Genomic DNA, 144,179 nt, shown 5'->3' with positions numbered 1-144,179 from the left:
TTTTCTTTGTGCCCCTCCCCCTCCCCTTCTCCCTTCCTCTCCTCTCTCCCCCCCCCCCATAACCAACACACTCTTGTCCATGTCTCTTAGTCTCGTTTTTATGTCCCACCCATGTATGGAATCATGCAGTTCTTAGTTTTTTCTGATTTACTTATTTCACTCTGTATAATGTTATCAAGATCCAATCATTTTGTTGTAAATGATCCAATGTCATCATTTCTTATGGCTGAGTAGTATTCCATAGTGTGTATGTACCACATCTTCTTTATGCAATCATCTATTGAAAGGCTTTTTGGTTGTTTCCATGTCTTGGCCACTGCGAACAATGCTGCAATTAACATGGGGCTACATGTGACTTTACGTATCAATGTCTCTGAGTTTTGGGGGTATATACCCAGGAGAGGGATTGCTGGGTCATATGGTAGCTCCATTTTCAGCTTTTTTGAGGAACCACCATACTCTCTTCCATAATGATTGTATTACTTTACATTTCTACCAACAGTGGATAAGAGGGTTCCTTTTTCTCCACAGCCTCTCCAACACTTGGCTATTACCTGTCTTGTTGATAATAGCTATTCTAACAGATGTGAGGTGGTATCTCATTGTAGTTTTGATTTGCATTTCTCTGATAACTAATGAAGATGAGCATCTTTTCATATATCTGTTGGCCATTTGTATTTCTTCCTGGGAGAAGAGTCTGTTCATGTCCTCTTCCCATTTTTTTATTGGATTGTTTGTTTGTTGTTGAGTTTTATGAGTTCTTTGTATATTTTGGATATTAGGACCTTATCTGAGCTGTTGTTTGAAAATATCATTTCCCATTTAGTTGGCTGTCTGTTTATTTTGTTGCTAGTTTCTTTTTCTGAGCAAAAACTTCTTAGTCTGATGTAGTCCCATTCATTTATCTTTGCCTTCACTTCTCTTGCCTTTGGAGTCAAATTCATAAAATGCTCTTTAAAACCAAGGTCCATGAGATTGACTTTTTTATTCAACATAACTACATTCAGATCTATTTCACTTGTTACATATGTCAATATTTCGTTTTATTGCAGAGTAGTTTCACAATGATATGAAGCTACTAGAGTCTGTCTAAACTTATCCTCATTGAAGGACATTTGGATTGTTTCCAGTGTTTGGCTATTCTCAATAAAGCTGCTATAAACATTCATGTATAGGTTTTTACATGAACATTAGTTTTCATTTTACTGGGGTAAATGCCCAAAAGTATAATTGTTGGGTCATATGTTAAGTCCATGTTTAGTTTTTGAAGAAACTACTGTAATCTTTTCCAAAGCAACTATACCATTTTACATTTTTACTAGCTATACATGAGTGCTCCAGTTTTCTTGTATCTTCACCAGCACTAGGTATTATGACTATTTTTGTTTTAGCCATTCTAATAAGTGTGAAGTAGTTGATTGTGGTTTTAATGTACATTTTCCTAGTGGTAAATGATGTCAAACAACTTTTCATGAGTTTATTTGCCATCTGTATATCCTCGCCAGTTAAATGGCTTTTCCTGTCTTTTGCTCTGTTTCTAATTGAATTGTTTGGATTTCCTACTGCTGAGTTTGAGAGTCCTTTGTTTGTTCTATATATAAGTCCTTTGCCAAATGCATGGTTTGAAAATACTTTTACCCAAACTGTAGCTTGTCTGTTCACCATCTTCCCAGGGTCTTTTACAGAGCAAAAGCTTTTCATTTTGATGAGTTCCAATTTGTAAATTTGTCTTTTATGAATTTTGCTTTGAGTGTCCAGTCTAAGAACTTTTTGCCTAGCTCTAGGTTTTTTACTTCACATCTCAACAGCTTCTTCTTGTCAATATTGTTCTAGCCTTCTCAGAGATCACCCTGAGGTCAAAGATAGTTTTTCAAGAAAACTCTAAAAGCAGTTGCATTTGGTCTTGGGTCTTGGAAAGTCCAGGAAAAACAAACAAAACAAACAAACAAACAAAAAACCCAGCTTGTGTTTGAGAGCCACAAACCATAAAGCTAATGTGCTGTTATTTTACATTACTCTAACACAGGGGTCGTCAACCTTTTTACACCTACCGCCCCCTTTTGTATCTCTGTTAGAAGTAAAATTTTCTAACCGCCCACCGGCTCCACAGTAATGGTGATTTATAAAGTAGGGAAGTAACTTTACTTTATAAAATTTATAAAGCAGAGTTACAGCAAGTTAAAGTTAAAGCATATAATAATAATTACTTACCAAGTACTTTATGTTGGGTTTTCGCTAAGTCTGGCAGAATAAATCTTTATAAAACAACTTACTATAGTTAAATCTATCTCTTTATTTATACTTTGGTTGCTCTGCTACCACCCAGCATGAAAGCTAGAACACCAATGAGTGGGCAGTAGGGACCAGATTGACCAGCACTGCTCTAACGAATGTTAATTGAGCTTCTCCCATGAGTCAACCAATTTTTAGACTCAGGGAAACAAAGATAAATAAGACCATATCTCTGTTCTTGAATGAACTCAAAGCCAAGCCAAGAAGATGGTGCCAGAACAGCATGGAAATTCACCCACACGGTTACCTGTTAAATGGCGGTTTCCTTCAATTCAGCAAGCATGTATTGAGCAACAACTATGTACCAGACATTCTAGCTGGGAGTGAAAGAAGACATGCTTAGCCTTGCCCTGAGAAGCTTGTTGTCAGTGAAAGAGAGAGCTTTGTAAGAAATCGCAACATGGGAACAGGATGGTACAGTGGGAAGAGCACAGAACTTGAAGTCAGAAAAATCCCAGCTCTGACACTTCCTAGCTCTGTGAACTCGGACAAGTTATTTAATGTCTGTGAGATGTGGCGTCCCCTTTAATCCTCACACACCCTGATGAGGTACATATTAGTCTTATTCTCATTTCACAGATGATAGAACCTAAAGGTCAAACAACTTGTCCCAAATCACAAAGCTAACAAGTGGCAAAGCAAAGGGTGGGGCCCAGTTTGGTCTGATTCCAGAGTTTTTACTGAGTTTGTGCAGCTTTCTATAGATTCTCAATCGTGGATTCACAGAGTAAACAATATTATCCCAGGCCAATTAAATGAGCCTTGCAGTTGGATCCCACACAAAAGCATTTTTCAAAGCTTCCTAGTTCATTCAAATGGGCAGCCAACTTTAAGAACCACTGCCCTTCTCTAAGTACAGTCAGAGACCAAAGTCAAAGGGCTGTAAGCAGTGAAGTGAAGTTACCCTGATTGTGCTTTAGAAAGAGTGAACTCCAGCTCTGGCTGATACGAGGAGAATGAACTTGAGGGGACCATTTACCAAAGGCAGGAAGGCTGTGAGAGGGCACTTGCAAAAGTTCTGCCAAGAGATGCCATGGGTTTGTGGACAGTGATTATTTCCGTTTTCTGAGAGGCTGGTAGAAACTCTACCCAGAGAAATGGAAATTTCCAAGAATTTGGCTGACTGTTCAGTATTAGAGCAGCTAACCTACTGGCTCAGGCCCAAAGAAGACAGCACGGCACTAAGAAATTCTTCTATTCCTTCATGATTGAATGTATGCATTTTGATCAATATTTTGTCTCATGTACATGAGACAAACAATGCCTATGGCAGTTCTGTTAATTGTCAAGAATATTCATTTTCATTCATTTGTTCTCTCTGCCTGATAAAGGTCAGAGTTAACCAAGGAACGTGGTGTACATAATCAGTCTGAAATTATTAAAGACCTTAGAGATAGGCTCTTTGATCTCTGGACTGGAAAGTCCCCACTTGTTCCCCAGGAACAAAGAAAAGATGAGTCAGTTGACACTGTATTCAGCTTCAGTTGTTCTTGCGGAGAACAATGTGTTGCTTCTTGTCTCAGGTCACTGTCATTGGCCTGGGGATTTGATGAATAGAGTATGTGAAGGTGTGGGCCTCAGTGAATTAGCCAGTGACCTAGACCTACTGGAAGGTCATGTCTCATTTCCCATACCTCATTGAAAATCTGAAGTGTTAACAGTGTAGGATGCCCAAAACAGAAGCTTTTAACACAAATTATGTTTTGATCAGAAATGCAATGCTAAGTTTATTCAACAATGAGAAAAATATATTCACAACTCAAAACCTAGTTGTTTAAGATTTTAAGTTCCTTACAAATTTTATTATATTACAAGTATAGCAAAGTTTAGAAATAATTTTTGATTAATGATTGGTCCCAATTACAAACTAATATAACTAGATCTTTTAAATATTTGAACCTACATTTATAAATTTATCAAATTTTATTATATTATGCATAGTACTTTCCTTCATATTCTACAGGCCATGCCCAGTGCAAGGAAAGCCAGGAAACACTGTCTGTGTATAAGTGTACAGTACTGCGTGAAACAGGAGGAGATTCTACTTTTAAAAGGAAAAAGTAAAGACTGGGCACTGAGGAGACATTCGCAGTCTTGGCCTCATCTCTGTTGCCTCTGATGAGTTAGGTCAGTAGCTGATCCTCCCAGCCTTGTTTTTTCCAGCAGCCCCTGGCAGTTCAGGACCTCTTTTCTAGTCATTTCTGTGGGAGCCTCAGGCACACACATAATCAGGATATGGCCCTGATCTCAATACAAGTTTCCTAGGTGACCGCATCTATTTGGATGAATTGCTACGCAGTGATTGGAACTCCATGAAAACACTGCTAAGGGATATAATCCCATCAAGTATATCAATTCTATGCAATGAACTGTGGTCATGGTGATTTTTCTCCACAGATATCTCAGTATAGGGTTTTGAATGTCCCTCTGTGATCCTCTGCATTCAGAACCTTGGTTTGAGGAAGCTAAGGAAAGAAAAATTAGAAAATCACTGTAAGGTCAAAATTCTTCACATAAAAAATAAAACAGCCTGACCAGGCAGGTGGTGGTGCAGTGGATAGAGTGTCAGACTAGGGCGTGGAGGACCCAGGTTTGAAACCCCAAGGTTGCTGGCTTGAGCTTGGGTTCACCAGCTTGAGCGCGGGATCATTGGCTTGAGTGTGGGATCATAGACATTACCCCATGGTCTCTAGCTTGAGCCCAAAGGTCACTGGTTTGAAGCCCCAGGTCACTGGCTTGAGCAAGGGGTTACTCGCTCAGCTGTAGCCCCACTACCACTACCCCTATCAAGACACAGATGGGAAAGCAGTCAATGAACAACTAAGGAGCTGCAACAAAGGATTGATGCTTCTCATCTCTCTCCCTACCTGTCTACCTGTCGGTATCCGTCTCTCTGTCACATACATACATACATACATACATACATAAAACTAAGCTAAACTCTGCGCCAAAACATTTTTGACAAAGGCTATTTCTGCCTATGTGGCTCAGACTGGAAGGAAAGCTTATGCAGACTGGTTGAGTGAGGTTTGAAGCTGTGTACGTGTGTCAGCAAAGCAGATTTGTACCAAAGCAATCAGCTTTATTTCCTAAAGGTCGTCGGTGGTTTTTAAAAGGTCACATTTCCAAACTCCTGTTTAGCTTGAGGGATTTCCCCTCTCATAAATTTTGCCTGGCATTTGTAAAAGTTATCTCTTTTTGATAGCTTAATAAATCCGTCGTCTTTTCTGTGTCAGTGTCCTGAGCTCAGATGTCGGAAGGACGGGAGATGATTGAGCAGGGCCTGCGGAGTGGCTTGAGGCTAGAGGGTAATAGGACAACCAACTTTCCTCTCCTTTATCCCAAGTAAGTCTTTATTTTTTAAATAAAAATCATTTTATACTGTTCCACTATTCTTCTAAATTCCTGGATCTATCTACCCTGTGAAAAGTTATTTTATTTCAAACAAATGCTTTTTGTCAACTTTGGAATACAGTAAGTATTTTATATTCAATTGTTCTCAGAAGTTTTGCTTCTATTTTAGAATTTTAAATGGCATAAAAATTAAAATCTACAACTTTTCTTTGTATAAAAAAAACAATAGATGAATCACATCTCTACACCAAGCTAGAATAGGGAGCCCTTAGTTCTTGTTTTATTTGGTTTGCTTTCTGAATGGTTGGGCATAAGCATTCGGCTTTCCTGCGTCCCCTTGGCTTGCATTCCGGAGCTCTTTCATTTGAGTGGTTAGTGCAGAGAGGACAGCAGGTCAGTGCCAGGAAAGAGGTGGCTTTAGCTTTAACTCTGAGTGGATATCAGGGGTTCTGAAAATGGCTCATGCATTGTCAGTAGGAACCTACTTTGGTATTCTGGGAAGAGGCTCCAAAATTTTTTAATAGGTTCTCAAATATACCTGTGACCCAAAATAGGTTTAAAAGTGTGGTCTCTATAGCCTTCCTTCTCTAAACTGTCGAGGGCATGGCTGTACCTCTACAGAAGTGCTAGCTTTATTCACATCATCTTTTCTCCACCCGCACACCCACAGGAGGTGTGGTGGAGGCTCGGAGGGTTGGCTGCAAGGAGAAAGGTAGAGGTTGAAGGAGTAAGAGCTGTCCCACCTCAGTGGCACCTGCCATTCTGATTCATCCTGGGCCCCTCCATGACATTTCTCCACTTAGCACATGAATTTTTCCATTTGTAAAGTGTATGTTTTGGGCAGGGACATAGCACCTTGCCTTGTTTTCTCAAGGCGTGTATTTGAGATAGGAACGTGCATATAGGAGTATGCTAAACCCTTCGCTTCCTGAGGGCAGGAGACATCTTACCCTCCAGTGTGCCTTATATACAGTAGGTGTCTCATAACAGGTTAGTGAATTGAATTAAACATAAGAATTAGATATGTTATTGTTTTTTTGGGGGGGTTGTTTTTTTACAGAGAGAGAGAGAGAGGGATAGATGGGGACAGATAGACAGGAACAGAGAGATGACAAACATCAGTCATTAGTTTTTTGTTGCACATTGTGACACCTTAGTTGTTCATTGATTGCTTTCTCATATGTGCCTTGACCATGGCCTTCAGCAGACCGAGTAACCCCTTGCTTGAGCCAGTGACCTTGGGTCCAAGCTGGTGAGCTTTTGCTCAAACCAGATGAGCCCACGCTCAAGCTGGCGACCTTGGGGTCTCGAACCTGGGTCCTCAGCATCCCAGTCCGACACTCTATCCACTGCACCACCACCTGGTCAGGCAAGAATTAGATATGTTTTATGCTGTGTGTTTATCAGGTCTCTTGGGACTTAGATAAAAATCCTGATTCTCTGACTTATTAAACAAGTGAAATTTCCCTTGGGCTTCATGTGCTGTACAAAGTAACAAATTCAATTAAATCTAGCAGCAAAATTCCCCCTAGACAAAAAAAAGCACATTCATACCCACTAGGGAAATCCTTTCATCTAACATAAGAATTAACCCTATACATGCTGGATCTCCCTCCCTGCAGTTCTTCTATTAACCTAGACGTGTGGCTATGTCTAGAAAAAAAAGAACCAACAAAAAAATGGACAGCCTTTGATCTGCTGAGATTTAAATCAAGGGATATTTATATTATTTTATTACTGGTGGTAGTTGATGTTTAACACGATGCATCCACTTAATGTTGCATATTTAATTGGCTTTTGTTCTTATAGCTTCTTTTCTTCTAAGAATTCATAGACTTCAAATAAATAAACTTTATTAAATATTTTAATCCTGAGTAATTGATAAGGAGAATAGAAATAACAGCAGGAAATTAAAAGAGCAGGAAGTATATGTAGTCCAAGTGCTTTATCTTATCTCCCGGGCTTTTATTTATTCCGTTTGATGTCAAATATTTGTGGAGCACCTGTGGCAGGCTCTCTGCCAGGCACGAGAAGTACAAGGATGAATGAGACAAGGATCATGTCCTCAACCACTGGGGGACACCAGTAACTTAAAACAACAAACTCATTGAAGCAGAAAGGCAGAAAGTAGAGTGAGGGTTGGGGGAAATGGGAAGATGTTGGTCAAAGGAGACAAACCTCCAGGTATAAGAAGAATAAGTTCTGAGGACCTAATGTGACGCTAGTGAACAATGGTATTATATACTTGAAAGTTGCTATGAGAAGTAGACTTTTAACAGTCTCATCATAAGAACAACAGCATGATAATGTTGTGTGTGACGGACATATTGACCAACCTTATTGTGCTAAACATTTTGCAATATATATGTGTATGAAATCATCATGCTGTCTACCTTAAATTTATATATATGTCAATTATATCTTAATAAATCTGGGGAGGGAATAGGATTTATCCAACTCACCTTTAACCTCAGCATGTTAATTCTGTTCTGAATAACTCATAATTCCCACCAACTAACTCCATCCCAGTTGCCAAACATACATACATCTTGGAATTCATATGCTCATAACATTACCTTCTAAATATTTTGAGCATTCAGATTTAGTTCCATGACTAACTGCTAATGAGAACCCCCTCACTTCTTGCCCTACCCAATCACCCCATTTTCATCATCTCCCTCCTGAAAACTATATAGAAAGCACTCTTCAGTTTTCAAGACAGCCAAGAAAGGGTTCAGTTCTTAGGCATCAGCCAAGACACACTTTGAATGTTGGAGTAAGGTCATAGGAAGAAGAAATTAAAGCAGTATTTAAAAATGCATCTGCAATTTTTAATTTGTATTTAAGATCAAAACAAATGTTGACATTGCAATAAAAAAAATCTAAGTGACTCACCATAGGGGAATAGTTCAATAAATATTAATATCTGTACATATTAAAATACTACTTAGTTAAAAAAATTTTAGAAAAATATTTAATGTGGGAAAATATATAGTATGTGATAAACCCAATGAAAGAAGCAAATTATAAAACAGGATATGCAGTGTAATTGCATCACTTTTTAAAATACATATATGAATAGAAAAGGATTAAAATATGTCAAAATATTATGTAATGAGACTACAAGTGATTCTTTTTTTCTTTATACTTTTCTGTATTTTCCAAATTTTCAGGATTAAGTATGTGTTGCTTTTAAGATTATAAAGGTCAAAGTTGTTTGAAAAACAAGGGAAAACCTTTTTCTGAAGACTACTCAAATACCTGTCATCTTAAAAAACCATTGTTTTGAATCTCACATTTGACTCAGGAAAGAAAATGGAGTGGCTGTTGAGGTAGAAGGAGTCAAATTACAAAATAATTTTCCCTCTTTTTTTGAACAAAACTCAACCTGCAGAGAATTCTCTCCTTATGCCCCAGTGTATCCCCTTTCCCCATCCCTCCCCATGTATAAGTGGAAGAAGGTTAGCAACACCCCTTACCCTCAAAAACTTACTAACCTTGTGGGTCCATCCATCCCCCAAGGGCCCAATTTCCACCTGTGCCTCCTTAGTCTCGGACCCCACAGGGAACAGCTTCTTTTAGTTCAGAGACAAAACTATGTATCCTTGGGGTGGGGGTTGGGGGGAGGTCGGTTAAAAAATGTATACAGAAGCCTGTGGGGGTTAAAACAGCTATTAAGCAAGGTGAAAACCAGGTAACATGGACTGCTTTAATCTCACCTTTCTACTTCACTGAGAGCTGCCTTGTCATCCTAACTTTCAATGCCTTTCTGTAAACTGAAGAATGTACCTAAAGATGCATCCCATGCATGTCAGAGTATACATGTGCCTTTGTTTTCCCTTGCTCCTAATCTAGAGATTAAGATTTATAGACATGGCCCAAAGCAAAATGTGACCAAAGGGTATAAGTAATTTGTTTATCAAAAAATAATCCCATCTAAAAAGGCTTGCCTTCCAGGCAGGGCATCTTGGATTGTATGTATGCCTGTGACCTAACATTAAGTACAGAAATATTTCTTTGGAGGTTAACTATTTTTTATTATACTGTTTCAGGATGAATTTCTTCCTGATTTTTTTATTTTTACCTCCTACTCTTTCTTTCCTCTTTCTAGGTAATTAACCAATGATCGATTTCTGCATTTTTCCTAAAAGCTAGCTATTAAGAATGGAGATATTCCATAAAGCATGAGTTTATGTATTACCTGCTCTGGGCACAAGAGCATCTTAAGAAGATACTTGCTAGAACAACAGCAGACTCCAGGTCTAATGGGGATAGATTCCTAATGGTAGAATTTTAGTTGCTTTGAAAGTTGAGATGGAATGAGTATATTCTGAGCAATAGGATCTCTTTTACTCCTTCAAAAAGTTCCTCTTTGGAAACTTCCAGATTGGCCAGAGAGCCAGGACTCTGCTCCAGACTTAGAATCAGAAGCACCTTGAGCTATTGACCCGACTCCTGTCTTGGTGATCAAGTTTGTCATCAGCCATGGTCATCTGTAAGGCCAACAGTGGGCCCCTCGCTCCATCTCATTAAGGGGCCCTAGATGCTGCCACGTTCCCCAAGGACACTCCAACATTCTCTCTCTCTCTCTCTCTCTCTCTCTCTCTCTCTCTCTCTCAGAAGTATAGGTTTCCCTCAACTCTACCTTAATCATGATGTAAACTGTTATCTTTGGCCAAAGGAACTGGGCGACTGAAACAAGTCCTGATACAACCACATTTTTTTGTTAGACAAACTGGCCTATCACAGACCTTATGGGGTGCCCAACCATAAGACCAACCAAACAGTAGGGAGCCCAGTAGCCTCTATTAAGAAAAATGCTGAAATGTGTATTTCTTTCATTTATTCATTGAACGAATACTTATTGAGAGCCTACAACGTGTTAGGAATTGTTCTAGGTGCTAGGAGTTGAGCAGTATAGGGCAGGGGCTGGAGAGAAAATATCCCTGCTTTACTAGAACCCCCATCTACTGAGGGGAAACAGATGACAACAGAATAAACAAGCAAAATACCAGGGTGGGGCAAAAGTAGGCTTACAGTTATTCATATGGAAAATAATACAAGAATGAACTGTATGTTGTATACTCACAGCTATAAACCTACTTTTGCCCCACCCTGCATATATACATTAGTTGGTGACAATAGCTATGAAAAAATAAAGCAGGGAAGGGTAAAATGATTTTTGTCTTGGAAAACATGAGGCGAGTATTAGTACATTTTAAATGACATGGCCAAGGGAAGGTCACACTGAAAAGATGACCTTTGAGTAAAGACCTGAAGAAGGGAATAAGGGAGCCATATAGCTTTCTGGGCAGGGAGCATTCCCTGAAGCAAGAACAGAGGTGCAAGGGCCCTGAGGCAGGAGTGTTCTATTGTGTCTGAGGAACCATGAGGAGGCCAGTGTGGCTGGAACAGCGTGAGCCGGGAGAGAAGTGGGAGAGGAGGTTAGAGAGGTCAAGATCAGGGTCACATGGGAGACATAGGGACTTAGGTTTTGCTTTGAAAACGTGGGACGCCAGCAAAAGAGTCAGAGCAGACTTATTTTTACATGTCCATCTGAGTTTTGTATTGAGTATAGACTACAGGAAGGCAAGGGCAGAAACCCAGAGATTAGCTATAAGGTTTTTGCAAAAACCTATCCCAAAATGATGCAAATTGGACCAAGATGGTAGCAAAAGTGGTAGTGCTGTAGTGTCAAGGGTGCTCCATCAAACATGCCATTTATTTGCAATCACACCATAATCCGACAGAGAAGAAAATGGGTATTTGTTCCCCACCCCCATGCCAACTCCAAGAGAATCTGAATAGGCTTATTGATTGAATTAACTATAATATGATCATAAAGGAATTGTCAGAGGGTTAACTAATGCAAGGTCAGTGAGTAAATTTAAATATAATTTCCCATGACAAACATACAAGGAGTAACCAGTTTCCCACATCTGGTAAGTTAACAACATCATACACTCAAGGTTCAGGGCTGCGTGAATGACAATAAACCATTGTAGTTAAAGTAGAGTCTCACAGAAGATTTCTTGCAAATAAATTAGCCAGCACTTGTTCCACGATGAAAAGAAACAGAAAAGCCTGACCTGTGGTGGCGCAGTGGATAAAGCGTCGACCTGGAAATGCTGAGGTCGCTGGTTCAAAACCCTGGGCTTGCCTGGTCAAGGCACATATGGGAGTTGATGCTTCCAGCTCCTCCCCACGTTCTCTCTCTGTCTCTCTCACCTCTCTCTCTCCCTCTCTCCCTTTCTCTCTCCTCTCTAAAATGAATAAAATAAAAATTAAAAAAAAAACCTAAAAAAAAAAAAAAAAGAAACAGAAAAGATGTGAACAAAACAAGAAAGCATCTTCCTTCTAACCAGCCCCATGTTTATATCTCTGAGTGTCTTTACAGTCGATGGTATATAAACAAACTCCAGACTTCTTTCCTAACTTTAAAGGAGAAGGAAACACTACCGCTTTGAGAAAGACAGAGCACCCAAGCCTCCACTCTGTCTTTCAAGGGTCTTTGTTCTACTGTTGAATGGGACTTGCTGCCTTTAGCTAACCCAAGGCTGACTCGGAGAATCGGGCTCCTGCTTCTTAGTTAGATGCCGTGTCCACAGCTAACCATGAGGGGCTTTCCGCATACGGGGATAATGGCCATTAGACAAATTGGACTTTATCTTTGGGAATTCAAATTGGGAAAATCAGAAAGATTTGAACAACTGGCAACTGTAGAAGTAGAAGAAAGGGGGAGATGAGTGGAATTACATTAACGGGAGGGGCAGGAGTGTGTACGGCTTCGATGAGTCCTGCCGGCTCAGAGGCCCGTCACTCTGAAGCTGCCACACTTCGGTCTGTTTTCAGATTTCCCTCCTGTTACCTTATGAATCTTTGCTTGAGGTGCCCTGAGACTCTTGTCTTTGCAACTAAGAATGCCTCCACAGAGGCTGAGAAAAAGAGAGTACTGAGACCTATTTCTAGTTTGTGATGGCAAGATATTTCAAGAAAAAAAAATCTGTATGTTTAACACCTCACTAGCCAATGAACTGTATGTTAGGAATGAATTTTCTAGAAGGCGTATGGGCTTGCTCTCAGACGTGAATTTTTATTCCCACAGTGCCAGTCTGAATGGCCAGAAAAAGAAGTCTATGGCTACCGTGGAACAGGAAACAAACATCTTTTTTGTCCTTTTAAGCACTGCAAGTAATTCAACTACATTCTATAAATCACCTTCTTCAAGAATCATGTAGCCTTCTGAGTAAAATTATTTACCGACGGCTCATTCATAAACATGATAAATAATGTTATTAGCTACTATTTACCAGTACTTAGTATGTGTTAGGCTCTGTGCTAAGAGCTTTATATACATTATTGTAATTCTCACAACAATCGTGGAGGACTTTCTTACTGACTTTTAGAGAGAGAGAGACCCGCAGTTCAGAGAAATTGCGTCAGATGCTAGTGAGTAAAAGCCAGAATTTGAACTCAGATATATCTGTGGACCACTTCCCTTTCTCCCACCAACATCAGAAATCTAGAGGATCGTTGACGGGGGTTGTATGGGAAGGCAGGGTCGAGGTTAGAGGAACATGAATGAGCCGTTAGTTGTCTGGAGTGGTGACTTTCTCTGGGTCCAGAGCTAGCGAGGAGCTGAGATACCACGTCTGCTTGCTGCCAGCCAATATTTAGTCTCAAGATGCCCAAGTGCCTCAGGATGGCCAGGCAGACAAGCAGGGACAAAGGGCACTGACCTGGTTAGAGCCGGGCAGGCTCTTCAGATCACGCAATTCCGATTTCCCAGTGGTTTATTAAGATTCGGCCTGTGACTGCCCTTTAACCTAAGAGTTTAGTTCCTCTTCCGACTGCAGAATCTTTCAGAATGTCTAACAGCCCCACACACATTCTTCTCTAAACTTTCTATTGTGTGGTCAATTCTGCATCAAAATATCTCTTGCCTCTCGGCTGTTTATGTGCGAAAGCCTGCACAAAATATCACAAAATATGGCTAAAGGTGTTTATTCCTCAGGGAAATTGTCTCGCAAGCTTATGGTTTTATGAAAATAGCAAAAACAATACAAAAAGATTCTTGGCTCTGGGTGGCTAATGAGTAGCCCAGAGTCCTAGTTCTCAGGTACCTTTACAAGATGCTGAATTATTCATGGTAACTTCCCCAGATTCAGAGGCTGAGTGCAAGCCCCGGATGATCCCAGGAAAGCCCACAGCTTGTTTACTATGCATTTGGCTTAATTAGCAGAGAAAATGGATTCTACATTTGCTCAGAAAAGCTGTTTTGTGAGGCAGGAGTTCAGTAAGTAATGTAACCCACAGCCCCCACTACCTGTCCTGTCAACCGCCACTTCCCACAGCTACCTCCTCCTGCAACTACTCCCTCCTGCAACTAACCCTCCTGCAACTAACCCTCCTGCAACTACCCCTCCCCCCTCCTGCAACTACTCCTCCCCACAGCTACCCCCTCCTGCAACTACTCCTCCCCACAACTACCCCCTCCCCACAGCTACCCCCTCCTGCAACTACCCCTCCCCACAGCTACCCCCTCCCACAGCTACCCCCTCCTGCAACTACCCCTCCCCACAACTCCCTCCTACAACTACCCCCTCCCACAGCTACGCCTTCCCACAACTACTCCTCCCCTCAGCTAATCCCTCCTGCAACTATCCCCTCCCACAACTACTTCCTCCCACAGCTACTCCCTCTCACAGCTACCCCCTGAGAACTACCTCTCCCCACAGCTAATCCCTCCTGCAACTACCCCCTCCCACAACTACTCCCTCACACAGCTACCCCCTCCTGAAACTACCCCTCCCACAGCTACTCCCTCCCACAGCTACTCCCTCTCACAGCTACCCCCTGAGAACTACCTCTCCCCACAGCTAATCCCTCCTGCAACTACCCCCTCCCACAACTACTCCCTCCCACAGCTACTCCCTCCTACAACTACCCCCTCCCACAGCTACTCCCTCCCACAGTTACCCCCTCCTGCAACTACCCCTCCCCACAACTACCCCCTCACACAGCTACCCCCTCCTGAAACTACCCCTCCCACAGCTACCCCCTCCCATAGCTACTCCCTCCTACAGCTGCTCCCTCCCACAGCTACTCCCTCCTACAACTACCCCCTCCCACAACTACTCCCTCCCACAGCTACCCCCTCCCTCAACTACCCCCTCCCACAGCTACCCCTCCCACAGCTACTCCCTCCCACAGATACCCCCTCCCACAGCTACTCCCTCCCACAACTACCCCCTCCCACAGCTACCCCTCCCCACAGCTACCCCCTCACACAGCTACCCCTCCCCACAGCTACCCCCTCACACAGCTACCCCCTCCTGAAATTACCCCTCCCACAGCTACCCGTCCCACAGCTACTCCCTCCCACAGCTACCCCCTCCCACAGCTACTCCCTCCCACAACTATCCCCTCCCACAGCTACCCCCTCACACAGCTACCCCCTCCTGAAACTACCCCTCCCACAGCTAACCCTCCCACAGCTACCCCCTCACACAGCTACCCCCTCCTGAAACTACCCCTCCCACAGCTACCCGTCCCACAGCTACTCCCTCCCACAGCTACCCCCTCCCACAGCTACTCCCTCCCACAACTATCCCCTCCCACAGCTACCCCCTCACACAGCTACCCCCTCCTGAAACTACCCCTCCCACAGCTACCCCCTCCCACAGCTACTCCCTCCCACAGCTACCCCCTCCCGCAACCACTCCCTCCCACTGCTACCCCCTCCCACAGCTACCCCCTCCCGCAACTACCCCTCCCCACAGCTACCCCCTCCCACAGCTACCCCCTCCCACAGCTACCCCCTCCTGAAGCTACTCCCTCCCACTGCTACCCCCTCCCGCAACTACCCTTCCCCACAGCTACCCCCTCACACAGCTACCCCCTCCTAAAGCTACTCCCTCCCACAGCTACCCCCTCCCACAACTACCCCCTCCTGCAGCTACCCCCTCCCACAATTATCCCCTCAAATGCACAGGGCAGGCAGTTCATGCCAGCAGCAAACTGAATGCTGAGAGAACAAAATAAAAAGTAAATAAACCACAGTTTTTGCATCTTCACAAACAGAAGCAAAGCACCTGAGATGCAGACACTAAAATGAGCCCAGTGATTGTGTTACAAGACACAGGGTCACACCTGGGTAATAATGTCTATAAAAGCAGCAGAACCAGCCTGTCCCCATGGGAATGTTCCTTCCCACCCCGACTCAGGCTTGGTGGCAGCGGAGTTGGTAAAAGAGAGCAGGGCTTTTCACAGAGAAGGTTGTCGGTCCTTTGGGTGTAAATAGCCTTCCTGACTATTTTCTCATTGCAACAGCCATTTCCACGGCCTCTGCTCCATTTCCACCCCAAATGGGTTTACGCCAATTCAGTTCTGACACCACCCAGAGTTCAGATCCATGGATTTAAGGGCAAAGTCCTCCACAACAGTGGTCCCCAACCCCCGGGCCGCAGACCAGTACCGGTCCATGGGCCATTTGGTACCGGTCTGCAGAGGAAGAATAAATAACTTACATTATTTTTGTTTTATTTATATTTAAGTCTGAATGATGTTTTATTTTTTAAAAAATGACCAGATTCCCTCTGTTACATCCGTCTAAGACTCACTCTTGATGCTTGTCTCGTAAGTTCGACAATTATATTTAAATATATCACAGTTTTTACACCAGTCGCATAATTTTATTTTGTGCATTTATCCATCCCACCCTAAAGGCCAGTCCGTGAAAATATTTTCTGACATTAAACTGGTCCATGCCCAGAAAAGGTTGGGGACCACTGCTCTACAATGCTGCCCTGACTTCAGGTGCCAGTCCCAAGTTCCAGGAGTCTCCAGGCCAACCACAGTTTGAGTTGGCGACAAACTGGAGGGTTCTCCTGAACTCCCGTCCAACCTGTTTTGACAATTTGCTAGAACACTTCTTAGGAGTCAGGGAAGCCTGACCTGTGGTGGTACGGTGGATGGAGCGCCGGCCTGGAATGCTAGGGTCGCTGGTTCAAATCCCTGGGCTTACCTGGTCAGGGCACATATGGAAAGCAGCTATGAATTGATGCTTCCTGCTCCTGCCTACCCCTTCTCTCTATCCTCTCCCTAAAATGAATAAATAGAATCTTAAAAAAAAAGAAGAAGAAGAAGAAGAAGTCAGGGAAGCAATATGCTTACGGCTGGTTTGATTATAGTGGACGCACCGAGGCCAGTTTGGGAAGGGTCCGGGAACCAGAGCTCCCATGCCCTCTCCTGTGGAGTCAGACCCATCACCCTCCCAGCACATCAGTGTGTTCACCTAGCAGGACGCTTCGCCCAGCCTTGGTGTCCAGAGTTTTCACCGGGACTTTCATTACTTTTCATCAGGTAGGCATGGTTGATTAAATCATTGGCAATGTAGTAAAATGCAATTTCCAGCTCTCTTCCGTTCCCTGGAGGTTGTGCTGGCCCTAAGTTCAAACTCTCTAATCATGTGGTTGGTCTTTCTCATGACTCTCCTTCATCCTGAAGCTACCTAGAAGCTCAGCATGAATCACCTCTTTAGCATAACAAGGTCCTCCCATCACTTAGGAAGTCCCAAGGCCCCTGGGATCTTGGCACATGCGTTTTTTCCTTCAAACTGCATCTCAAAGATGACCTGGGCAGGTTAAATTACAGAATCTCCCCCCCTCCGCCAATGTCATGGTAACACACATCTCACATGAAATTTCTTTTTTTTCCTGAGTGATCCCCAGTAGAAGATAAACTCCACAAAGGCAAGAACCATATATCTGTTAGTCTTCATTGCATTCCCAGTGGATAGCAGAGTGCCTAGAACCTAGTAGTTGCTCAGTATACATTTCTGAATGAATGAAGGGAAGAATGAATGAAAGAATGAATGAAAGTGGCCCTGGCCAGTTGGCTCAGTGGTAGAGCGTCGGCCTGGTGTGCAGAAGTCCCAGGTTCGATTCCCGGCCAGGGCACACAGGAGAAGCGCCCATCTACTTCTCCACCCCTCCCCCTCTCCTTCCTCTCTGTCTCTCTCTTCCCCTCCCACAGCCGAGGCTCCATTGGAGCAAAGATGGCCTGGGCGCTGGGGATGGCTCCTTGGCCTCTGCCCCAGGCGCTAGAATGGCTCTGGTCGCAACAGAGCGATGCCCCGGAGGGGCAGAGCGTTGCCCCTGGTGGGCGTGCCGGGTGGATCCCGGTCGGGCGCATGCGGGAGTCTGTCTGACTGTCTCTCCCCGTTTCTAGCTTAAGAAAAATACAAAAAAAAAAAAAAAAAAAGAATGAATGAAAGAATTAATCCAGAGCCAAAGGCAGGACAGAAGATATGAAACACTGTCCCCCAAGAGCAAAAGTGAGTCTTGGGGCTGAAGTGATAGACTGCTGGATCTGAAGTGATAGAATAGAAGTTTGTGTCCCAATTTGGCCAGTTTTGTGGGCAAGCCTTGCACTTAAATTCTCTGAGCCTTTTTCCTCACTTGTTAATTCATTAAAATTGAGATGATCAGACTGACTTTATGGGGTCGTTAAGAGGATTAAATAACATGCAGGAAAACCCCTAATTTTGCACAGTACACATATGTCCACTCTAGAGCTGGAAGACACATGTCATGTCACCTCGTGGTATAGTATTAAAGGCAGTCCAGAAACTAGGTTCAGGGGACATAGTAAACCCATCAGGGATGCCACACTCCTCGTTTATGACTTTTTCTTTGACCTTTCAAGAATTGGCCAACCTAGGATACTTTAGCAAGGATCAAGACATGTAAGACGTAGTAATGAGTGGAAGACCTTCAGCCTTTAAAATTATCTTTAGTAATTATCTTTTCATGTTTTATGACAAAATAGAGAGGAATAGAAAAGAACCAAGACAATTATATCACAGCTAAAGACCAAACCCAGAAAAGAGTAACAAAAAAATTGTGATAATTATAAGTCAAATACAAAAAAATTTCATTAGTACAAGAAATATTCTATGACTTGATTATGACAGTAACTGATGAAGATCTTGACTGAAAATGAGGCCTCTGGTAAATTAAAGACATGAAATACTGTTATCTGTCATTGCAAGGCACTAGTCACAGTTACCAAATCAAGGGACATTACCTTTGACTGGCAGGCAGTACACTCAGTACAAAAGCCAGCAATGATAAATTTGATACAATTCTAGCTGACAATATAATAGTAACATATTCAATTAATTATATTACTGGACTTTAGCCCACAGGATATATAGTCAAGGAAATGGTATGAAGTCATTTAATTCTCAGTGACTCCTGCATATGCTGGGTTTTTCTTCCCCCCAACTTAAGAAAGGCCATATTTTTCTCTCTTCTTTAGTTATGCTACGCTGGGTCCCTTTCATCATCAATATTTCCCCCAAATGTGAGCCTTATATTTAACTTGTTCAACACGGACAAGGAACAATCATAACTCGTTTTTTCCCTAATATTACCCCCAAAGCAGTGGCGGAATTTAAATAATTTAACAACTGGTTCTCTGCTCTAATGCCTTTTAAGAAACTGATATACTGAAAGATAGTTTATTATTTTATGCACTGAATACTTAAATAAGAACAATAGAAAAGGTACACAAAACTAGATTATATTATAAGAAAAAGTTTTAAAATATTAATGAAAAACATATTAAATAATACTTGACAAAAAACAATAAAACTGTTATCGAAGATATTTGTAATGACAGCTTGTTCACCCCCTGGTTGTTTGGCACTTTTTCTTTTTACATTATATGTTTGTTTACTGAAGTAACAAATGCGAGGGAATTAAAATGTAGTATTTCACCAAAGGCATAATGAGTTTTATGGAATGAATAAACAAATATTATAAGCATAGTTCCATCAAATTATTTTCACCTCTGAACACAACGAACATTGCTACGGTTGCTTAGAATACGCTGTTGCGCAGATGAACATTAAAAAAAGAGTAAGGAATGTAAATTTGTTATTTCCACATTGGGCAGCAGCCCAGGTGCCCACCTTAGAACCCTGATTACAAGTGCCATTTTAACAACCAGGTTGCAACCCAACAAAAAATTAGATATTGGTTCTGCCACACCAGTGAGAACTGCCTGAATCCCACTGCTGCCCCAAAGCAACCCAGGTATCACCTATGAAGGGTTGGTCACAGCCAGATTAGTGCTTTGGATGATCCTGATCCTGCACAGACTGAAAATAAAATCTCCAACAACCATTTATGAGGAACGATTGACAAGGTAGGAGATAGACTTCGGCAAATTACAAGTATTTATTTAATTGTTATACTAATAGACTAAAACTGGCCTGTCTGTCTTAATATTGTGAACTAATTCTCAGGTGCATAGCCTCCCTTGCACAGGCTTTCAGATTCCTTGGGAAGTGGTCATTGTGGTGTTTACTGAGCACCTGCTCAAAGCAGTCTTGGTTACCTCTGTAGAGAAGTAGTCACCTCTCTCCTCTCCCCAGTTGACTGGTCCTGCGCCAGTTCCCCTTAGTCCCGCCCTCTGCTCTGCTCTAAGAAAGGCTGCACAAGGAGAGGGAGTCACGATCTGAACCGCCCCCCACCCTTCAGATTTTCAGGCTAGCGCATGGCTGTAATGCTGGGACAGAGAACAGGTGTTCTGCAGTATTGCGGCCTGAGCTGCCGGAGGGGGACGGAGAGGGGGAGCGATACTCCTCCCAGGGTGCACGTGGGCTTCCTGTGTCATTCACCCTAGGCACCTACCTACCTGGGGGCCCAGCTGCTGCTCCAAGGCAGAGGCAGGGGGTGATGGGGAGGGGGGGCGATGCTCCTCCCAGGGTGCACGTGGGCTTCCTGTGTCATTCACCCTAGGCACCTACCTACCTGGGGGCCCAGCTGCTGCTCCAAGGCAGAGGCAGGGCGAACAGTACAAGTTACCTCTTTCGGGACCCTATGCATGTGCCAGGTTCTTTGCTAAGCAATTCCCATACTGTGTCGCATTTACTAGAGCTGGGAACCCTAGAGGGAGGTACTGCTCTTACGTCTACTTGATGAGCACATACGCTGTGTTAGAGTGAAAGGAATTGCCCAAGACATCGCAGGGTCACGACAGCTTCAAGTTCTCTGCTTTTAATCACTATACCACATTGAGGTCCCATTTAATACTAAATATGTATATAACAGTGAAAATGAATCCCCACGTGCGAGGTCGTTCATTCCCTCAATCTGTTTTGAACATTCCCTCAATTCCCTCCTGCGCCGCAGAAGTCCATGTCCTCCCACTTCCAGAGGAGGACACTCCAGCAATTCTTTCCTGTCTCTCTTTTATCATCAACTTCCTCCTCTCCGTTGGGTCATTCCCATCAACAAACAAATCCGCTGTTATTTCTTCCATCTTAAGATAATTCTTTTTGACTCTGCATTTCCTTCAACCTACTACATACACCGAATTTCTGTTCCTGTTTAGAGCAAATGAGTCATGTATTCGCCCTGGCATTCAGGAATCCAAGTGGCTTGCTCTTCCTTTGAATTTCCTCCTGAGTTCCGAGCTTTAAAACCATGAAGACACCCTCAACACCTTTTACCTCAGGCCATTTTTTGAACAGATTAAGTAGTCTTGTAATTTTCATTTCAAATATAGCTGGGTTGTTTTGTTAGTTTTTCATATTAAATTCGAATTGAGCAGTAAAAAGGTATGAATTCCACCTCGGAAGGGACAGTAGAAGTCTCTTGATTTCTTGGCCACCTTCTGTTTTATGCATAGTTGAGGAGCTTGCTGAGTAAAAAAGACCGATGAAACAGAATGAGCAAAAAGAACATAGAGGAGCAAAAGAGCATTATGTGAATTATTGTGGCTCCCTTTGTAATCTAGAAGATGCTTTGGTAATGAATGCATTTATCTTTTGTGCAGCTGCAAATGCTCATGGATCACGTGTGCTTTACCATGTGCACCTGTGTAGGAAGGACAGTGTTATTTGTTAGCGCGTGGTTTCGTAGATGTTCTTTTTGTACAATATGATTCACTTGAAAATGTATAATGAGTAGGTATTTGGGAGTTTCTATCTTTCAAATGAGTTTTAAAAGCAGTTTTAAATGACTCATGAAATATAATACACAGAAAGCAACATCATAAGGTAACTCTAATATGGCTATTTACATAAATTTACACCGCTGTTGTTTAGACAGTGTTCTCAGGAAAGAAGCTGGAGACTATAGGCTAAGAACAAACTCTCTAAAAGAAACTCAGAATACAGTTTTGACATAAATGTAAATTGTTGTGGGAAGGAAGAAGAAAAAGAGTGGGAATGAAAGAAGAGAGGGATAGGATAAGAGGGGAGAGAGAAGGAGGAAGGAAGGAAGGAAGGAAGGAAGGAAGGAAGGAAGGAAGGAAGGAAGGAAGGAAGGAAGGAAGGGAGGGAGAGAGGAAGGAGCTTTTTCCTAAAATAACTACATTGTTATCATTGAGTAGAGAAATGCATATCTATAAATAAATAAAAAAGCTAATGTGGAACCAAATTGCTAAATAATTGGCTACTTTCTTAATTAACACAATATTAAATACTATTCTTAACTTTGGATATGAAGGCTAATGGCATACAGATATTTAAATCCTTCCAAAATAGACTGTTGAGCTGCATTTTCAAAATTCCTACAAATCAATAGGAAAAAGATAATCCAATTACAAATGGGACAAAAGCTTGAACAGCCACTTCACAAAAGTGGATATTTGCATAGCCAATAAATAATGGTGCTCAACAACATTACTTATGAAAACTGCAAATTAAAACTGTCACAAAAGACCAAAACACACCCACCAGTTGAAAAAGAATTAGAACACCACCATACACCAGCTGGAACTCTGGCGGGTGTTTAATTTGGTATAACCACTTTTATAACGTATTTGTCATTATTTACTAAAGCTAAACATATGCATATCCTGTGGCCCAGCAGCTTCACTTCTTTCTCTACACCCAAGAAAAAAGCATACATATAGGCACCAAAGGATATGTACAGGGTTCGTAGAGGCGTAATTCATAGTAGCCCAAATCAGAAGCAATCCAAATGTCCATCAGCAATACAACAGATAAGTAAGTCACCACACATTTATAAGTAAACTAGAAAGCCCGGCGGTCATACGAAATGACCACTGTTCTAGATATTATAAATTGTAATTAAAATGATTTGTGCAAAGGTGTCTGCTAATTCAAACTGAATTACCCAGGGCAGGCAGCGAGGATGCCCCTTTGCTTACTGCCCCACGGGGTTTTCCCCTTCTACTTGCTTAATTGTTTAAAGTAGAGTGCAATGAAGGAAACCACTGGTGGTACATTTCTTAAGAGCCACTGCTAGCTCAATAAATAAAGGTGATTTAAATAATAAAATGTTAATTCACATGTCTAAGATCTCTTTGTACACAACATTTCTTGTGTAGATCTTTCCATCATTTTTAAGCTCGCCTTGCAGAGGACCACCAATTATTTTTAATTTTACATCCATTCTTTCACAAACTCTTGAATAAGCAACATAAAGTTGACCGTGTCCAAATGCAGGCTCAGGTAAAAAAATGCCAACATGCCTAAGCGTTTGGCCCTGAGACTTATTGATGGTCATAGCAAAGGCAAGTTTTACAGAAAATTGTCTACGACTCAATTGAAATGGCAACCCTGTTTGAGATGGAGCCAAATCAATTCTTGGAATGACATGTATTTCACCTTTAGAGGAGCCAAAGACTTAGCTATTATGACATTATTTTTCAATTGGAGAACCTCTAGTCTTGTACCATTGCATAGACCCCTTCTGGTGTTAAGATTTCTTACCAGCATAATAATTGCTCCAATCTTTAACCTCAATTTGTGAGGTGGCATGCCAGAAGGCCGGACTATTTGAATGCCGTGGCAACTTCACCCCATTGGCTAGTACAGTTACGCAAGCAACCAATAAGCTATCAGCGACAAACAGACACTTAAGCCGCATATAATAAAGATGATAGTATATATTAAACAAGGGGATACTAACTAATAAGCACAAATGAATTCTGCTACAGAAAGCAGCATGAATGACTCTCAGGAACAAAAGACTAATCAACAGAAGCCAAAACAAAACAAACAAACAGGAGTAAATATGCATGATTCCATTTATATAAAGTTCAAACAGAGAAGAAAACCAACCTAAGGTGAGAAAGGTCAGGCTGCTGATCTTTGAGGAGGCCTGTGTAAACAAATGAGGAGACCTGCCAGGGGTGTTGGCGATTGTCCAGTGTCTGGTCTGGGTGCTGGTTACATGGGTCTGTTTCAAGTTCATTAGTCAAGCTGCGCACTAACAGTCTGAGCAGTTTTCTGAATGTGTATGTCAATTCAAAAGTTAATTTGCAAATGGATAGTGATGGGGATGCAGACAAGCATGTGTGGCGTGGTTCTGTGTTGTCTTCCATAACCGTGGCACAAACAAAGTCCATGTTCATCTCTCCTCCCTGCCCCAGGGCCCCTCCGCACTGGACGACTACGCTCTGGCCTCTTGGGATGGCAGGTCTGCCCCTGCTCAGAGTTCGGCCTTACAGCATGTCCTTTAAGAAAGAAGTCCCCACTCAGCCATCCCTGTTTAAATCCCACCCTGCCACATTGGGCTCGTGTGACCTCAGACACAAGATTTAAACGAAGGCCTCCGTTTCCTCACCCATGCATCAGTGTTAATACCCCAGTGATCTGTGCTAAGAATTAGGTGACTGATTTCCAGTCAGTGCTTAGGGCAATGCCTGGCTCAGAGGAAGCAGTCAGTAAATGCAGGTTGGGGCTATTGGAGCTGTAGGCAGAGTCTAAATCATGCAGGGCTATTTGGGCCTTGGTAGGAGTCCGGTTCAATTCGGAGTATATGGCAAGATCTGTGGGAGTCAGTGCAGGGTGAGAGGCCTATACAAGGAAGAAAACAAAGGTGATGACCATTAACATTAGGACTCAGGAGATAGGGAGGAACCTGGGTGCTCTGGTAGGAAAGAGCTTTGAAAGGCCTTCACTGATGTCATCCACTGGCATCACACAGGAGAGTATATAGCATCAGCCCCTCTGGGATGCTGCCGGTTATCTGGCACCCCCAGCCACTTCTCCGTTCTCATCCTCTCAGATTTGACTATTGTATTTATATTTTCAGTGGTGCCTTTAGTTAAAAAAAAAAAAAAAAAAAAAAAAAAACCTGGAAGGAAACTGATTGGAGACCAGGGAGGAGGCAGAGGCACTGGATGCCAAGAATGGAGAGGAGGTCTTTGAGAAGAGAAGTAGAAAGATGTTAAAGATAATCAGACTTTCACACATGCAGATCTTGCCTTGCGAGGAAGTTACTGGCATTCCCCATTACATATATATATGTGTGTGTGTATGTATATATGTGTATATATTTGTGTACATATATATGTATATATTTACAGCATAGTGCTAAGAATTCAGAATGTACTTAATAAATTCTTGTGAATCAAATCTCTACACATATCTATTAAATCTCAAATATGTAAATTTGAGATTTTCCAGGACTCATAATGGGAGACACAGTGAATGTAGGATGTTGGGCAGATAAAATGTATTATGCTCACTTTGTTAAAGAGGCCTTTGCCCAGGTGATATTAATGTGTGTTGAGAATCCTTGTAGCCTGGGGCTTGGTTTTGGGATTAAGCCTTTCCCACCCATTTTGATATGGGGTGGTACAATCCAATCATGCCTCATAGAAGTAACTATTAGAGACTTCCCTATTTTGTATATTGGATTAAGGGTTTGGATTTCTACACTATAAAATAGGGACTGAGCGGGAGCTTGCGCTCTTGGTTCCTGAGATTATCATTAGAAGAGAGAGCAGAGGAGAGCAGAGAAAGGCCATGTGGAGGAGGCCAGGAGAAGCAGCCAAGATGGTGGAGTGCTGAGTGAGAAGCCAGTTTGTGTAGAGTTTGTATTTGGGATAAGGAAGGAGATGGGGAACAGAGGTGAATAAGTCTGGTGAGCTAGAAACCTTTGATTCTAGGAAACTAGGATAAGTCAGTGGCTTTGTGAGCACTGAATGTGACTGGGTTTTGAAGCCCAGAGTGTATTTTTTACTTGCCCGCCGGGTGCAAGCTAGAATTAAAGACTATGGCCCATCAGTTCTTGGCTCCGTTGTTTCTTTACCGACTGTTCGAATCCAATGCGAACCTGCATGGGCCGGGCTGCTTTGATAGTGGCCCTGCCTCCTGGCTTTACATAGGACAAACCCAGCTTGGAAGAACATCAATCTATTTCAGGCTGAGGTTTCCAAAACAGTATTGCACTTTTGCCACGAGTAAAATATCTTATTTTTCAAATGGCTAGCAGTTGTATCTTTAGTAGAATAAACATTTGAAATTTTTGTAAACTGTAGAATTAGGGAACATTTTACATATTGGGTCATTCTGGGCCAGCCACTGAGATCTTTGACACGTTGCCTCAGTTTGTCACTGGGATGTCCCAGGAAGCAGTGGTACTCCTGAAAGCCCATGGTTACATTTTCAGGAAATTTGTGAGGCAGTTCTGGTCATTTGAATCTGCCACGATGGGAGTATTTACATGTCAGAAATTGGCAAATGCCACCAATCAACCTTGCCTCCGGAGAGCCGGTTGTCATGTATCTGCCAGCACACCATTGCATGGGTCATTGTTCTCATCTTATAAATTAGGGACCTAGGCTCAGGCAAGTGGCATGTCCTCTCCCTCATTATCCATCTCCTTCTGCAAAGTCAGATTTTGGAACTTGTTTTCCAACTTCAAAGCCCATGCTCTGTCCCCTCAGTCTTGCTGTATAATTTGAAATTATCACTAATGATCCACTTCATTAGAGGTATAATTTGAGTTTAATTGAAAAGCGTAACATGCAATTTAAACAATCATTTTTTTAATTTGTTATCTTACTATTTTATTATTTAAAAATTATAAGGACCCTTCAAATGGCACAGCAGAGGGAAACTTGCTAAATTACGTTTTCATTAGCTTTGCTACGCAGGTCTCTTGCCAGTGACTGCATAATTTGGTCCCAGAAGCAATGCACTTGGATTGCTCAGAAGAAGATGGCTTCCACAGAATCAGAGCAAAGCAGTTCGGTGGCAATAATCATATTATTTAGTATATATCAGGAGCCCGGTCACCTCAGAGTCATGATTTACTGCCATGAAGGACACCCGTGGGAGGCAAAGCTGTGGAGTCAGTGATACCCACTCCTAGTTTTCAGGAACTGAAGTGAAATCCTAGGACGGGTTCCTCAAGCCCGGCTGCAACAATCTAAATGTCTGGGAATCATCCCAGACCAATGCAGTCAGCATCTCTGGAGATGGGGCCTGGTCGTTGGTATGTTTTTACCAATCATTCAGGTGATTGTTTGTCCAAGACTGTTATATTGGAACAGCGAGAAACAGATGTTTGCCACACAATTAAGTAGTCAAATTAAGGAGGCTTTATTGCAAAACGCCGGCGACCAATGAGGGAACTAGCATTCTAAAAATTCGCGGCCTCAAACATACTGAGGAGCAAGATTTTAAAGGCAAAATTACATTCTGGCCAGGGTAGAGAGAGGAGGGGAAGCCTAGCAATAAAACAAAGTAGTGAAACAAACTCATTTACAATGTTTATCTATAGGATTAATTCAGGGAGAAACATTCTGGGAACATCTGCAACTTTGCAAAAGGAGCCCAAGGCCACAGCCTGCAAAACGAGCCCCAAGGCCAGGGGTAGAGAGTCTGTTAGAAAAAGTAAGTTTTCTCAGAAACATTGATACGTGAAGACACATGTAGCCCCATGTTCATTGCAGCACTGTTCACAGTGGCCAAGACATGGAAACAACCAAAAAGCCCTTCAATAGAAGACTGGATAAAGAAGATGTGGCACATATACACTATGGAATACTACTCAGCCATAAGAAATGATGACATCAGATCATTTACAGCAAAATGGTGGGATCTTGATAACATTATAAGGAGTGAAATAAGCAAATCAGAAAAAAACAAGAACTACATGATTCCATACATTGGTGGAACATAAAAATGAGACTAAGAGACATGGACAAGAGTGTGGTGGTTACCAAGGGTGGGGGGGGAGGGAGGACATGGGAGGGAGGGAGGGAGAGAGTTAGGGGGAGGGGGAGGGGCACAGAGAACTAGATAGAGGGTGGCGGAGGACAATCTGACTTTGGGCGAGGGGTTTGCAACATAATTTGATGACAAAATAACCTAGACATGTTTTCTTTGAATATATGTACCCTGATTTATTAATGTCATCCCATTACCATTAATAAAAATTTATTAAAAAAAAAAAAAAAAAAAAAGAAAAAGTAAGTTTTGCTAAAAGTCTCTTTGTTTTAGAGAAAGTAAGGTCTGCTAAAAGTTACTTATGCTAAGAGCCTAATGTAGAAAATGTTCTTTTCTACATTTCAAATGGATTTAAGATAAAGCCTCCAGTAATTGCATCATTCTCAGCTTTCCCTTCAGATAACATTCTGGCAAACTGACAGCTAAGTATGTCTATGACCCGATATTTGTTTTGTTCTAACAGACACCTCAGTTCCAGAAAGGAGTGGGATACTTGAGTACGTGAAGAGCTGTGTATCTGTTTTACAGGTTACAGCTTGATACACCCTCAAATTCTAGAAAATTCTGAAACTGTTAAAATGCTTTGTCTCCTGGCCCCATGCCTTAGAAACTAAATAACAGTTGACAAAATTCAGAGTTCAATGAAATACCTCTTATGAGAAACCTGATAAGTAGATCTACTGAGTGACTTCAGGTTTATTTTCAAGATTATTTTTGTATAAGTTATTAATGAAAATAACTTATACAAAGTCAATATGATTTTGGATAAAAGAGACAGTGAAAATGAAGTTTCGGGGTAAGCTATATAGAAAAAAAGAGCAACGAACTTTTCCAAATTAATAGCTCTGAGGAAAGTACCAGGACAGAACACAATTATCAGCAAACTCTAAATTTGAAGATATAAACCAGGGGTCTCAAACTCGCGGCCCGCGGGCCACGAGTTTGAGACCCCTGATATAAACTGACAACAAAATAAACAGCCAACTAAATGAAAAACGATATTTTCAAACAACAGCTCAGATAAGGGCCTAATATCCAAAATATACAAAGAACTCATAAAACTCAACAACAAACAAACAAACAATCCAATAAAAAAATGGGAAGAAGACATGAACAGACTCTTCTCCCAGGAAGAAATACAAATGGCCAACAGATATATGAAAAGATGCTCACCTTCTTTAGTTATTAGAGAAATGCAAATCAAAACTACAATGAGATACCACCTCACACCTGTTAGATTAGCTATTATCAACAAGACAGGTAATAGCAAACGTTGGAGAGGCTGTGGAGAAAAAGGAACCCTCATTCACTGTTGGTGGGAATGTAAAGTAGTACAACCATTATGGAAGAAAGTATGGTGGTTCCTCAAAAAACTGAAAATAGAACTACCTTATGACCCAGCAATCCCTCTACTGGGTATATACCCCCAAAACTCAGAAAATTGATACGTAAAGACACATGCAGCCCCATGTTCATTGCAGCATTGTTCACAGTGGCCAAGACATGGAAACAACCAAAAAGCCCTTCAATAGAAGACTGGATAAAGAAGATGTGGCACATATACACTATGGAATACTACTCAGCCATAAGAAATTATGACATCGGATCATTTACAGCAAAATGGTGGGATCTTGATAACATTATATGGAGTGAAATAAGTAAATCAGAAAAAAACAAGAACTACATGATTCCATACATTGGTGGGACATAAAGACGAGACTAAGAGTCATGGTCCAGAGTGTGGTGGTTACCAGGGGAGGGGGGAGGGGGGGCGCGGGAGGGAAGGAGAGAGAGGGGAAGGGGAGGGGGGGCACAAAGAAAACTAGATAGAAGGTGATGGAGGACAATCTGACTTTGGGTGATGGGTATGCAACATAATTGAATGACAAGATAACCTGGACATTTTTTCTTTGAATATATGTACCCTGATTTATTGATGTCACCCCATTAACATTAATAAAAATTTATTTATTTAAAAAAATCCAGCCCTGGCCGGTTGGCTCAGCGGTAGAGCGTCGGCCTGGCGTGCGGGGGACCCGGGTTCGATTCCCGGCCAGGGCACATAGGAGAGGTGCCCATTTGCTTCTCCACCCCCCCTTCCTTCCTCTCTGTCTCTCTCTTCCCCTCCCGCAGCCGAGGCTCCATTGGAGCAGAGATGGCCCGGGCACTGGGGATGGCTCCTTGGCCTCTGCCCCGGGCGCTGGAGTGGCTTTGGTCAAGGTGGAGCAATGCCCCAGAGGGGCAGGGCATCACCCCCTGGTGAGCAGAGCTTCGCCCCAGGTGGGCGTGCCGGGTGGATCCCGGTCGGGTGCATGTGGGAGTCTGGCTGGCTGTCTCTCCCCATTTCCAGCTTCAGGAAAAAAAAAAAAAAATCCAATTATAATTCTGGCTAAAAAAAATATTTGAAGATATAAACTTTAATTCTTCAAAATTCCTACCTTTGGAGTTTTATATCTACAAAAGATGAAAACAACTTTATAAAATAAATCAGAGAAAGAGATCATTTCAAAGCATTCCCCCATCTAGGCATTATCAATCCTAAAGACATACTTAGAACATTTTTTAAACTTTCTCTACACTGCTATTATAAAATGATATTTTTTCCTAGTACATGACAAGGTATTCTAAATAGAAATTAAACCTTTTGGATATACTATTCTGCATTTATAATCATTTCTTATAAACACAGTTCACTAATATTGAGCAATATAATGTGTTTTATAATTCCGAGGGGAAAATGTTAAGGCTGATTTTTATATTGGCATGCCATTTTAATAGTTTGTTAGGTGCCAACTTCTTAATATGACTCCAAGACATCATAATTATGATTGTTTCTACCATTCAGTAGGAAAGAAACTTGTTGCATTATTCCACCAAAGCTTGCTGGAAAAAGTCATTCATTGATTCAACACGTGTTGATTGACCATTTGTAGTGTTGAGCACTGAAGTGAGTGACAGGGAAACACTGATAAATTGAAAAATGAAGCTAGTATCAAACACCTCACTGTCTAAGAGGAGAATGAAATGTTCACAAATGACAAGAACATTATGAGTGCCATCAGAGAAATACAGATAAAAGATGATAAGTTCTGTAAGGATAGGGAGACCGCTTAAATCCTACTTCCTGTTTTCTGTTGCATCTTCAGCATCAGGAAGATACCTTGGCACTTGATAGGTGTTCTTTGAAAAATAATCAAATGGGTAGCATTTGACCTGGGCTTGAAAGATGGAATGACATGTGCAAGAGATAATAAAGAAAGCAATTTATAAAAATCAGAATTATATTTACGGGTCTTCTTTCATTAACTAAGTTTTCTTCCAATTTGTGATATAAATGACAGTGTGGGTTCAACTTCTCTCCACATTTTCCTGTCAATACAACTCAGGAAATTATCGATGGGCATTGCAGGGCATCACAGGCCTAGGAGGAAGTACACTACATCACGGTCATCCAGCCAATGCATGTCGTTGCTTTTAAACATCTTCATCATCCTCAGTATTCACAAAGTGTCAGAAATTAGAATGGTCTCAGACTTCTTAATTAGCGAGAAAAGGAAACGAAATGACCACAGAACAGAGCCTGCAACATGGTGAAGGAATTGTATTACAGGGCATGTTTACGATTCACATTATAGACTTCTGAATCTTTTTAATCTCTTACAAAGATTATGTAATATAATATGTTAGTATTTGGTGGGGCAAAAGGGTAGATGGGTAAAAAAAATCCTTGCTTCCTCTACCCCAATTCCCTGTCAGTGTGTCAGAAAATGTCCTTTTCCTAAAGTATTTTTTTACTTTCTACTTCTAACTTAGATAAAAATGCACTCTGACTTGTTGCATCTTCCTTTTTGTTTTTAGTTTTTAGTTTATTTTATTGAGATATATTGTATAAGTTTAAGGTGTATAATGTGTCCATTTGACACATTTGTGTATTGCAATGTGATTACCACTGTGGCCTCAGCTAACACCTCTATCACATCACACAATTGCCATATCTTTTTTTGTGGTGGGAACAATTAAGATCTAGTCTCTTAACAACTTTATAATATTTGAAGTGTAAACATTGAATATCTAAAGTTTATCATACATTGTTGTCGAATATAGCCACTACAGTGCACATTCTATCTTCAGGATGTATCTATCTATTGGTTTCAAGTTTATACCCTTAACACCTTCTCCCAAGACTCCCCCCCCCCATGCCCTCTCCCCACCCCCTGGTAACTACTCTATTTTTACCAGTTTGGCTTTTCCAGGTTTCATATATAAGGGGTATCCTGTAGTATTTATCTTTGTCTGTCTGACTTCTCTCACTTAGGATAATGAAGCTCCGTTCAGGTTGTCATCAGGAAACCTTGTCACAGTGGCTGAATAATATTCCTGTGTGTGTGTAATCTCCACATCTTCTTTATCCATGACAGACACTTAGGTTATTTCCATATCTTGTCTATTGTGAATAAGGCTGCAGTGAACATGGGAGTCAGATATCTCTTTGCTATCCTGTTTTCATTTCCTTTGGACATATATCCAGAACTGGAATTGTTGAATTACATGGTAGTCCTATTTTTTTATTTTTTTGATGAAACTTTATAGTGTTTTTCATGGTAGATGGTAGCTGTACCAATTTATAATCCCACTAACACAGTACAATATTTCCTTTTCTCTACATCCTCTGGACTGCTTATTAGCTCTTCTTGATAATGGCCATTCTAATGGGTGTGAGTGGATATATCATTGTGGTTTTGATTTGCAACATTGAGCATCTTTTTATCTACCTGTTGACCATTTGGATGTTTTCTTTGAAAAATGTCTATTTAGTTTCTCTGCCGATTTTTAAATAGGATTGTTGTTTTTTCTTGTTGAGTTGTATGAGTTCTTCATATATTTTGATTACTAATCCTTTATCTGACATACAGTTTGCAAATATTTTCTCCCATTCTGTAGGTTGCCTTTCCATTTTTTTTAATGTTCTTTTGCTATGAAGAAGCTTTTTAGTTTGATGTAGTCCCACTTGCTGATGGCAGCTTGTGCTTTTGCACACTTAGCTGCTTCATCATTCGGTGTATATAATTTATCACTGTTAAACCATTTCACAAACTGTACTTCTTATGATGCCTCGCTTCTTTTTATAGAACTGCCCTTGCATTAAAAGCCCGTGGTTAAGTTTGAAGCCCCACAGGCCATAATGGAGAAGTCTCCTGTGGCATATCAATATGTGAACTATAAAACTTTTCATCTTCCATTTGATTCATTCTATTTTTAAAAATATACGATGTGGTATATAGTTCTCTCTTATTTACACTTCACGAGGCTGGGAATAGGGTTGTACAGGAAGATACATTTATTGTTCCTTGTCAACCTCACTTTTCACCTCCAATCTCGCTTATACCTGCTATAACCTGAACCAGAACCAATCAGAAGCTTTTAAGGCCAGAGAGGCGGGGGAGGAGGAGGAAAATCAGTCTGAGGGTGTGCATTTGCTTAGGTACATTCAAGGTCATTATTATTCTGGGGGCACAGGATTGACAGAAGACAAATGGTGGAAGATGGAAGGTTTGTCTGGAGAGCCAGGAAATATACTTTCTCTCCATCCATTTCTCATAAGAAGAATTTCATGAAGATTACTAGTTGTCCCAACCCTTCACTGACAACTTAGCTCTTTCTAATGCAATATGAAGGCAATTAATGATCAGGCATAGGCCTATTGGTTTCTATGGAGTTGTAAGAGTGGAAAGATGAATTCTCCTTATGATTCTATTATTTGCCATGGATTTCTTATCAAACTAGAACCTCGTGGTTAAAGGGAAGAGTTTGGACATAAACTCCTTGACTCAAATCCTTTTTCCATCATTCACAATTGTGTAACTTTGGGCGAGTTACTTAACCTCTATGAAGTTCAGTCCTCAATTTATATAGAAAGGCTGTTATCATTCCTATTTTGGGATTATTAGGAGAAGTAAATGATGTGCTCTATTTCATGCAGCCCCTGCATTTCCCAGGAACCTCTTAATAAGTAGGAGCAGTTGATACTGCTGTTATTAATATTTCTACCTAACATCATCATGCTCCTTTTTCCTGATCTTCACGTGCTGTGGGCAGGAGTTAATTAATTGCTAGCTCCTTAAGAAATGTAGGCATGTCGATTTTTTTTCTGTCAGCCTTCCTGGGTTAGGTTTATTTAAATCCATTTTAATTGTTGAGAATATATAGTTCTTGTTTGACCTGGTACTAGTTTCATCTCATTACCAGCTCCCTGCAGCGCCCAGTGCTCAGCACCTATTAATTAACCCTCCTAGCGCTGAGACACCACAGCTGGAGTGTGGCTTTCGAGGCACCAGGCGTCGGCTCCACCTTTGAGTGAATGGCATAGGTTAGACTTATGGCTCCTGACATCCGGGGAGCCAACCTTTGGCTTTCTGAGAAATAAAATGAGAGTTAAAAATGAACCCTGAACTTAACACAAATCCCAAACAAGCACATGGGGAAGTTGACATTCTTCCCTAAGGAGATGGAAAATCAGATTTAATTATTGACAAAAGATGAACATAAAGCAATTTAAATCTTAACAACAAGCACTTAACTCAAGTTTGTAAAGGGAGAAAGGCATGAGATACAAATAGGTCTAAGAAAAGTTAGAGCAAAAATTACAGAGATAGGAACTTTGCATTGGAATAGTGTGGTTTATGTCAACATGTTAACTACTTTTTCTTTTAAAAAATGCTCACATGCATGTAAATGATACAAATTTGAAGACTGACCCAAAATAGGTGCACGTCTAACCAGGGTGTATTGGAGTGGCCATCGTCCTGAGTGTACTTTGCAGAGTCCAGGGTAAATGCTTCTGCCACACAGTAAGACAAGTGCCTTGCAGGAGTTTGGGCAGGAAGTGAAAAGAGCATGGTCTTTGCTATCAGGGCTAGTTCTGATAGCTGCAACAATTGGAAGTCATGTTTGTAAATGGCCTAGACTATATAAGATACTTAAATGGCAGCTACAGTAACCAAAGAGCAGCTTCCTGTCAGTACTGATATGCAGTATAAACTTTTATTTGGACTTGTGTGTCGTAAAGAATTTAGCCTTGAGACCTTGAAGTGGCTGTGGAGTCGAGACTTATTTATTCATTTTAGAGAGAAGGGAGGAGGAGCAGGAAGCATCAACTCTCACCTGTACCTTGACCAGGCAAGCCTGGGGTTTCAAACCAGCAACCTCAGTGTTCCAAGTTGACGTTTTATGCACTGCACCACCACAGATATTTTAAAATCATTTTTAGAAAGAGAAGAGAGAGAGAGAGAGAAGGTGGAGGAGCGGGAAGCATCAACTCCCATATGTGCCTTGACCAGGCGAGCCCAGGGTTTTGAACCGGCGACCTCAGCATTCCAGCCCCACACTTTCTCCACTGCGCCACCACAGAAGACCCTGCCTGACTTGTGTTGCTGCAGTGGATGAAGTGTCAGCCTGGAGCACTAAGATCACCAGTTCAAAACCCTAGGTTTACCTGATCAAGGTGACGTCACGAAAATGGCGCCGTGAGAAGCGCGTCCGACAGCTCTCCCCTAAATCACAACAAATTTATCAACTAGAAACAGAAAAATTTATCCTCGGAGCATTCCGGAGTTCCACACAAACTGAAAGCAAAAGGACTGTTATCACTTGAATCTGAGAGACGAGGGTGTGGAGGAAGCTACCGCAGCAGCGACGCTCATTCAAGCCGCGAGGGAGTGCGCCTGCGTGCTATCAATAAGACCACCCTCAGATGCCGATAAGAAAGAGGAAATCAAATATTATGGATACAAAAGAAAGAGAGGTAACACAAATAGATGTGGAAAAATCTATGGAGAAAAGACTTAACATATTGGAAGCCTTGGAGCTAAATGACAGAGAATTTAAAATAGAAATCTTAAAAATACTCAGAGATATACAAGAAAACACAGAAAGGCAATATAGGGAGATCAGAAAACAACTCAATGAACACAAAGAATATATTACCAAGGAAATTGAAACTATAAAAACAAATCAAACAGAAATGAAAAACTCAATTCACGAGCTGAAAAACGAGGTAACAAGCTTAGCTAACAGAACAGCCCAGATTGAAGATAGGATTAGTGAAATAGAAGACAAACAACTTGAGGCACAACAGAGAGAAGAAGAAAGAGACTCAAAAATAATAAAAAATGAGAAAGCCCTACAGGAATGGTCTGACTCCATCAGAAAGAATAACATAAGAATAATAGGTATATCAGAGGGAGAAGAGAAAGAAAATGGAATGGAGAATATACTCAAACAAATAATAGACGAGAACTTCCCAAGCCTGTGGAAGGAACTAAAGCCTCAAATTCAAGAAGCAAACAGAACACCAAGTTTTCTTAACCCCAACAAACCCACTCCAAGGCACATCATAATAAAGATGACACAAACCAATGACAAAGAAAAAATTCTCAAGGCAGCCAGGGAAAAGAAGAGTACAACATATAAAGGAAGGCCTATTAGATTATCATCAGATTTCTCAGCAGAAACTCTACAAGCTAGAAGAGAGTGGACCCCAATATTTAAAGCCCTGAAAGAGAGGAACTTTCAGCCAAGAATACTATACCCATCAAAGCTATCCTTCAAGTATGAAGGAGATATAAAAACATTCACAAATACAGAAAAGATGAGAGAATTTATCAACAGAAAGCCCCCACTCCAGGAAATACTAAGGGGGGTTTTCCAACCAGATTCAAAGAACAAAAGAAAACAACACCACAAGTGACAGCTCCACCAAGAACACAATAAAACCAAACTTAAACTGTGACAACAAAGGAAAAAAAGGGGGGAGAGGATGGAGATTAACAGTAGCAAAGGATGATGAAGTGCAGAAATACTTATAAGATAGGGTACTACAATGAATATGGTAGGTACCCTTTTCATTACTTAATGGTAACCACCCTTAAAAAAACCACCACAAAAACACTTGACTTAAAAAAGGTAGCAACAGAGGAAAGAAGTATGGAACACAAACAAACAAAAACAAATGATAGAAAAACAAAAGAGAAGAATCAAACTAGATACAAAACTAACAGAAAGCAATTTATAAAATGGCAGTAGGGAACCCACAAGTGTCAATAATTACACTAAATGTAAATGGATTAAACTTACCAATAAAAAGACACAGAGTAGCAGAATGGATTAAAAAAGAAAATCCAACTATATGCTGCCTACAAGAAACACATCTAAGCAACAAGGATAAAAACAAATTCAAAGTGAAAGGCTGGAAAACAATACTCCAAGCAAACAACACCCAAAAAAAAGCAGGCATAGCAATACTCATATCTAATAATGCTGACTACAAGACAGAAAAAGTACTCAGAGACAAAAATGGTCATTTCATAATGATTAAGGGGAAGTTGAATCAAGAAGACATAACAATCCTTAATATATATGCACCAAACCAAGGAGCACCAAAATATATAAGACAGCTACTTATTGACCTTAAAACAAAAACTAACAAAAATACAATCATACTTGGAGACCTCAATACACCGCTGACGGCTCTAGATCGGTCATCCAAACAGAGAATCAATAAAGATATAGTGGCCTTAAACGAAATACTAGAACACCTGGATATGATAGACATCTACAGGACACTTCATCCCAAAGCGACAGAGTATACATTTTTCTCTAGTGTACATGGAACATTCTCAAGAATTGACCATATGTTGGGCCACAAAGACAATATCAGCAAATTTAGAAAAATTGAAATTGTACCAAGCATATTTTCTGATCATAAAGCCTTGAAACTAGAATTCAACTGCAAAAAAGAGGGGGAAAAACCCACAAAAATGTGGAAACTAAACAACATACTTCTAAAAAATGAATGGGTCAAAGAAGAAATAAGTGCAGAAATCAAAAGATATATACAGACAAATGAAAATGAAAATACGACATATCAGAATCTCTGGGATGCAGCAAAAGCAGTAATAAGAGGAAAGTTCATATCACTTCAGGCCTATATGAACAAACAAGAGAGAGCCGAAGTAAACCACTTAACTTCACACCTTAAGGAACTAGAAAAAGAAGAACAAAGACAACCCAAAACCAGCCAAAGAAAGGAGATAATAAAAATCAGAGCAGAAATAAATGAAATAGAGAACAGAAAAACTATAGAAAAAATCAATAAAACAAGGAGCTGGTTCTTTGAAAAGATCAACAAAATTGACAAACCCTTGGCAAGACTCACCAAGGAAAAAAGACACAGGACTCAAATAAATAAAATCCAAAATGAAAGAGTAGAGATCACCACAGACATCATAGAAATACAAAGAATTATTGTAGAATACTATGAAAAATTATATGCCACCAAATACAACAATCTAGAAGAAATGGATAAATTCCTAGAACAATACAACCTTCCTAGACTGAGTCATGAAGAAGCAGAAAGCCTAAACAGACCAATCAGCAGGGAGGAAATAGAAAAAACTATTAAAAATCTCCCCAAAAATAAAAGTCCAGGCCCAGACGGTTATACTAGTGAATTCTATCAAACATTCAAAGAAGACTTGGTTCCTATTCTACTCAAAGTCTTCCAAAAAATTGAAGAAGAAGCAATACTTCCAAACACATTTTATGAGGCCAACATAACCCTCATACCAAAACCTGGCAAGGATGGCACAAAGAAAGAAAACTACAGACCAATATCTCTAATGAATACAGATGCTAAAATACTAAACAAAATACTGGCAAACCGAATACAACAACATATTAAAAAAATAATACATCATGATCAAGTGGGATTCATCCCAGAATCTCAAGGATGGTTCAACATACGCAAAACGGTTAACGTAATACACCATATCAACAAAACAAAGAACAAAAACCACATGATCTTATCAATAGATGCAGAAAAGGCTTTTGATAAAATACAACACAATTTTATGTTTAAGACTCTCAACAAAATGGGTATAGAAGGAAAATATCTCAACATGATAAAGGCCATATATGATAAACCATCAGCCAACATCCTATTAAACGGCATAAAACTGAGGACTTTCTACCTTAAATCAGGAACAAGACAGGGTTGTCCACTCTCTCCACTCTTATTCAACGTGGTGCTAGAAGTTCTGGCCAGAGCAATCAGACAAGACAAAGAAATAAAAGGCATCCATATCAGAAAAGAAGAAGTAAAGCTATCACTTTTTGCTGATGATATGATCCTATACATCGAAAACCCGAAGGACTCCACAAAAAGATTATTAGAAACAATAAACCAATACAGTAAGGTCGCAGGATACAAAATTAACATACAAAAGTCCATAGCCTTTCTATATGCCAACAATGAAATATTAGAAAACGAACTCAAAAAAATAATCCCCTTCACGATTGCAACAAAAAAAATAAAATACCTAGGAATAAACATAACAAAGAATGTAAAGGACCTATATAAAGAAAACTATAAGGCATTGCTAAGAGAAATAGAAAAAGACACAATGAGATGGAAAAATATTCCTTGTTCTTGGATAGGAAGAATAAATATAATCAAAATGGCCATATTACCCAAAGCAATATACAAATTTAATGCAATTCCCATCAAAATCCCTATGAGATTTTTTAAAGAAATGGAACAAAAAATCATCAGATTTATATGGAACTATAAAAAACCCCGAATAGCCAAAACAATCCTAAGGAAAAAGAATGAAGCTGGGGGCATTACAATACCTGACTTTAAATTATATTATAGGGCCACGATAATCAAAACAGCATGGTATTGGCAAAAAAATAGACACTCAGACCAATGGAACAGAATAGAAAGCCCAGAAATAAAACCACATATATATGGTCAAATAATCTTTGATAAAGGGGCCAACAACACACAATGGAGAAAAGAAAGCCTCTTCAACAAATAGTGTTGGGAAAACTGGAAAGCCACATGCAAAAGAATGAAACTCGACTACAGCCTGTCCCCGTGTACTAAAATTAATTCAAAATGGATCAAAGACCTAAATATAAGACCTGAAACAATAAAGTACATAGAAGAAGACATAGGTACTAAAATCATGGACCTGGGTTTTAAAGAACATTTTATGAACTTGACTCCAATGGCAAGAGAAGTGAAGGCAAAGATAAATGAATGGGACTATATCAGAATTAAAAGTTTTTGCTCAGCAAGAGAAACTGATATCAAAATAAACAGACAGCCAACTATATGGGAACTGATATTTTCAAACGACAGCTCAGATAAGGGCCTAATATCCAAAATTTACAAAGAACTCATAAAACTCAACAACAAACAAACAAACAATCCAATAAAAAAATGGGAATAGGACATGAACAGACACTTCTCCCAGGAAGAGATACAAATGGCCAACAGATATATGAAAAGATGCTCAGCTTCATTAGTTATTAGAGAAATGCAAATCAAAACTACAATGAGATACCACTTCACTCCTGTTAGATTAGCTATTATCAACAAGACGGGTAATAGCAAATGTTGGAGAGGCTGTGGAGAAAAAGGAACCCTCATTCACTGTTGGTGGGACTGTAAAGTAGTACAACCATTATGGAGGAAAGTATGGTGGTTCCTCAAAAAACTGCAAATAGAACTACCTTATGACCCAGCAATCCCTCTACTGGGTATATACCCCAAAACCTCAGAAACATTGATACGTGAAGACACATGTAGCCCCATGTTCATTGCAGCACTGTTCACAGTGGCCAAGACATGGAAACAACCAAAAAGCCCTTCAATAGAAGACTGGATAAAGAAGATGTGGCACATATACACTATGGAATACTACTCAGCCATAAGAAATGATGACATCAGATCATTTACAGCAAAATGGTGGGATCTTGATAACATTATAAGGAGTGAAATAAGCAAATCAGAAAAAAACAAGAACTACATGATTCCATACATTGGTGGAACATAAAAATGAGACTAAGAGACATGGACAAGAGTGTGGTGGTTACCAAGGGTGGGGGGGGAGGGAGGACATGGGAGGGAGGGAGGGAGAGAGTTAGGGGGCGGGGGAGGGGCACAGAGAACTAGATAGAGGGTGACAGAGGACAATCTGACTTTGGGCGAGGGGTTTGCAACATAATTTGATGACAAAATAACCTAGACATGTTTTCTTTGAATATATGTACCCTGATTTATTAATGTCATCCCATTACCATTAATAAAAATTTATTAAAAAAAAAAAAAAGAATTTAGCCTTGCCCAAAGAGGTCTGGAGAATGTCCTGCCTAATTACTTGGGGGCTTTGGGACACACAGATAGTCTAACGATGTGTTTTGGGGTGGAGGCTTTAGGTCACACAGTATCAGCACAGTCTCCCAAGGATGTAGAGACTAAGGCCACGTGGACAGTTAACCAGGTCCATGTAACCCGTAAAACCCCTGGACACCAAGGCTCAGAGAAGCCTCCTAGTTGCTGTCACACATAGTTGCCAGCTAAGGTAATGCTGTCTAAGACTCCATGAGAGGACGTTTGGAAGCCCCATGATGTGAAGTTTTCTGGACTCTGTGGCATGCGTCTCTTCCCTTGGCTGATTTTAGTCTGTGTCCTTTTGCTATAAGAAACTGTAGCCACGAGTATGACAGAATTCAGGGAGTCCTTCTAGTGAACTGTCAAATGAGATGGTGGTCTTAGGGACCCCTGAACTTGTAACGGGTGTAAGAAGTGAGCGAGAGCTTGTGGACTATTTCCTATCTTTGTAATTTGGCTTGCGACTTTTTAGTAAATTCACAATTATTCCAAATGAAAGGTTATTTGAAAACATAACAAAACAAAACCAAAAAATAGAATCCATTAGAATCTATTCTGGCTAGATAAAGCAAAATGGTGGGTTTAATATAGAATGTCAGGTGAAGAATCCTTAAGGCTGAGGAACAAAGCCTCAAATTGCACCCTCAGACTTCACTAATCCCAGGAAATTGACTTGACTATAACCACTCGTCATTCTATCACCAAGGCTGCCTCTGCCTCACAAACTCTTTCTTGCAAAAATGGGAGTCATTACCATTTCTGTCCTCTGTATCAGAAAAAAAATAAAATAAAATAAAAAGAAAGAAAGAAAATGGAAGCCCTGTTTACAGAGTCCTAATCAATACATCTTTGAGCTGCAAGGACTGCCTGGAGCTTGAGTTCTGACATCTCCCTTGAGGAGGGATGACATGTTGTGGGAAAAGGAAAGAAGCAATATAACTAAGTGGGTAATGGACTAAAGCATAGGTGAAGAAAAAAAAGAGATAGCAACTCTAACGTATTTATAATTACAAAGGTAGTATTAACTCCACAGAGAGGCACAGTTAGCCAATATAATGGCAATAAAAGCTGTCATTAGTTTAGCACCTACTGCCTGCCGAGTTCTGTACATGCACCATCCCTCACTTTCTAATAACCCTGCCTGGCCGGAATTGCCACTGTCACGGTGTAAATGACAGACCTGGGGGCAGGGAGCTTAAACATGGCCAATATCACACCGCAGCAGGTCTGACTGCATCCTTGCTCTCTATGATACTTCTTTTAGATCACTACCAAACAAAACACCTGAAATTAGGGAAATACAAACACATGAATGATGTAGTAAGACGTATTCAAGTTTCACTATTTATGTTCAGTTTTCCTTGAAGACTGGTTTCCATTCTGAAATCCTGGTCAGTGCCAGGTGTTTCAGGCATAGTTGTAGCAGAAGGGTCTAAGCCCAGGTGACTGCTAGGGGACAGGAGGCCATGGTGGGTGTCCACTCAAAGGTGGTCTAACAGGGTGGAAATGTTAGTTGACATTAGACATGGAGCGTCAAGGGGTTCTTTCTGGCTTTGGGAACACTATGGAGGCCCACCTTCCTGAGGGTGGGAAGAACGGACCAGACCATCATTCCACTGGCTCCTCCCCCACTAGTAGAACCTGCCAGAGGCCCTTATGATAACACACAACAAAAAGAACCCTGACCATTTTGTAAACTTCCAACAAGTTTATTGTTAGAACCCTGTAGACTTTTTACCTTGTCAACTGCCATTAGGTTTTCTGCCAAAGATTTAAAGAACATACTTCTGTGTTTTAGCTGAAATATTATTTTGAGAGGGTTATGAGTTCCAAACAGAAGATTTACATATGGGAGAATAGGAAGGTGGCAGGACCATTTCTTTGTCTGACTTGCCATTTATAAATTGTTCTTTCTAATCTTCCTTGCAGATTTCAATAATATGGACTTCTTGTTTTTGCCTAATGTGTGCGGTATAAATGGTTCAGTAACCATGAACAAAGCTTTCCTTAATAGCAAAATGAGAGCATACCAGAGTGATATATTTAACATGCAAATTGGATCATGTGACTCCTCTGTTTAAATCCCTTCAATGTCTTTTCTTTGCTTTTAGAATAAAAGCCAAACTCTTAACCACAATGGCGGTGGGGGTTGGGGGGAGATTTGCTTGCTTTTTTTTATTTCTTTTGACCTTGGCTTTATAAACCTGAATGAATTTACCTACCCAGCTCTCTGGCAGTGTAGAGCCAGAAAACATAATTTAATTTAGTTAAATAACACTCATTAAATACTTATAATGTGTCAAGTTCATGGTAGGTAATGGGGATGTAAGTCATATGAGACACAGATAACCATGCAGTCTCATGGGGGAAGCATATATAAAACAGTAGTTATAGAACAATGAGAAATATTCCCCAAAAAGTGCATTCAAGATGTTGTTGTGGTCAAAATAGGGAGTAACTGTAGGGAGGGGGACAGCCGGGGAGGATTGCCTGAAAGATAAGGAGACTGCATTGGGCTTTGAAGGAAGGATGAAGTCAGCAAAGCAGAAAAATACAGTCTAGGGCGAAGAGCCAGCATGTCACAGGCCGAGGAGCATGAAGCCACACTCGAAGGGTTTGTCATGTTGGGTCATGCACACAAAAGGGAGAGACAAAGAGGGGTGCACATGAGGGACGTGTTTGGCTGCTCGTCTTGAGGTCAGTGGTTTTCAATAATGTTTGAGTCTACAGTAGAGTTCTGAATGGCAACACATCAGGTTTTAAAAGTAGGTAAAGATGTACAGTACTGTGTGTGTGTATATCTATGTATACAAATAAAACAAGTATTTACTTTCTACCTGACCAGGTGGTAAGCAGTGGATAGAGCATCAACCTTGAATGCTGAGGACCCAGGTTGAGCGCGAGTTCATCCGGCTTGAGCATGGGGTGGCTGGCTTGAGTATCGGATCATAGACACGACTCATGGTCACTGGCTTGAGCCCAAGGTCACTGTCTTGAGCAAAGGAGTCACTGGCTCAGCTTAAGCCCCTGGTCAGGTCACATATGAGAAGCAATCAATGAGCAACTAAGGTGCCACAGCTATGAGTTGATGCTTCTCCTCTCTCTCCCTTCCTGTCTGTCCGTCTCTCTCTCTCTCTCCTCTCACTCTCTCTCTCTAGTTAAAAAAAAAAGAAATGATTATTTACTTTCTAATAATAAGAGAAAGTACCATAATTGTTCAAAACTATGTGTACATTAATTTACATTTTAAAGGTGAGTCTTGAGCCTGTTTTATCCTCACAGGCTGGGCCCTTCAGGAAGTCCCCTTCGGACAGTTCCCTGGCACTCCACTGTCCTTTCTGTCTCTGTAACTGACAGCTTTTTCTGGTGGCAAAAATATGTTCCTCAGCCTGCACAAGGGAGAGGACAAATGTCCCCAGAAGGGCCCTGCAGCACCCATCGGACAATGGAAATAGGGTGTTAGTGAGAAAAAACACCTGCTTCCTCGACCCTGGGAGAGACAGTCTCAGGTCTCTCAGAAGTCCCAGGCAATGGCGGCTGTCCTTAGCAGAGCTCTCCTCAGTGCGCTGTAGAGTCCCTTTCCTCCCCCTCCCTGCTGCACCCCTCCCCCTCCCTGCCGCACCTCTACCCCTCCCTGCCGCATCTCTACCCCTCCCTGCCCCACCCCTCCCCCTCCCTGCCGCACCCCTCCCCCTCCCTGCCGCACCCTTACCCCTCCCTGCCGCACCCCTCCCCCTCCCTGCCGCACCCTTACCCCTCCCTGCCGTACCGTACCCTCGTCATGCTTCCTCCATCACCTCCCAAATACAGCCTTATCTCGGGGTCGAAGGTTTCATCTGCTTTGTGTATTTTAGATATGTTAGGAGAAAAAAAAGAAAACGATAAACGTCATCTCGTGTTCAAGACACCTAAATTTTCACTTTTTCATACATCGTAAGATATAGATTTCAAGAGGGGAGAATCCCAGTTCTCAGAGCTTTGGCAGAGATCTATAGTAGACTTCCCGGAGCACAGCCTTGGCCACCGTCAGCATCGCGCTGTTGTTAAGGGCAGGACTGTTGGCCTGTCTCATGGCAGTTTCGGGGTTCCCGTGACTTTCCTTTGGCCCTGGCTTGAGGTTAGTGTCAGAGCCAGCTCCGCCACGGTCTGCGCTGGATTACAGGACTTCTCTGCTCCATATTCTCTCCGATGGGCCTCATCGTCTAATCTAGTCTGTGAAGTTTAGAAAGCCTTTCCCCTGACATCTGATACCACAGGGAGTTACTCAAAGGCATCCACTTGTTTGACTGCTCAGAACAGATGACTCCTTTGTTAAATAGACTCATCTGTAAAACGCCTTTTAAAACACTGTTATAAAATGTAGGTGTTATAATTATTCAGGTATGGTGAGGCCAACAGACCAGGAGATGATTACCATCATATACATGGTTTGTTACATTCCCAAGAAGAGTGGGCGCACCACACCGTGGGGGCCACGCGGGGGTCACGCAGCGAAGCACCAGGCTTGGGCAGAAGGCTGAGGAAGCAGGAGAAAAACATAGACAAAGACCTTTGTTGTGGTTTCTGTGGGAAGGAACAGGCAAGGCAAGAGACACAGGTTTAGGATTGGCGAGTTTGAATACTTTCAGTGGGCTGAGGTGTATTCGCTGTTCCTGGTAGTCTGGTACCTGGCCATGGGGTAAGCCAGACGGAGGAGGAGATTAGGGTGTGGGCGTGGTGCTGAATGAAAGGCACACTCCTGGGTACTGTCTCCTGTCTGCAGGAATTGGCTGGCCCTGGAAGGGATCTCAGATATTAAAGTTTCAGAAAGATAGAAAATATTGGGTGGGAGGGGACAGTAAACACAGGATGATGTACATGATGTACAGAGATGTGTTATAGAATTGTGCACCTGAAACCTGAGTAATTATGTTAACCAGTGTCACCCCGAAGAATTCTATTTAAAAATACAGAAAACAAAAAAGGCATGATTAATACAAACACCCTTCTTATCATTGGGTCCAGTGTAGATAAGGTGCAGTTCTGCTTCCTAAACTGTCCTCCTTAAAGACATTTTTTAGCATGAAATGTCTTCTAGGGATAATAGGGTCCAAAACACCCCAGCGCCAGGCAATAGGTTCCAGCGCTGATACACTGGGACGTTTGCTGCTAATAGAACTAAATGAAGACACTGTATTTCTTCCTGTGTGAAAAAAAAAGCTGGAGTGAGTGGCTAACAAAGTCATCTGGACTAAATGAGACCATTTATGTGGTGTCAGTCTGCCACAGATTGATTCATCTGGGTTGTATGTGGGTTTATTGGGTTTATTGTTCAAAGAGAACAATGCTAGGTATTTCCACAAATAGAAAGGAATAATCCAGCTCTCTGAGGAATGATTTTGGCATGCTTATTCATTCAAGAAATAAATCCTTCCTTCTTTTTTTCCTTTATTTCCCTCCTTTCTTTCTTCTTTTCTTCCTTCCTTCCTTAGGGGAAAAGAAAGATGATGTTGGAAGTTAAAAAGGCAAAACTCTAACATAGAAAGTCCAAATTTTTTCTAGGTGTTTGCTATGCTAGCATAGCTGTTGTTAGAATTGCTAGAAACATCAACCTTAACTTTTATTGATTACTTTCTATTTGCCAAATGCCATGCTAAGAGCTTTACAAGCATGACCTTATTTCATCCTCCTAAAACTCTTGAGGTAGGTATTCTCACTCCATCGTGTTGAAATTTTAAAAACTGAACTGTTAGGTAACTTGTCCACAGGAGCCCAGATAGACGAAAGAACATGACAGGGAGGACTTAAAACCAAGTCCACCTGATGTCATAAACCTGTATTTCTAACCACTGTACTAGTGCTTCTTAATTTTTTTAAGTTTTTTTTTTTGTTGTTGTTTTTTTAGAGAGAGAGAGGAGGGGAGAGAAACACACATGGAGAGAAATACTGACTTGTTGTTCTACTCATTCCTGCAGTCATTTCTTGTTTCTTGTGTGTGCCCTGATCGGGAATTGAACCTGCTACCTCGGCATGTCAGGACAATGCTTAACCCAGTGGTAGTCAACCTGGTCCCTACCGCCCACTAGTGGGCGTTCCAGCTTTCATGGTGGGTGGTACCAGAGCAACCAAAGTATAAATAAAAAGATAGATCTAACTATAATAAGTTGTTTTATAAAGATTTATTCTGCCAAACTTAGCAAAAATCCGACATAAAGTACTTGGTAAGTAATTATTATTATATGCTTTAACTTTATAAGGTAAAGTTACTTCCCTACTTTATAAATCACCATTACTGTGGAACCAGTGGGCGGTTAGAAGATTTTACTAACCAAGATACAAAAGTGGGCAGTAGGTATAAAAAGGTTGACTACCCCTGCTCTAACCAACTGAACTACCCAGCTGTGGCCCAAACCAGTGCTTCTTAAACCTCACATGCATAGAAACCACTGAAGGAGCTGGTTAAAAATGCAGATCCCAGGTCAAAACACACAGTGAGGGCCTGTGATTCTGCATTTCTAGTGAGCACAGGTTATGCTGGTCACTGGACCACCTTTTGAGCAGCAAGGTTTGGCCACTTACTGGCATTATGATCTATTATTTTAGGAAAGTGGGAATCCCATTCCCCCAAATGTGAAAAGTAAAAATAAATGGTGAGATCACATGTTCAATTTAAAACTTTCAGATAGTTTCTAGTCTCACCAAAATTTAAAAAGAAAGGAGGGGGGAAACCCTGAATTTTAAAGTTTTTAGAGCAGCAAAATATAGTTTTAAAAGCTTATTCACTTTACATTTTAGAACAGTTTCTATTTTACAGAAAAAAAGTTCCCAGAAAGTACAGAGTTCCCACATACACTTTCTCCCCACACGCTTAGTTCCCCCTGTTATTGACGTCTTGCACTAGTGGGGGGCATTCGGTACACGTGGTAAGCCAGCATTGATCTCGTTAGTACTAGCTGAAGCCCGTTGTTTACGTTAGGGCTCAGTCTTTCAGCTGTGCACCCTGTGGTTTTTGATCCTGCCCCTTCCGACAGGACCCACATGCAGGAGGTCTCCACGGTCCTCACCATGTCCTTCTGTCTCTCCAGCAGTTGCCATTTATCATCATGTGTGCTCTGTGGCTTTTCTTATGAAAGAAAAACTGTTTTGGTACTCAAGTCTCCATCAGAAATGAGAACATGAAAGACCAGAAAAAGCTTCCTGTTTCCAGGAAAGCAGATGAGAGACTTGTAGCTCGATCTGCGTTTGTTGAGGCCAGTCCCAATTATTTTTTGAGTTTGAGCCTCTTGACACAGAACTCCTTCCTCCCGCAGCTTTGTCCTCTGTGCCTCCAGCCAGGTGGGGGACTGACTACGACACGGAGAGCGAGGCACTTAGCATGCAGGACACCTGGCATGTCCCAAGGGCGCCCATTCTCCTCTTCTTGTCCCTCTCCACTGCTGCCCCTTCTCTGCCCAAAATAGTACCATCCTGTTGGGTTCCTGCCACAGTCCAGCACTCTCCTAGGGACCGGCTGGGTTTCTTTGGAATAAAATACACGATACCCAGTTACATTTGAATTGAGTCTGTTCATTGTATTCATTTAGTATATGTCCACTGAGACTCACTAAAAATACTACAGAGTTTTTTGTTTATCTGAAATTCAAGTTTAACCCAGTCATATTTGGCAGCCCTGCCTCTAAGATACCTACCCAGATGCCCCACTCTCACCCTGAAAGTCAGGTCTCTTATTTCTACCTGGGACCTGCTCTCTGTCCCTTCCCACGTGGACCCACTATCTCGAGTTCGTGTTCCTGTTTTTACTCTAACTCTGTAGTTGACAGATGAAATGTCCTGTCACTTGTTTCCTGGCATAGTAGTAATAGTAGACCTCCCTTCTGTCTCCCCTGTCACCAAGGCAAACACGGGGACAGTCCGCAAAGAGGAAGAAGCTGACAAAGGGACTCTTCCCTCACGTGAACACTTCCGTGGCACCGTCGTCTCCCCAGGCACAACCTCTTCTCTTTAGGTTGCACTTCCAAGTCTTGCCCAAACTTTATTTATTTTGCCTTATTTTTTTGCTGCTACTCACCCCACTCTTTATTTTATGCAACCTTGAAATACCCCCTTTTATATATTAGGATCATTTTTGTTTCAGCAGCTTTAGAGCCAAAGTCATAAAATACGAATTATTTGCTCAGCCCCAGACTCGAGGAAGCCCTCCCACTGGGACCTGTGAGCATTTTCTGAGTGTGGGAGGAACAGACCTATAGACCTCAGGAAGGTTTGCTGGTTTGTTTTTAAGTCACGGAGGTCAACAAACGAAGGGACTCATTTTGTAATTATTCTCCCCAGAGGTCGTAAAGGTTTCAAACGGCTCTTCTGAGCTTTGGGGACTCTAGCCTCCCGGCGTCCTCTCCATCAGCCAGGGACGGCTCTCAGGTGAAAGCATGTGCAGGTCTGTCCTATCATGGCATTGCTATAAAACAAAGAGGGAAAAGCCAAAGGAACTAGAGGTCACTTTGAGAACGAACTAATTCAAGACTTAGAACCCTGGCCGGTTGGCTCAGCGGTAGAGCGTCGGCCTAGCGTGCGGAGAACCCGGGTTCGATTCCCGGCCAGGGCACACAGGAGAAGCGCCCATTTGCTTCTCCACCCCTCCGCCACGCTTTCCTCTCTGTCTCTCTCTTCCCCTCCCGCAGCCAAGGCTCCATTGGAGCAGAGATGGCCCCGGCGCTGGGGATGGCTCTGTGGCCTCTGCCTCAGGCGCTAGAGTGGCTCTGGTCGCAATATGGCGACACCCAGGATGGGCAGAGCATCGCCCCCTGGTGGGCAGAGCGTCGTCCCTGGTGGGCGTGCCGGGTGGATCCCGGTCGGGCGCATGCGGGAGTCTGTCTGACTGTCTCTCCCCGTTTCCAGCTTCAGAAAAATGAAAAAATGAAAAGAAAAAAAAAAAAAAGACTTAGAACCTAGTTTATTAGTCTCAAGGCTGAGAGGGTTGGGAATGAGGAGCGCATGTCAAGAACTGTGAAGGCAAGGACCGGAACAGAAGTGCTGTGAGTCTTAACCGGTCCCAGGCCCAGTCCTCGCAGCCCGGGGCCACCTGCCAGCAGTCCGTCTGCCTGGCGGGCGCATTGTGGGTGATAAGCACGTGTATCGCCACATCACTCACTCACTGTATTGGCTACACTTCACTGTTCTCCAAAATCTAACTCAGGAAGTAAACTGTCTCTGAAAAATACCCAAAAAGAATGTTGCCAAAGTTTGTTTATGGTTTTTTTTTTGTTTTTTTTTAAATAATTTTATTTTTTTACTGGGGTGACATCAATAAATCAGGATACATATATTCAAAGATAACAAGACCAGGGTATCTTGTCGTTCAATTATGATGCATACCCGTCACCCAAAGTCAGATTGTCCTCTGTCACCTTCTATCTTGTTTTCTTTGTGCCCCTCCCCCTCCCCCTTTCCCTCTTCCATTCCCCCCTCTCCCCCCTAACCACCACACTCTTATCAATGTCTCTTAGTTTCACATTTATGTCCCACCTACGTATGGAATAATGCAGTTCCTGGTTTTTTCTGATTTACTTATTTCGCTTCGTATCATGTTATCTAGATCCCACCATTTTGCTGTAAATGTTCCGATGTCATCATTTCTTATGGCTGAGTAGTATTCCATAGTGTATATGTGCCACATCTTCTTTATCCAGTCATCTATTGACGGGCTTTTTGGTTGTTTCCATGTCCTGGCCACTGTGAACAATGCTGCAATGAACATGGGGCTGCATGTGTCTTTACGTATCAATGTTTCTGAGTTTTTGGGGTATATACCCAGTAGAGGGATTGCTGGGTCATAAGGTAGTTCTATTTTCAGTTTTTTGAGGAACCACCATACTTTCTTCCATAATGGTTGTACTACTTTACATTCCCACCAACAGTGTATGAGGGTTCCTTTTTCTCCACAGCCTCTCCAACATTTGCTATTACCTGTCTTGTTAATAGTAGCTAATCGAACAGGTGTGAGGTGGTATCTCATTGCTGTTTTGATTTGCATTTCTCTAATAGCTAAAGAAGATGAGCATCTTTTCATATATCTGTTGGCCATTTGTATTTCTTCCTGGGAGAAGTGTCTGTTCATATCCTCTTCCCATTTTTTTATGGGATTGTTTGTTTGTTTGTTGTTGAGTTTTATGAGTTCTTTGTATATTTTGGATATTAGGCCCTTATCTGAGCTGTTGTTTGAAAATATCATTTCCCATTTAGTTGGCTTTCTGTTTATTTTGTTATCAGTTTCTCTTGCTGAGCAAAAACTTCTTAGTCTGATGTAGTCCCATTCATTAATTTTTGCCTTCACTTCTCTTGCCTGTGGAGTCAAATTCATAAAATGCTCTTTAAAACCCAGGTCCATGAGTTGAGTACCTATGTCTTCTTCTATGTACTTAATTGTTTCAGGTCTTATGTTTAGATCTTTGATCCATTTTGAGTTAATTTTAGTACAAGGGGACAAACTGTAGTCCAGTTTCATTCTTTTGCATGTGGCTTTCCAGTTTTCCCAGCACCATTTATTGAATGTTTATGCTTTTTTTTATCTCTACTTAGTTATCCCTATAATCTGGACCAAATGGCTTGATGCAGTTAGGTTTTGGTCCATTAAGTTTATTGGGGGGGAAAAAAAGGCTTAAACTACTTGCTTTTTTTTGTTTGTTTTGTGGTGACCACTGAGATTTTTTATTTCTGATTAATTTATTCAAAGCATCAAGAAATGCAAGGAAAACTAAACCAGATAGAAAGATCCCAAGGTAGTAAATAAATGGTGATATGTGGACATCATTGGTATGCGACCACTGATTTTTTGTTTTGTTCGTATACCAGAGTTCCCTTAGGGACGGTGACTTAGAGGTAGAGGGCTGACAGCTTTCTTTAGTAGACTTTAGGTCCTATTGAGGTCCCAGTCTCACTTTGACCTCAAAAGTTGATGAATGCCACCTGAGCAATAATTTTTTGGATGTAGCATTATTTTCTTTATCAAACTTATTATTATTCTAGAAAGTAAATATATCCAGATTACTAAACATATGCATAGAGATTTTAAGCTTGTAAAATTGACTACTATGGATGTGAATTAAAGTCCATTGACTTTTAGCCTGACCTGTGGTGGCACAGTGGGTAAAGTGTTAACCTGGAATGCTGATGTCACCAGTTCGAAACCCTGGTCAAGGCACATATGGGAGTTGATGCTTCCTGCTCCTCCCCCTTCTCTCTCTCTCTCTCTCTCTCTCTCTCCTCTCTCTTTCACCCTCATATCTAAAATGAATAAAGAAAGCCTTTAAAAAATAAATAAATAAAGTCCATTGACTTTTATACAAGTCTCATTAGCATAAGAGCAGGAAAAATACTTCCCAAATCAGAAAATAGCACGAAGATACCGAAGAGCTCAAGTTCTAACGTGGGATGCATTTCCAATTTAAAGGAATCAGCACCACACAGCCTATCTATGTATGTGTCCTCCGTGGTGCCGGAGCTCAGTGAATGTGGAATAGACTTGCCCTAAATTATGGAATTACATAATGTTACAGCTAGACTAATTGCTATGGATGAAAGAAAGGTGAAAACCAAATTGAGTTTATGATTTGTCCAAAGCCGCAACTTAGAGTAGGTGGTTTTAGAAGCTCATCGCCAGACTCCCTTTATGCAGTAGGACAGTGGAGTAATGCTGTTCTGCTCCACACAGCATCTGTTCCAACATTCTTGCCTGGACCATGGATGCTGGAGCGGCTAAAAACTGCATTTCCCAGGCTCCTTTTCAGCCAGAACTCTGCACGTAGCCTGGTGAAAGGAAAGGATGAATGGCTGGACTGCGAATCCTATTCCAGCCTCAGGGATGCTTGAGCAGAGTTTGATCTTTATTTATTTTCATTTTCTAAGTTTTTTCCAAAAAAATTTAAACTTAGTACTTAATTTGCTCAAGCATTTCACAGAGAATTTTGTCTTCAGGCAGAATTTGTAAAAGCTAGTTTTGAGCCAACATACATTCCAACGGCTGCTTGCCATCGTCACTGAATATTTTAGTAGCAATGCACATTTAGTTGTGCAATGTTTTGCATCCAAGCTTTAGGCCGATCTCATCTCAGAAGGCTTCTTTAAAGGTACAAGCTGTCCATCGTGAACTGAATGGACAGGGTGACAGAGGATGAATGTCCACCGTCAGCTCTGGCAGGTTGCTAACTTGACATGGTATCAGAGATTGATCTTTAGTGAAATTTTTTGAAATATCCATGTGGTTAAATGAGAGAACCACAGATGTTCCCAAGTATGCTGTCCCTAGTGGCTGAGATTGTTACAGAACCTGTAATTTAGAGACTGCAGCTGCAATAAAAAGTGTGAGTTCGGCACACGACCTTTGGGGCGCTAGGTAATTAGCAAAGTGTTTAGGCTCAGGGGTCCTCCCCTCTGTGTCTCCCCTCTGCTCACGCGATCACATTCACTTCCGCGTCTTTTCATTTCCTGTGACCAAAGCATACCCAGTGCCTGTGATTGGGGACGTCAGAAGCTGCAATCCACGGCCTCTGCGGTGCTCCTCCCTCTCCCGGTTCCCTCAAGGCTAAGTAAACATTGCGCTAGCTAAGCCTGTTGTGCCTTGAAAACTTGAATGACTATCCAAACGAGAAACCCACTCTGGTGACCTGAGTTCTGCCGAGCAATGTATTCACGTGTGACTTGGAGACAGAAGTGAGCACCAGGTGATGTGGCCATGTGCACAGCCAGCAAAGCCTCTGGCAGGCACAAGAGCAGAAATATCTGGTTTTTCTGGGGCAACACCAGTGTCTTGCTGTTGTTCAGACACCAGCATCATAGATGCGAGCAGCAAGCTACGGCAGCAGGGACTTTTCCGTGGTAACCAACTCGGGTACAGTGTGGGATGTAGTTCTTGACTCTGCTCCTGACTGCAGATTCTGTGGGCCAGCCAAACCCTTCAATATGCACCTTTCTACCGGGGAGAGGCGATGGTTTTCTGCCATTTAGAACCCTCACCTATAGAGTTAGGGTGTTCTTCCTTTTGCATTGAAGGGTTTGAGCTGAACATTTTACTTTAGTTTGGCTTTAACTTCTGGGTAAAACCCTGATCTGAATTAATGCTGTTCATCTACAGACTCTAAGGAGCAAGATTTGTTTCTGCGGGTGTTTGCCTAAAGCTCAGAAGCCCACAGTGCTGCCTAGGAGGTGGTTATGACGCCCTGACCACTCACCTAGGTTTCCCGGTCAGTCACACTGGAACCCGGACCTGTGGTCGGTCAGTCACACTGGAACCTGGACCTGTGGTCAGTCAGTCACACTGGAACCCGGACCCGTGGTCGGTCAGTCACACTGGAACCTGGACCTGTGGTCAGTCAGTCACACTGGAACCCGGACCCGTGGTCAATTCTGCCCAGGTTGCCATTGCCGTGAGAGTCAGGGATAATCTGGGAGGCCTCTTTGGCCTTGTGAACCTTAATACAAACAGCCAAGGATGAGGGAGCTTTGGAACATGAAGTTGTACCAGGAGCCTGCATTGCTCTCAGGACAGGGGAGGCAGGAGAAGCTGGGCATAGGGTGGTCCTCACCTGCCTTGCCAGGTAAGGTGCCTCACCCTGACTTTCACTCTGACTTGTTGACCACTGCCCATCACACAGCAATGCTCGGGCGTCAGTAGTCAGTGGGATGCTTGGCAAAATATGTTTATTGGGCATTAGTAGATATTGAGACATCATGAAAGTTGCAAAGAGAAAAAAATGAGAAAGACACAATTCCTTTTTTTATTTTTTCAATTTTTTTAAATTTATTGATTTTTAGTGAGAAAGAAAGGAGGATAGAGAGGAACACCAATTCATTCTTTTTTGTTTTGTTTTGTTTTTTCTTTTGTATTTTTCTGAAGTTGGAAACAGGGAGGCAGTCAGACAGACTCCCACATGCGCCCGACCGGGATCCACCTGGCATGCCCACCAGGGGGCGATGCTCTGCCCATCTGGGGCATTGCTCTGTTGCAACCAGAGCCACTCTAGCGCCTGAGGCAGAGGCCAAGGAGCCATCCCCAGCGCCCAGGCCATCTTTGCTCCAATGGAGCCTTGGCTGCGGGAGGGGAAGAAAGAGACAGAGAGGAAGGAGAGGGGGAGGGGTGGAGAAGCAGATGGGCGCTTCTCCTGTGTGCCTTGGCTGGGAATCGAACCCAGGACTCCTGCACACCAGGCCGACGCTCTACCACTGAGCAAACTGGCCAGAGCCACCAATTCATTCTTGAATGTGCCCTGACCGGGGATTGAAGTGGTAACCTTGACACTTTGGGATGACACTCTAACCAGTCGAGCTATTCAGTCAGGGCAAGACCCAATTCTTGGTCACAGAGAGCTTATGTATAAAAAGAAAAATCAGTCTCTTTTTATGCATTTAGGTGCTGCTAGAGGAATTCCCAGGAGGGAGAGAGGGATTGGTATGGAGACTGCTGAGCCAGAGAAAGGGGAATGGATGGGACCCTGAAGGTGAAGGTCTCTAGAAATGAAGAGGCATCGTTTTTGTTTTTTTTTTTTGGGGGGGGGAGTTGTAGTTTCGTTTTTTTGTTTGTTTTTTGGTTTTGTTAGAGGGACAGATAGGGACAGACAGGAAGGGAAAGAGATTGAGAAACATCAATTCTTTGTTGCGGTTCCTTAGTTGTTCATTGATTGCTTTCTCATGTGCCTTTGACGGGAGACTGGGGGGGTACAGCAAAGTGAGTGACCCCTTGCTTGAGCCAGCAACCTTGGGCTCAAGCTGGTGAGCTCTTGCTCAAGTCAGATGAACCCACGCTCAAGCTGGCGACCTCGGGATCTCAAACCTGCGTCCTCCACATCCCAGTCCAATGCTCTATCCACTGCACCACCGCCTGCTCAGGCAAAGAGGCATCATTGAAGAGAAGAGGAGAGAAAGAGCTGGGGAGAAGTGCACTGAACAGAGTCACAGGGAAGTAGAAATGGAGAGAGAATTGCTAGTGAGAGGACTGACTTTGCTTTGGGGGAGATGATTACATGGACATTGCAGAAAAAATACGTTCCTTTGGAGAGTACAGGGAGGAGGCTTGAACAGAGTCCTCAGTCTTGAGTTCCGCCATTGTCCTGTCGTCGGGTAGAGGAAAACAGCAAGGCAGCCCGTGTAAGTTCTGCTCACGGTGCCGCTGCCTCCTGTGGGTCTCTGTGCTTAGGACTCACATTGTGTGGATGCAGCTACATGACCTCAGGCTCTAAGTCCTTGAATGAAGTGAATACTGGCTCTTTCTGCCACTTGTCTATATAAGAATGTTTCCATCCATTTGTTCATTTATTTAATAAGCACTAACTACCTGATAATAATAGTAATTACTAATTACATGCACCTTGCAAGAGCACTTACTTGTGTCTGGTTGAATGCATCCATGTTTGTGGCAGGCAGATCATTGCCTCCCACTGTTCTCATGCTTTTGTACTGGGGGTGACAATAAGTCCAGCTGAGAGACAGTATCTCCCAGCCTCCTTTGCGGATGCGGGTGTGGACACAGTTCTGGCCAGGAGTAGCTGGATACAGGACTTCTGGGAAAAGCCCCTCAAACGGGATGTAGGCTCAGACCTCGTCCCTTCCTCTTTCTGCTTCCTGAAACATGATGTTTGTGGGACCTCTCCTGCTGAGTTATGTTGGCATGAGGATAAGTTCCAAGTCCTGCTGATGGCGGACAGGAAGCCTGGGTCTCGATGACAATGCAAGGCAGCGTGTCAGGTCTTTCTGCCCACCTCTCTTCTTGTTACGCAAGGTAAACAAATGCCTACTCAGCGTGTTTGCGCTGACTTCAATCCCTAACCGACACAACACATCTCATTTAGTCCTCACCACCCTGCGGCCTTTACGTGTGTTAAGGGCAGGGAGAGTCCGTTACAAACGAATAAGCGAATCACAAGCACCACAGCCTCACAGTGAAGCTCATTTCTGAGCCCGAGGAAAAAGGAAAGAGAATGTCTGCGTGCCGTTAGTCACTTAACAGTTCTCTTATGTGACGACAGAAATCCCTCCTTTCCCTTGTCTCCCTCGCCCGGTCTCCGTCTGTTCATCTCTTGTCTCCTCTCCCTGGAGTTCCACTTCCTTCAGCCTCTGGCCCTGGTGCTCGGCACCCGCCCCCTTCCCTGCGCCCTGTGCTCCCCCCTTGGCAGAGCCAGAACCGAGTAAGAGCAGGACGCCTGGGTCAGGGCGGGGGCCAAAATGGCATCAAGCAAAGGGCCTCTGAGCAGAGGAGTAAGGGGCTAAGGGGACTCTGAGCGAGCTGACCTACTTGCTTAAAGGGAAGGATTAACATGGGGGAAGCGGGGAAATTCTGAACATAAAGGAAAAGGGCTGGAGCAGAATCCTAAGATTCTGTGTGCGGAGGACCAGACTGAGGATGAACACTCCGGGTAGACTTCGTTGACCCTCCCTTAGTAGAACTGACTGCATCCTTAGCGAACAGATTGTTAGTCCTCCCCGCTGCCTTTTCAGCCGGGTCTGTCCTGGGCCGGGCCCAGAAGAAGGAGTGTGGGCGTGCGCTCCACCTATGGAAGGAGACGTTGGTTCCTTTCAGGCAGTTACTAGTGTTACTCTCATTTATCGTATGATAACATGGAGAACTAAGAATTTAAATAATTTACCTAAGATAGCAAAGCTGGTCAGAGACAAAGGGGGAAGTCAAACATGGAGATGTCCCTATGGCTTCCTTTAGTGTCTGATTCCACGTGAGGGACAGGCCACGCGAGACTGAGTGAGAAGTAGTCCTTGCTGCGGGGAAGTCCCACTCCACCTGGGAACAGACACGCAGTAACTACAAATAAACGATGCTCAGGGAGCCCGGAGGGAGAAGCACTCGTATAGGCAGCAGCGTGTGGAAAGTCTGTAAGCCAGAGTCCCAGTGAAATCCCCGACCCCTCCTCCTTCACCCATTCCCCGGGTTTAATTGGCAGCCCGTGCTTTCAACGAGTTTAACTTTCTCAGCTTATTGACTGCCAACACCACAACTACCATTCATTGACTACTTTCTGTGTAGAGCACAAGGCTCCATCTTTTCCCAAGCTATTGATGAATGGCTGAAGAATAGTCCTGGACTGAAAGAAGCTTACAATTAGGGAAGGAGAAAGGAAATATAAACAATTATAATAAAGGAGTAAAAATTACAGCCTAGCCAATTGGGTAAGAGTGAATCAAAGCTGAGACACAGCAAGGAATAGCAGTCTGCTTTGACCTGTGGTCTCCCATCTCCTGTGTAGGTTGTCACACTCATTTACTCACTCATTACACAATGCTTCTTGAATCTTTACTACAAAGCCAGTACCATGTTCAGTTCTGGCAATTCAACAAAGAACGAGACACAGCCTTTGCCTGGGGGTAACTGTTGACCCAGTGTTCTCAGGAAGGCTAATGGGGGAGGAAGAGGGAACACCACACTTGAGGGGCTGAGAATTTTATTCTTGTGGGGTGGGGGAGAAGTCTTACTTTTTAAAAACATAGTTATTTAAAACATATAGGTAGTTTTTGATGGGTAACCCATGGGTTACAGGTATGTTCACACCCTGTGTCCATGCACGTCTTGTGTGTGCAGTACATAGACAGACATGCAGTGTCTGTGGTGTTAAAATTTCACGGGGGTGGTGGTGATCAGGAGCAAAATGTCTAGAAAGGCTCCTTTGTTATGTGACAATAAAAAAGGGCTGACAAATACCAACATTTAACAAGAAATCAGCACAATGTGATAAATGTTGTGACAAGGTAAGCCACGTGGGCTGTAAGAACACCGAGAAGGGACCTCTAACCTGGGTTTAGGGACGCAGGAAGACTGCCCGGCAGGCAACCTGGCTGAGGCCACAAAGGCAAGGAAGGGCCAGGGGAGGGCAGCGAGGTATCCCAGCGAGATGAGCATTCCCCGTGAAGGCCTGGGCTCAGAAAGCAAGCTCGGCACACGAGTAACCACGCGAGGTTCCTGAGCATCCCCAGAAAGGTCCAGTTTGAAGGGGAAAGGGTCAGATAAAGTTTCTATTCTTACCCATTACCACGTAACCCATGCGACTGCCCCTTTTCAGTGGGGTCCAAGCAGTAAACGGCTCCACCGCAGGTCACGACTTCAGTGCTAGCGGCTCTTCCACAGGGCCTGTGACTCCACAGATCCCACAGGACCCAAATGTCTGTGACTACAGGGTGATGTAGGAGCCTCTGATAAGCAATGTAAGGAGAATCATAGCAAGGAGCTAGAGGTTTTTTTGGTTTTGTTTTTCCATTTTTCCATTGATTTGAGAGAGGGGAAGGGTGAGGAGGGAGAGAGAGAGAGAGAGAAGCATCAACCTGTTGCCCCAATTAGTTGTTCCATTTAGCTGTGCACTCATTGATTGCTTCTTGTACATGCCCTGACCAGAGATCAAACCTGCAACATCTGGTGATCCGGGTCGACACTTTATCCACTGAGCCACCTGGCCAGGGCCTAGCAGGTTTCAAGCAAACTCACTCTTTTGCAGAAAACTGTTTTTGAGAAATAGTTTTGGTGTGCTGATGTTACTGATATCAGTATTGGTAGCGATTAAATGCCTAACCATGAGATATTAGGTGACCAGCCATGTGACCTGGGCCAGTCTTAACAAACCGGGTGCTAAGTGTATACAGCAGCAGTCCATTGGAGAGTCCCACAGCCAGATAACTCAACATCTGTGACAACTCCTTTGCTTGTATTACCTCTTTTCCCTCTTTGTCCACACGTGGCTCTATGGGACTTCCTATGTCTAGTTGATTGAAGAGGAAAAGATGCAGTCCTGGTTTACAGATGTGTCTAGACAATATTCTATTCTAGCACCAGCCAGAAGCAGATGGCTGCAGCATTACATCCTTCCCAGGGCTGGAAAGGGAGGGCAGCAGTAAAGAGAACTTATCCCAGTGGGCCAACTGCAAACAGTTTGATTGTTCACTTTGCACCAGTAGACAGACCCAAATGTGTAACTATATTGATTTATAGGCAGTTGGTAACAGTTGAGCTGGATGATCAGGGACTTGGAGAGAACAATATTGGAAGAGAGACCAGACAGGGTGGTCTGGGGAAAAAATGTGAGGATGAGTCTCAGAATGGGCACAGAGTGTGAAAATGTGTATCCCGTGTGATTGGTCATCAAAAAGCATCTGGTGGAGAGGAGGTCCTCAATAATCAGCTGAGCAAATGGACATGGTATATGGATGTCACTCAACCTTTCCCCGAGCACCCAATGCCTATTCAATGACCACCTACCTACAGCTGAGCTCAGTAACATCGACTTTCCTCACCAGCACTGACCTGGCGACCGCTATGATTGAATGCCTCATTTGCCAGCATCAGACGTCCACACTGAGCCCGCTGGCATGCCCGTATTCCCCAAGGGGACCAAATCGATACCTACTGGCAGGCTGATTTCATCGGTCTCTTCCCTGCATGGAGGAGGGATTTATCTTCATTGAAATAGATGCACATTCTGGATATGACTTGGCCTTCCCTATTTATACTACCCTGCAGCTCAACAATTTGTGAGCCTCTGGAATGCTTCATTTATCATCATGGATTTATGCAAATATTGCTTCTAATCAGGGAACTCATTTTTCTTTGCTTGTAGTATGAATGGGTGTGTCTCTGTATATTTGTAAGTACAAATTTACTTTTCCCTTATATTCTTCCCTTCATTATTTTATACGTTTTGTTGACAGTTTACAGTTTAGTCTTTAGGTGACCAAATATTTGGATGGAACTGTGACTGAATTTAGATAATTGTTATAGCCCATCAGTAGTGCGACTACTAATGAAGGTGAATGCATTTGGTGTTGAGACATTGGGCTTCTCATTTTGAGAAAAGGATGAGAACATCTTCGTTAGCACATAGGATAGCTGCATTTCTGAGCAAAAATATAGTTGTTTTTGTCATTGTTTGGAAAACAAATAGTAATAGAAAGGATCGGTGTGTGCTAAGTAGCCAATGGGATGAATTTTACAGTTATAAGTCATTGTCTTCTAACTTCAAAACCACTCTTCTGAATTCCACTTTGTGATGTTAGAGCTGGGACCTACAAATCACACTAGGTGACACTAGAGGGAAACTACTACTACTAAACAGGCGGGGGAAGAAGAGGCTGGCTCCTTCCCCTTCCTTAACTTTTGCTTCTTGTTTGCCCTCTGTTCCTGTCATACACCACAGCCCTCTCCTCAGAGGTCTAAGTGTCAACTGCTCTGGGTACCACCTCCAAGCTTTAACACTTAATAAAATTGATAGCTGCTTCTTGCACTTTCTGCCTCTACAATATCTTTCCTTGTGTGTGTGTGATATCTTAATGTTCTTGTTTTGCTTTATCAGTTCTTCAATAAATATATAGTTAACAATACTTTAAATTCAAGGAAAATGACTGGTGTGGTTTCTGACCCCTGACTGGCCCTGACTGACACATAGGCTGGATCATAAGGCATTAATACTCGTTATTTTGGACTTATCCTCAATAAAATGACATCAAAGGGCTTTTAAAGCAGAAAAGTGACCTAACCAGGTTTGGACTTGAGAAAAATTAGCCTAGCTGCACTCTGGAGAATGGGCTGAAAGGGTCAATACTAGAAGCAGTTGGGAGGTGTTGTAGAAATACAGATGAGGTGGTGACTTGTACTGAAGAAATAAAAGTGTTGGTAGAAAAAATGAATGGAAGGGCTATTAAATAGAATCAACAGGACTTATTGATAGGTTGTATGGAGCTGGGGAAGTAGGGAAGGGAATATCTTTCTTGTGGAGGTGCAATATTTTGATTTATTTATGAGAAATAGATATTTGGTTATTAGTTGACCAAAATATATTTCTCATATATATTTGGTCTTAATCCATAGTTCCTGGCTCATAGCTCCACAAACTGTTGAATGTCCTGTGGGTTTAGAATGGTAAAGGTGTCTTTTGCTTTGTGAGTGAGGTACCCTTTGGAAGTACCTATGGATAGGGGTTCAGAGGGCTCCAGGTTGGTGAACACATAGAGATGGGGGGAGTGGTGAGCCTGGGAGGGCATGGAAGCTCCACACCCCCTGCCACATACCTTTCCATATGCATCTTTCATCTGGCTGGTCCTGAGTTATATCCTTTGTGTTTTTGTTTTTTGTTGTTGTTTTTTTTACAGAGACAGAGAGTCAGAGATAGGGCTAGACAGGGACAGATAGACGGGAATGGAGAGAGATGAGAAGCATCAATCATTAGTTTTTCGTTGCGCATTGCAACACTTTAGTTGTTCATTGATTGCTTTCTCATATGTGCCTTGACTGTGGGTCTTCAGCAGACTGAGTAACCCCTTGCTCGAGCCAGCGACCTTGGGTCCAAGCTGGTGAGCTTTTGCTCAAATCAGATGAGCCCACGCTCAAGCTGGCGAGCTCGGGGTATCGAACCTGGGTCCTCTGCATCCCAGTCCGATGCTCTATCCACTGCGCCACCTCCTGGTCAGGCGAGTTATATCCTTTGTAATAAATCAGTGAGTTAGTGAGAAAATAGGTTCTTCTGAGTTCTGTGAGCCATTCTAGCAAATTGAAGCCAAGGCAGGGTCATTAGAAGTTCCCATCTGTAGCTGATTGGTTGGGAGCAGGTATGGGTTTGTGGCTGGCATTTGAAGTGTGTACATGGTGGTGGGAGGAGTCTTATAGGACTGAAAAGCCTTACATGTGGGGTGTAACATTATGGGTATAGTGTCAGAACTGGGTTGAAGTTTTGGACACCTTGCTGGTGTCTGAGAATTGTGAACTCTGTGAGCAACATGAGACCCTCTGAGGGTAACGCCACTGGAAAGCATGTGTCTAAAGGGCCACTTGATGAGTACAGGACCAGTTGGTGTTGACACAGCGGGAGATCCATCCATCACTTTCACCAGTGCAATTGCATTTCCTTTGGGAGAACACAGACAGTGCAGTGGTTAAGGTACAGGCGCTAGGCAAACTAAAAATGTTCATCCCAGCTCTTGCATGTCAGCTATTGGACCTCTAGCAAGTTACTTAATTTCTTTAAGCATCAGATTATTCATCTATAAGATGGAGAAAATATATCATATGGCAGTGAGGTTTAAGTGCAAGAATCCATATACATCCCAGTGCCTGGCATAGAATAAGCATCTGTTAGCTGTAGGTGCTCTCAGTTACTGCCTCCCCTCTCCAAGTCCTCCTGCATGACCAGCTGTATGATAATGGGTTTAACTATTTCTCCTTGGCAGTGAGCACATTATTAAGCTTTGTCATTAGAGGGTTATTACAGGAAGAGGGCTTTCTTGTCCCGATTCCAGTGTGCTGTCTGTCACCTTTGCTTCTTGTTCCTGCTGCGTGGCTGTCACAGGCACGTTTGTTAGGATAGCCAGTGGTACTCACCCCAGCAGCACGTCCAGGATGTAGTCTCTTGTCAGGCTTGTGGCCTAGATTCGTGATCATAACATAACCCTCCCAACACGGACACGGAGCATCCTGGGCCCATGGACCCCTGACCCACTCTGTGTGCTTGCCACCAACCCCGGCCTGCCCGCACTCCATAAGTTGTTTCCCAGGGCCCTCCAGACACTACTTGCCAGGCTGAAAACTGCCCCTCTGAAGAGCAGCACCCACCACCTCCCCCACAGGCCTGCCTGCCAGCCCCCTGTACCCACCAGAGGGTAGTTTCTGCTGGCCCAGCAAATACAGATGTGCTCTAGTCTGGGCAACACGGCAAACGTCTCTGCTATCCCGTGGGCTGCAACCACAACTTCTCCAGTGAGCTCCGAGTTTAAATGTCACTGTTCTATGCTGGTGCTTGGTCTCTTTTCAGTCATCTGATGTGAGTGGCAGTATTCACTAGGTATGTCATTACTATGCAGATATTCTTTTCAAGTTGCTTAGCAACAATTCTTCAACATTCAGCTCTTACCAGGTTCTGCACTGTGATGATTTGCAAGCCTGAAAAGGGTCTATCTACTGTTTCAGGTACCTCATATTGAACTGTTACTTCTTTGCTAAAATAGCACAAGGTAATCTTAAATCTGTATAACAATATAAATTTATGTAAGCCCGTAATTGCCAGGTTGTTTCTGTCAGACTCAGACAGGTAGAACACAACACTAGTAGGAATAAGCACATTTGTGTTTCAAATTCACTCATCTTGAGAGTTAAGATGCATTGCTTCATCAAATACATTCTGCAAAGGAAAAGATGGAAAACGTGGTTAGGCTAAATTTACCCGCCTACTGAAACCCAGTAGTTTCATCTGAAGCTAGCTGACCTTACCAAGGTCCTCTCGTCTTTCCTCCGTCAGCTCTCTTACCCAAAGAGTAAAGCAGAGGCCAAGGAGAAAATGCAAACAACCTTCAGTGTTGTTCCTGAGAAACCCATTTTCTTTGAAATGTATCAACATAAAATGGTAGCAAGGACTAGAAAGAAAAGAGTGTTACATAATCGTGTTATAAAATAAAGCAACAAGTGCAAACACCAATGTAACCATTACCTTTATTTCCCTCTCAAACAGCCTTGTTCCCATATTACATGTTGAACAAGTTCATGAAATGTTATGGATAGATAGAAATTGTGGACAGTTGGAAAGAGAGGAGCTAATTATGGTAAATGGAAAAAAAAAGCTGTGGCTGATCCTTATGATAATAATTATTTCTCTACTTTATTGGATATTTAGGGTGGGTACTTATTAATACGTATTTTTCAAAATTCAACATCATACTCAACAGTGAAATTATCTTCCTCAGTAAGCCCCGATGTGCAGTGAACAGGGAAGCGTCAAGAAGGATAAACATTCTTATAAATCTCACCCAGTTAAAATATAAAACATTGCCACCCAGGACCCCAGAAGACCCCCAAGTGTCCATTCTCAATCACAACCCTATTCACTCACCAACTGGCAACCATCCTAATTTTTCTGTTATTTCCTTTTATGCTTTTACGACTAATACCGGCATCCCTTACAATATTGTTTTATTTTGCCTGATTTTAAACTTTGTAGAGTGGATTCACATTGTATTTGTTTGATTTCTTTCTTTCGGTCAGAACTAGTTATGAGAAGCTGCAGTTCATTTATCGTCCTTGCTATAGGACTACACCATAATGTTTTGTTTGGTTGGTTGTTTTTAATCTATTCTATGCAGAAGCATTAGGATGTTTCTGGTTTGGGGCTGCTAAAATAACTTATATGAACATTTTTGTAGCCTAATCATTTACAAGATTGTAGTACACATATGTAGGAGTAATTTTATGGATTGTGTTAATGATAATAACATATACTTTACAGTAGTTATTATGTTTCAGGTACTGTTCTGAGCATTTCACGTAGATGCATTTAATCCTCACAAAAACCCTATGAGGGCAAAAATTGTTTTTTTGGGGGGGGGAATTAAATCTTACTTTTTTTGATGTATAAAGCGACATACTCAACATCATAGAACTAAGAAGAGGGGATTCAAATCCATAAACAACAGGTCCATGAATAACATTGTTTCACAATGCTGTTTCATGCCATAGAAACTTAAGTCTTGTTTATGTTGATTAGCCTATGGTAAAATTGATTTCATTGTGTTAAACTGATCTGTAGTTGAGAGCAAAATCAGTACTCAAGTAGCACATCATAAAGCAATAGTATTTACAGAGTAGAATCATCTTCAAATATATTAGAGAATGTCAAACTGTTTTTAAAGATGATGTACTAATTTATACTCCCACTAGGAGGGTAAGTTTCCATTACTTCCTATCTTGTCAACACTTGTTATTGTCACCTTATTTTAGTCAACTTGGAAGCTGTGTAATGCAATCTCATTGTGATTTATATTCTTATTTCTCTATTTCAAATGAGGCAAAGGATTTTGTTTGTTTACTGATCAGTAGCTTTCCTTTGTTAATTTCTTGTTCAAGTTTGTTGCCTATTTCTATTGGACTTTACATCTTTCTCACTGATATACAGGCAATCTTTAGATGTTCTGAATGCAGTCAGCCCTTTGTGGGTTCTGCATCTGCAGATTCAACCAACAGCAGATCAAAAATAATATGGAAGAAAAGGTTATGTTTGTTGCTGATGTGTACTATGTAGTTAGGCCTACAGTGGTCGTGTCTGTACTGAACATGTACAGACCTTTTTTCCTTGTCATTCTCTAAAAAAGTATTTATATTGCATTTACACTTTATTAGGTAATAAAATTTAGAAATGACTTAAAGCATATGGGAGGATGTGTGTAGATTATATGCAAATACCGTGCCATTTTATGCAAGGGACTTGAGCACCTGTGAAGTTCGGTAGCCACAGGGGATTCTGAAACCAGTTCCCACAGATACCGAGGAATGACTATACCATTTATTTGGCCATTATATGTGGTGCCACTCTCCACATTCTGAGGTTGGGTTTGCACACTTTACCGCTTTTGATGGAAAAGGTAACATTAATATATTCAGGTTTATTTTATTCCTTTGAACTAGAGCTAGTTGTCTTATTTAAAAATTCTTCTCCCAACTCAATATATATATTTTTCTATTGAGAGGTGGGGAGGCAGAGAGACAGACTCCCACATGTATCCCGACCGGGACTTACCCAGTAAGCCCCCTATAGGGCGATGCTCTACCCATCTAAGTCTGTTGCTCAGCAACTGAGCTATTTTAGCGCCTGAGGCAAGGCCACAGAGCCATCCTCAGCTCCCAGGGCCAGCTTTGCTCAAACCATTCGAGCCATGGATGCAGGAGGGGCAGAGAAGCAGATGGTCACTTCTCCTGTGTACCCTGACCGGGAATTGAACCTGAGACTTCCACATGCTAGGCTGATGCTCTACCACTTAGCCAACTGGCCAGGGCTCCCACCCCAATATTTTGAAGCTATTTTCCATACTCTTATGTATCATATTGTTATAATTTTTCTTTAACATTTCAATCTTTAAGAAACCAACAAATTATAGGCACTAAAGTTCTTTAAAAAAAAACCCACCAATTGTCCTAGAACCATTTATTGAAAAGCAGTCTTTTCTCTACAGTAGGGCAGTGCCACTGTTGCCATAGGCTACACTATCTTAAAAACTATAGTTATATTTTGATATCTGGCAGGCAGGGGAGGTCCTGCTACATCATTCGCTTAGAGTGCCTTGGCTGTTCTTGGTCCTTTGCATTTCCATATAAACTCTAAAATATGCTTGTCCATTATGAAGCCACTTGGAATTTTGATGAAGATTGCATTGACATTACAAACCAGTTGGGGATAATTAAGATATTTACATTATTAAATCTTTCAATCTTGGAGCATAGAATACCACTTTGTCTTCTTTAGTGTCTTTAAATTGTCATAATTTTCTTCAGAATTTTCAGCATTTTTGTGAAACTGCTTTTTAGTATTTATTTTAACTCATAAATTTTCATGTTGTTTGTTGCTGCTATATAGAAATGCAGTTGATTTTTGTATAATTTTTGCATCTAGCAAACATTAAATTCTTATTCATTCTAATAATTTGTAGATTCCTTTAGCTTTACTACACATACCATATTATCTAACAGTTTTGACTTGAAAAGCAATGATGACAGACATTTTTGTCTTTTTCTGTCTCACAGAGAAAGCTTTCATTACTGTTTGCTGCAGATATTTGGTAGAAACCCTTTAATTAAATTGAAGTGCCCTTTATACCTAGTTTAAGAGTGACTTTTATCATGAATGGGTAGTGAATGTTTAGCAAATGCTTTTTTCTACATCTAAAGAGATGATTATGATTAAATTCCCCTTTAATTTGATTATGTAATAAATCATAGTTTTCCTAATATAAAAATAACTTTAGATTCCTGACATAAACCTGACTAGGTCATGATGAATCATCCTTTGCTAGATTTACCTTATTAATTATGTAAGATTTTGTGTTTATGTTTTTAAGTGAAATTGCCTGTAATTTCCTTTCTCATAGTAGCATTTGGTATATAAGGTATTTGCTGGTCTCAGCGAATAACTTAGGGACTATCCCTCTGTCTCTGTTCACTGTGAGGACTTAAGTGCGGAATTATTTCTTAACTCTTTGGCAGTACTCACCAAAGAAGCTGTTCAGGCCTGGAATTTTCTTTCTAGTAGTAATGATTCAATTAATTTAATGGCTACAGAATCATTCTTTTGTCTACTTTGGTAAGCAATATGTCCCTAAAAAGCTGTCCATTTCTTGTGCATGTTAAAAAATTATTAGCTTTATGATGTTCATAATATATCTACCATCAAACAGAAATAGTTCTGTCCTCTTTCACTCCTGACAATGGTTAAGGTACGTACTTGCTTTTCTTAACTAATTTTGCCAGAAATTTGTTACTGTTGGCTTTTTCCAAGAATAAACCTTTGATTTATTACTTTCTGCTCTTTATTTCCTTTGAGATTTTGTGCTCTCAAGATAGATGGCTTTTCTCATTAACATTCAGCCTTTCTTTCTTGCTGCTAGACACATCTAAGACTCTCAATTTCCCCCAACTACTGTTTTAGTTACAACCCATTAATTTTATTAAGTATTTCACTAGTGTTCGACTCCACTTATATTCTAGAATCCGTTAGGATTTCTTGATTGATTCAGGAGTTATTTGAAACTGTGTTAACTTCCTAAAATATCAGACTGCTTAATCACTTTCACAATAACAATTTCAAATTTTCTATTGATTGACCGTTTTTTACAGAGAAGGGGAAAATAGAGAGAAAGATAGATTGGCAGAAACATTGATCTGTTTCTGTATGTGCCATGACTGGGCATCACACCAACAACCTCTGCACATCAAAACAATACTCTAGCCAATGGAACTAAAATGATCCTAGTGAATTGAAGCTTTCATTATATGAAGTTACATTAATATCAGAAACACTGCTAGAGATAAAGTATCAGCTTACTTTTGGTTGGTATCTTTTCACTTTCAGAACTTATTATATGCTTTAGGTGTGGTTTCTTACAACAGTATATAATTGCTTTCATTTTACGACCATTTTAACAATCTACATTTAACTGAATAACTTAGTTCATTTACATTACATGTAATTTCTGACATAATGGGGTTATATCTATTACCTCATTTTTAAAAATTTATCCTTCCCCTTTTATGTTTCTTTTTCTCTTTACTTTCCTTTTATTATAACAATCATTTTTTCCCTTATTTCATTTTTCCCCTTGACTCGCATGGAATTTCAAGTCATTTTTATGTAACAACCATTTTTGTGGTGGTTATATAGAAAGGAGTCCTATACTAGAAATCATTTATAAAGCTTATCAGTTTCTTCTTCTCAGACCACTCACATTTAGAGCACTTATTGCAACCACTACCCTACAAACATATCATTATTCTGGATTTTATAATCCGTTTGTTTAACCCCATGAAAAATTATTACTGTATTGTTCTGTATGGTAAATGTCCCTAAGATGGATATTTACAAGCATCTTGGTTCTTTCTTTCATGACCTTCCTACTACATCCAGCACATCCTTTAGAACGTCCTTTAGTAAGAACCTGGAGATCGTGACCCGGTTCGTATTTGTTGTCTGAAACTGTTTATTCCACCGTCATTCTTGAAATACATTTGGTGAGTATAGAATTTTCAGTTGGAAGTTATTTTTCCTCTCACACATTAGAGATAGTCATTCAACTGGTTCCCATCATTGCTGGCGAGAAGTCAGCTAAAGAAAAGTCTAGCTGATGCTGCTTTGGAGGTTATCTGTGATTTTTATTTTGGCTGCTTTTACAAGTTTTTATCTTTAGCATTGTACCATTTCACTATGCTTTATCTAAGTGAGGATTTCATATTTATTCTGTTTGGGATAAATCTGGACACTTTTCTCATTGGTTAGAAAAACTCTCAGCAATTATCACTTCAAATATTGCTTCTGCCCCATTATCCATTATTGGTTCTACATTAGACACTTTTGCTTTATCTTCCACTCGCTCGTCTTTTTCCAGCTTGTACATCCATTCTAGATCATTTCTCCTGTCCCATTTTGCAGTCATCAATTCTTTCAGGCCCATCTAATCGGCTCACTTATTTGTTTTTTAGTTATTCTAGGACTTCAAATATGTTAGGTCAGTTTTTATAGGTATTTTCAAACTAATTTTATTTTTTAAACATGGATGTTTTATATTATGCATGTGCTAATTCCACAGTTTTTTTCTGGTGGTGCTGGCGGTCTTTTATTCTGGTGCTCACCTTTCTTACAGAGTTTATTTAAACTTGAGGCATGCTCTTCCTAGGGAAATTGTGACCCTAGCACTCTCCAGAGTTTGTTCACACGGCAACTGGCTCAGTTTCCAATAGTCCAGTTGGAAGTGTACAAGGCTCTGAGGCCTAGACCCCCCAGCTTCCATAATGTCGCTACCCATGTTCTTTTGAGTAAATCAAGAAACAAGGCCAGTCCAGGTTTGAAGAATTGAAAAATAGAATTGTGGATGGGAGGAGCTGCAAAGTAACACTGCAAAGGGCACAGGTTCCAGGAATGGTAGAGAACTAGGACCATTTTGTAGTCCACCACATGGAGTTGTCAGAATTGCTGAATAATGAGGGGGCGGCCTCTAGGGAGGTGACCTCTAGGCTCAGTTACAGAATTCTGAACTGGGTCCAAGTTAACATTATGCACTCACTGAAAAGGGAAGAAGAGTAAGCTTGATTTTAAATGTTTGAAAACCCAAATAGAAATTCAAACAGATCTGAAATTCAGAAATGAGATTTAGGTTAGTGTTATAGATTTAGAGTATAGCTACTGTTTGAAGCAAGGAATGTGTGGAGTAAGATTCCTAAAAGATAAAATCCTAGAGAACATTTTTAAAATAAGAATATTATAACCTAAAGGAGAATTAAGCTGTACACAATAGTTCATACTATCAAGCCTCACAGGGGCAAATACAAATCAACTTTTAAAGAGCTGACATATGCTGTACACCTTAAACTTATACAGTGACGTGTGCCAACTGTTTCTCGATAAAACAGAGGATAAAAGGCCTGATATAAATGCAGTTGCCTGCTGGAGAAATGATCACTTCAGACCTCAGGGTAAACATGAACTAAAAATACAAGTTGGTTTAGTTTGTAATATATCTTTTTTCAAATTTAGGACGTGAATGGGATTATCATTTGACTTTTTTCACTTTACCGATAAAATTGAAAGAAAAATTTATAAGTGTTTTTAACTCCCTCATCATTAGGCAATAAAGGAGATTCTCAAGATAACTACAAATTATATATTTAAGGAGTCATTAGTTATTAACAAACACTGTAGAGATGTAGTATATGTTGTATAATCTATTATATAAACGATAGTATAACACTGAACCATAAAGCTTCTTTTTAACCTTTCATTGTAAACAATGATCAGGGAAAAGGGACATTTAAAAGAATAATTATAAGTATTATGAAAGTAAACATAATGAAACTTCCAGGATGACAATGTATTTTAATTATAACCTGGTTGAAATTCCACATCTATAGTATCATGATATATATATTTACCTGATGAGACTAAAACCATGAGGCTAATACTTGAACAAAAACAGCATTAAAAATTTTGGGTCAAATTCCACAAGTTTGGCCTGACCTGTGGTGGCGCAGTGGATAAAGCGTCGACCTGGAAATGCTGAGGTCGCCGGTTCGAAACCCTGGGCTTGCCTGGTCAAGGCACATATGGGAGTTGATGCTTCCAGCTCCTCCCCCTTCTCTCTCTCTGTCTCTCCTCTCTCTCTCTCTCTGTCTCTCCCTCTCCTCTCTAAAAAAATGAATAAATAAAAAAATTTAAAAAAAAATTAAAAAAAAAATATTAAAAAAAAAAAAAAAATTCCACAAGTTTGTCCAGTTTGGAGCTGTTCTTCTAGGTTTAGACCAAAACTCAAATCCGTCCAGCAAGTGCTGTTGCTTTCCTCAATAACATAAAGTTCTAGCCACCGGTGATCCTCAGCTATACTTTGCAGAGAGCATTCATCCCATCCCCCAATAAAACAAATATATTTCATTAAAAACAAAGCCTAAAAGATGAAGAAATAAAATTTTAAAACCAATGATAGTTAAAATAAGTGGTTCTGAACTTGAAATGCTTTGTTAGCTTTACTGTGTAGACTAAACTTTTGGTTTCCCGGACTCAGTAATACTAAATTGCCTATTAGGCTTAGTGGCTTCTTGCATCAGCTCCTGCAACTGTCCTATTTGTTCATCACGGAAGTCATTAAGTTTCTCTTCTGGTAGCGCGATTCCAAAACATCCTTTTTCAGTTGAATTTTGTCTGTTTTCTTTAGCTTGTTGCCATAGCACTGCTGCATACGCCTAGTAAAGAGAGAAAAATGAAGGTTACAGATATAAAATTAAAATAAGATCTGTATTCACTCACTTAATGTTGGAGGACTTGAAGAAGTCTAATTCCAAGTACCTATATTCTTCTCCACCACTGCCTTTGATGAAAGAAATCCAAATGATACATTAGCTGTAACTTACCACTCAGTAATAATTTCAGGTATCTTATTTTTAGCATTTTAATAAGTTTAATAGACTTCTTAGCAAAGATCTCACCTGGAAAGGTGGGGGAGGGTGAGACTGGTCCATGGGTGGACTTTGGAAACATGTATCAACCACCCAGAGGCCACATGGAGATTTGACGTACAGCAGCATCTCATTAGCCATGGGCAGAACTCTCATTAGCCATGGGTCTAGTTTTAAAGTGGGTTTCAAATTCGCTAAGTTGGGTTGTTTGTCTCTGCTGTTGAGTTGCAGGAGTTCTTTACGTAGTTCGGGTATTAAAATCCTTGTCAGATACAGAATTTGCATTTTTCCCCATTCTGTAGTTTGTCTTCACTTTGTGTCCTCTGATATACAAAAGTTTTAAATTTCGAAGAATCCCAGTTTGTGTAGTTTTTTTTTCTCATGCTTTTAGTGTCGTATCTAAGACCCTATTGCCAAATCCAAGGCCCTAAGAACTTACTGTTGTTTTCTTTTAGTGGTTTTATGGTTTTAGCTCTTATGTATGTGGTGATAAGAAAAAGTTTTGGGTACAAATTCTGGACCAAACACAATCAAACAACAATCCCAAGGTACTGGAGAATGACCAAAGTAGGTGCTGACTCTCAGAGAACACTGATTAGATGCCTATTTTTATGTCTTTTTGTCTGAGGGAAGAGCTCTGTTGGTGCTGAGTGGTAACTGACTGATGAATCAGCACAGAACCCGGACCGTGAGAAGGGGAAATCTCAGGGTTGGGGAGGATGAGATGGGAGGAGTTAGAGAGCTACAGAAGGGGAAACCCAAATTGTACAAATTAACTCTGCCAAAGTCTCTGGCTAACCACTGCACTAGTCATGACTCAGGACAGACTTAGGTAGCCCAGGTAAGGCAAAAATAACAACAGATATTTCAGCCGCTTTGTGTCAGAGGCCACACAGAGTTTGGAACCTAAGTTCTGCCAAGCTAACAGGTTGATAAAATAATAAAATTTATAAACTTTGGAAAAACAGAGTAATAATGTCTCTACAATGTATCTATTATTCACAATGTGCAGGGGAAAAATCCAAAATTACTAGAAACATAAAAAAACAGTAAATGCAACCCATAATAAAGAGAAAAGGTAATGCATTAAAATGAGCAAAAGCAGGGATTTTAAAGCAGCTAGAAATCTCACTAGAGAATGAGAAACTGTAAGAACCAAATGAAAGCTCTAGAACTCTAAAATGCAGTAACTGGCATTAAAAAACTTCACAGCGACCTGTGGTGGCACAGTGGATAAAGCGTTGACCTGGAAATGCTTAGGTTGCCGGTTCAAAACCCTGGGCTTGCCTGGTCAAGGCACATATGGGAGTTGATGCTTCCAGCTCCTCCCCCCTTCTCTCTCTCTGTCTCTCCTCTCTCTCTGTCTAAAATGAATAAAAAAAAATAAAATAAAAACTTCACAGCATATTGGAGTTGAAAGATTCAAGGAACTTGAAACTATCAGTAGAAATTATCCAATCTGAAAGAGACAATCTATTAAAAATGAACTTAAAAACATCTATCATATGTTTAAAAGGAATCCTAGAAAAAGAGAATTAGGCAGAAAAAAAATGTATAGGTTCAAAAAGCTTAACTGGCAAGCACCTAGCAAGATGTTGGGCAAATGAATTTGTAAAATCTATATTTTCTTTTTTTGCTCACTTTTATTGTTAAAAATGGTGCTGCCAGGTGAAACTAATTACCTTCCTGCTTGGGAAGGGGCTTTGTTATGCTTATGTTGCTGAAGGAGGGGTTTCACATCAAAAATATTAAGAAGAAGGAAGCCATTTTTGCAGAGTGCTGGAGAGGAGGAGAAGGGAGGTGTGCAATGGGGAACCAGAGCTGACTGAGACTGGTGGGGCCTTTGATTCTAGGAAAAGCCGGATGTGTCAGTAGCTTTGTGAGCTCTGAGTGAAAGGGAAGTGATTTCCCTCTGTGTGTTTTGATGTGAGGCTAGAACAGTGGTCGGCAAACTGTGGCTCTTTGGCCAGCTGAGGAGTACCCTAATTAAGTTAATAACAATGTATCCACCTATATAGTTTAGGTTAAAAAAATTTGGCTCTCAAAAGAAATTTCAATCGTTGTACTGTTGATATTTGGCTCTGTTGACTAATGAGTTTGCCGACCACTGGGCTTGAATAAAGGGATGGCCCACCAGTTGTTGGCTCCACTGTTTCATTACCGTCTGCCCGAATTCAATGGGACCTGCATGTGCCTGGCTGCGATGGCGGCGACTACTGGCCACACACGAGATAAACACGCCAAGGTATATGAGGAAAGTTACTGAAATGGGCCATAAAACAAAAATGTTAAGAAAAACTTATAAACAATATGACCAATTTGTATAGATTTAAAAATTAACATTATTTATGGATATAGACACATGAGCAAAATATAAAAACAAACATGGAAACAACAGATACCAATGTCAGGATACTAATGACCTCTGATGACAAAGAAGGACGGGGTGGGGGTTGGCTGTAATACTGACATTAATTTTTTATTTTTTAAAAGTTATCTAAAGCAAATACTGTAAAATGTTAATATTTGGATGGTGTATCCATAAGTTTCTTATGAATTTTCCCCTAATTTTACACTTATAAATTTGAGTATATATAATTTCAGAGTATTTCATTAGGATACAATTTATAATAAGGTAACAATCTAATACTTGTGTTTCTTAAGGAAGCTAGAAATACATTTCGTGCAGATGTGTGAGGAGCAGATTCCAGTGGAGGATGGCAACGTAGGAGGCTACTGAGCTCCCTCTTCCCAGACACATTGAATCTACAGCCACATATGAAAAATTCCATCTTAAAGAAATCCATAAACTATTTGAGCAACTCCTACCTATTGGAAAATGAGAAAAAACCCACATCAAAACAGGTAAGAGAGGCTGAGACACAATTTTGCCACACACTGCAACACAACGCAGCAACATCTCACCAGGCAGGAACTCACAACTCCCAGCTTCTCCCTGAGGAACGAAGGGTTTGCACCCACTACTACTAAGACTTCCACCTGAGGGACAGAGCCCAAAACAAGTAGCTCCGTCAGCCAACAGGGCTGACGTCCATGAGACCCACAGAAACAGTCCGTACAGGCTTGTGCAGATTCCCTGGGCTATCCCCCACGGCCCAGCCCAGAGGCAGCAAACTGAGACACCACTTAGTTCCATGAAAGAGGCCCAGCTGCAGGTCTTAAAAGCTGTGGCGCGAGGGGACAGGCTTCTAATTTAACACACACCTAGGGGCTGACTGCACTCTTCTGCAGAGATGGGGTGGCTGGCGGTGTCACCTTGGCCCTCTCCCAAAGCCCCGCCAGTGTCCCAGTGTCGAGAGCTACATGTTTGATGTCCTGCATCTTGTGGCTGCTGCCAAGACTCACGGGTTTGAAAGGAAAATAGTTGTTAGTTAACCGGCTGTCACCCTAGAACTTCACACCAAGGACGGAGCAGACAGACATGGCCATCCCAGTCTTCCCCTGAAAGAGGTATATCTGCATACTTGACACACTGCTGCGTGAGCTCCCGGTTCCAGTCAGCCTGCGGCTAGGATGACAAGAAGCCCGCGAGGAACGATCAATGAATATCTTAAGAGGGAAAGACTGCCCCAAAAAGAAAAAAGAACAGCCACCTCCATGCCCACTCCTCAGCCCCGTGTACCCTCCCGTTCCTGTACTGCCAGGGTGCAGAAACAGAGAATACCACCTGCAGGACTGTACCTGAGGTGGCCAGATACAGGAAGCAGCAGCAATAAAATTTTTTTTTTTTTTTTTTGGTGACAGAGTCAGAGATAGGGACAGACAGACAGGAAGGGAGAGAGATGAGAAGCATCAGTTCTTCGTTATAGCACCTTACTTGTTCATTGATGGCTTTCTCATATGTGCGCTGACTGGGGGGCTATAGCAGTGAGTGACCCCTTGCCCAAGCTGGTGAGCCTTGCTCAAACCAGATGAGCTGGTGACCTCGGGATTTCGAACCTGGGTCCTCCATGTCTCAATCCAACGCTCTATCCACTGCACCATCGCCTGGTCAGGCAAAATACAAACTTTCCGATTTAAGTATTCTGTTATGGAAATGTACCCAGAGGGAGGAAGGGGACTTAGAATAAAAAAAATTAAGCACATGAGCTACAGCATCCTCTGGTTTCAAGCTTTGATCATTCTAGCATGTAAGAATAAAGCTACCCCAGAATTCTCCTAAAGTTAGAAGACTCCTATGACTAATTTCTTGAACTAAAAAGAATGCACAGGCCCTGGCCGGTTGGCTCAGTGGTAGAGCGTCGGCCTGGCGTGTGGGAGTCCCGGGTTCAATTCCCGGCCAGGGCACACAGGAGAAGCGCCCATCTACTTCTCCACCCCTCCCCCTCTCCTTCTTCTCTCTCTCTTCCCCTCCCGCAGCCGAGGCTCCATTGGAGCAAAGATGGCCTGGGCACTGGGGATGGCTCCTTGGCCTCTGCCCTAGGCGCTAGAGTGGCTCTGGTTGAGACAGTGCGATGCCCGGAGGGGCAGAGCGTCGCCCCCTGGTGGGCGTGCTGGGTGGATCCCAGTCAGGCACATGCGGGAGTCTGACTGTCTCTCCCTGTTTCCAGCTTCAGAAAAATAAAAATAAAAAAAGAATGCACAGTGCTTCCTCTGGTTTAGTAGCTGCTTCATGTAGCAGAAAGCCATCAAAGAGAGGGGCACTGAGTATGGTGAGAGCAGATGTAGTGGGCTGAATGGTGTCCCCTGAAGATATCAGGTCCCAATAATCCCTGGAGCAGTGGAAGTTACTTTATATGTTAAAGGATTTGAAGGCGTATTTAAGTTAGGGAGCTTGAGATAAGATTATCCTGGTGTGCTCAAAATACCCTCACAAATGTTTATAGAGGAAAGAGAAATTAGACACCAGAGGAGAAGATGATACGAAGATGGAGACAAGTTTGGAATGATGTGGCCACAAGTCAAGGAATGCCAGCCTCCACCAGAAGAAGCAGGGCGCAGATTCTCCCCCAGAGCCTCCAACCCTTCGACTCAGACATCTGGCCTCCAGAACTGTCAGAGAATACGTTCCTGTTGTTTTGAACTACCAAGTTGTGCTAATTTGTTACAGCACCCCCAGAAATACAATTTTAGTAAAGTCTTTTAACCAAAAAACCCCAAACCTTACCTTCATGCTGTACTTAAAAATTGTGACCAAAAGGCAAATTAAGTGTGTATTACTAATTGTTTCTCATGAAAATCTCGAAAAGGTAGAGGATCTATAGGACCAGTTTATAAGTGAAAGATGAACTAGAACTATTTTGAAAACTGCTTCTGTCTTCACTGTACTTGCAAATTTTCTGCTTAGGTATTAAACTTGTTTATAGTCTGAATCCAATTGATACAACTAAATTGTGGTAATAAAGTAGATAAAGTCATATTCTATTCTAACATATTCTAATGTATGTAAAGGATAAAAATAAACTAATAAAATGATCTCTAAAAAAAGTACAGGTGATCCTCAGGTTACAACACTCTAGTCATATGATGTTTCGAGTTTACAACACTCACTCCCATAAAAACTTTAAACCATTGAGACGTGAGTGTTTCAGCTTACGCAGTTAGCATGGCACTTACGTACTACATGGGCGAACGCGTTTGGTTGCGCACAACGGAAGTATACACAGTGCACTATATTTATGCCCTTTCCCTTTTCCTGTGGCTTAGTTGTGTTTTTATGTTCTAGATTATGATTTTACAACTGTGTTAAGATAGCTAAGTGACTTAGGCTAGGGTGTGTTTCAATTTATACCAAAATTTGGGTTATGTCCTTGTCGCAGGAATGAAACTGTTTTTTGGATTCTATGTTTTGTGTTTCTGCATTCTATCATGTCTACTGTATAAAACACCCATCTGTGTCTCCTGCTTCTGGTAAGAAGAGGAAGGCAATTACTCTTCAGATGAAACTCAAGAGTAATTGCCCAGCAGGAAGGCAGCAAATCATAATTACATAAATTGCAGATTTAAACACTTGATTATGAAACAGCCTGTGTGTGAAATGATTTTGCCCAACTGTAGGTAATGTAAGTGTCTGCCCATTTAAGATAGGCTAGGCTACACTACGATGTTCAGTAGGATAAATGCATTTTCAATAAGGATATTTTCAACTTACAATGGTTTGATTGGGTCAAGGAGCATCTATGTGTTAAATCTCACTATGGGAATACAATCAGCAAAACACCAACTCTGAAAAACTACAAAAAAACACCTCAGTCTTAGCGCTAACAAAGGGAAAAATAACTTTACAGTGCTGACGCCCAGAAGACAGCACCTTAGCCAAATGACCAAGGCTAACCTCACCAGTAATAAGGGATATCAACAGCATCAACTCCCTGATAATTATGCATGGGGAATGGTACGTCACCTCTGCAGTGCTTTTCCCAAAAATGTCCCACCTCAAATCATAAGAAAACACCAGACAAACTTCAATTAAAGGACATTACAAAATCACTGAGCAGTAGTCTTCAAAAGTTTTGATGTCACAAAAAACAAGGAAAGACTAATGAACTGTGTAACAAATTAGAGGAAACTAAGACAACAATCCCATGAAATGTGGACTATTGAATCAGGCCCTAGAGTAGAAAAAACATTAGTGTAAAAAATGGTAAAATGGAATGTACTAAAGTAGTTAATAATATTGCACCACTGTCAATTTCTTAGTACTGATAATTGTACTATAATTACGTAAAATGTTAACAAAGCTGTATTATTTTCTGTACGTCTGAAATTAACTCAAAGTAAAAAGCTAAAAATTCTTTTAATTTCAAAAAGATGTAACAGGCAACTAATTATAACTATGTCAATTTATTTGGATTCTTAAACAAAAATACTGTTTAAAAGACAGTCAGGCCTGACCAGGCGGTGGCACAGTGGATAGAGCGTGGGACTGGGATGTGGAAGACCCAGGTTTGAGACCCTGAGGTCGCCAGTTTGAGCTTGGGCTCATCTGGCTTGAGCAAAAGCTCACCAGCTTGGACCCAAGGTCACTGGCTCGAGCAAGGAGTTACTCAGTCTGCTGAAGGCTCACAGTCAAGGCACATTTGAGAAAGCAATCAATGAACAACTAAGGTGTTGCAATTCGCAACAAAAAACTAATGATTGATGCTTCTCATCTCTCCGTTCCTGTCTGTCTGTCTCTGAAAAAAAAAAAAAAAGCCAGTCAGGAAATCTTAATGATTGGATGTTTGATGATACTAAGAATCATTGTTCAGGGGGTGGGGAGTGAACACACAATATAGCGTACAGAGATTTGTTGTAGAATTGGGCACCTGAAACCTCTGTAAGTATGTCAAGTAGTATCACCCCAACACATTCAACCTAAAAATATGACTGTTGATTTTGAAAGTATACTAATGGTATTATGGTCGTGATTTTAAAGAGTCCCTTTTAGAAATAAATACTGACGTGTTTGTGAATAAATGTGTATGCTGTATTTGCTTTAAAGTAATTTGGAGGTGAGAGGAGATAGCGTTGGGGGTTACAGATGAAAAAGATTGGCTAAAGTTGATAAATGTTGAAGTCAAATGATGGGTACATGATGGTTCATTATGTTCTCTCTTCATGTGCATATGTTTGATATTTTTTCCATTAACTAAAAAAAATATACACATTTATATAACATGTAACTTAAAAATAAAATTAGAAGCAAATTAGCAGCAAATTTAAATAAACAGAATTAACTATGTACAAATACCATTCAACTAAAACTATTTCAGTCACTTCTAAATTTCAGCTATGGATTTTGTATTTAACTTACTTACAAAGCTTCCCAGGCACTGAAAAGCCACCTTTTGGCTATTCTAACCACAATCCCGTAACTGTAGAGAGAGTCCTCTCATAGTGCTTTAACTTTTCAAACCGAAAATCAGAGTTCTCAATTCTTTGTTTCAGTGGGAACGGGATATCAATGCTATATTTAATTCTTGTGAATGAGCAAAGAAAAAAAGTAAACTATTTTATTCAGATTCAAATATTATTTGTTCTTTGCCATCTCAACTTCTAAAACATTCACATTTTTTCTTGTAAGAAGAAAACTAGTTCACTTTAAGGGTATCTTTTCCCAATTCTGAGACCTTTATTTCCAATAAAGTCATAATGATTACATAGGTAACAAAGCTTTGTCCCTTCTAGTGCCTGCTATTAATTAATCTTGTTTGATCCTCACTCTCTCCTATTGTCAATTAAGTGTTTAAGTTTCTTTTTCCTCCTTAGTAAATGTTCATCTGAGAACACAATAAGGTTCTTTCATGAAAAAAGCCTACATCTACCAGCAGTTTTTCTGTTTCTGGAAATATTTCTTAAATACCTTAGCAATATCATAATTTTTTAAGCCATATACATTTATAAGTCTAAGTAAAACACACCAAAATCATTAGGTTTCACAACACACTCCTCACCAAAGAACACCATTTGGAATTGATACTTTAGCACGTGCTTGTGAACTCTAATAAAATTCATTTCAGGTACCATTAAGTTACCATTTGTATTTATAGAGTGAATTGCTGGATTTGTGCTACCTTCCTCACCGGCTAGCATCAAAGTGAAATAAAATTCCTTATATACATGACACACAAGAGTTGAAACTGATTAGTTCTTATGAACAAATTGGGTCATAATTATTTAACATGGCAATAAGGAGTAGAGTTGTCAGGAATGAAGAGAATGGGATTTAAACATGGGATGGTGAGTCACAGAAAGTCAAAAGTCAAGAAAACAGATTTATGGCATTGGCTGGAGCATTGTCCCAATATGCCAAGACTATAGGTTCGATCCCCAATCAGGGCACATACAGGAGACAAATAACAAATGCACAGATAAGTGGAACAACAAATCAATATCTTTAAAATAAAAATTTTTTTTACAGAAAATAGATCTATGGATTTCAGAGAGTTCAGACTATAAATGTGAGTAACAGGAATATCAGGGCTGAAAAGCTACTGGACCCATTCATATGTTAAAGAAATATGTATATATAGAAGAAAAGAAAGGATTGTTCAAAAACTATGGTACATCTACACTATAGATTAGTAAGCAATAATTAAAAAGAAAAAAGTCAAACATGGACATAGAATTCCCCAAGACAAGTGAAAAAAGCAAGCTGCAGAATACAGGGGTGTCCCCGGGTTACGAGTCTCAACCTGACATTTCAAGCTTACGACGCTCACTCCCATAAAAACTTAAAAAAATTAAGACGTGTTTCAGCTTACGCCGTCAGCATCATACTTACGGACTACATGGGTAAACTAGTTTAGTTGCGCACGGCAGAAGAATATGCAGTGGTGAGGAATTTTTTTACACTCATTTTTTGTCATTTTTCCTGTTACTACAGTACAATATACAGTGCAGTATGTTTATGTCCTTTTCCTTTTTCTGTGGCTCAGTTGTATTTTTATGTTCTAGATTATGATTTTACAACTGTGTTAGGATAGGTAAGTGACTTAGGCCAGGATATGTTTCAACTTACACGAAATTTTGGGTTACGTTGCATAAGAATGGAACTGTGTCGTAACCTGAGGACCTCCTGTATTATATAAATACAATGCTATTTGTATGTTTTAAAAATACATACAAATTTATATATGTAATAGAATGTTTATATATACTGCTTACAAAAATTAGGGGATATTTCAAAATGAGTATGAAGCGATAAAAAAAAGCATTTGATTTTTCTTTATTAAACAAGAACATCATCAGAAAAGCAAACAATTCCAAGAAAGTTTTTGATTATGCAAATGAGATGTGAAACTAACTCTTATGTCATTGGTGAAAATGCACTATTCAAAAGGCTGAAAGTACTGGAGTATCTGAACGTTCCATAATCCCCTAATTTTTGTGAGCAGTGTAGTTATATGTAAATAGAGAAGCTAAAAGGATGTCCACAAAAGTTTGGGGAGCAGTCTTTAACACTTGTTTTGAACATTTTACCTTGGGATTGTTTTGATATCATAATATGTAAATAATTAATATTTAAGTAATTAAATGGGAGAGAAAGAAAGCAAGGAGGGGAGACTCTATCAGGAGAAATTCTGAAGTGGAGAGAAGTTATAGGTCTGGTTTTCATTGTATGATAGGTCCTACCACGAGAGACCAAATCAATTTACCTAATTGTAATTAATTAATCTGGCTGTAAAGATTAACAAAAGAAAATGCAAATTCTCATTAGTTCGTTTAATCACATATTTACTATTTGTCATTCTTTGTTCTTTAAAATAAACCTGCAACTAAATAACAAAAAAGTACCATCAGAAACATTTTTGATTCCATAAGAAATCATGATATATGAAAATACAAACTGTCAAACTCTGTAAATAAAAAGGTAATTGATTCACAAAAGGATATTCGTATTGAGAAAAGCATTTATCATAGGCTCAATGGTTAAGGAGTCTCCTCCTTTTGAACTACATAAATCAAATTATAAATTCCCTCACAAGATAGGCACACATGGTGCTGCCATGCCCGTAATTTCCTGGGAAACTAAAATGGTAATTGAATTGTGGCAAATTAAATTATTTGTATTTCTTCAATATGAACTCACAAAGAGAAGAACAACTACTAGATCTAGAAGGAGAAAATTACTTTTCTCCCAAAATTATTGTAAGGTTTGTTAGCAACACTGAACCAGCAAGCTTAAGGCTAGAGCATTTAATCAAGCTGTCCCTAGAGAAGTGATTTAAAATGCCATGCATCCCCAAGGAACACAAGCAACAGAAACATCCCCCTCCGTAAAAAAGCCTGGAAGTGACTGGAATTACGGAAACTAAATGCAAAGACAGCGTGGGGACTCGAAGTAGAGCTGCCCAAGTCATTAATGTATTTTATATTACAGAAAAGAGGAATCTATGTTGGCAATGATAATAAATTTAATTTCTTGGCTCTCTTTGACCAAGTCTCATGATTTTCAAGTCACTGATGACAGATTACCCATTTTTAAAGTAAAAAAAATATCATCAAAGAACAACCTATGCTGTTTCTTAGCCCACAAACACTGACTCACAGAAAACAAACGAATACAAAGTAGCACCAGTGTCAGCAGTATTTCTCAGGTGGCCATGAAGCTGGGCCTCTCTGGAATCAAGTTCCCCAGGTTCCTCTGTCCGGTGAAGTAAGCCAGACTCAGGACTTACCTGTGACTCTGGGATGAGCAAAGGTGCTAGTTGCTATTTACAGCAATGCAAAGAGAGAGAGAGAGAGAGAGAGAGAGAGAGAGAGAGACTAGAAGCAAGAACATGAAAGATTCTTGGCTAGGGAAGCAGTAAGGAAATGTAGAAAAGATCTGGTTCACAAATGCTTTTTACACTTATTCACTATAAATTCTGTATGTCCTTGACATGAGACACATACAAATCAAGTATGTCATGCTAGCAGAAATGAGAAGCCAATGCAGTTAACACATCCCTATGTATGGATTCCATCCAAAAGTTCCTAGAAGCTTCGTAATAGCATTGTATTCAAAGTAAATAATATTATGTAATTTATACTTACAGCACTTTTCCCCACCTAAAAATATATATATTCATAAAAGTAATTTTAAAGTTACGTTTTCCTGATCATCTCAAAAACCATGGAGGTAAGTGGACTCTATGGACATTTTATGCTTTACTATAGCAACTTTATTCTTTTGTGATACAATTTGCCTCAATAAGTTTTACAACACTTCATTATATTATAGATATAGAATAAAACCTGTAATACTATGATGCATTACACAGGATAATGAAAAATAATAAACTGGACATCTTTATTAGACCTACCAAATGTGTGTAGTACAGGTTTGTTGTGAGAATTAAATGATAAGCAGTATTTTTAAAAGGTATTTGTACACAGGCTGTGAAAGGCTGCAGATTACACTCTTGGTGGCTCTTTGTGAGAACTCTAGACTGGAATGTTGTTCCCATGGCAGGTTTGGCTTTGAGGTCGCAGTTTAAAGGTCTCTTCTTTAGAAAGGCCTTCTGACTCACCTAGATAGCCCTGAATTTCCTAATCTGACACTATTTTATTTCCCTACTAAACAGACCATGAGACACAGGGACACATGTATCCTTTTCAGTCCTGAATTTCCTTCATCTAGCTAGTATGGGCCTGGCTTAAAGAAAGTACTCAGTCATGATCTTTATAATGAATAAGCAGATGTCCAATCATCTACCAAAAACCATTCTTTCAGGGTATTACTATGGTACAATGTCAAATGCCTAATCCTCAAATATACCTACTTTTTTAAAAAGGATTTATAATTTTAAATTTGATATTCACTTTACAAAAGCATCTACACTCTCTTCAATATCTTCTATTTTTATTGGTATTTTCATAGGTTATCTCTGCTCGGTGGTTTTCAAACTCTTTGGTCTCGGAACTCTTAAAAAAAATTTTTTTTGTTATGTGGATTATATCTACCAACACTCACCTTATTAGAAATTAAAACCAATTTTTAAGATTATAATTCATTAAAGATGATATAAGTATTATCATGACTTCATAAAATTGATAAATTCACAAAGTAACAGCACATCTTTATGAAAAACAACTTTGTTTTCAAAAATAAAAAACCTCTTATAAGAATGGCATTGAAGGGAAGAGCAAAAATAAATGAAAGGGACATCAAATTAAAAAGCTTCTGCATAAAAGAAACCAACAAAACAAAAAGCCAACCAATTATGTAAATGAGAAGATATTTCTAAAGGATACCTCTGATAATGGGCTAATATCTAAAATATATAAAGAACTCATAAAACTCAACAACAAAAATCCAATTAGGCCCTGGCCGGTTGGCTCAGCGGTAGAGCATCGGCCTGGCGTGTGGGGGACCCGGGTTCAATTCCCGGCCAGGGCACATAGGAGAGGCAACCATTTGCTTCTCCACCCCCCCCCCTCCTTCCTCTCTGTCTCTCTCTTCCCCTCTCGCAGCCAAGGCTCCATTGGAGCAGGGATGGCCCAGGCGCTGGGGATGGCTCCTTGGCCTCTGCCCCAGGCGCTAGAGTGGCTCTGGTCGCGGCAGAGCATCGCCCCTTGGTGGGCAGAGCGTCGCCCCTGGTGGGCGTGCCGGGTGGATCCCGGTCAGGCGCATGCGGGAGTCTGTCTGTCTCTCCCCGTTTCCAGCTTCAGAAAATTAAAAAAAAATCCAATTAAAAAATGGGCAGAGAACCTGAACACTTTTCCCAAGAAGACATACAGATGTCTTAAATTTCAATGTCATAGAATAGGAAAAGTTCACTGATATGCATTGCAGCTAACCTTTTAGAAACTACCAGTTGTCCAGTTTTGGTGTAGTGTCAATAATATCCACGGTTTCATCATTCAATAGATGTATGAAAAGATGCTCAATTTCACTAGCTCTAAGGGAAATTCAAATCAAAATACCACCTCACATCTGTGAGAATGGCTATTATCAATAAGACAAAAAATAACAAGTGTTGGAGAGGATGTGGAGAAAAGGGAACCCTTATACACTGCAGATGAAAACAGAAGTTGGTGCAGGCTCTATGGAAAACAGTATGGAGGTTCCTCAAAACATTAGGAATAGAGCTACCATATGACCCAGCCATCCCTCCTCTGGTTATCTACCTGAAAAATTTGAAACACTGATTCATAAAGGTATATGTACTCCTATGTTCACTGCATCAATTATTCCCAGTAGCCAAGACATGGAAACACCTTAAGTGTCCTTCAACAGATGATTGGATAAAGATTTAGTTCACATATACAATGGAACACTACTCAGCTATAAAAAATGATAAAATATTACCAATTGTGACATGGACCTTGAGAGTATTCTATTAAGTAAAATAAAAGAGAAGAACCATATAATTGGACCCATATGTGGGATATGAAACAGAAACAAAAAAATAAACTCATAGACACGGACAACAGTATAGTGGTTACCAGAGGGGAATGGGGAAGGAGAAGGGGCAGGGGATGGTGAAGAAGGTTAAGGGGGTCAAATGTATGATAATAGATGGAGACTAGACTTTGCGTGATGAGTATATAATGCACTATACAGGTGAAGTTTTATAGAATTACATTTCTATTAATGTTGCCCTAATAAATTTAATTTGAAAAATTAATTTTTTTAATAGTGGCATTGTTTTACAACTCTGCAAATCTAATGTCTGGCTTACTAAAAAGACAGCTGGATTCTCATACCTGTTGTGATATATAATTTTGGTTGAAGTACCATATTTCCCCATGTATAAGACGCACCTTAATTCTAGAGTCCGAAATTTGGAGAGAGAAAAAGTACTACATAAAGTAGTTAAAGTCAAGTTTCAGTCATCATAAAATTCCTTCCCATAAAAAAGTGGGAAATGCAAGTAAAAAAACTATAACCACTGTATAAGATGCACCCAGTTTTTAGACCCCAAATTTTTCAAAAAAGGGTGCATCATATACATGAGGAAATACAGTATAAGAAAAAAGGATAGTCTCACACTGATATAACAGTTTAAAAGGAAGGAGTATCTTAATACTTTTTCTGATGACCGTGGATATTATTATTCTTTGACACTACACCAAAACTGGACAAGTCGTAGTTTCTGAAAGGTTAGCTGCAATGCAAATCAGTGAACTTTTCCTATTTTATGACATTAAAATTTATTGTTCTAGTTCATCCTGTGAGTGACTTTTTTTACACATAATTCTGTAATCATGCATTGGTAATTTGAAAAATACTAGCTCATTTGGGTCATGCCAATCTTCCAAATGCTGACATTATATAATATTTAAAAATTACATTTGTTAATATCATTACTGATAAAATGAGGAAAATCTTCAAAGTGTTGAAACTGTAAAACTGACAATGGTGAATATAAGTTGTCCAAAATTCTAAATTTTGCTTGAAAGCTCAAACTGTATCTTTGGCAATAAATGTCAGTTATTTGCAGTGAAGAGACTAGCTTATCCCACCTATTTTTGAGAAAATGTCTATAAATATCAAAGTCCAAATAACAATTACTTGTCGGTTCTTTTAGGTAAAAATGGTGTACAATTTTTAAAATGGATGATTTTGCCTGGCCTGTGGTGGCACAGCGGAAAGAGCACTGACCTGGAGCATTGATGTGGAATATTTAGGTCGCTGGTTCAAAACCCTGGGATTGCCCGGTCAAGGCACATACAATAAGCAAGCAACAACTAAAGTGAAGCAACTATGAGTTGATACTTCTTGCTCCCCACCCCTATGTCTCCTCTCTCTGTAAAATCAATCAATAAATCTTTTTATAAAACGGCTAAGTTTGCAACTCAAATATCTGCATTGGCACTTTTACTCGAGGCAATCATTACCCTTCGGTATGAAGCCACAGTGCTTCATGAGTACTTCCCATTTCTTCACACAGATACTAAAAAGACATGTACTAAAAAAGCCAAGATTTCATAAAATTCATCATTTGCTGTTTTATTAAGCATATTCTTAAAATAGGCTTTAAAACAAACCAGCTAAGTGCCTAGCAGTGAGGAATAGAGTCCCGCCTGCACCTCAGTGTGTGTTTGGGGGCCAGCAGTCCCACAGCCACTGGGGTGGCACTGGGGTGGCACAGTCGTTCATAAAATATCTTCTGCAGACCTCTAAGCCCACTACATGCTCTTCCTTAGGAAAGAGAATTCTTGTATTTGGAAATGCTGCATACTATATCCCATCTTACAGATTAACTCTATCCATTAATATATTATATTAAAGTCTGAAAAGCACCACAGTGAAAAAAGAGAAATAAAGGAAAACTATAAAACTGTTTAACACAATGTTCCAAAACATGTCCATAGAACCTCTTTAAACATGACTGTAGCCAGAAAATTGCATCTTTAAAAGGAAGATTCCAACTTCTCTCACAGAAAAGCCACCCTTCTGACTCTGCTTTCATTAATGTTTACTATAGTTATCAATTGTCTAACTGCTATAAGAATTTCACAAAAATAAGACATAGTCTTTCTAATTTCTCTTGGCTCAGTGGTAGAGCGTCGGTCTGGCATGCAGAAGTCCCGGGTTCAATTCCTGGCCAGGGCACACAGAAGCGCCCATCTGCTTCTCCACCCCTCCCCCTCTCCTTCCTCTGTCTCTCTCTCCTCCTCCTGCAGCCAAAAATCCATTGGAGCAAACTTGGCCCAGGCGCTGAGGATGGCTCCGTGGCCTCTGCCTCAGGCACTAGAATGGCTCTGGTCGCAACAGAGCGATGCCCCAGATGGGCAGAGCATGGCGTGCCGGGTGGATCCCAGTCGAGCGCATGCGGGAGTCTGTCTGACTGCCTCCCCGTTTCCAACTTCAGAAAAATACAAAAAAAAAAAATGTGAAAAGAACTATATGGCCAACTCAGTAAGACATGAAACAGATGAGATAAAACTTTTGGAAAAGAAGTAAAATGATTTGCATGTAATACAGTTAACAATCAAAACTTTAAAAGATTGAAAACATTAGAAGTAATAGGGGCATTCAGTATGAGTTACTACCAAAATTAACAGCAACACACACAACACACAAATCAAAGGAACTTAAATTGAGAGATAAATCCATGTCAGTTCTTCCCAAACTGTTTCATTCGATGCAATCCCAATCAAAATTCCAGCAGGGTTTTTGTAGAAATTGATTTTTAAACATATGGAAAGTTAAAGGAACTAAAATATACAATAATCAAAACAGTTTTGAGAAAGAAGAAAGTTGGAAGACTTACATGATTTCAAGACTTACTACAAAGCTACATTAAGACAGTGTGGTAGAGGTAAGATACACTGAATAGAACAGAATAGTGAACCCAGAAAGAGATCCCACAGCCAAATGAGTATTTACAAAGGTTCAAAGGCAATTCAATGAAGAAAAGGGATCTTTTCAACAAAAAGTGCTAGAATGAACAGTCATACACAAAAAAAGTGAAACTCAACCTATACCTCATGCTATATACAAAAATCAACTCAAAATGGATCATATACTCAAGTTTTAAAAAGTAAATTATATAACTTCTGGGGGAAAAATCACAGGGAAACATATTTGTGACCTTAGGATATACAAAACTTTCTTATATACATAAAAACAATCCATATAAGAAAAAAAGTTATGAAATGGATTTAATAAACTTGCTTTTATAAAAACACCTAAAACAATGAAAAGGCAAGCCACAGACTGAAAATATATGCGCAAAACGTATCTGACAAAGGACTTGTATCTGGATATAAGAATTCTTATAACTCAATAATAAGGAAACAAATAACAACAAAAAGGTGTGAGGACAAAAGGTTTGAACAGATACCAAAAATATAGGGATAGCAATAAGCCCACGGAGAAAAGCGCTGGCCTGGGCCCAGGAGGGAGGGAGAGAGCAGTAGAGAGGACCTCGGGGGCACTGTGCTAACGGAATGAAGCTGGAGAGAAACAAACACTATCACTTCACTTACAGGTGGAATCCAAAAACTACACAAAGAAAACAGACTCATCAGTACAAAGAACAAACTGATAGCTGCCAGAGGGTTGGGCAGTGGGGTATGGGCAAAAAGGTATGAGATTAAGAGATACAAACTAATAATATAACATAAATAAGTCAGGGAGATATAAAGTAAAGCATAGAACTTTGTACAGTAACAGATGGTTATGAAACTTCTCGTGGCGATCACTTTGTAAGGTATATAATTGTCAAATCACTATGTGGTACACTTGAAACTAATATAATATTGTATGTCAACTATAATTAAAAAGAGCCTTACTTTCCAGAGTAAAAAAAAAAAGGAGAAATTATGTTAATTTAAAAACATGATGCACTCAAATTATACGTTGAAATATATGATTTCACACATAGGTAGGATATAAAACAGACTCATGGACATAGATAAAAGTCAAGTGGTTAAGGGGGGTGGGGGGTGGGGGATGGGAACTGGGAGTAAAGAGGGACAAATATACTGTGACAGAAAATGATTTGACTTTGGGTGATGGGCACACAACACAATCAGCAGTTCCAGTGCTATAGAAATGTTTACCTGATGCCTAGTCTGTGGTGGCACAGAGGATGGGGCAAAAACCTGGAATCCTGAGGTCACTGGTTCGAAACTATGCGCTTGCTTGGTCAAGGCACATACAACAAGCCAGCTATGAACAACTAAAGTGAAGCAACTATGAGTTGATACTTCTTGTGTTCCTCCTCCACCCCCCGTAAAATCAATGAATAAAATGTTTTAAAAAAGAAACCACTTTCTTAAAAAAAAATGTTTACCTGAAACCTATGTATTCTTATTGATCAATGTCACCTCATTCAGTTTAATTTTCTAAATAAAATTTAAAACAAAACCTTCAAGAAAGGTTTATTTATTTATCAAGAAAATAAAACAAGCAGTATATTTTCTAATAATTAATTTATATTCTTATTTGCATAAAAAATGTGTAACAAGTTAACAATTCTCAGACACTCTCCAAAATAATTGTTAAAAGGTCAAATGAGTTACTATATCAAATAACATATTTTTTTAAATCACATATGAGTTGACATTATTTTTACATTTCAATTTGCAGTGTGTGCCATGATCCAAAGCAAGCTACTATTAAATACTATTTTGATTCTGAAAGACAAAATTTAACAGAAAATTAAAATAGACTATGTCTTTTCTGTATTTAAATATTATTCTAATAAGCCAAATGAGAGAGTATGTGCCACTGTCGTACGTGGTAGGCAGTTAGACATGAGCAGAGCAAGGACTATAGGCCAGGCACAGAAGGTCACCAGGGTGGAAAGCCCCAGGTGTCTGGCATTGGGCAAAACTGGGAAGACAAGGTTCTTGTCCCAGGGTAACCTTTCCTCTCCTAACATAGTGCTGGGCATGCGGTTTAGACCCCCTGATTCCATCTCTCTGGTCATGCAGTTCAGGCCCTCCCTAACCTTTCCTCCCTTGGTATGCTGTTAGTCATTGTGGCTTAGACTCCCTTAGCAGGACAGTAGACGAGGGGGCTCACTCACTCCTATGCATAACATCTAGGCCTCAGTTGTGTTTCAGTTCCAGGCCCGGAAAAGCAGCAAAATCAGACAGCAATGCCAAGGCTGACCTCAGGACCCGCTGCATTAGCTAATGACGCCCTGCCGGCGCTGATCAGTGGAGACCATGACCCTAAAGACCTTCGGATGGAAGACCTGGCACACTCTCCCTCCTAGGAGCTCACCCATAACCTTCCCTTCCTCCTTCCCCTCTCTTCCCCCACAGACACGTGTCTCCTAAACTCCAAGGGTCCTCACGAGACTCATAACCAGGGGAGCAGCAGAGGGGCTAACCCCGATCCTGTCTCTAAGGCCCCCTTTTCTCTGACTTCCCAGTGAGCCAAAACAGCCCCACCAAGGTTGGCTCTCCCATTGCTTCTTCTGTTCTAGGCCTTTCCTTGCTTTACTGTCCCAGCTTTAATAAACTTACTCTCAACATCACCAGGACTCATGTTCTGAAAAATTTCCAGCACAAAGTTGAAAACCTTCATTCACATCACCAGCTGGCTGCAGGCAGACCCAAAGGGCTAGGTCCCCTGTCCAGTAGCAATACCATAACGGTATTACATGAGTTACCCAGAAAAAACATATCTATAACCAAACCAAAAATTTAAAAAACACTCAATCATTACAGGATACTATACGATTAAACATATGAGAAATGTATTTCAGATATTTACTCTTAGGTTCAAAAATAAATAATAGGAAGAGGAAAAAACTCATAGAGCAACTCGATAAAAGACATGGGGAAACAATGCCAAAGTATAAATCCATCCTCAACACACTCCTCTAAGTGTCTCGACATGAAAAAGGGCACTCAATGTTGTAAAATGTTGTTATACATTTTCAAGTGAGAGAGTGTCTGGATAGGTTCCGGGGTACTTTGACTCCCTAAGCATGATGACCTTATAGTGGAGAACAGTACGTAACTACAAAAGCTCATAGAAGCCCTCACATGTTGCTCTGAGTATGCTGAACTAGTAACTTTTAGACATGCATTTGGTTCTTCAAATTGCAAGGATGACGACTACTACTTCACTCTTCTACACAATCCTTCCTCTGGCCCCTGCTAATGTCACCAAGCTCATTACAAACTACCCATAGTCCCCATATTTATCCCATGCTCATTCACACGCATCAACAGCAGGCATACATGCCCTCTACCAGAAACATCCTTATTCACTTCATGGCATAAGACTTTCAGAATCAGCTCGAATGGCACCTTCTCCATGACACCTGTCCCCCTACCCCAAGTTTGCCTCTGGTGCTCCCTTGGCACTCTGTACACATTACTTGTAACACACATCTTTAGTCAGGTTATTTATGTTATACTTTGAAGGCAAAGACCATCAGGCAAAGGAAAGTGCCTCACCCCTGACATGCCTTCAGAGTCTGGTATTACCCAGCGTTAATATATACTGACTGAAGAGAAAGGGGAGGGGAAAGCCAATAAGATGTCTAATATCTAATGACTAATGTGCTGGCCAACCAAAACTCATGTTTTCAGTTCCCCTGAAAACTTGTTTCACAAGGGAAATTGCCAATTTAGCACAGCAGCCTGCAGATTACTTCTCATGTTTCACAAAAGCACGCAGAGGTTGACAAATCTGAATGCAAATCTAACCATCAGGGTTCGGATCCTGATTTATCCCTATAAAATGAGGCTAACTCAGTGAAAATTAATATAGACATGATTTTGAGAGTGACTTTCATTTCTCCTTCACACTATTTACAAAATCTCCCCTATGCTTATTTAAATTTTTCAATCAGAAAATTATTTAAAAGGCAGCAAAGTCTCCTTTAATACATTTCACAGTAAATTCTTCATCTCATTCTGCTCAATCCCTCCACCCGCACCCCTGACCGCTGTCAGCATGCTATGTACAAGTCTGGGCAACCGTTTAATTTTGTTAATTAGTGTCACCCCAATAAATTCAATTTGAAAATAAAATCAGCTGAACTAGCCATAAAAAAAGAAAGTCAAATATTAATTTTCAAAGAAATACTTTTTAAAAACACACTAATGGAATACTAACTGATAACTAAAATGAAAACAAATAAGCAACAAAACAAAGACAGGGTAAATTTCTTTCAGATAGCCTCATGTAAAGTCAAGAAATGTATTTTGCCAGAATATAAATACCAATTTAATCTGGTCTCTTAAAAACTCAACCTAAAAGCAGTTGCGAGGCTGCCCACGCCTTCCTCTGCATACATGTACAACTTCCATCACCAAATAACAGGCTCTGTAGTCAATCACTTACCATGCCAATTTCCTGTAGCTTTTGTTCTTTCTACTTAGAAGATAAAATGTAGCTGTTTACATATGCATAAGTTTTCTCAAAAAATGGTAAGTATCAAAACTGTCATATCTTTATAAAAGAGCCATGAATCAACACACCCTTCGTTTAGTCTGGAGATAATTACCTTGCCACCATACATTAAGAAACAATGACATTATTTTGCAGTCATTCTCTTATGTTAGAAACCACAATCATGTCCTATTTCCCACTGGATCATATTTAAATTCTCTCAACCAAACCTAGGTAATCCAAAATTATATTCTATTTAAATTTAATAGGTATTCCCTACTCCACATATATAACCAACTCTACTCTGATGCTTAGCAATTTTGTAGCCTTTTTTATTTATTTATTTTTCTACCACAGCCACTATATCTAAAGCTCCTATGTGGCAGGGAAGATGTTTTAGCCAATGAACAAAGCAAGTAAACACCAAATCCCCTTTCCATTAGATCTGTCTCTGTATCTGCTTTATCCTAACTCTGAACCTCTACCCCAGCTATTTTCTCCACCTGAAATGCCCTTATTTTCATTATCAATCTAAAACCTTACAGGAAGACTGGGAGACTAAGATTGAAACTGCAGCTATAAAAACTCTTTACAATTTGAGATTCACATTTAAAAAAGATACTAGACAGCAAATTTAGTAAGGTCAATATCAATGATATTTTATAAATACTATATCAAAATTATTCAATTCTACTTATTTGCATATTAGAATTTCTCTTTAAAATTAAGTGAGAGGCATGGAGGCAGTGATAGACTCCGGCATGCATGCTGACCGGATCCACCTGGCAAGCCTGCTACCAGGCGATGCTCTGCCTGTCTGGCCCACGACTCCATTCCTCAGCAACCAAGTTATTTTAGCACCTGAGGTGAGGCCATGGAGCCATCCTCAGCACCTGAGCCAACTTTGCTCAAATCACTCCAGCCATGGCTATGGGGGGGGGGGGTAGAGGAGGAGGAGGAGGAGGAGGAGGAGAAGCAGATGGGCACTTCTCCTGTGTGCCCTGACTGGGAATCGAACCCAGGACTTCCAGCCTGTGCTCTACCAGAGCCAACTGGCCAGGGCCGCATATTAGAAATTGTTATGCTTTCCCTTTTCTGTACTTCAACCAGATGCTTACACATTTTTTTTGCTTTGTTATAGGTAATATGCATATACTGAAAAGGCATTTTTGTGTAGATCTATCAGCTGAGCATCTCTTCATGTGACTTAAGACTGAAGAATTAAAAGTGACTGCCTCCGGAAAACAAAACTGCAGGAATGAGGAGGAACGTGACAGGATTATGACTTTCTTTATTATAAGTGTTTTGGTATTACTTGACTTTGAAACGTCTGTAAACTTAAACCGTTGAGAAACTAATGTTTAATGACTGTCTTTCTGGCAAGTAGTGCAGGGGTTGAACTCCACTTTAGTCCCCACTGGCTTCTTAGATTTCTAATCTGCTTTGTTCCAAAAGTGAAGTCTTCCTCCTGTCAGCCTTATCTCTGTCTTCAGTCTCTAAGACAGAACACAGCCAGCACATATGGGACCTTGTACAATATGCAGGTTCTCAGGTTCACCCCAGGTCTACAGAATCAGAACCTTCAAGTGGGATCCCGCAATCTGTGTCTTAAGAAACCCTCCAGATGATTCTATTTACACTGAACTTTGGGAACCATTACTGTTATGGTTCAACACTCTCTTTTCCTGACTCCTTCCTCCACAAAAGTTGCATCCTGTCAATTTCCAAACGAATGAATGTGTAAGTAAGTGTACAGCCCATACAGATCAGTTCTGCTGAACATAACTACCGGGAGAAGGGGCCAGTTATTACAAACACTGCTCTCCATTCTGTCCTCTCATATCCAGGAACTGATGGGTGTTTAATAATAAATTTGAAATAATTTAAGTGTTGAATAAAAACAAATAGTATGGAAGGGATGCCCTGGAATCCTATTCACCAAATAAAAGTAATCTTGCTTAACTGTAAGTTAAAAAGAGCAACCACTATAACATAGCAAACTGGGTTGTACTGACAATACAGTGGTACCTTAACATACGAGCAGACCAACATGAAAATTTTTAAGGTACGAGCTGCAAGGCAGTCCATATTTTTGCTCGAGATCAGAGCGAAATTCCGAGATACGAGTCGTGATTCGGGAAGCTGCTGCTAGTTGGCACACGGGTCTAGTATCGACAGCACAACACCAGCATCTCGTTCTTTCTCGTGTGTTACCCACAGAATCAAGTAAAATCTTGTGCGCTGTACTGTTCTTGCATCACTTCTGCATTTTTTACTAACTTTCTGTGCTATCATGGGACCAAAAAAAGTGAGTGTAAAGGACAGTGGTGAGCCTGACCAGGCGGTGGCACAGTGGATAGATCATCAGACTGGATGCGGAGGACCCAGGTTCGAGACACTGAGGTCGCCAGCTTGAGCGCGGGCTCATCTGGTTTGAGCAAGGCTCACCAGCTTAGACCCAACATTGCTGAATTGAGCAAGGGGTTACTCGGTGCTGAAGGCCCACAGTCAAGGCACATACGAGAAAGCAATCAATGAACTAAGGTGTCGCAACAAAAAACTGATGATCGATGCTTCTCATCTCACTCCGTTCTTGTCTGTCCCTATCTATCCCTCTCTGACTCTGTCTCTGTAAAAAAAAAAAAAAAAAAAAAAAAAAGACAGTGGTAAGAAGAAGAAGAGAATGATGTCGATAGAAGTAAAGCAAGAAATAATAGAAAAAGGCTGTACGACCGCAATACATCTACAATTTGTACCATCCTTAAACAAAAGGATGCCATCAAAAGCGCAAATCCAGTGAAAGGAACTACAATTCTGTCCCAATTAAAAACAAATATCCATGAAGAAATGGAGAAGCTTCTGCTGGTGTGGGTGAAAGAGAAAGAGCTGGCAGGAGATACAGTGACGGAGACTGTAATATGCGAAAAGGCACGTATTATTTATGGCAACTTGAAGAGGAAAGAACCATCAACCTCAAAAGAGGCAGCAGAAGATACATTTAAGGCAAGTCACGGCTGGTTTGAAAATTTCAAGAAGAGATCTGGCATCCACTCGGTGGTGAGGCATGGTGAAGCTGCGAGTGCTGACGTTAAGGCAGCTGAGGAGTACATCGCACGTTTTGCTGTGCTTATTGCAAAGGAAGGCCACATCCCCCAACAAGTGTTCAACTGTGAGGAAACAGGATTGTTCTGGAAAATAATGCCCCAGAGGACTTTCATCACTGCAGAGGAGAAGAAGCTGCCAGGCCATAAACCCATGAAGGACCGTCTGACCCTTGCATTGTGTGCAAATGCTAGCAGTGACTGTAAAGTAAAATTGTTGAGCCTTTAAGACTCACAAGATTCTTAAACAAAAACTGCCGGTTATGTGGCGCGCCAATGCTAGGGCATGGGTTATGTGGCAGTTTTTTATTGAATGGGTAAATCTCATCTTTAGTCCTGCAGTGAAGAAATATCTCCAAGAAAATAAACTCCCGATGAAAGCATTACTAATCCTTGAAAATGCTCCAGCCCACCCACCTGGTCTTGAAGATGACATTCTTGATGAGTTCAAATTCGTGAAAGTCCTCTACCTCCCACCCAACATGACTTCAATCTTGCAACCTATGCATCAGCAGGTCATTTCCAACTTTAAAAAGTTTTACACAAAGCACTTGTTCCGCCGCTGCTTTGAGGTGACTGAGAATACAATTCTAACCTTACTTCGAGAGTTTTGGAAAGATCACTACAACAGCATGATATGTTTACACATTATTGACTTGGTATGGTAAGAGGTTACAAAAAGAACCTTGAACTTGGCATGGAAAAAGTTATGGCCTGATGATGTTGCAGACAGGGACTTTGAAGGATTCGAACTAGAGACCGAGACTGAGGTAGAAGCGTTGGAAGAGACTGTGTCTCTTGGAAAGTCGATGGGTCTGGAGGTAGATGAGGGTGATGTAAACAAGCTCGTTGAAGAACATGAGGAGGAACTCTCAACTAAGGAGTTGAAGGAGCTACAGATGATGCAACATATGGAGCTTCTGCAAGAGATTAGTAGTGAGGAGGAGGTAGAGTTGGAGGAAGTGATTTCTACAAGTGGAATTAAAGACATGCTGGCAATGTGGGAGAAGCTTTCAAGTTTCACTGAAAAGAAACACCCAGAAAAAGTTTCAACTGGTCGTGCTTCAGCACTTTTTAATGACACTTGTTTGTCACATTTCCGTAACATTTTAAAAGGCAGGCAAAAGCAAACCTCTTTGGATAGATTTTTATTCAAAAGTCCTGCAAGTGAAAGTGCTGAAAGTGCAGCCAAAAAGGCAAAAACAGGTGATGATTAAATGAAAAATATGTAATGTTAAGCTTAGGTTAAGTTTAAAGTTAAGAAAGTGCATTTTTTTACAATTAAGTTTTTGTGGTTTCATTTTAAGTAAAGAAAGTGCAGTTTTAGTTTTGTTTAAAGAAAATGCAGTTTTAGTTTACATTGTGTTAAGAACGTGCAGTTTTAGTTTACGTGTCTACAGTGCCTGCATCCCTTCCTCCCTCCCTCCTCCTCCGCCATTCACCTCCATTAGCCGCACTAGTCTGTCTCCAAGGTAAGAATACAGTAGTAAATAACACTTTTTTTTATTTCATATATTTTGTTATGCATTGGTAAAGTATACATGTGTGTTAATTAAAAACATGTCTTTTTTCATAATTTAGGATGGTTTGGGGATGTTTCACAGGGTTGGAATGGATTAAATCTAGTTCAGTTATTTTAAATGGGAGAAATTTGTTTGATATACGAGTTGATTGACTTATGAGCTCGGTTACAGAACAAATTAAACTCGTATCTCAAGGTACCACTATGTCACAGACTTTTGACTGCTTTGACTCATGCTCTCTTAATTCTTACAACCAAAACTAACAAACAAAAACCCACAAAGCATCATCTGTAGCACATGTCCAAAAATGCCAATTAATCAAAATAAAGCTTCTAAGTATTATTTTTAATTTAAGGTTAAACAACTTTATAATAGCCCAGAAAGACAGCTTAAGATTTAATAAAGGATTCAAATAAAAATGCTAATATTTTAATATCATATAGTATGTGTTAAATATTTCACACAGGTAAATATGTGCAAAAATTAATTCTCATTCTAAAGATAAAAAGCTAACATGGACCCTGAAAGATTACTGAAATCAACTGAATGTTTGTTGGAGAAGAAAGCAATATGGTTAAATGGACCTTAGCTTAGTAGCAAAGCAAATTTCAGTAGGGGTTATCATAATTTATAGTTCCATTTTCTCAAAAAATATCAGTATAAAATTAAAATGACTATAAAGATTAGTGTCTTAGCAAGATTTTTATGTAGTTTTATTCAACTTTGGAATATCTTAAATTTCTAAAAACTTAAAAGAAATGAAAATATACTGCCTGACCAGGCGGTGGCGCAGTGGACAGAGCAACGGACTGGGATGCGGGGGACCCAGGTTTGAGACCCCGAGGTCACCAGCTTGAGCACGGGCTCATCTAGTTTGAGCTAAAGCTCACCAGCCTAGACCCAAGGTCACTGGCTCGAGCAAGGGGTTACTCGGTCTGCTGTAGCCCCACAGTCAAGGCACATATGAGAAAGCAATCAATGAACAACTAAGGTGTCGCAATGAAAAACTAATGATTGATGCTTCTCATATCTCGCCGTTCCTGTCTGTCCCTATCTATCCCTCTCTCTGACTCTCTGTCTCTGTAAAAAAAAAAAAAAAAAAAAAAAAAAAAAATATATATATATATATATATATATATATATATATATTCAGATAATATAAAGGGCTAGAAGGCTTGAAGGAGGGTTACTTTCAATAAAATCTTCACTTATTATGTTAAAATGGAAATTTAATGTATTCAATATGAACTCAGGATGAAAAAAATAGACCTACAGTTATAACTCAAGAACTGAAGCATGCTGGTAGGGTTCCTCTTTGCTCAGTAGGCAGCATGAGAGAGACACAGCCTATGCAGTCACTGTCTCCTTCTCCTTGGAACCTGCAGTGACTAAGATTTTTAGCAGCTACAGTGGTTCTCATCTCAACTTGCTTAAAGCTATAGTCTGGTTGGTCAGACTACTTCTGGAAAAAGATCCTAAGGTCCAGCTCAGCTGAGTAGAGTGTACATCAAATACAGGAATAAATTGATGTCTCACTCTCTCCCTTTCTATCTCTAAAATCAAGAAATTTTTTTAAAAAAATTAATGTAACTATGTGTAACCCGTATGTCTTCATTATTATGATGATTGAGAACTGTTTGTTATGGAAATTGTTTTACAGTAGACAGTCTAGCACAGTTAAGTTTCTGGGGAATTATGGTCATAAACGTGAGCTAGATTTACTAGAAACAAAGAGTTGCATATTATGTTACATAGAATAACTGTACCATTATAAGTCAAAATTCTAATCTTTCATCAAAATTTTAAAAATTGGACACGTTTCCATGATGGCCAATCCCTAAAACAACTCAAAATGAAAACTATGAAAATATAATTTCTGAGCATTTATAATGTAGCTGCCTATATAGCAGGTCTCAAACCCAACTGTAAGCTCTGGCTTATTTCTCATAAATGGTGTAGCACACTGTAGTAAAATCAGCTTAAGGAAAATAATTCCCTTTTACAAAACCAATCTGTCACTTCATACAGTCTAATTCTTATAAGTGAAATAACTTCTCAAACAGAATTAGGAACCTATCTTAAAGGGGTCATAAATATAATTATAAAATCTCAATAAAATGTATAAATAATTAACTTCTGTAGCAAACCATTCTCAATTATCATAATAATGAAGAGACACACAGGTCACAGATGGTTAAATGATATACACTCCACTCAGCTGAGGTGGACCTTAGGATCTTTTTCCAGAAGTCGTCTGACCGACCAGACTACAGTTTTAAGCAAGTTGAGACGAGAACCACGGTAGCTGCTAAAAATCTTAGTCACTACAGGTTCCAAAGAGAATGAGACAGTGACTGCATAGGCTGTGTCTCTCTCATGCTGCCTACTGAGCAAAGAGGAACCCTAGCACCATGCTTTAATTCTCACCTTTCTCATGCCCCAGTTTTGTAAGGTTATATGAAGACATTAAGAAAATACAGAGAGCCTGACCAGGCGGTGGTGCAGTCCAGAGCGTCGGACTGGGATGCCAAGGACCCAGGTTCAAGACCCCCAGGTCACCAGCTTAAGCGGGGGCTCATCTGGTTTGAGCAAAAGCTCACCAGCTTGGACCCAAGGTCAGTGGCCTGAGCAAGGGGTCCTCGGTCTGCTGAAGGCCCGCAGTCAAGGCACATATGAGAAAGCAATTAATGAACTAAGGTGTCGCAACAAAAAACTAATGATTGATGCTTCTCATCTCTCCGTTCCTGTCTCTCTGTCCCTGTCTATCCCTCTCTCTGACTCTCTGTCTCTGTAAAAAAAAAAAAAAAAAAAAGGAAATGCAGAGAAGCAGGGATGCTGAACTTGATAGGGTTCATGCTCCTATATCCCTTAGCAAGGTTCCCCATTTCACGGAATCAGGCCCTGGCCCTGTTATGAGACCGCTCTCAAGGTGTGTAATCTCCAGTGCATCTAGGTAATATAAGTTTTTATACTATATCCCCATACAGTAATAGAACAAGAATGTTTTAAAGAATACATTCACAAAATTGAATGTTCAACTCTACACAGAATCTTCTCAAAAGTCTCTACACTTCATTAGTAAACAAATTGTTTACATCATCTAAACTAATACACTAGTGGAAATGATTTTTGTGTTTCTACTTTCAATTACACAGCCTACAGTAGAGTGTTCCCCTTTTCCAATTTAAAAAAAAGTTATTACTTTAGTAAAATACTCTTAGGGATCAATTAAAATTTCCATGATCATATCCTTTCTTTTCCAGTCTAATTATGGATTGACTTTTAAAAGACAAATAACTTGTAAGTCATTAGAGAGAAATTATTTTGAGATTCCTAAGAGGCTATGATTCAGTCTATATTATATTTATAAACTACACTTTTAAAATTTAATGAGATTTTTGGCAGTGCCAAATAATTAAAGCCTCTGGTATTCCATCCTAGAAATTGGAAATTTTTTAATAAATTTCATTACATGTCCTTTTCATGGATGCTGCAGGCCTGCGATAAACAGTGGGAAATATGCGAGAAGTCAAGACTGAAAGGGAAGGGAGAATGAGAAGAAATTACTAGTTGATTCAGCAGAAATTCAAGCTCTAGTCCAATGGAAACTAGAAATAAGCTACCTGAGTCTGGGGAGGGGAAAGAAATTGGCAAAGTTAAAAATGGTAACAAAATAAAAAAGACACTGAGTATTCAGGTCTTTATTCCCTTTAGTACAAATTAATGAATCTCTGATAAAAACTAAGCAGAGAAACACTGCTATTGTATCCATTCCCTCTCCCACTCCCACCCAATAGCCACCAATTGTGAAGTAGAGTCCCACAGACTATAACATATTTTTTAAGAGCTGATAAAGCAATTGGCACAAATGATGTATTACTTTACACTAAACCCTAAAAATAATTTTCCCATTTAAAAAAGAAAAAGAAAGTTCTACTGCACTAATTTCACACGTTTCCTTTTACACAACTCTAGACTATTCTCCAAACCTAAGGTCTTAGCAGCCTTTTGCTATTCTTTCTACAAATTCACTTCTAAATACTAGAGATTCAATATTACCAAATCCAAAGTCTAATCTCAAATCCTGAACTCTCTGCCTTTCACTACAGTCCCGCATTTTCAACTGCATCTCCATTTGATACTCTTCTACTAGTATCCGATGGGTAACATGTCCTTGTTATTATCATCTCTTTCCCACTGTTCTCAGGATAAAATCATTCTCAAACATTAAACATTTTAAGAGTCCTGGCCAGGTGGCTCAGTAGATAAAGTGTTGCCCCAGCATGTAAGAGGTCACAGGTTCAATGCCGGGTCAGGGCACATATGGGAAGCAATCAATGAGTGCACAACTAAATGAACTAACTGAAAACAGTGAGTTGATGCTTCTCTCTCTCTCTCTCTCTCTCTCTCTCTCTCCTTCTCAAATCAATAGAAAAAAAATTTTTTTTTAATTTTAGAATCAGATGTCAGCAAAAATACTGAAGTAGGGAACTCCCAATAGTTCAGCTCTTCACAAAGCAACACAACACTGGCAAGAACTGTCAACACCAACTTTTTCAGAACTCTGGAAACCAATGGAAAGCTTGCAGCAACTAGGTAAACATTTAGTCAAGAAAACAGCTGCCTCTCAGAGAGCTCTGTGGCACTTTAAGTCACTCGGGTCCTGTCCCACGATCTACAGATGGGCAGTGGTTCTAAAGACTCCAGCTCATGTTTCCAGGACAGGTGCCCAGCATCAGAGGAAATACAACAGATCTTATTCTCAGAGAATTAAGATGGTTTTCTGTGACGTGTTCAGTGACTTCCTGAGGGAAGCTCAAAGGTCTTGCCCCTATTTCATGCGACTAAGGAACTCTTCCAGTGCTGGGCGGGCCACCCAGTCATCTGTCAAAACATATGAAGCAAAGGTACCAGTCACTGACGCTCTGGACAAGGGATAACAGTTGACTTGGCAAACAGGCTAGCCAAATAACTTAAGGAAAGGCTGTGAATGAGCTGCTTTGGGGAGTAAGAATTTTGAAAAGCACCCACATATTTCTGGGCATTTAAAAGGTCACACACATGGCTACACATCTAAAATGTTGAAGGAATTTAGTTTACAGTGTCACTGCTTAGAGATCACTTCAGGACATCTACACACACTTTTCAAGAGCAAGAGATACATTTTTATATTAAGCCACTGATGCCTTGGGACTATTTGTTACAGAACTTGGTATTAATTATATGAATAATATAGACCTCAAATCTAAGAAACCTAGAAGATAGGTATGGTATTTTGCTATAAATAAAAACTTGTTTAAAGAAAAATGACTTCTTTATACTATGTTCTGTTCAATTACTCTCAGCAAATAAATTTTCTTTGTATTAAGTAAATAACAAAAATATTGAAAAGAAAAACACAAATATACCATTTACATATGTATACATATAGTTCAAAAAGTTATTTAGAGCAAGGATATGTATATGTTGGCCAGCCCTCACAAAATCTTAAATTTCACAATACAAATCATTAGATAAATGAAATTATATACACTCAATTGTTAGAATACAGCTATCTAATAAGGAAAATTTCACTCTGGCTGGTTGGCTCAGCAGTAGAGCGTCAGCAGTTCTGGGTTCAATTCCCAACAGGGTGCACAGGAGAAGTGCTCATCTGCTCCCCCACCCCTCCCCTTCTCCTTCTTCTGTATCTCTCTCTTCCCCTCCTGCAGCCAAGGCTCCATTGGAGCAAAGTTGGCCCGGAAGCTGAGGATGGCTCCCTGGCCTCTGCCTCAGGTGCTAGAGTGGCTCCAGTTGCAATGGTCAATGGCCCAGATGGGCAGTGTCGCCACCGGCATGCCGGGTGGATCCCGGTCAGGCGCATCCCGGTTGGGCGCATGCAGGAGTCTGTCTCTCTACCTTCCCGCTTCTCACATCAGAAAAAGAAAAAAAGAAAAAAAAAGAAAATTTCATCTGAGTTAACATCTGTGAGCAGTTAAGTATGAAAATAAGTATGGATTACTTTCAAGCAAAAAAATGAAGTTAGCCCTGGCCGGTTGGCTCAGCCGTAGAGCGTCGGCCTGGCGTGCAGGGGACCCGGGTTCGATTCCCGGCCAGGGCACATAGGAGAAGCGCCCATTTGCTTCTCCACCCCCCCTCCTTCCTCTCTGTCTCTCTCTTCCCCTCCCGCAGCCAAGGCTCCATCGGAGCAAAGATGGCCCGGGCGCTGGGGATGGCTCCTTGGCCTCTGCCCCAGGCGCTAGAGTGGCTCTGGTCGCAGCAGAGCGATGCCCCGGAGGGGCAGAGCGTCGCCCCTGGTGGGCGTGCCAGGTGGATCCCGGTCGGGCGCATGCGGGAGTCTGTCTGACTGTCTCTTCCCCGTTTCCAGCTTCAGAAAAATACAAAAAAAATAAATAAAATGAAGTTAACAGTCAATAAAAATTTATTCATATTGTATTCAACACCATGAAATTATTCCCCTGGATTATAATGCTGCAGATGAGGAATCTATGACAAGAAAATAGATCTGAATAATACAAAAAGAATCATTTGAAACAATGGGAAGGAAAAATAACAAATGGAAAAACATGCAATTGTTAAGTTTAACTGGAATAGCCCTAAACCTAAATTCATCTTGAATACATATTTTTAAACAAAAAAATAACAAGTTTCACAAAATGAGCTAAAACATACAGCCAAAAAAAAAATTGAAAAGGTATCTCAAAACATGACAAATAGACATAAAATATACTTTCTTTGAGCATGTTGCCATATGCCATACTTAAAACTATCATAAATTTCTTCTCACAGTAGCATCCAAATGCGTTACTAAATTTTGCAATTTACCACTCTTAGAGACTTAGCCTTTACTATTTTTAATATATACCAATTTTCTGATTTATAGCCCATAAATGCTAAAATAAAAGTAACATAGAAATATGTAATATGCACTGTATAAATCTAACATAAAACATGTATACAATATATAATGTTGTATTATATAACAACACATTAACAATAAGAACCTGTCAGAAATGCCCAAAGAGGTATATGTGCTTCACTTTATAACAAACAGTATTTAAAAAGTTTCATGAATCAAATTTTTATACACTAAATTATGGTAAATAGACAGAATGAAAGTGTTTATTTTTAAAAACTTTGTTAATGTTTAAAATTCCCTTTGGAAACAAAATAATCAGTCCTAATTAATCACAGTTTAGGTTCATATTCTATAGACTGGGTTCCCTTAATATAATCCTGGTCTATATTATTTCCTAATAATTTCTTTCTAGCATTACAGCACATGTATCTTCCCAATTTAAATAATTATTCATAAATATAGGGAAACAAAAAGATGTTTATAAGATGAAAACATTTATTTTTAAAATTCAAAAGCATAAAAGCACTCAAATTCTATATTGCAAGAGAATATAAATGTCAAATCTCCTAGAAGCACTGTCATAGTTAACTAGCCCCCACAAGAAAAAATTTAAGACAAGTAATCCAGCAATTGCTTGGGTTTGTATATGGATTCCAAGATTCTTACTAAGTGGATGTAGGAACCAGTATACAGCCAGTTTTGTTATCAGGAAATAAAAGGGAACTGTCATAAAGGAATAATAACTTGAGGAAGCTGGAGAGTACAGAAAAGAATCAATTTAGGGAGGCAGTAAATGATCTTTGAAAATTTTTCTACTTTTCTAGACCAGTGTTTTTCAACCACTGGTCCCGGACTGAGGCTGGCCCACCAGAACTGTCATGGTGGCCTAAGAAAGTTAACCCCCTGATGCTGTATGAAGATTATAGACCCCCATCATCTTAGTTGAATTCGCTTATGCTCAGGGTGATTTCTGCATTAGTGGTCCCCAAAATAATTCTGTTTTCAAACGATAGCATATCCAGACACGGTACTCCAAAGGCCGGCTGGGGTGACCGTGGTGGTCTCTTTCAGTACTGTGGCCGGGGGTCCAGGAAGCTACCCTTGTACTACAGTACGTCTTGCCTGAATCCTACACGACTTTCACTGCATTCCACAACACTGAGGATGGCCGCGACAACCTGCAATTTAAGTATCAGTAAAAGAAAACGCCCCTTATTTTTTTAAAATAAAAAATAAAAATGCTGGTATTTTATCCCTGCCCCAGTGGACTGCCTCCAGTAATTTCTGCATCCGAGTTGCTCCCGTCTGACTCTGGAGACTCGTGGTCTAGAGCTAAGTCAATAAACATGAACTGCAAGTACATGTGTGAGATGATTTTATTTTAGTGCTTCTTTACTTGCTGGTGTCCCTGTTTTGACAACAAATTATACAAACTATATAATAGTATGTAAGAAAAATCACGTACATCTTAGAAAGGGCCAAAATGTCACTAGTCAAAAGTTAAAAATGTCATGTTATTCCCCCTATCTTGGCCTATTTAAGTTTTCACAAAATTTGCCTTGGCCAGTGGCTCAGTGGATAGAGCACTGGCCCAGCATATGAACATCCTGGGTTCAATTTCTGGCCAGGGCACACAGGAGAAGCAACCATCCGCTTCCCCCACTTCTCTCTCTCTTCCCCTCCTGGAGCCAGGGTCTCGTTGGTTCAGGTGTGGCCCCGGGCGCTGAGGATAGCTCCCTTGGAGCACAGCAGCCTCAGGTGCTAAAAATAGCTTGGTACTGGAGCTTCAGCCCCAGATGGGGTTGGTTGCCAGGTGGATCCTGGTGGGGTGCGTGTGGGAGTCTGCCTTATTATCTCCCCTCCCACCTTAAATTTTTTTTTCACAAAATTTCAAATCTTTATTTTGATCTTTTCTATTTTGATCTTTTCCAGGTTATCATTCACATAATTTAGTATTTTCACAATAAATCTAATATACCTATGTAGAAGTTGCATATTCTTTAAAATTTCATGAAAAGTATATGTGGTTTTTTTTGTTTTTGTTTTTGTTTTATTTTTCTGAAGCTGGAAACGGGGAAGAGACAGACAGACTCCCGCATGCGCCCGACTGGGATCCACTCGGCACGCCCACCAGGGGCAACGCTCTGCCCACCAGGGGGCAATGCTCTGCCCCTCCGGGTGTCGCTCTCCCGCGACCAGAGCCACTCCAGCGCCTGGGGCAGAGGCCAAGGAGCCATCCCCAGCGCCCGGGCCATCTTTGCTCCAGTGGAGCCTTGGCTGCGGGAGGGGAAGAGAGAGACAGAGAGGAAGGGGGGGGGGGTGGAGAAGCAAATGGGCGCTTCTCCTATGTGCCCTGGCCGGGAATCGAACCCGGGTCCCCCACACGCCAGGCCGACGCTCTACTGCTGAGCTAACCGGCCAGGGCCAGTATATGTGTTTTAATAAGAACTACAAACATTAAACACAATGCATCTGGTAGCTAACTGTCTTGAAAAATCGTGAACTCCAAAAAAAAACAAAGATTATATCTTGAGAAATTTTTACCATTACAAATTATCAGTGTCTAGGGTGGTACATAAAACATGGTAAGCATTTAATAATTATTTACAGAATGAAGGAATTTCTTAAATTAAGATAGAAAATGTCAGAGAAGACTTGACAGTAATAAAGCAGGCAGTAACAAAACAGTCAAGAGAGCAAGAGATGGCCGTTCAAATTCTAGGCAAATTAACATGAAAGAATGCATGTTGAATCAATTCTTTAATTTCTAAAATAAAGTCAAGTAAAAGTACACATTTTGGGCTTCATACATTTATTTATATATAATAAAATAACTGCACTCCATTTCCCCTAAACTAAGTTATTTGAAAAAATACACATTTACCAAAAAAGTACTTAAAACGCCCCTCAGGGGAAATTTATAAAACCTTCAAAAAAGGGTTATAATACAAAAAATAGGAAAAAATATGTGTTCCACTTTTAAACTGGTAAAAAACATTTAAAATATTATAATGGCAACAATATATATCAGACATTAAAAACATGAAGATTGCTAGCTGAAATATGAAAAAAATATTATTTCAGATAAAACTGAAATATAGTTTTGACTTTTGTCTTTCCAGATATAAGGATCTTCTGCCATCGTGTGGAAATTTTTGAAATTACACAAATTCCTGTACCTGACGAGAGTGCTTCCCTATATTAGAAAGGATGACTCCAGTTACAAGGTAAACATTCTTAGACTTTAGTGAAAGTGATCATGCACTATTGTTCCTGGTTTCTCTTCTCTTCCTAAGAGAAAACTGGTATTCATTGTAACTTAAGGAAACTGCACAACGCTCAATTTCTTTCTTGTTTTCAAGACTAAGCAGTTACGACTATTCTAGGTTTCTGCCAGTTCATGATCTTAAAAAATTTTTAATAATGTTCCCTTATCTCTCCCCTACCTTAGGCTCTTTAAACAGTTTATTAAACCAAAAAAAAAAAAAAAGAACAATAATATTAAAGCACTTCAACTTGTCCTGAATAATTAGGAACCACAGCTGCCTGGTATAAGTTTTACTAAGATCAAAAGCTTACTAATAGCTACACAGTAAAATAGTAATAAAAAACCAGAACAGTTACTCATACATTCAAATGTCTAGTGACTTGACAGTATATCTAGATAAAAACATGAAATAAAATAAAATGTTTGGAATGAGCCTAGTACCCTATGAAATACAATACTAAAATATCATATATTTATGAAATACAATTTAAGAATTTCCATAATCAGGGTAAAGGTTTTGCTTAAACTAGTCATCTTTATAAAGACTATATTAAGCCTGACCAGGCAGTGGCGCAGTGGATACAGCGTCAGACTGGGATGCAGAGGACCCAGGTTCGTGACCCTGAGGTCGCCAGCTTGAGCGTGGGCTCATCTGGCTTGAGCAAAAAGCTCACCAGGTTAGACCCAAGGTCGCTGGCTCAAGCAAGGGGTTACTTGGTCTGCTGAAGGCATGCGGTCAAGGCACATATGAGAAAGCAATCAATGAACAACTAAGGTGTTGCAAAGAAAAACTGATGATTGATGCTTCTCATCTCTCTCCATTCCTGTCTGTCCCTATTTATCCCTCTCTCTGAAGCTCTCTCTGTCCCTGTAAAAAAAAAAAAAAGACTATAATTAAGACATTTGACTGGTTATCCAACTGTGGACATTAGTATGATTGGTCTTTATCTGAAAACTAATCACACATTTTTTTTTCCTTAGGAAAAAAGACAAAGATTTGCTCAACATCTATTATAAACAAAATACTGTCCTAGAAGCTTCCAAGTACACAGTTTTTGTCCTCAAGGAAGTTACCATCTACTAGTGCCAAAAAGGATGTATACAAATGACCATAACACCGTAGAAAGCATTAAGTACAAAAACACAGGAATGTTTTAGAAAATTAGAAGGCATAGAGTTCTGTTTTTTATTGTAAGACTTAATCAAGAAAGAGTTGATAGTAAAGGCTTAGAGTTGTTTGAAAGACATTTTAGGATTTGGCTATACAGAAAAAGACAGAAAAACAGTAGAATCAAAATAACGTAAGGCCACATTCAGAGAATAATGCTCAGATGAACATAGAATACATGCAGGAATACTGAGCTGTAGGATAGGAAAAATAGATTTGAGTCATATTTTGCACAATTTTGAATTCCAGGTTAAAGACAAATTAATGGGAAAACAATGAAGGTTTGAACCAGGGCAATGATTTAATCAAAGCTGTATGTTATGAGCTGCCAGTTACAACAGACGAAAGGCAAGATTATTTATGAAATCACTACAAACATCCAAAGGTAATAAAAATGGAGACATCAGGTCAGAATTCTGATACAGTAAAAAAAAACAATCAACAGGATTGGGTAACTATTTGGATATGGGAGATAAAAGAAGGCAGAATTAAGAATAAAGAAATTATAATTTTGTTTTCAGCATCCTCAAAGCTTTTAGAAATCTTGCCTCCTCCTTCCTGTCAGCCTCCCTCCTCTCTCACACTAGAGCTAAAATAGCTAACATTTATTGAGAATGTATTATGTGCAAGGCAACTATTACACATGTATTATTTTATTTAATCTTTAATCTTAGAGGAAAGTATTGTTGGTATTCATTCCCATTTTACTGATAAGGAAACTGATGCTTGAAATGGTTAATCAAACCACTCAAAGTCACATGGTAAGTGGCTGGCCATCAACCAATGTCAGCTAAATATTTAAGAGTTAGCTGATAATAGTTTAAAATGGAATCTCTCACAGAAATTATTTTAAAAAGATCCTCAAAAGGAATGGCAGGTGATGACAGTGTCGCTATATTAGGTAGAGAACTGCCTGACCATAAATTCAATGACTCAGGGAAAGAAGTCTTCCTCCTGTACTCACACTACTCATCATTTCCCCACTGCCAATAGATCACATTCTCAACTGCTATTCTTTAGGGTACGAGTCTTATTCTATCTTATACAGACTTATAGCCCTCTTATAAACTCCTTCACAGCACTGACCATGTATTGATCTCTGTATCCTCTGAAAAGTAGTAGGCACTGAGTAAATGAGTGAACAAACTCAGCTGGGCTGATCCCTGACACAGCGTGACCAACATCCTCACACAGGTCAAGGCCTACATGTGGAGCAGCATCTCCACTTCTCACCTTGAACTTACTGCTGAAATCTCTGCTCCTGATTCCTTGCTTAATAATGTTCTGTGGCTTAATCCTGAGACTGAACTTGTTAAGGTCATGGACAAATGGCTGGGCATGCATACACACATATGCACGCGCACGAGCGCGCACACACACACACAATCTCAGTACACTTCCAAGGGTTCCCTAACCCACTGACTTCCTCCTCAGTTATCAAGGAAAGGCTATAGTTTCCGTGGAATCTAAGAACACCCATGTTAAATCATGAGCGGATTCTCCTTTGACTGACTCTCCAGGACAGTACTCTGTGCAGGGAGTCTGAGAGATGAGGTCAAGTTCCTAATGCTGTCAGCTTTAATTTGTATATTCTTTTCCAGAGAAACAATATAACAAATAGTAATTAGCTCCCCGAGAGCCCTGCAGAAAACAAAGTCTATTTAACCACAGTGGAGTTAACATATTATACAATGACAATCACATTTTCCTTTGTCATTATAAATCTACCATATTTGATACATTATGAACTAACTATCTGTTTATGGTTAGTTCTAATTAACAATATCCAAACTAAAAGGAGAGTGAATAATCATTAGTATCTTCCCAGTATTAAACGAGCTTAATAAATTGGTATATGTCATATTATCAAAGTACAGTAAGTAGAAAGCTAACAAACACATCATTAAAAGCAACATATATACCTACTTCTACAACTACACACTGAGAGAAAGTAAAAATTTTAAAGAAAATCAAATTAAGATTTTGTATTCCAGTTATGCTTTTAGCGAAGAAAAGATAAAACTACTAAATGTTTAAATTTTGTATAACTTCACACTAGCCCTGTTACTATTTAAGAAAATACAATTTAAAAATATACTTCAACCTTAATATATGAACCTTTGCCACCCCTTAATTTAGGGTATAGAGCATATTTTTACGGCATTTAGTTCTTCACATCAAACAGAAATTAAATCTTCTTTTCAGACACATGCATTGACAATTGTAGATAAACCCTATTTAAAACATATCTGATGTATGCAAACACAGGTTTGCACAAAGAAACAAATTATGGGCTGAATATTCACTTTATGAAAGGATTCACTAAAGAATTTCTTTAACTACTAAGCTTGCTAAAACTTAAAATAGTTAAAAATGTAAAAATCTATTTATAAACAGCTTTTCAGAAACACATTCAGTATAAAAGCAGTTACAAACCTATCAAGCTTCAAAAGTTCCTACTATTTACAATCTTCGTCCCAACAGCTTGACAAACCTAGCAGGTGAAACTAATAGATTAAATACAATGGCTGAAAATGGCATAAAAATGTATATTATAGCTGTCCTTAAATATCTACTTTTCTACCTGTCCTAATAACCATGACACCCGAGAACCAGCGAGCAGAGCCCGCGGCACCCCCTTCGTGGAGACAAGGAGCACAAAGGAAGAAAAGTGCAGCGATCCCCACCAGTGTTGCAGGGTTTGTTTCTGCTTTTTACTTGTGCAGTTTGCTGAGAAGTGCTCTGAGATATATAAGACAATGTCTGGGGAAGGGAAATCCAAATTTGATGATCCTGAACTGGAGTATTTTGGTCCAACAAAAAGAAGCAGGAAGGATCCTAATGGCACCAAGTGGCCATCTTCCTGTTCTGTTCAGAGTTCCGCCTAAGATCAAATTCACAAACCCTGCATCTCTACTGAAGACCGAATAGAGGTGGAGTAATCTGATGGCAAAAATGCAGCCTTACAATATAAGAGGATGACAGATATGAGGAAGAGGAGAGGGAGGGGGTTAAGGAAGACAGGAGGATGGAAAAATAAAACAAAGTATCTATCTCAACATGAATTCCAGGATAGGGAAAGCACCATGATATATGGCTTTGAGGTGTCTCTAACTTCCCTAGATTTCATTACAAAATTAGAATATAATCATATTACAATTTCCAAAAGCAGCTGAGAAATCTGAAGTGAATTACATGAGTAGCTAAAGATATTATAAGCATCCTGAAACTGTATCACACTTGTAAATATTTCCATTTAAAAGAAGTTTCTTACTCCATGCTCATCTTGCTCTTAGCCTTGTAAAGGCATTTACAGATAGATGTTCATGGAATATTTTAAAAGTGATGTTAACTCTGATTATTACTTAGAAATCCTGAATTATCAATTGCACATATCTATAGCTTATAGCAGCAATTCTCAACCTGTGGGTTGCGACCCCGGTGGGGTCGCCTAAAGCCATCAGAAAATACATAATGCATATCAGGTATTTACATTCCGAATCATAACTGTAGCAAAATTACAGTTATGAAGTAGCCACCAAAATTATTTTTTGGTTTGGGGTCACCGCAACATGAGGAACTGTATTGCGGGGTCACGGCATTAGAAAGGTTGAGAACCACTGGCTTATAGAATGAGTAACAGATAAACTGCCAAAGCTCCACCTGGGAAGTGTGAGGCAGTAAACAAGCCTTTTTTGGAAGAATCATGATTCACACAAGGTGCTGTGAAGCCAGGCCCAGTGACACGCTGAAGTTGTGGTGGTTTTGTCCGTGTGTATACATGGATTTGCCATGCCATCTGCTGCCACTCGTTTAGAAGTGGGTGGGAGTTCCTGTGAGACGTGTGTAGATTTTTTTATTCAGTAGCATTTTTAAACAAACAATAGACCTCTTCATCTTCAGAAAAGTAGTCACTGGTTCAAAGTCCAGAAACTTTTGCTACTTAAACACACAAAATAAAAAAAAGAATGTTGCATATTGTATGTTTATAATGATGAAATGTTTTAAAGAAAATAAACTATTCATTTGTATATATGTAAAATCTATCCAGATAAAGCATAAATATTTTAGTGTTTGAGAGCTTAAAAATGAAAATTCAAGTTTTAGAAATGATTTAAGTTCTAGTGATTTAATAGTTAAAAAACAAAAATTTGTAAATAAGAGAAATATAATCCTCCCTTGGGAATTAAGCTAGTTAAATCAACACACAATGAAAAGTATCTGAGTTCTCTAAGGTCCAGAGGACAAATTAAGTAGCGTAATTCTTTAACACATTAATAATAATAATACTAATAGTTTGATAGAAAGAAGGCGCCTAAAATAAAGTAGTAGAACGGCAAACTTGCCAATATGTGTCAGCGCCGTCCGGGAACACGCAGCAGCGAGCAGGCCTGTGGTGTTCTCCCGCGCAGGCGCAGACGCAGTGAGGCCGGATGAAAATCTCTCATGCCTATCTGTTTCCTGTTATTTTAATTCTAGCTTTACCCAGCAACCCTCTAAACACCAATTCAGTTTCCCAGAAGGCTTAATAGTAGTCCACAATTCCTTACTTGCAATTCTGAAGTCAAATTAGTTTCAAAAAAACCAAAAGCTCTTTCAGAACTTACCTGGCAGCAAATCCTGACCTAAAATAGACACAAAGCCTTTATTTACTGTTCTTAATATGAAGAGTCAAATGTTTATTGCAGAAATATAAAATATTTTATTACAAAGTAGACCACCCCAGATTCCATTGGGCGTTTCTTAAAATGCAGTAATATGCCTTACTATCTTTCTAAAATCTAAAAAATTCTGAATTTTGAGACATCTGAATGAGAGTTCCCAGATCTACATGTGAAGATTCTGACTCCCAGAAAAGGAGACCCTCTACTCCAGCCCATCCCCCACCCACAGAAATGGGTAAATCAGCATTCCGGTTTATACTGCAATATTATATACATTCAGTGAGTGTGAATCTGATGCCAATATCTGACTGTCTCTGTGTACTGGTAAAGTCTAATTGCAGGCCTACACGATCAATTCCCAGGACTTATGATCACAATCCCGAGTGGCACGTGCCTACCAAGAATTTCTTCCAGAAGACTACTGGTTTCTAAGCCACTAAGTGAGCCTGTTGACCAGTCTTCCATCCTCTCTGACTGACCTGTCAGGAGACAAACCGACAGTTAACCAATCTCCCCTTTCAATCCTACCTCACTGCCAGCCTGGCAACCTTCTACACTACTTAGAACAGGGGTCCCCAAACTAAGGCCCGCTGGGGCATGCGGCCCCCTGAGGCCATTTATCCGGCCCCCGCCGCACTTCTGGAAGGGGCACCTCTTTCATTGGTGGTCAGTGAGAGGAGCATAGTTCCCATTGAAATATTGGTCAGTTTGTTGATTTAAATTTACTTGTTCTTTATTTTAAATATTGTATTTGTTCCCGTTTTGGTTTTTTTACTTTAAAATAAGATTTGTGCAGTGTGCATAGGGATTTGTTCATAGTTTTTTTTTATAGTCCGGCCCTCCAACGGTCTGAGGGACAGTGAACTGACCCCCTGTGTAAAAAGTTTGGGGACCCCTGACTTAGAAAAAGATGAAAAGTGAAAATACAATTGATTTTTAACAGTTATTAGGTAGCAACTTAATTTTGATCATATTAGGTTATTAGAGAGTCAATCAACAGTATTTAAGTATGGCCCCTAAGAAACAAAACATGAGAAGATTCTTCATGCTCCTGTACCAGATGGAGGGTCCCGCTGATTCTTTGGCCATCTCAGTGTAGAGTCCTAAGAGACTAAGTTTTCCAGAGGTCAGGTAAAAAGAGTAGTTTCGTTTTGAGTCTACACATTTTTTTCAGCCATTCTTTTTTTTTTTTTTTTTTTTTTAATAAATTTTTATTAATGGTAATGGGATGACATTAATAAATCAGGGTACATATATTCAAAGAAAACATGTCTAGGTTATTTTGTCATCAAATTATGTTGCAAACCCCTCGCCCAAAGTCAGATTGTCCTCCGCCACCCTCTATCTAGTTCTCTGTGCCCCTCCCCCTCCCCCTAACTCTCTCCCTCCCTCCCTCCCATGTCCTCCCTCCCCCCCCCACCCTTGGTAACCACCACACTCTTGTCCATGTCTCTTAGTCTCATTTTTATGTTCCACCAATGTATGGAATCATGTAGTTCTTGTTTTTTTCTGATTTGCTTATTTCACTCCTTATAATGTTATCAAGATCCCACCATTTTGCTGTAAATGATCTGATGTCATCATTTCTTATGGCTGAGTAGTATTCCATAGTGTATATGTGCCACATCTTCTTTATCCAGTCTTCTATTGAAGGGCTTTTTGGTTGTTTCCATGTCTTGGCCACTGTGAACAGTTCAGCCATTCTTTATAGTTTTCAATATACAGGTTTATACATCCTTTGAATTATCCCTAAGTACTTCATAGATTTTGTGGTAAGTGGTATTTTTAAGTTTTAATTTCCCAGTTTTCACTGCAAGTACACAATAGTTAATTTTTATATATTGATTATGTGTCATACAACCTTGCTAAACTGACTTATTCCAGATTTCTTTGGGAGATTCCATTCGATTGTCTACATAGCTAATCATAGTTTCTGTCAATGAAGACAGTTTTATTTCTCTTTCCAAGCTGGATACCTTTTACTGCTTTTTCCTTACTTCAGTGACCATTTACAAAGTTTAATAAATGTCTACACATTTCTACTTTTTTCATTTTATTCATTTATAAAATTCAGCAAGAAATTATATAAAATATATAGCTGACATTACTTATAAGTAAGTCTAAGTTTAACCTACAAAATTTAAAAAGGAAAATTAGCAAACGTAGTTATAAGGTACTAGTATTGGATTCATTGAATGTATCAGATGCCTCAAGTGCTTTGTGACACAAAACTGGTAACAAAAATACTGAGTATATTAAACTGCGTTTTTTAAATAACGTCTATTGGCTTTCTTATAATTACTAAAGTACACATGGAATTTTGCAGAGTACCTGGAAAATGTGAGGTACAAAGAAGAAAATGACATCCTTAATCGTATCACCCAAAAATAAACATTGTTTCCAATTATATCATGAGCAGTTTTCCATATCACGAATTCTCCTAAAACACCATTTCTAATAGCTGCATATTAACCCACCATCATATGGCTATGCTCTAATTTCTTTCTTCTTCCATCACTGGACATCTATAGTGCTTTAAATGTTTTACTTCTAGCATATACATGCAGCATAGCAATTAATATCTTTGTGTATAAACCACAGAATGACCTCTTATGTGAGGTCATTTTGCCCATTCTTCTATTAAAGCTGTGTTTTTCCCTATCCAAGCAAAATAAACTTTTTTATACTTATGCTATCAATCACATAAAATATTAATCCCAAATATACTCTATTTGCCATTTTATTTTAACTATTTTTTAATCCATAAGTTATAAATTTTGTGTTAATTATAAGTATTACAATGACAAAATATACTGTATTTTATTATCCATTCTATTATTATAATAACTTAGAGCTCTAAATCTAAGAGAAAAGGTTAAAGAGAAAAATCAATGGTGCTAATGCAGAGTGTAAAGTGGGTTAAACCATCTCCTAATAAAATTGTATCTTAGAGGTAAAGAGAATGTTTTGGTCCACCCCAATATCAAGGGGAAAATATTATTTCCCCTACTTAAACAACTGAGGCACCAAGAAACCTTCCAAAAATTACAAAGGAAAAATATATGTGCTTGACTAGTAAAACAGCTTGTTATACAGCAGCAATTTCCATTCTTGTTATTGAAAAATATCCTTGTGAGAGGAATGTGTAGTAGTTAGCATTGGAGTCATAAACAAAAATAACTCATGGCTTAAACACAACTTAAACATTTATAATGCTAGAAAAACTTAAGCTTTCCTTTCCCTTAGGAAAATTAAAAAATAGAGAAAAAAATCATATATACAAATAAATTGTACAAGCAAACAAGTAAAATTCAAAGAGAAAAGTCTATAATCATTTTACACTGTGAAAGCTTAATAGTTTTTGGAAAATAAATTTCCAAAACCTTAATTCGAATTTCACGAGGTAAGAGCACAGGATTTTTGTCTACCTAGCTGTGTGATACTAAATATTTTATTTTATAGGCCTTAGTTTCTTCATCCTTAAAATGAAAGAACTGCAGATTTCCAGCCCAAAGTGGCAGACTGCAGAAATCACAGCACATTACTTCCTCTCCCTTCCAAAACCCCATTGAATTGATACTAAAGAAATGTATTAACTAAAAGAATAATCCTTAATGACTAAAGAACAAGAGTGGAGCCATTAGCAGCCAAGAGATTCAACAAATTTTTCAAGATGGAAAAAGGAAATGTAACAAAACAGCTCAAAAAGAGGAAGCCACAGTTTAGAATATAAAACAGAATATGGCTGAAGATAAAGCCAAGTGGCCAAAACCAACTGAACACAAACACCAGGCAGGTAAGGAAATCAGAACGGAGGTCAACGGAAACTCTGTAACCCAAACGGCAACGTTCCAATCAACAAGCTACCTACATGCAGAGTTCCCAGTCAGTTCTATTGCTTTGCTTGTAAGCATGGACAGATAACCAAATTCAAAAGATATCTGATACATAAAAGAGACCAAAATAAAATTCAAATGTCCCCAGAAGAAGAGATAAATTAATAAAAAATATGTTGCCCTTTATAAACCCTCCTACCCTAATTTTTTAACCACATGCATACATTAGCTTTGATTTTTTTTAAGTTTAAGTGCATTAACTGAAAATAAAAAATGAAGAGTCTACTAAAGCAATGTGGATCTCTCTTTCAGTCAATTCTAGTACTCCTTATTAAAATTTCAGACATTATAATGCAACCATAAAATATATTTCATAAAACAGTAAAACCAGTAAAATTAATGTTGTGCATATATAATCCTTTATCTTCTTAAATTCTGTGCAAAAACTTATTTTAAAACTACCTGCAATGTATACACACATACAACACACACGCATACAGATCTGTTTTAGAACATAATCATTAGCATATTCATATTATCATGTTATTACCATTATTTTAAATCTGTAAATGCAAATAAATTTTAAATCAGTTAAAAAAAAGAACATACTTCTGTGTTCCAGTAACACAGTACAAAGTCAATTATATATGCAATATTAATCAAATATTGATAATATTTTTTAAAACACCTTAAGTTACTTTATACATAAACATTATTATACCATATCTCATGACACCAATAAAAGTTCTTAAAATCTTCACTAACAATTTAAATGCTTCAGAAGTGGGAAAATTAGAACATTTTATGTTCCAAGGATACACTGTTTCATATGCTCTCCTTCATCCCTTTTCTATCATTGATTAAGGACCACAACATGGCTAAAATTTTTTAAAAGGTAAAGCGTAATGCAGAAAACATACATGTGTGACACATCACCATTCAATAAACCATCACAAAAACACCACACCGATTAACATGCAGAATAAACAGTACAACTGAGAGGTCCCAAATGACTAGCTCATAGTTGGTGGATATATCCCCCACACACATAATCTGTCTTACTGAACAGAGAGGTAATTCATTCCTTTTCTCCCCCAACCTAAAATACAAACTACAAATCAGGATATTCAAAAGCAACAAAATAAGGTCCTCAAATTAGGTAAGAGAGGCATACAATTATAAAAACTGCAAAATACCTATCCAACCATAATTATACTCAGTTTAAAAAAACCTTTAAATATAGGTGACATGCAACTTAATCATACATTTTTTATCTGATGGTCCACTTCAAAGTCATAAATAAGAAAAAGATGTCCCATGTGAGTTACAAACAAGTGATTATGTTAAATCTGAAGTACTTCCTCCTCTCTAAAACAAATACAACAAAATAAAACAAAAAAATAAATGTTATGAGATCTAAACTATCACACAAATCTAAAGAATTAAACATTATCAAGAAGGAAAAAAGTATGCTCCTTTGCAGAAGTAGTCAGAAACAACTAAATACAGAAGAGAATAGACAAGTACCAGCATTGTACTAGCTTCATTTTTTTTACTCCTAAATGTTAGTGGCCTTTGACCACCTTCCCCTATGTAATACCCAACCTGGATACATTCATCCACCACCTGCGGACCACCAACTACAGATAAGGAATTTCAAATCTCTATCTCCAGCCACAATCTGTCTCTTTTAATATCAGACCAATGTAGAGCTCAGAACATCTCCACTTGACTGCTCCACCAGAATTAACACAAGATGTACCACAATGAACCTCTTCCCCACCTGCTCCTCCTACGTACCTATTTTGGTTATGGTATGTTCTAAAACCTGAGCTATTCATTCTATTTCCTCCCTCCTTTCCAATCCTCTATCAGTCACCGAGACAAGTCCTGTTCTGCTTTATAAAGGGTGACACCTACATCCACTCTCTCTAGTCTCGACACCTGTCTTGGTTCAGGCACAAATATAGTTTGGATTACTACATCTCTTCTAACAGTTCTCCCTACCTTCAGTCTGGCTCATTTTCAATCATTCCTTCATTTTCAATCATTTCTTTCTAGAATATAATTTGAATCATTTCCACCAATGCTTAAAATCGTTTAACAATTCAAAATAAAAACGTAATCCTTAGCAGAACAGCCTGTCTCTTGCTACCTCTTTTGTTTTATCTTTCCTCATGTCCCTCTTTAGTTTTATCTTTTCCTAATGTCCCATACACGATAAGTTCCAAACACATCACTGAAGATCCTGGGAAAAAATTATATTGTATCTTACCTCAATATCTCTGCATAAGTTATTCCTTTTTTCTAAAAAGGATTTTTCTTGACACTTTCACGACTCAGTTCTGACATCATATGTGGCCTTCAATTTCCTCCATTCCCTCCTTGCTACCCTCGCATTTAAGAGACACCTTTTCATGCTATTAATTGTGGATTATAGTCTACTAAATTTTAGACATCAGGAAAATAAAATACAATTATTATCCATTCTGTGTCCCACATACATTGCACTTTACCTGGCAATAAGTGATCAATAACTATTTATAGAATGTTTAAGCCTTTTTGTTTTTTCCAGAAACAGAACTTCCACTACAAACATTCCCCAACAGACACAGAGCAAAGCAGCTACTTAAGAAAAACAACAGAGACCAGTTAAGAAAGCAATAGACATAAACAAATGGGACAGAAAAGGGGGAATGAAACACAGTCTCTTCAGAGAAAGCTGCTCACCATTTCCTACTCTGTGTGTCATATTCTGTCACAAATGTGTTTTACTTGCTATTTACAATAATTTTCAACATTTATTCTGACTTCCCAGAAAATAAGCGGTGAGAACTCCTTCTCTCCATAACCAGGTAAACACAGAGAGAAGAACGGAAAGCATTACCTAAATCAACTAGGCTTCAAAACTGAGCCTAGTTAAACTTTTAAAATGCCATAAGTGGCCCTGGCCAGTTGGCTCAGTGGTAGAGCACAGGCCTGGCATGTGGATGTCCTGGGTTCAATTCCCAGTCAGGGCACACAGGAGAAGTGCCCATCTGCTTCTCCACACCTTCCCCTCTCACTTCTCTCTCTTTCTCTCCCCAGCCCCCTCCTAGACCCATTGGAGTGAGTTGGCCCCAGTGCTGAGGATGGCTCCATGGCCTCCACCTCAGGCACTAAGAAGAGCTCAGTTGCTGAACAATGGAACAACGCCCCAGATGGGCAGAGCATCACCCCCCTAGTGGGCTTGTGGGATGGGTCCCAGTCGGGGTGCAGCTGGACATCAGTGAAAATGATCTCATATAGTTACTCAACTCCCATGGCAAAGAACTAATCAATGAAGACTATGAACCAGATAACAGCATTTAGGAAAGAAAACAGGGACCTAAAACTCTAAAACCAAAAAAGTTTTCTACAAAAGATTTAACGGATTCTTTTTGTCTCACTGAAGCAGGAACAACTAACTTAGAGGAGCAAGATCCTGATACTGAGAGGTTCATCAAGGTTTACTGTACAGTTAACAAAGGCCTGAGATGCTACGAGGCCATTTATAACAAGCAAAATAAAAGCTCTGTACAAACCCCCTTGATGCCTACTTCAAGCAACTGACTCCAGCAATAGAATCAAACCCTGACTCTAACACCATTCCCACCCTCTCCAACAAGTCCAACATCTTCTGCATCATCCAAGATTGTTTAAGGTTGTATTTGAAAATGTTAGGTATTTATATGCACAGAAACATAAAAATAAACACTATGGTAAGACAAACATCTAAGTTGTATTTGATAGGTAAATGTAACTGTTCAACTCACAAATAGATTCAACTAAAGAACAAGCCTAAAGATCCCACCTCATTCTGAACCTGGGGACTGCCTATACTAATTTCAAAAGGGGAAATAACTTCATAGTGGAAAAAAACCTGGAAGAGATCGCCTTAACCAAGTGATAAGTCATTGATATCATGTATAACCCAGGGACTGCCTTATTAATTACAAAAGGGAAAACAGCTTTATAGTGGAAAAACCTGGAAAGTATCACCTTAGCCAAGTGATCTTAGCCACGTGATACATTACAACACCAGTAATGTCATTGATATCATATGCCCTCTGAAATGATGTATTGAGAAGGGCACATCGCCCTTGTGGTATCCTTCCCAGTAATGCTTAACACCAACCTAATCAAGAGAACACATCAGAAAACCCAAATTGAGAGGCATTTTCCAAAATAACTGACGAATACTTTTCAAAAAAGTGTCATGAACGTGATATATAAGAGACTGAGGAACTGTCAGGAAATTAAGGAGACAGCATGACTAAAACAATGTAAGATCCTGGGTTACATTAAGAACATCAGTGGAAATACAGGTAAAGTGTAATAAAGGCTGTAGTTAATAGTACTGTAGCAATGTTAATTTCTTAGTCTTGGTAAATGGTTATATAAAATATTAATATAAGAAGAAGCGGAATGTAGGACGTATGGGAACTCTTCACTGTCTTTGTAACTTCTGTAAGTCTAAAATTATTTTAAGAGTTAAGGGAGAAAAAAATAAGCTGAATACCTGATACCAAGCCTCCTGGGTAGAGCAACACATTTTTTACTTAACCATTTTTTTAATGCCTCTCTTTCTCCTCCAGCCTACTATTTATACTGAGTTCCTATTTTTTCTCTAAAAAGCTTCCAAATTCTTATACTTTAGGACCTCTCAAAGTGCCTTTAGGTCTTCCCAACACAGAGCCAGACCCGCCTTACTGTCCTGCCACAAACTGGCCTGGCTTAAAAGATGTCACTTGAACACCTTAATATCTTATAGTGTCATTGCCAAGTAACAATTTACAGAGTGCTTTTAAGTACATTTACATATGAAAATTTAGAGGTGCGTATTGTAAGTATTGTTATTTCATAGATAAGGGGAGAAAAAGACAAAGAAAAATGAAGTGATCTGAGATTTAATAAATGCCAAACTCTGAACTTGAATCCAGTTCTTCTGATTCCAGGACCAAGATACCATATTAAAAGATACCAGTTTGCATTTAAAAATATTCAACTTCCCTGGCTCCAGACAGGCTAATTACATCTAATACACATGATATTTAGGAAAGTCCTAAATTTCACCCTTGTCTTAAATGTCCTTCTTACAAGCTTCAATGATTCTACAATCAGGAATTCTGGGTTTCAGCGACAAGGTTCTGTGTTCACCCTGACTTTTAAGATTTTTTAAAAACAGACTTCAGTCACCTCTTAAGCCATCAACATTTTAGGCTGAAGAATCGCTTACTTCTGTGTTTGTACAAACACTACTTCATGCTTTCAAAAACCTGAGATGTGGCTCTAATCTACAATTCCATTCACCTCCTGTATCTATCTGCAAATGAGAACTAGGGGCAATTCTGCAGGGCCCCCAACCTCACGAAATACTCTGAATATCTCTTTCCTTCACTTAAATAAAAGGGGGGAGGGAGAAAGGGGGTTAAATCCTAATGCATGTGTCTGCTTTAAATTTAGTGCAATGATGCAGGGCAATGTAACAAAGTAACAAGACTCAGGAGAAACCAACTTTCACCTGACTTCACTGACCAGCATTTTTCTCCTTCAACGCTTGCCGTCCCCCAGGCTTACCTGATTTCTGTATCAGTCAACTGAGAACATTATTAAGACCCGTTAAGGAAATATGGAAACAAGCCTCTAAGTCTTAAAACTTAGAGGTAAGGAGAAAACCACTAGTTTGCTAACAGGCGCTTGCTCCGTGCAAGGCACTGGAAGGGACAAAAGCTCTTTGCGTACCTGACAGTGATTTATTCACTTTTGTCCCCTCCCCTCCTGCCCCCTCCAGCGCCTGGCACGGGCAGGAGCGCGAACAGATGTCATGCATTGCAGGCGCTGGTGGAGCGGGATCTGCCCCCGCGCGGAACCCGCGGGACAGACGGGCTGGAAGTGTGACTTAGGGAAGTTCTGTCCCAACAGCTTTGCGCTGTTTGATTCAAACAAAACAGGCTGCCGCTGCGTGGGACCCGGAAAAGCCAGCTGGGACAGGCGGTCTCTCACGGGGACAAACCGGGACACCTTAGGGACTCCTAGGGTGTGGGGCGATGTAAAGGGGGCAGTCACTTGCCTCCCACTCCTGCAAGAAACGCCGTGCCTCGTCGGAACCAACCGTCTTATGTCTCCTAAACTCGTCCTTCACGTACTGGTCGCCAAGGGCTTTGAGGTCTGGGGGCAGAGCCCGGTGCAGAAGCAGGATGCGCCGGTACAGGGCCCGGACACGCGAGACGTGTGCGGCCGGCATAGCGCCGCGCGTGGACCGCAGGCCACGCCCGCGCGAAGGGACGGCGCGTGCTAGCACGGGCCAGGCATTAATGCGCCCAAACCCGGGCGGAAGAGGGCGCGCGACCTTCATCCGGTCTTGTCCGCTCTAAAATCAGGACCATCCGGAAACCCGAGCGGCGGCGGCGGGCGGAGACGGGCCGGTCGCCGCCTGGGCGGGGCGTGGCTTTTGTGGAGCCGCGGCAGCGCGGCGACTGCGGGAAGGCTGCGCCCGGGTCCGAGACGGCGCTGAGCCGAGGTGAGGACCGGCGCGGGCCGGTCGTCACGCCAGTCACACCCCATCATCGTTTACATTCATCTTCTTCCCTTCCCTCCTAATAAAGGCCTGAGAAATCCTTCGCCGAAATCAGTCTCCTCCAGGAAGCCCTCCATGCTTAACTCGACCCACTACAGGCTTAAGAGTGTTCCAGCGTTCTGCGAGAGGGATCAGGTGGGGTTATCCGCGAGCCCACCAACGCACGTACTTCGCACAGTGCCGTGCTCCCAATTTCTCTCCTGAAGGTGGAGCCTCTTTCGTGTAATTTCTAGTGAGCCCTCAGCCAGTTTTGTTGGCTCAAGTCAAATTGGCTGCAGAAAAATCATTAGGAAGCATTTTAGAAGTATTGTTTCTAGGGCCAAGATGCTGGAAAGTCTGATTAAATAGTCTGAGATAAAAAGAAGCAGGATGTTTACAAATCTGCAAAGGTGATGAGAGTGTTAGCGGTTTCCAACGCTGACAGCAACGTGGCCTAGTTCTTCCCCGGCACACCTTTCTTTGGTCCTTTGGCAAATCCACCAACATATATGCACAATTCGACCATTTATCATCACTTCCTCCACCACAGCTGTCCCGCTTTAGCTGGATATTTCCGGCCATGACCAACTTCGGTCATTATCCATCTAAACTGTAAATCAGATGTCATTCCTCTGCTCAACAAAATCCTCCAGTGGTTTCCCATCAGAGTAAATCCCAAAGTCTCTCCACTTCCAGCTCTCTAAATTGACTTCTAGTGCTTTGTCCCTAGTTGGCCAGCTCTAGCCACACTGCCCTTCTAGTTACTAGTTCATCTTGGCACAGCCCAGGCACAGTCCCAACCAAGGGCTTTGGTGGTGGCTGTTCCCTCTGCTTGGGATGCTCTACCACATAGTCCTGCTTGGCTGAAAAGTTTCACTCAGCTCCTTACTTCAGGCCCCCTTCTGAGGGGACCTTCCGGGCAAGTGCTTTCGAAATTGCAACATCACCGTGCCAAGAACTCCCTAACCACCCCTGTCTCTGCTTAAGTTTTCTCCCATAATATTTACATATTGTACTTATTTGCTTATTATCTGTTGTCTCCCCCCCCACCCACCCACCGCCATGACCCTAGAATAAAAATTTCACCTGACCTGTGGTGGCACAGTGGATAAAGTGTCGACCTGGAAACACTGAGGTTGCCGGTTCAAAACCCTGGGCTTGTCTGGTCAGGGCACATATGGGAGTTAATGCTTCCAGCTCCTCCTTTCTGTCTGTCTGTCTGTCTGTCTGTCTCTCTCTTTCTCTCTCTCCTCTCTAAAATGAATAAATAAAAAATATTTTAAAAAAAATTTCACCAGGGCAGGAATTTTGTGACTTAAAGGATGTCAAGTGACTCATAATCTATTGATAATGGAGGGACAAGAATGTGAGAATTTGGGAGATTCTCTCCCAGACCCTAGACTCTTGTCTGTGCAAACTTTTTGAAAGACAAAGAAACATACCCTGCTACCAAGGGCAAAGACTTACTCATTTTATTTTTAAAATTTTCCATTGATTTGAGAGAGAGAGAGAGAGAGAGGGAGAGGGAGAGAGAGAGGGGTTGTTGTTCCATTTCGTTGCGCACGCATGGATTGCTTCTCCTGCATGCTCTGAATTGAACTCACAACCAAATCAATGTTTTATCCATTGGGCAACCCAGCCAGGGCTGGTACTTACTTATTTTATTATCCTATCAGGGCCTACCACAGAGCCTTACAAACAGTAAGCACTCTAATATTTATTACCTTGAATGGACTTTTTCATGTTGCTTAAATTTAGAAAAAATATTTATTTAAAAGGACACAGAATATTTTTTTTAAAAATGAATTTAATTTGGTATTATGACAAACCACATTAATGGCAAGGCTTGAATGACAACGTGGTTATTTACTTCAGGAAATTTTTTCTAACCATACTTCATCTCTTAATATCCCTGTAAATTGAAAATTAATTTCTTGTTCCAGCTTACTTTTTTTTTCTGGTTTCCTTTGGGGTTAAAGTACATGTCTAATAAATTCTTCTTTTAGAGCCAGAACTCTTATAAAAATGTGGAAAAAAACATTCTGCCAATAAATTAATAAGAAAGTAACAATAAAAGAAGTAATTCAGCTGCAAGGGAGCAGAAATGGTCCACAGAGCTTTGGGCAGCCGCTGCTCAGAAATGGCTAATGATGGGTAAGAGAGAAGCCGAGACATAGTGCTGTGCCGAAGCCTTGCGGTGAGAAATCAAGCAATAGCAGTGAAAATAATAATAGATGGCCTGTATTTATTTTTTTTCAATGGGCTGAACAGTGAGTTATGTCTTGTGGACAAATCTTCCTCTTTGTCAAAACTTTCCATTGGCCTTCCAGTTTAAGCAGACCAGTTTTCCTCTTGTGGTCAAAATAGCCATGAACTGAAAATAAAATCTGAGTTAGATTCCTTGATACTAATCCTGAGCAGTACACTCTGTGCAGGCCTTTCCTTTGTCCCTTCTCCCCACTTTTCCTCTTCCTTTGTGTCTGTCATTCAACAAGTCACTCAACCACCCTGTGCGGAGATTTTCTCACATATCCAAGAAGGCCAGGGGTCCCCAAACTTTTTACACAGGGGGCCAGTTCACTGTCCCTCAGACCATTGGAGGGGCCGGACTATAAAAAAAAAGCTATGAACAAATCCCTATGCACACTGCACATATCTTATTTTAAAGTAAAAAAAACAAAACAGGAACAAATACAATATTTAAAATAAAGAACAAGTAAATTTAAATCAACAAACTGACCAGTATTTCAATGGGAACTATGCTCCTCTCACTGACCACCAATGAAAGAGGTGCCCCTTCCGGTGCGGCGGGGGCCAGATAAATGGCCTCAGGGCCGCATGTGGCCCGCGGGGGCTGTAGTTTGGGGACCCCTGGGTTAGGCAATCCTCACTGTCTTCTAACCCTACGGGTCTGATCATGATTTCCCCCAGATTCCCTTCAGAATTTTCTGTAACAGCAGGAACAGATACATATCAACTCTGAAGTAATTGCTTTGAAAATGTTTTTGTTAAAGAAGAAAGGGGAAATCTCTCAAAACTTTATCACCTAAGCCTTTCAGGGTACACAAAATATAACATCCACAATATACCCGTGCCCATAGGGAAGATCAACACAGCAACAGCACAGATAGAGATGAAAGAGACTGCTAGAGAAATTTTTAACAACCAGAGAGAGAACTTTGAGGTTAAAAGAGATAGAAATCAGTGAACAAGAAAAAATAAACGGAAAGGAGGAAAAAGGAAACAGTGACAGGAAGCACAGTTAATTGTTACTTTGTATTATGCCCTAGTCTTTGCATTCCTATGTTGAAAGTAAGTTTTACTTGTAAATAATGCTATATAGCTTTTCCCTCTCCAGCAAAGAAAGGATTGATGAGTGGGAAAGGCTGGGGTGGATGATTTGGAAACTACTTTATGTCATTGGATATGGAAACAGTGAGCCCACAGGCTTGGCTTTGGTGGCACTAGTGGCTGAGCTTTGAATTTATGGTTACTAAATCCAAATTCTAAATCACTGAGAATAATCAAAGAAAAAGCCTGGGACAAGATACGTCTTTGACCCAAACAACCTTCACGTGCTTAGAGGCCTGTGGAGATGAACAAGTCTGATTTAACCATGGTCATTACGTGTCGTCCCCAAAACAACACCAGAAATGGTCTATCATTTTCCACCTTACCTTGGAATCCCAAATAGGGACATCACTATATGGAGGTGAGATTGTAAAGAGGAGGGACTTCTTTAAACATAATTATTTGGTATATGAATTATTGAAATGCAATGGTAAGAAAACAGATAAGTCTTGAAAGCCAGAATTTCAAGCAAATAAATCTGTGGAAGGCCTATTTCTTGAGAGGCAATTTGGAAAAGTCAGTATATATATGAATTTCTGAAACATGTTACATAAATGTCAACAAGGGACTAACTGTACCATATTTGTACCTGGAGAGAAAGAGCCAACTATAAGGGGTGTTTTAAATGTTTCTTGTTGTCAATAAACAAGAATAGAAAATCACCCAAAGTCCAGATAAATTGTCATGTTCGATCATTTAAAGTGGTGATATTTTTTTTCTAAGGAAAAGAATACTGACCATTGCCACAGAAGCTGAAAATCATTAGACAAACTCACCATTAATTTCTGATTTTAAAATAATACTAAAGTAGAAATCAATGGATTCCTTAACACAAAAGCCAGCATCATAGTTAACGGGGAAAGATCAGACAAAATAGGCCAGATTTGGCATAAAAGCTTCATTGGGCAAGAATGCTAGACCGTGACTACAATGTGCCAGGCACAAAGGAATATGACTAACTCAACTATCTGCACTTGAGTCAGAAAAGGGAGCAAGAGAGTCCCTAAAGTTGGTGACCGGGAGGTAAACAGAGCTCCGGGAGCAGCACAGACTTGAGACTCTAAAGGACACTTAGTAACAGAAATGGGGGAAATGGCTGAACCAAAGGGGTCTCTATGCTTTCCCTGCTGGAGGTGCAATGGACAAAGACAGAAAAGTCAGGAGAAAATCCTGCTTTCGGAAACGCATTTTACTTCAGTTGTACTGAGTTAGAAGGGACATTCTACACTAAACATTGTGTTAAAAAGTTGCCTAATAGTGTGAGTTGTTATTAGTCTAAGTCAGTGGTTCTCAGCCTAGGCTGTATATTAGAATCCCCTGGGAAACAGGTTTAAAAAATACTGTTAATTAGGTTCCACTCCAAACCACTTGAATCAGAATCTCTGAGAATGGGGCGAGGCGTTGGTATTGCTTAGAAGCTCTTCCAGGTGATCCTTAACGTGCAGCCAGGATCAAGAGCCAGTGGTCTAAATTTCCAACTTGGAGACACTTGGGTTCTGGGAAAAGTACCCAAGATATCAAGGCACTGTGTTAAAAACTGGTTCCTAAATATCTTCAACACTAAAGGGTTCCTATAACAATGAGGATAAAGAATTTTATATAGCCAATGATATTTTAAACCGTAAAAGTTATCTCTGAGGAAGAGAATGTAACGGTGGACAGAGGAAGGCTATTACTCTGGGTTATAGCCACATTCATAATGTGGGAGGTGATTCATACCTGAAGGGCGGGCTGAAGAGCTCCTTCTGGAATCTCCTGCTTCCGACACGTACAGTGTCTCTCTGGGGGGATGGTTTCAGCTTTCCCAATAACTAAGGAACATTCAGGACACAGCCTACTTATACAGACTTTGCCTCTTAATAAATATCCACAAAATCTCTATTATCTGTATCTTCTTTCTCCCTAACCTCCTTCAACCCAAGCCTTCCACCAGAACTCTTGATTATATCCCAGCTCTTCTGAGAGGTGACTTCACAATTGTCCCCTCATTTTTTTCTCTAACTGGCACTTCCAATTATTCTCTTCATGAGAAGATTCCATTGGGCTCATCAACATTTAGAAGAATAATTCATAGTGAAAATAAATCCTCCATCTATTCTACCAATCCTCAAACTACCATCCTAGCACTATGCTTTCTTCCATGACAAACTTGAAAAAATATAATATATTTCTCCATCTCCATTCTCATTCTCCACGTAAGCTCTTTCAAGCTATTATTGTCCTCACTACTCCTCTAACGTCACTTTCTTCAAAGTCACTAATCACTTGCTTCTGTTTCACTCATCTACTCCGTCCTGACCTTCCAGAAATCTTTCCATGTTTTGGCTTCCTTACATTTGTGCTGTCCGGGTGATCCCACCTCTAGGGTCCCATTACCTCTGTGTCCTTAGCTGGCTTTAGTTCTTCCCACCCCCAAATGTGAACACATCCAAAGGCTCAGTCCAAACGTTCCTTCTCTGTCAGTGCCCTTGTCCTAGTGTGCTGTCCCCAGCAATCGGTGATGCTCTGCTGCCCCCACCTGGCCGAGCCCATTCTAATCACTTCAGAGGCCCTTACCTGGAAAAGTGCCAAGACATGTTACCAAATCCACACGCTCCTGACCTCTCTAAAGTGTCAGCCTTCCTCTCTACCTAATCACTGGATAAGTTCAAATTGGATGTCTTGTCATCCCTTCAGAGTTCATGTCCCACATTAAACTCATCATTTTTCTCCAAAGACCCTTCTCTCGTCACTGGTCTTCAACTGACCTGGACTCAACTCAGGAGGCATTTATTCCATCTGCCATTCTCATTATATAACTTGTTATTGAGAAATCTTTGTTGAGACTTCTTTTGTAAATCGCTTTTTCCCCATGTCATGTACCCACCTGCCTAGACTGTATCCCTCATTTATTTTTATTTATTTATTCATTTTAGAGGAGAGAGAGAGAGAGAAAGAGGAGGAGGAGGAGCAGGAAGCATCAACTCCCATATGTGCCCTGACCAGGCAAGCCCAGGGTTTTGAACCGGCGACCTCAGCATTCCAGGTCGATGCTTTATCCACTGCGCCACCACAGGTCAGGCTGTATCCCTCATTTAAATGATTACAACAGTCCTCTGATTGTTTTCCCTTTCTTCAAAACACTGTCTTCAGGGTAAAGTCTGTTTCCCCAGAATATAAAATTGGATAAAAACTTACATTACAATTAAAGACAAGACTTGCAACTGAGCTAGTATTAAATCACTTTTTTATGAAAATATATTTTCATTATAATATACAACTGTATATTATAAGGAGGTGACAGTTGTATATTACACACTGTTTTAATTGAAGAGAAAATTCTAAATGGTGAATTCAGACAAATATTTCAATTTCATGATGCCATTATACTTTTAACCCACAGAAAGCAAAAGTAGGTAAATATTTATATAAACAAATGCAAAAAAAATTGATAAGGGAAGTCCTCCCTCCTCCTTCCCAAATTAGAATAAGTTCATAATATGTGTTCTTCATGCCCACAAATTTAAGATGACCGAATCATATTAACATTTAGCCAGATTAGTTCTGCCATTTGCCAGCTTGATCTTGGGGTAGTTGTTCAAGCTCTCTGCTTTAAGTTTCCTCCTCTTTAAGTGAGAATGATATTATACCTCAAAAGCTTCTTGTTCGTTTTCTTCCTTTTTCCTTCTTACTGAATTTATTGGGATGACACTGGTTAACAAAATTATCAATTTCAGGTGCAAGCTTCTTGTTCATTTTAATGATTTAATATGTAAAAAGGATTCAGACTAGTTAAGTCTATAGCAGTAGATTTCAACTGCTGGCCCACGATCCTCTGCAAGTCCACTAGAAATCTTGTGCTGGTCGCAAAAGAGTTAACCACACTGATGTTGTATGAAGATTATTGGGTCTATTGGGACAAAATTTCTGGTGGACTGGAACTGGTCCATGAACCAGTAGTTGAAAAATACTGGCTTATAGCACATAGGAAGTGATGATTAGCATTAGCAACGATGATGATGATGATGATGATGATGATGATGATGTAAATTGATATCCATAAAAACTACATTTCTTATTTTAAGAAGTAAGTTTGTTTTTTAACTTTTCTTCTTTAGAATATGCCATTAATCTTAGATGTATGAAACTTAAATTTACTGAAATGATGTAATGCGAATACACTGTGACTACCTAAATTTAACTAGAATTTATACCTGAGCCTCTGTTGTACATAAGCATGATGGCTTTCCTTTAAGCAACCAGAAGGTTGTTCTTGAAATGATAATCCCTTGTAAATCTGGAGTTTACGGAATAGAGAGAAATCTGACAGTATTTGTTAGACTCTCAGTATCGATGACGGGAAAGTTTTAGTCTTGGACTTGTGAAATCACTTGAATTGCTGTTACTCACGCAGGCTGAGTATGACTTTGACAAATTAGATGAAAATTAGTGTTTAGTCTCTGTCTACTATTCTATAGCTATGATGATGAGGAAGAAGGATCATTTATCTACAGAATGAAAAGTAGGGCCTGGATAGTTCTGGAAACTACATTATTCTGAACCAGTAACTTATTAAAAATTATTTTCAGGTTTGCCTTAAGAGTGTTTAAACAAAGGAGCATTTGTTCTTTCATAAAATAAGACTTTAGCAATGAATGGTTACAGTATTTCTTTAAAAATGTAACAGCAAGTGTCACAGCAGTCTTAGAATTAGGCTCAAGTTTTAGAGCAAATCGTAAATTAAAATAAATTAAAATTACTTTATTTAGTTGAACCCCAGATGGCCTCTTAGATAGTACAATAATGTTCTTAAGCAGATGAGATTATTTAAAAAATGGATATATGATGAAATTAGGCTCTTCTCAAGAATGTCACAACATATGCAGCCAAGTTTTTAAAGAGAAGAACTAAGTCTAGCTCTGGCTGGATCACTTGGTTGGTTACAACATCGTCCTGATACACAAAGGTTATGGGTTCAATTCCTGGTCAGGGCACACACAGAAATATATTGATGTGTTTGTCTCTCTCTCTCTTCCTCTCTCTCTAAAATCAATCAATACATTTTTTTTAAAAAAAAGAACTTAAATCTAGTCTATATATACACTTTCTCAAGAACCGTGGCAGAACAAACATTCTGTAGAGAATCTACATTGCCACATAAAGATGTATGATAGTAGAGAAAATTATTTGTTCGCATTCAATTGAAAAATGTTCATTAATGTACAATAAATCCATTTTAAAGATATCTAGTTTTAGTCTAGGATCATTATAAATTAAATTTAGTCCAAATTAAAGGAGAGGCTTAAAAAATGTATGCAGTGATTCTTCATCTGTATCCTACTTAGCAGGCTCCTAATAAGTCCATAAAAGGCAGCTGATGGTGCCTAAGAAAGGACTCTTCCTACTGGAGAACCTATATACAGTCTCGAGAAGATGGGCCTCAAATCTAAGAATGATTTGCCCAGAAGGAAAATTTATCCTAAATTGGTGCTTCTTAGGCTGTAATGTGCTCACCAGTCATCTGAGTATCTCCTATTCTGACGCCGGCAGTCTGGGGCGGCCCTGAGCCTCTGCTTCTAAGCAGCTCCCAGGCGCCGCTGGTGCCGCAGACCGCAGAGCACACTCGAAGAAGCGGGGTCGTAAAACAGGATCCGTACACAAGCTAACAGAGAGGAACGTTTTCCTTCCCCCAACTTCTTATTCAGATACGCATAATATGTATATTACAGGTGACTCGGAAATGTTTTTAAATTTCTCAAAATTTCAAGTCCAATTTAAAATATGTTCGTGACTGTCAAAACAGAAGCGATATGAAAAGTGAAAGGAGAATTAATATTCTTTAAATAAAAATAACACCTGAGCTCTGGTCAGATAGCTCGGATGGTTAGAGTGTGGTACCGAAGCTCAGAGGTTACTGGTTCGATTCCCGGTCAGAGCACGTACAGGAATGGATTGGTGTTTCTCTCTCTCTCTCTCTCTCTCTCTTCCTCTTTCTCTCTCTCTCTCTCTCCTCAATAAAATAAACATTTAAAAAATATAACACCTGAGAGTATCACATAAATTATCGAGAGCACAGAGAAGGCTAGACTATAATCGTCTTTGAGCTCAAGGACCCAGGCAGCGAGAAAGGACACGACGAAGGCAAAGGTGAACCGGCCGGCAGGGGAAGTGTCTTCAGGCCCGGGGCCCGCCTGCCTCAGCCCATAGCTGTTGTGTGCGGTACTGGGACGGATTAAGTCTTAAGTACTTAAGGCTAAAAGTATTCAGGAGGCCTACAGCCGCCTAATCAAATTGCTGCTATGCTTTTTTGGATCAGCGTTACATTACCCCACAGGGAATTGAAACACAACATAAACATGTATTTAAATGAACTTAGAAGAAAGCTTGCTGTCCCGTCTCCTGTTTTAATTAGATATGTCTTATATAAGAAACATATAAATGCAGGCTCTGCGGTTTCCCTGGCGAGGCTGCAGCACTCAGTAAATCCACTATAATATTATTTTGTTTGCTTTTTTTCCCTTAATTAAGTTTTTAAAGTTTCCTTTACTCTCTGTGTGGCTGCTTTGGCTTAGGCAGCGGGGCTTGTGGTGAAGGTTTGGGAGAGCTCAGACCAGCCGCCGGGCCCCTCCTGGGCGCCGCACCGCGCCTCCTGTGCAGCAGATAGGAAACCGAAAGAAAAAGGAGGAGGAAACATCCCAAATACACAGTGACTGCCCTTCATAGAAACCCCCTTATAGCACGCTTAAGAAAAGCCCGTTACTTTCCTAGCTCACTGACAGAGCGGGGGAGACTCAAAACTCAAGTATGTATGTAGACAGCCCTTCAAGGCTCATGAAAAACAAGGATGGCGTCCCATGCCAATGCATTAAAATATTTTGCTGGCCCGAGTGCTATCTTCACCATAGATCTCAGGACTGCAGGCTCCTCTAAAAGCCAACTTCAGAGGCCGCAATCATGTCTTAGCAAAATAACCAACATGGGGGCAAGGACTACACAGGCCTCTAACGTCTCCCTTTCTTGTTGAAGCCTCCGTGCAGAAGGCCCTTCTGTGCAGAAGGCCCCTCTGTGCAGAAGGCCGGTTTGACTAATGGGCATGTGCTACTAAATGGCTATTTAATAAGTTAGAGAGCTGAACGGCCTCAAAACCTTGTGAGTTTTTTGCCTGCCCTTTTGTTTTGTTTTAGTTTGATATTAATTAGACCAGTGGTTTTTCAACCCTTTTATACCTGGGGACCAGCGAAATAGGAGCATTATTCGGGACCGCTAAGGCAGAAATGACCCTGAGCACAAGTGAACTGAACTAATATCATTGGGTCTGTGATCTTCATACAACATCATGGTGGGTAACTCTTTTGCAGACCAGTGAGTAATTTCTGGGAGACTGGTCCATGGACCAGCAGTTAAAAAACACTGAGTTAGACTTTAATTTAATGGTGCTAAAAATCAAGAGCTAAAAAGAGCACAAGTGTAATATGAAGTGTGTGTCAATACAACAGGCTCCCAATATGTGTGATTGAGGTAACGGTGACTCACATAGGTCCAGGTATATATCCGCACACGTTTCTCATGCCTTAGGACTATACCAGGGAATGAAACTTAGTAAGCCCCTGTAGTAGTCTTTATGCTTCTGTTTTCCAGGTTGTGTACTTGGATTAAATAACTTAAAATTTATATATGAGCAAAGATATACATAGAAAAAAATGACTGTAAGCAATACACACCTAAGTGTTAGAAGTGGTTATCTCTGAAAAGTGAAATTAGAGATGACTTTTAACTATTTTTCATTTCCCTTCACGTCAGAATTTGAGCCATTTAAAACACAACCAAACAAAAAGGACTATACTACAGCCTGACCTGTGGTGGCGCAGTGGATAAAGCGTCAACCTGGAAACACTGAGGTTGCCGGTTCAAAACCCTGGGCTTTCCTGGTCAAGGCTCATATGGGAGTTGATGCTTCCTGCTCCTCCCCCTTCTCTCTCTCTCTCTCTCTCCTCTCTATAATGAATAAATAAAGTCTAAAAAAAAAAACAAAAAAAAAACAAAAAGGACTATACTACAAACAGAAGTATAATTAATAATTCTTCTTGTTGATATTTGTTCCACAACTATTTTACATAAATTACTTAATTCAGTACAATTTATTAGGGATCTCCTGTGCTTGGCATGCTCTATGCTTAGCACTAATAGATGCATACGTGTTTTTATCAAACAAATAATCTAGCCAAGTGTTCTTCATTGACCTATGGCAGATGCTACAAATGCAGGCTCCTTGTTACCCCTGCTCCTTCACCAAATTTCTCCTTATTCTCCACCTTTCCTTAATGTCCCTGAGAGCAGAATTTCTAAAAGCAAGATTTTCATCACTTTGTTTTGATCTCTAGTGAGAGTAACGTCGCCTGATGTTACAGCACAACAGCCTTCAACCATGAAAACACAAAGGTACGGCCATCATGTCCATTCTTTTGTGGCTTCGTGCCAACACCCAGAAACGGTACAGCAGCCCCAACACTCCTCCAAGGCAGAGGCAACCCTGAGGAGGCGTCAGTGAATCCCTACTCGTCTCCCCTTTGAAGACACTCATATTTAGGAAGCCCCCAAGAAAACTGTGTGAGACCAGGCTCATCAAGCAGAATAAACAAAGACTGATCAAACGCTCAGAGACCAAAGCCTATAAAAGATGCTTAGCTGGTTAAATATAGATCTTCAGAATGGGACTTTTGTGTATGCCCCCAGCTCCAGGAGAAACCACTGTCATTATCAACTTCCAGCTATCATTTAAATTCTAATGTAGCAGAGTGGTGTTCCTTCACTGTCTAGGTGTAGCATGTTATTTAGAGACATCTGCTGCCAAGCCCACCCTGTTGCTTTCCGCAATAGACAGCACATTAAAAGATTTCTTGGCTGTGCGTATAAGGTCCTTCCAACACAGACCCCTGTCCTAGTTCCCCCCACTCTTGTTTCTGCACAACCTTTCAGGCCAGTCTAGTGGCTTAACTAGCTAGTCCTAGAATATGTCTCTCACTTTCCCATTTTTGTTTCTTTATCCCAACAGCCCTCCTTTCTTTTCTCCATCCTTCAATGATAGGTGGCATATACTTCTTTAGGAAAACTGCCTAAGAGGACTTCAACCCCCAGAATGCCTTGCATCCTTGGACTCCATGTGCTTCTCTCAATAGAACTCATTAGGCCTTGAGTGGGCATAAAGGGGAAGATGGTTTGGGTTGGGTGGGTCTGTCAGTCCCTGTCTACACACTCTTAGAGCAACTTTCCATTTAGGACTATTTTGGCTTTCCTTATCTCCTGCCTGTGTAAGGCAGTCCATCTAATAGAGAACTTAGGTGGACCTTCAGTGGGCTACAGAGTTCTCTTGTGTTACGGAGCACACAAGTAATCCAAGAAATGTTCAATTGTTATGTTATGATCTCATTGCTCTTTAACTTTTCAAGGTTGTGTCCACCCGAGTTGACATTGTGCTCTTAAGAGGCAAGATCATCTCAACGTTCCCCTGTCTCTCAGAGTTCCCAAGGTGATGCTTTGCAATTGTTAAGTGATCAACTGATATACATTCCTTGACTTGTTATTCAACACTATCAGTGACAAAGTTGTCCCATAGAAATATAACAAAGTAAAAAATTTGCCTTATTAACCTGGAGCTGATCAGCTCTCAGGCTCCATTCCTTTTGGGCCCTCAGCTGGACCCCTAAGTGTTCTCCAATGATAGTCAGGATAGATTGGTTGCACTGACTCAGATGAGAAAAGTGAGAGTGAGAAGATATGATATCTTTAGCATAATTATCCTTCCGACTAGCATTTCTAAGTAGCTTCTGTAACTCCATGATAAGTTTGTGACAGACTGTTTATTGTCTGCTGATACTATCCTCACTTGCCCTTACAGAAATAGAAATCTCACGTTTTAACTGAACAACACCTGGCTGCCGAGCTGATATCATATTGTCTTGCCTTCTTTGTGTCTAGGCAGAGGCATGACTAACGCCCAGCCAGTGGGATGTGAACAAAATTAATGTGTGCAAGTTCTGAGTCAAATCCTCTACAGAAAGAATCTCCTTGAATTCCTTTCTATTTAGTCTATCTCTCTTTCCCTTGCCCAGGCTCAAATGTACAGCATAAAGCTGTGAACCAGCTTTGAAGATGACAACACCCTAAAGGTTGTCATACTAACAAGATAGAAGAAACCCTGGTCCCTGAATTAATTCATGAAACAGAACAACCTACACACCCTAAATTACCAATTAATTCTGGACTGACATATGGGGGAAATATACAATGTCATCTCCTTTGAACAACTGTATTTTCAAATCTCTTTATAAGAGTAACTTAGCCTGCACCCTAATTAGTATGAAAATTTTCCAGATGAATAGGACTCCTTAAGAGCAACTGCTCACCCTTGATTATACCATACACTTCACTTTTCAGAAGCTTTTGCACGGGATCTGCCTTCTATCTGGACTCATTTGAATATACAACGCTGCGTAAGGATATAGTAACAATATAGACGGGACACGTTGCCTTCACCCACTGGAGCCTTATCTGAGGTACAGAGTATGGGTTCTCTAAGATAAGTACCCACATTTTGGCCTCTTTTCATTTTGTCTCCTTTTGCCAACAGAAATTTAATTTCACCTTTACCACATGAATGCATACATTTGATGACTTTCACCAATGTCCCAACAGTCCAAGGCACCAATTTTGTCTAAGAGGTCTACCACATGACATATTCTCCAAGAACACAGTATGTCTTAAGACCGGGGTCCAGTGGAGGGCGTTCTAGTCAGAGAAGCTGGAAGCTGCATATGTCTTACCTCTCGATCTCAGATGGCATCCACCTAGTTTGCTGAAACACTTGCACTGGGGGCCTGAGATGCCATATCAGCAAGTCCTACCCTGAGGCCTGCTGTCCTGAGTGGAAGCCCAGACTGAACTACACCCAGAGGCCGCAGGGAGAGGCCTCTGAGACTGTATCCCGAGAGAGATGACTGGTCCGTCTCCAGATGTTCTTGCCACCTACTCTACTAGCTCCAGTCAGTATCTGACTACAGTCAGATGAGAAATTCTGAGCCAGACCTACCCAGCTGAGCCCTTCTGGAATTGTTATTCCACAGAAACCATGAAACACCATAAAATATGTCGTTCCTTTTATCCGCTAGTCTTGGTGTAGCTTATTACACAGAATAGATCATTAAACAGTCCCTGGCCCTGGTTGGTGGTTCAGTGGATAGAGCATCGGCCTGGTGTATGGACACCCCAGGGTTTGATTTCTGGTCAAAGCACTCAGGAGAAATGACCATCTGCTTCTCTTCCTCTTCTTCTCCCCCTTTCTTCCTTCTTCCCCTCCTGCAACCAGTGGCTCTATTGGTTTGAGTGTGGCCCTGGGTGCTCAGGATAGGTCCTTGGGACACATCAGCCTCAGGTGCTAAAATAGCTTGGTACTCAGCAGTGACCCCAGATGGAGTTGCCGGGTGGATTCTGGTCAGGGTGCGTGCAAGAGTCTGCCTCACGATCTCCCCTTTTCTCACCTTAAAAACAAAACAAAACAAAGAACAATGCCCACTACACTGTTTTTCTGGGTCCCTGAGGGAAAAGGGGGTCTTTCTGACCAGAGTGCTGCCTGAAAATTTTAGCATACAGACCCCAGGCTTTGGAGTAAAGAGTTTAGTCTTTACCCCTTGTACCAACATGCTTATAAGAAATGACTTTAAGCAACTCACTCCCCCTTTTTAGATTCCACATCTGCAAAGAGCCTACGTGGCTCTTAGGAAGGCTGCGAGGGTCAACAGGACATAGTAAGAACAATTCCCCCAAGGAAAGTGTTCAGCAAATGTCACCTGTGGCTTGATTTCTTCATGCCTGCATATCTCCATAAAGATCTTTTAAAAAGTCAAAGCTACTTGAAATATATAATAATTCGATGGGTAGCCTTTCTTCCAGTGAAGCTCCAGCAGAATCGGCAAGGCCCTACCCCTTCCACGATTCGCAGAGGGCACTGCTGCTTGCCATCCTAAACCTTCTCTCCAAAGGGCCTCTTTTATGTACTTTGCTCCCTGTGAGATCTCAGGGAACATATGTGGTCATGGTCATTTCTTCCAGCACCACACCTCTCTGCGAAATTTCTCCCCTGGCAGCCAGAAAGGCTCTTACAGCCCCTTTGGAAATAGCTTTTCCCTGAAAATAATCACCTTAGCAATGAGGCAGGGAAGAGCACCTAGCTGTGTCCTGGGAAAACCTTGTCTGCGGCCATCACTGAATGCCAGTCCTTGCAAGGTAGGGTGACTCCCCAAGAGAAATATTGCTTTGATATAGAAACCAGGCTCTGTGGCTGCTCACACGGGCACCCTGACACCCAGGTGGGACAGATCTCAACCTACGTTACTTTCAATGTCCAGTGGTTAAAGGAAAATATTGGAAATTGATTATTTTACTATATATTCAGGTATTTATCCTGCTTCAGACCAAAGAGAAGCAGAACTGAAATAGCTGCTAACCCTATAAGCTAAAATTGAGACTATTTTTTTTTCTTTTCTTTTCTTTTCTTTTTTTTTTTGTATTTTTCTGAAGCTGGAAACGGGGAGAGACAGTCAGACAGACTCCCGCATGCGCCCGACCGGGATCCACCCGGCACGCCCACCAGGGGCGACGCTCTGCCCACCAGCGGGCGATGCTCTGCCCCTCCGGGGCGTCGCTCTGCCGTGACCAGAGCCACTCTAGTGCCTGGGGCAGAGGCCAAGGAGCCATCCCCAGCGCCTGGGCCATCTTTGCTCCAATGGAGCCTTGGCTGCGGGAGGGGAAGAGAGAGACAGAGAGGAAGGAGGGGGGGGGGGGGTGGAGAAGCAAATGGGCGCTTCACCTATGTGCCCTGGCCGGGAATAGAACCTGGGTCCCCCGCACGCCAGGCCGACGCTCTACCGCTGAGCCAACCAGCCAGGGCCCGAGACTATTTTTTGAAGAAAAAAAAAGTCCATACTTTTACACATATGCAATACGAATTATTCAGTCACTGCAAGTTTTGAGCAAAAAATCTTGAGCAAGTTATTCATTAATGGTAAGGCCAGCCAAGCTCAATATTTTTGAAAAAAAGAAAGATGGGCACAGATCATTGATACTGCATTAATTAGAATTCTGAAAATTTAATTGACTTGGTCTGTTGAATTTAGTGAAATTGATTTTGATTGAATCAAGATCACATCCCACAGAAAGATATAAATTTAGAAGAATTGCATTTCATGGGCTATGTTTTGGGTGATAGTTTTCTCATCTTGCAGTCTGCCTCCACAACCCCAAGCCAGAGGAGAAACATGAAGATATTTTGTTTCTGGCTTCAATTTTTAAAAATCTGATATGAAAATAAAATCTTGATTCTGACGGCTACCTTGCCTCTAATTTTAAAGGTATTAAGCACATTATTTGTTGGACATAAAAAAAGATGTATTTTTAAAAGATTAAAAGAGTCCAACTATGAGCAATTTTTAAATCAACCTTTCTTTTTTTTTCTTTTTCTACTATTATAATTTTTAAGTGTTTCATACCTTTTAATGGAAGCTTTCAGAGCTGCATCCTAAGTCATTTAACTTCTGGTAACAGATCTGTCCCGGCTCCTTATTGGCATTTATTCCTGTGCCACCCACGTAGAGCTCCAAATGTGGGTCCAAGGACTGCTGAGCTGTGAACACTCTATTTGTATAATTCTGCCAGTGACCACCCCAAAACCTCAGAAGAATCAAAGGAAAGCAAAGATATGCTGAAATGTTAAAAAGGGGGGGGAACCCACCAACCTTGAGGACACGTACAAGAATGTGAGTTCTCCTACTGCACCCTGCAAATCGGGTTCCAAGCGTCAGGACCACCAATGTGCAGGTTTTCACTGTTGGGGCTTCTGGGCATGCTCTGTGGCAAAGTCATAGACACACATGTGCCACCCTGCCCAGTGCTCCACACAGAAATCAAGACTAACCACAGCTGAAAGAGGAAACCCTCGTTTGGTGCAAAGACTAGGTGAATTGTGAGCCCTGGGTCAAAATACCTTCTTTTACCTTCCTCCGTCCTTAAATAGAATTTATGTGTGCCTATGTGTGTGAGCGTGCATGTGTGTGCACACTCTGTACCTTAGATCAGAAAAAAGGGACACAAAACAGTAGGGCTTTCGCACTCAGCAACCATGGATTAGGCAAGAGCTGAACAAAAAGAATATATAGTAGTCATCTGAACCTTAACTACGGACTTTCTTGCCAACATCACCAACACTAAGAGCTTTGTTTCATTTTTACTTCAATTTGCAGTTTCAATTTTATTCAGTGCTCTGAATTAAAATGAGGTTAACATCGGTTAATTATAAGTTAATTTTGGCATAATCTGGAATGAATTAGATGATTGCTTAGCTCACATAAATATATTGTAATCATAAATTGGGATTTTAGACTTTGAAGGGAGCTTTGAAATTATTTCCTATCTAAACCTCTCATTTTAGAGATTTAAAAAAAAAAAGAAGAAGATCCAGTGTGATTAAGCGACCTGCCCAAGGTCACACAGCTAATTAAAAGCTGAGTAAGAACTAGATTCTATGTCTCCAGCTTCCCCATCTGGTGTTTGTTTTTTCTTTTACGTCTCAACTTTTGATTAGTCATAATAAGAGATAGCAGTGGCCTGGATTAAACAAAATAGCAAATAAACCTGGTATCCCCTTTCCTTGTTCCTGGGCTCCTTGAAAATGAGGCTGTGCCTGACCAGGCAGTGGCGCAGTGGGTAGAGCATCAGCCTGGGACATGGAGGACCCACGTTCAAAACCCCGAGGTTGCCAGCTTGAGTGCAGGCTCACCAGCTTGAGCGCAGGATCACTGGGTTGAGTGTGGGATCACAGAAATGACCCTATGATCGCTGGCTTGAACCTAAAGATTGCTGGCTTGAAGCCCAAGATCACTGGCTTGAGCAAGGGGTCACTGGTTCAGCTGGAGCCCCCAGTCAATGCAATATGAGAAAACAATCAATGATCAACTAAGGTGCTGCAACTATGAATTGATGCTTCTCATCTCTATCCCTTCCTGTCTGTCTTTTCCTGTCTGTCATTCTCTCCCACACACACAAAAACAAACAAACAAAAAAACCACATTCTACTTTCTTTAAAAAAAAAAGAAAATGAGGTGTTTTGTTTTGTTGTTTGTTTAATTATCTTTATGTCCTCTATGGTATTTAACACAGCATAGGTTTTCAGCACAAAGGTGTTGAGTTAAATGCGCTGAATAAGTGGGGGGAATCAGCTGGTCTACCCTTCAAGGAGCAGCAGATTAATGTTAATGTTAGTGTTATAGACAGTGAGGCCTAGACTAGTACCACATACCCTGAAACTGGAAGACTGCTACCAGGGTCTGCTAATTTAGCCAGCCCAGGGGCCTCCTTCAAACAGATAGGATCAATGAAACCAGTGTGGTAACACAGGGCTAGATGCTCAGAAGTACCTCACAACTGGGGCTTAATGCTCTGGGCTTGCTTAAAATCCTTAATAATATCACCTTTGGATTTACATGTTGTGAGTGAAATGTAATGGGGTAATGGAGCAGGGGCCAGGATCTTGGCCCTCAGTTCCCATGAGATCCCCTCTTCCTCCATCTCCCTTCATGTTCCCAGGTTGTGTTCTCAGTGGCCTGCTCCCCACTCTCGGGCACCCACACATGAGCCAGTCTCCCCCTCCCCCTCCCCACGACGACTGCTGCTCGCTGCTGTTGGCCTGAGCCTGGGCACAGCACTGGGGTGGGGAGGAGGGAGGAGTGGGATGAGTGGTAGCCACCACCCAGCCCTGGGCACAGCACTGGGGTGGGGAGGAGGAATGAGTGGGAGGAGTGGTAGCCACCACCCAGCCCTGAGCACAGCACTGGGGTAGGGAGGAGGGAGGAGTGGGAGGAGTGGTAGCCACCACCCAGCCCTGGACACTCAGCACGAGAGTGCGTTCATCTGGGTGGGGGCGAGCCTCTCCCCGCCCCTGTGCAGATCCTGAGCACATCCTGGCCTTGAGGTTTAAAGATCCTCTGGGGTCACCCATCTGCTGTGGATTCGGGCGGTGCCTGCAGCTGCGGCACCTTGCCTGGGCTCAGTGGCTGACAGGAGCAGAAACAGAACCTGTCTGGCCACCAGCACACAGACCCCTGGGCAGCTGGGAGGGTCTGCCCTGCCCCTGCCCCTGTGGGTGGTTGGTGGGGGAGGCTGGAGGTGGGGGGTGTCCTCTCTTCCTCCTTCCACCCTGCCTGAGTAGGCTTAGATTTGTCCCTTCTGGTGTCCTGGAGGCAGGAAACTT

The 144,179-nt window shown here is 40.6% G+C and overlaps 1 protein-coding gene across 1 annotated transcript; it reads right to left on the bottom strand.

The window, feature by feature from the left end:
- Nucleotides 1–71,529: 71,529 nt before the first annotated feature.
- Nucleotides 71,530–124,350, bottom strand: SDHAF3 (succinate dehydrogenase complex assembly factor 3). The gene is made up of 2 exons (XM_066239672.1): nucleotides 124,067–124,350; nucleotides 71,530–72,102 (listed from the first exon to the last, which is right to left on the bottom strand). Exons 1-2 carry the CDS (start codon nucleotides 124,238–124,240, stop codon nucleotides 71,899–71,901), a joined length of 378 nt encoding a protein of 125 aa, XP_066095769.1. The 5' UTR covers nucleotides 124,241–124,350; the 3' UTR covers nucleotides 71,530–71,898.
- Nucleotides 124,351–144,179: the final 19,829 nt, after the last annotated feature.

This window comes from Saccopteryx bilineata, chromosome 7, assembly GCF_036850765.1.
Source record: "Saccopteryx bilineata isolate mSacBil1 chromosome 7, mSacBil1_pri_phased_curated, whole genome shotgun sequence".
In the NCBI taxonomy this organism is placed as follows: domain Eukaryota; kingdom Metazoa; phylum Chordata; class Mammalia; order Chiroptera; family Emballonuridae; genus Saccopteryx; species Saccopteryx bilineata.
Note: the sequence above shows the minus strand (reverse complement) of the source record. Positions and strands in the feature narration are given on the sequence as shown.

Bases quoted from the DNA above. Each gene is read 5' to 3' on its own strand.
- SDHAF3 (XM_066239672.1), bottom strand. From the start codon at position 124,240: ATGCCGGCCGCACACGTCTCGCGTGTCCGGGCCCTGTACCGGCGCATC. The intron at 72,103-124,066 runs GCAAGTGACTGC...TCTCTTTACTAG, and splicing joins GTTTCTTGCAGGAGTGGGAG to GCGTATGCAGCAGTGCTATG.